Below are 144179 nucleotides of genomic sequence, written 5' to 3'. Positions count from 1 at the left end.
GAATGTGTGATTAAAAATGAAATCCGTTTTGGTTAGGTTGATTGATCATTTTTATGTAGTCACTGGTTAATTGAAAATGTGTTTAATGTAGTCATAGTTACTATTATTTGAATAATTTGTCTTATTAATAATAATAATATTTCATCCCAATTTTTGTACAAACTCAAAAAGATAAAATGCTAGAAAATATGTTACTTTGTTATGATAGCTAGGGGTTGGCAATATGATCCTGGAGCTCCATCAGATAAGATATCTAGAGAATATCATAAAATATGGTTTCGGATCCGAATTATTTCATCGTGTTTTATGAGTAGTGGCTATACATGCTTACTAGTTCACTGGTCCGGAACTGGCTTCGAAGCAGTTTCGGTTCCAAGATGTTCCAAGATAATTACCTTGGAACCAATCTGATCCACTACCTGAACCAGTAGTGGATGAGCTGTTTTCGGGCCGGTTCGAATCGGTTATGATCTTCCATTGATGACCATAATGAGACACACTATAAAAATTCTTTTTATGTGGTAAAAAAATATTATTTTATTAAATATTTAAGAGTTGAGAAAATACATCATAAGGATAAATATAAAGAAAACATTAATGCTTATATTAAACTTTTAAAACCCATCACAATATACTAAAATATATTGGAAAACTCGGGATCTTCTTTAGAACTTGAGCTTGAAAATGTGTCTATCGTTGTGGTGAATGTATCCTTTTTTTTGTTTTAAACAAATCTTGTAGATATGTTAGCATGCTAAGAATTTTTTGTTTTAAATTGATTCATTATTTGCTAGTTATTATACTGCTTGTTAAAAGTGTTGATTCGAAAGCAACGCTTGAACATTTGAAATACTAAGACATCTTTTTCAATTGCTCCTTGATAGGCTCGTAATAATTTGCATTTTTATTATCATATTTCTCATTGTTGTTACTTCCGACATGCTTAATTGATACATTTTTGTGTTATTGTTGTAGGAAGAATTTTTCTGCTCTTGGGATAAATATGAGCTAAAAAGTGATTTTATATCGCAATTAAAGTTGACAAAATGAAATTTTAAGGGAGACTTGAAGCAGAAAAATTCATAAGTGAAATTTCCACAAGGCGTGATCACGCATTATGACTATTTTTCAGCTGTCTGCACAACTAAATCTGAAGTGCGAAAATTGCAAAGATAAAACCAGATTTTAGACTCTTAATTATGGTGTTTGAGTTGTGAAAATTATTTGGAGAGAAGATATTGTTATTGGGATAAATAAAGATAAGATAGAGTTTTATCTCATAAAAACTCTATCATCCTTTTTGGTAGTTTATTTTTTGTACATTAGGTTTTCTTTAATTTAGTGGGATTTTCTCCTTGAACCAATAACAATATATACGTGAAGAAGAGAAGGAGGTGCACACAATTGAAAAATAGATTTTTCTCTTCTCCCTCTACCTCTTCAACGTGAAGAACAAGAAGAAGGCGCAAAAATTTCTCATCTTCTCTCCACAACTTTAGGCTAAGTTTTATTCATGATTCAATGAATATTTTTACTATTTCAATTTATCACTGTGGTGCTTTTTGAGCTTTAATTTAATATTCGTGTTTTGTTCAAGTATTTGTTGATTTATATTTAATTATATGAAAGTTGTATCCTGATTAATCTAACAATTTAATTCGATATATAATTTTCTATTGTTATTCATGAATTCAGTGATCCGTAATTGTCATGAACGATTGGTACCTAAGTAGTAGTAGATTAGGTGTGATGTGCTATCGTAACATATTTAATCTAAATAAATCAACGAAACTAGAGCTATCGATTGCAGCTATCTCGGTTGTTAGATTTTAGGATTAACTGTTTTCACAAAACGAGAATGCTATTTTTAATTAATACGGAACACTATCATGCCCAATTAGTTATTAATAAGTTTTGAATGGATGCTGGATCTGGTCAATTAAATCAAAAAAACACAAGGATTTTAGCGGCTATCCCTATAATTATAAGGTTAACTACTTGTAAATACATGAATAAATAATATGTTAGCCGATGAAAAATGATACAATTAAATATTGGAAATCCCTCGAATCGAGCTTGGCAATATTAAATTTTACATTTCATTAGTTATTCATCTTAATTAGTTATTTCTTCTTACATGTTAAATTACTTCTATTATTTTATTAGTTTTTATCAAACAAACCCCTTTTTTCAATTTTCTTTTCTCGAAGTAAATAAATCTCCAATTCTCCGTGGATTCGACCCTACTCACCATTACACTCATTTTACTTAGAAAGTAGGAATTTAAGTTTGGTGGCTCAACAGCAGCACACCAAATTTTTGCGCCGTTGCCAGGGGATGGTGCAAGGTTAATTTTTTTTGGAGTTTAATTATTTTTATTATTTTTTATGCTTTGTTATTCTCTTATAGGTGATTTATCGAGAGAAGAAGAATTTGAGAATTTTTTGTTGTGAAATACGTCGAGATGTTTCATCGACAAGTATTCACAAGTTTTGCCCAAAAAAACGTAGAGTCATTCTACGCAGCATGAGGGAGATTCAATAACTTAGCAACAACATTCAGAAATTATGATTTTTCTAACTATGTTCTTATTCGATTTTTTCTTAAAGGTTTGGAAGCAGTTACATGAAGATGGGTATTTAATAGGACACTGACAACCGGTAGTCCACCACTTAGTCGACATGAAGACAATGTGATTTATTTGCTAGATGATATGGCCAACTTTGACTACCATCATTATTGGGATCCTTCACTGCAGAGTTGAAGCCACCAATACCCTCCAGAAATTAACCACTCTGATTTTACATAACAATCTTTCGAGCATCAAAAAGATGAGAGAGATAGTCTTGAATTAATCATAAGTAGACTGAATGATATGGTGAAAAGCGTGTGGCATTGAACGAGACAAATACTGAGCCTCATTTTGAAGAAGATTTGGAAGAAATAGGTGACAAAGATGAGCCACCAATGAATTTGAGAGATGAAAAAGCTACTGAGACTATCGATTTGAGCTCATTGATAGCTTGACTCATCAGAAAACTCAATTTGAAACAAGTCCTATTTCACGTCAGTTGGGCAAAATCGGATGTTATCGAGGTCTAACTGATCGTTGAATTACCGAACTGATTGCACGGAAACAGCAACCAGTTAGGTATGCGCAGTTGAGGTATTTTGGTCATATCTCTTGGCTCGTTTATTGGAATGAAGCAATTCAGTATGCGTTGGAAAGATAAGATGATGATCTACAAATCATCTTCAAAAGTCAAAGTCTGAATCTGCCACGGCCCAGCCTACTTGTGATATTGTCCGCTTTGGCCCGAGGCCTCCCGGCTTTAAAACGCGTGACAAGAGGTTGCTACACGCTCATTTAATTGCCTAACATCTCTCCTGTGGTTTAGCGATGTGGGATTTCGCCTAAGGGTCTTCACCTCCACTCAGCGCCCTCGAAGGGGGAGGGGTGAAGGCCCTTAGACGAAATCCCACATTGCTAAACCACGTGAGAGATGTTGAGCATTTAAATGAGCGTGTAGCAACCTCTTGTCAAGCGTTTTAAAGCCGTGATACCTCGGGCCAAAGCGGATAGTATCACAAGTGGGCTGGGCCGTGACAGAATAGAAACCTAAGATGCTGATAAATGACGATGAAGCTACTGGTTCTGCACAAACTAAAATCAGCCTAGCTGATTTCAGTTGACCAACTGAATTGAACAGAACCAACTACTGCTCACAAACTAAAATGAATTGAACCAGCAGCTGACCAACTGAACTGAACTGAACCAACAGCTGACCAACTGAACTGAACCAGCTGCTGACCAACTGAAACTGAACCAGCTGAACTGAACAAAACCAGTTGAACTGAACCAAACCAGCTGAAACTAAACCGAACCAGACCAGTTGAACTGAACCAGCTGACCAGAGTTGACCACTCTGAAAAATGTCCAGCAAGGTGAATTTGACCGTTGCAATTTCAGAAACAGTACAAAAACTTTCCAAACGATCATATTCTTGTGTCTAACGTATATATCATATTTGGGACTTAAAAATGCAACATATTGAAGATCAAATAAGAGATTTTGAAGAGGATTCAAAGCATGGGCAGTTAGCATGAAGAAATTGGCTAGTTGATAGCACAAGCCCTTATGTGAGGATGCATTTGAGATGCACACTGTAAAGGATAAATTCCTCACACACAATCACTCATACATATACAAGAGAGTTGAACTTCAAATATTAGTTGAGTGAGTCTTCACACAAATATGTAAAACAATGTGTTTATAATCTTTGCATATGAGACATTAAACAATATGCAGATTGTGAGGTGCTGCCTGCAATCTTGAGTGCTAGGAGTTCTAGTTGGGTGCTGCCCTTCTGGAGTGGGTTTGTACAAAGTGTTGTATAAATCAAAATCTTATAGTGAATCCTACCCAAGGGGAAGAAGGGGTGACGTAGGAGCATTTGAAATCTCCGAACATTTATAAACAAATTCGTGTCTATTTGTTTATCATTTTCATTATTTTAAAGATGCATTGTTGAAGCATTTTATGTGTTCTTCAAATATCAAAATATTTCATACCAAGTGTTTGATAAAATGCTTCAACCAAAATATTTTTACTCATTCAACTTGCATATATTTTAAATGCTTTACAAAATATTTATTCGGTTTCTACGAAGGATTATTTCTNATATTATAGTATAAATCACTTTATATATATTGAATTTTAAAATTTCAAATGCGCTTTATTTCGATAAAATGTGCGCTTTGTCTTGCGCATCAGGCTCTAAGGTACCCTAGAGCTTTAGTACGTCTTGCGTCCTAAATAACTATGTGTCAATTCACAAATAGAAATAATTGTTTGTTAGGATATAATATTCTATTGATAATGGTCTTCGTATTCTATGTGGACTCTTCTCCAACAAGGAAAAGGAACTATGTAGAATTATTTTCTTGTTTGTGAGAATGTCTCGACAGTAACTCTACTCATATGTTAAGTCTGCTAGTTTAGGATAGTTATCAAGATAGATTGTTGTAGACATCCTTATACATTTACTGATTTAATATATTTCATTTAATTTGGTAAGTAAGATATGCCATCCCCATAATATTTATTGTCATGGTATTTGTTGGGAACCATGCCGATACTTCAAATTTTCAACTCAAGCTTTATTTTCTCCACTTAAGAAATTATTCTGTCATTCCAATATGGAAATTAATCCTGTCATCCCTACTTATGAAATTAAATCTCAACACTTTTGACCTTAAGTTTGTCATTTCACTTTATGTATTTTGCTGTTTTCTCGATATTATGGTGGCCTGTTACACATAAGCCTTATCCATTGCTAATTTCCATTCTAATAGAAAAGAGAACTATTTCAAGATTTGGCGCCGTTGCTGTGGAATTCCTTCGGAACAGTTGCTGCTCTTTTGCAGGTTTGTTTATAATATCCTAAAAATTTTGTTTGTCCTGCTCTTTTGGGGTCCCCAATGGTACGGGGTCAATGGAGCAAATTCACAGTCAAATCAAATTATTATTTATATTCAGAAAGATGCTTGTGTATGTTTTTAACTCATTTCAACTTGGAGAATAGTCTTAATGATGACTGAGATTTTTGTTACCTTCTGTTTCTTAAGGCTCAATTTATGTTTTTGTGAAGTTTATTAATTTAGCTAATATATCAGCACTAAAATTAATGGAAAATTGAAAAAACACAACTGTTTTGAGCCCTTAAAATGGAAATGTTCTTACTGAAATTACTTCATTTTCTAGACCTCATTGTAGTTGATTCATGCATATTCTGTATCACTACCTGGTTATTGATCTGATGACATTTATTGGAACGGAGGAAACATACCAACCAAACTTAACATTTTGGATGGAAATTCAATTCAAAGCTCCTCACCACTCATGCCCTTGTTGCCTAATATTTTATGGGAATTTTTTGGGAGAAAATGATATGCCTTCTCGATGAAATTTATGTTTTTCCATGGCTCCTTAATTTAGCCAATTGTGTCAGCTCCCAGTTCAATGGAAGATTCAACCAATCACAAATATACCAAATCTGAAACCAAAGGTCCGGTCCTCCAGTCAAATTACTTCCCACTACTGAGACCACATTATAATTTATAGCTACATATTTTCCACATGTGTTCTGATCACTATATCATAGCTATTGCATTTACTGGAATTATAGAAATATTCCAACGAAATTGGTCTTTAGATGGAAATTTTATTTGAACCTCTCGCTCTTTATTCTAACGACTTAATACTAGGGACACAATATTGTTTGTCATGTCTGGTTTTCATGAGCAATTTGTTTCAAGTTTTACATAAAATGTGGCGTGCTTTTGTTTTTTCTTTTATATGTGGATTCGCTCTGATCCGTTTGTCCTTGAACTTGAGCATTTGGGTGTTACATCAATTATTGATTGATGTGGATATGATTTCCTTTTAACGTTTAGGAAATAGTCTCAATTTATCCGGTCTTATCACCACCAAACCTGACTCCTGCACAATCGAACAGAGTTTGCAATGCACTCGCTCTTCTTCAGGTATTTTCTTTCCCAATTAAAACTCTTTTTTTTTTTTTTTCATTTTTCCTTGTTTCAGGATGATAATTTAATTGTTGGCCTTTCCTAGTTCTGTATTTAGATTCTCTTTTTGAAAATTATGTTGTGCTTTTGCACATAAACTTTTGCTTATGTGTCTTTACGATGCAGTCAATCACCTCTTTATGGCATTTCAAATTATTGTATGCTTTAATGCATTTGTATCTTTGATGTTTTATTCAAAAAAATATATTTCTTTGATGTTTTGTTGATTTAGTTAACACATGGTTATTTGAGTGTTTAGAGATTACCTTATCAAAGTATGTCAAAGCAAATGTTGACCTATCATAGCTCGTCGGATGTGCTCGGACTTAAATGCCTTTTGAGTGGTTTTCCCAATAGTGGTGGTTTGCAAGGAAAGGAATGGGATTGTGTGACAAAATAATGAACCGAATAACTTTTGCAGAAAAGCTAAATAAGTTTCTCTTCCTATTTTGAGGTAATGAGATTAGCTTTAAATTGTTTGCAGTGTGTGGCATCACACCCGGATACAAGAATGCTATTCCTTAACGGTAATTTTCTTGAACGCATGAACATGTAAAATTTTCCTTCATCTATATAGAAAGTTTGCTTCACGTTAGCAACTTTTACTAAAATGCGTATTTCTTATCCTTCTTTATAAAGGTAATTCTGATTGTCTTTTTTGTTGAATTGTAAATTGATCTGTTTATCGAGTGCAGCTGTAAATTAGCATTAGGTAGTGTTATGTCTTGTTGGGGTAAAATAATTGTATACCAAATTAGCATTAGGTAGTGTTCTGTGTAGCTTGTCTATATTGCATACCAATCAATACGTGTTGGTTGGACCTCGCTATGATCAAAACGTTTGAGTTGCACTGTGTCTCAATTGCAATATTTTTGTGCATCGGCATTTGTTTGGTCCTACAATTGATATTATAGTCAATGTCACGGATTTGATTCCCTTGAGTCGCAAGTTGGAGTGATTATTGAATTCTGAGTGGGGCTTGTGGACGAGGCAACACTTGCCTTTATTTTTCTGGGTGATGAATCATGTGATGGAATGATGGCAACATGGTGACTGGGGTTTGTGTGAGTCATAATTTGAGTTGTGCCTTTATATCAGTCATGGTTTTTGATAACATATACTTGGTTTTACGCGTTGGTTCCCCCTGAACTATTATATGTGCTCTTATAATTTATTAGAATTATAGCTATTCCTGCCTCAGGTACTCTAGATATGCTACCTTTTCATTTGTTTGTTTAAAATAGAAGAAAACATATTTAACAGTTGTTGTATGGTAAACTTATAATTGTTGGGATCTTTTCATCTGATGCTTTCCTGTTGCAGCTCACATTCCTCTGTACTTGTACCCTTTCCTTAATACAACCAGCAAATCAAGGCCCTTTGAGTACTTGAGGCTTACAAGTCTTGGTGTTATCGGTGCTTTGGTAAAGGTATATCTTATTGTCCCAGTTTATTTTCTTTTTCTGTGTACTAAATTGCTATTTAGAGATTGGTTATTCTGCAATAAGAAAATTCTGAGTGAAAGAAAGTCTGTTCTCTAATGTTTTTCACGGCTCTCACAATTGTGCCTCTTCTCATCCATCCCTTTCCCTCTTATGTACTTGTGTAGATTCTTGACTGGTGTTAACATTGTTCAATATATTATCCAATCTTGTTGGTTCTTTATTTTGTTCCTTAACTAGTGTAACATCCCTGTGGTTGTGTGAGGATATTAATTTTAGCAGCAACTCATTGCCGCGTTGCCTAAGCTGCTGACTGGATGGCATTCTCTGTTCTAGTATCAAGCTTCTTAACTGATTTATGTGATTAATATAGTTCTTGCCAACTGGATGGCACTCTGTGCTTTAGTATTAAGCTTTTTAACTGATTTATGTGATTAATATAATTCTTACCCAACTACGTGTCAGTGTATAACATTCACTCAATGCAAACTACAAAGTAATTTCATGTTGGTGTTATCACAAGGAATGTGACTGGCTAGCATTCCTGCTATTTTTTCCTGCCGTTCTATATGTTTCTTTTTCATGATTCCAGTTAACAATGAAACATGTGGCTTGCATTTTCCTTTTTACTAGGTTGATGAGACAGAAGTTATCAGTTTCCTTCTCTCTACTGAGATCATACCCTTGTGCTTGCGCACAATGGAGATGGGAAGTGAATTGTCCAAAACAGTTAAGTTTCGTAACACTTTTTTAGTAATCCATGAATGTTCTTAATTAGTCTCATAGGTAGCCATTGCTTGTAACTTATAAGCTTGGATGTTGAAGGTTGGTTTTGACAACGGTAGGACCACTTTGAGAAAATCACTTGTCTTCATGGTTGCTAGTGATTGTGAAGCTTTTGTTCTTTTAAACCCAACCAAACCAAACCAAATGTTACTGCTGCAATGTGCTCCAGGCAGCTAAAGCCAGTATGATTATGTCTGCTTCTCCACTCAAAAGCCCTAGAGGTTTTCAGACTTGACACATTTTTTGAAAGATATATTTTCTTTTAAAAAAAAATCACCAGCACATCATTTTATTACTTAAATCGGGTTCTTAAATACAAATGTTATAAAATTGTCTTTCTCAACAATCATACTGCTGATTTTGCATTTCATGTCATTATTATTATACATCAATTTATCTCATATATCAGATCAATTTACAAAATTTATATATTCAAAAATTATCTTTTACCATTTCTCAAAACTTTGTCAAAAGAAATTTGAGATGAAAGCAGACAAAACCCGACCAAATGCCTGCTTAAATTATTAACCAGAAATCGTGAAGCAACGATGACTTTAATATGATGCATACTGCCATCTTTAGCTGGCACACCCTTTCTGGACAATGAAATAGTTGTTTATTTTTAAAGTATCCCCCGAGCCTTAGATTTTTAGCTTTGGGACTTTACATAATTTTTGCATGATAGCTGGCTTTGCTACTGGTATTTGCTTTAACCATTCCCATAACAAAGCAGGTTTTCTTATATGCATCTCACAGTCAAGTACAGACCAATCGAGTTCTAACATGTAACTTCTAATCATTCTGGTGGGCTGTAAGAATCTTATTTATATTTACTGGAATTTATTTGAGTGCCGTGGTTTTTATTGTCAGGTGGCAACATTTATTGTGCAGAAGATTTTACTGGATGATGTTGGCTTAGAGTATATATGTACCACTGCAGAGCGGTTCTATGCTGTAGGTCGCGTTCTGGGCAACATGGTTACAGTGCTTGCTGAGCAGCCTTCTTCCCGCCTTTTAAAGCACATTATCAGATGCTACCTTCGGTTGTCAGATAATCCAAGGTTGGTCTTTCATGTAGAATATTGGGTCCTTCGTGTTTCTTTCTCCACTCATAATTGTGCAATTATTTGATGAAACCAATGGCCTCGCTACATGCAGAGCGTGTGATGCCCTGAGAAGCTGTCTACCCGACCTGCTTAGAGATGCAACATTTAGTAGCTGCCTTCGTGTAAGTAATTATTATAACATAATGTATTATCTTGGGGTATGCATGTTGTTAATGTTTGTGCTGCTATGTTTTCAGGAAGATCCAACCACAAGGAGGTGGTTACAACAATTGATAATAAATGTGCAAGGACCTCGAGTCGCAATGCAAACTGCAGGTGGATTCGATCATATGATGGTAAACTAAAACGGAAGGCAATATCAATACTCAGTCTGAGACTTCGTGGTTGTTTGACTAATTTTACCTGAAAAGGATGCCCCAAGAGGCCAAGACTGTTGGAGGTAATAAAGAGAGATGGTTGAATAGTAAGTGCATTTGGTGCTTTTTCTAATATTTAAAAAATATCCTTGATCTTTTTTTTCAACTTTGATTTACTTTTTTTGAAACTAAGGCTTTTATATATTTATTATTATCAGTGTACCTATATATTAATTAATAAATACATGTATATTTAAACTTTTTATGGGTTATTCTATATTTGTGGACACATATCGCACAAGCGACGTTGCTAGTATTGACAATGCATCAAGACTCTCACCGACTGTATGACATACGTACGATAAAGCTCAATTGAATAAATAAATTGAAAAGAAATTGATCGTTATGGTTAAAATGATTTTTAGATACGAAAATTTGGATTTTTGGTTCCCAATAACTTTTCAACAAGTTTTTTGTAAAAACCACAAAATAAAACCATTCAGCTAAGGTGAGATTTTCTGAACAAAAAGTGAAGTCCTTGCTAGTAAATTATTCTAATATTAATGTTTTTAAGCAACTAATATAGATTGCCTATCAACAATTCATTTAATTTATAAAATTAACTTATATGTATCAATCTCATTTTACTTACCAGTGTATGTTTACAGATCAGAATTCCCAACTAGACTCATAGCTCCCACCATTGTTTCCTTACGTCTTGGAATAATAATCCTCACATTTTACCCATTAAGATACACCTCTCTGCCTGCTTGCAAGCTTAATCATTTGAAGTCTCTAAAAACCGTGTGGTTTCGGCATTTATATATTTTCGAAATCGAGCTTTCCTCTGGTTTGATCTTTTATATCTCAAGTAATGCAAGTTCATTGCATGAGATGGATCGCAGTAATATGTAGCTGCAGTCCATGCAAGGCCTATCGCAATTATCTCCAGATTCAACATTGTTTTTGCTCTTGAAATGACAATCACATGAAATCTCAACCTCCTCCATGGAAACGTTTTGGTTTAAGAACCGTCTGGTTCTTCTTCGAGAAAGAAGGATCACAGTAGGGTTCTTGATCTGGGAGGCACGACTGAATTTTAGGCCAAATGAATCTCTAAGAAACTTTCTGAACTCATTCATTTAATGCCCTTCTGGAGTATGGCTAAAATTCAAAGACAAATGGCCATGAAATATGAGTTCAGTTACAGCTCCTGGGAAACAATGTACGCTTTGGTTTGAAGCTGGATTCATGATCCTGTAAGCTGATAACTTAAACATGGCCTTTTCATGTTTCCCCACAAGTGAAGGATTATAATCCTCCAGGATGAATTGCACCTAGGATTGAAATACTTTCGTTGTAATGAATAAAGTGATGAGAATTTCATTCATTTCATGGAAAATGTTCCCCACAAATCCACTGGACGAGAAGATTATAGCTGGGATTCGATGGTTGTATTGACAAACAGGTGTTGTAGTATTAGTATGATCAGGATATCCCTGGACTATTTTACAGGTGTTACTGTTTCAAGAAGAGCTTGATCTTCTTGCCTCGCGTAAGGCCGAATAACCATTTCATGAATCGGTGAATTCGATGGAATTTGAACTGTCAGCAACCTTGGTATCGGCTAGAACAGGATGATTCACGACGCAGTGGATTGAGTAAACCTCACGATTACATGCAAGTCCAGTGTTTGCAAGCTTCTCTTGATCTCTCCCTGTTCGATTTCTCGAAAATATCAGCATGTTCTTCATATACATGGCAAATAGTTTAAGGAAGCAAGAAATTTGACGCACCGTTCACCAGCTTCTGGAGAAGAAAATCCAGTGAACCTTGCGTTAAAACATATGTTTGTTGTGTCAAAGAAAAAATAATATAGATATTATCAATAACCCATTCTCAGTCGAATAAATTAGGTAGTTTAGCATTATTTATATATTATTATATTATTAAATTTGAGCGCATCATACTAGTTAACTTTCGTGTGTCAACATGACACCAAAGTTTTTTTTTACAGTTTTATTTTCATAATATTTAGTTAACTTTTCTGGTGTGGACCGTGTGGTTTTATTAGTAATTTTTGTATATATCTCTATTTTTTTCTAAATTATCTAAAAGTTCAAACTATCTGAATAAAATTTATCTAATCACAGATGTAAAAATATCACAACTTAATAAAATAATATATAATTTTTGCATAAAAATGATCAAACACAACGGAACACTAGTTCAAATTAAAACTCAAATGGACATATTCCTGGTATATACAAATTCTTCCCAAACAAAAAATTTTACGACTCACTTTCANAAAATCAAACTCGATTTAATTCATCGGTGTTTAATATTTCAAGAACAGAGCTATTGTAGCTCAACGATTTTTCCCCCAAATCGATCCCAACAGATTATCATATACACATCTACGAGATCCTTGTCCTTCTCTATCGGCGATCTTAATAGATTTTATTCTTCAATAGCCAACACTGATACTCTCATCTCATGCCTATTATTTAAAGTCACGCTTTGTTGAGGAGACGAGCTTACATTATATACATCAAGCCAAACTTGAGAGCACATGGAACCAAGACCTATATGTGGTACCATATGCCACCTACTTTGGGCGTCAGCCGTTTTTTGATGAGTGCTTCCGAGGGTCAAATTGACGACTAAAAAATAAGTGTTGATTGGGAAGCAACCCAAGGGGAGTTACTTTCCTTTCTTTAATTTTTAATGTTTTTTTTAATATTTATCCCTTCTTACATTTTGGCTTACATTGATGACAATGTCTGATTTAGGTGTAAGAAAGGTGTATAGCTTTATTTCTAATTTCTAATTTTCAGGAAAAAAATTGGCTCTGAATGCAGTAGATGTCTTCTAACAAGGCGTGATCACGCCATGTAAGAAAACATCTTCTAATATTATGACAAGAAGACACAAAAAAGGGAGTAAGATATAATGAAGTTGTTTGATCCATAAAGCATCTAGTGTTTATACACCGTCTCTCTCTCTTGAATCCTGGATGCTTCTGCTGCAAGTCTATAAAAAAAATTGACGTTTTCTTTGCGTGTCAACTTATTTTGCATTCTCACTGCTGCATTTATGGGTAATTGCTCTTGATGATGGGTCAAAATGACAAGTGTATGGGGTACAACACACATACCATTTTTCCTTGGTGAGCTATAAGCTTACGAGCAATCATTATATAATGCTCTGTTTCTTTGATTGTGTGTTTGTTATGTATTGTTGATTTTTTTTCTAGAACTTGCATTGTTATACATGTCTTTTTTAACATCTCGTGGTGGATTAGGCGCATAAACAAATAATAAGGGCATTATGTTCAAACCATTTTTTTTCCGCATCATTACCGTTCTTTGAGCCTACCCGGATTCATAGACCCATAGTGAGCCAAGTTCGAGCCTATTCTTTGGAAAATAGCCACATTATAAGCCTTGATAAATCTTTTATTTTTGTTATTCCTCTATTGTTGAACCTTGAATTGGAGAATCATATAAACTTCTCGCATTTAGCATCATTTTGAGCCAAGAAAGTGCAATTTTTTAGATTAGTGATTCAAGCTTGAAGCTATTGTCTCAAAAAAACATCTTATGAATGAAAGAAAAAAAATAAAAGAAAAAAATAAAAAAAAAATAGTAGAAAAGGAAAAAATAAAAAAAAAATCAAATGTATAATTATATTAAAGAGGTTGTTGTTATCGGATGCTGTTTTTGTGAAAAGTACTTCGTTCCTACCTGACCTCTAGCCACGGTACAACCCATTTACGACCCTTGTTTGTGAATTTTAATCCATTCATTTGGTGGAAGGATGTGATATATTTGTAAGCTTATGGTAAAAAATCTTCAGTGTATTGACATGAGAGTTTCTTTGATACATATCCAGACACTTATGAGTGAAATAAACGAATCTTGTGACGAGTGTTTGGACCCCATGCATTTTAATTTCTATACATTCTAATGGAAGCGATTGTTCATGATGTTGGTATGTTTGATGCTAAACCATTAAATTGTTTTGATGCATGAAATTTTTTACAGATAAGCAGAGGAAGCGGAAGGATGATAGAAAGTTGAAATAATGAATTGAACTTTTTTATGCTTGAGGACAAGCATGATTTAGGTGTGGGAGATTTTGATAGGCTCATAAAAGTTTGCATTTTTTGTCATATTTCCCATTGTTGTAACTTCTGACGTGCTTAATTGATACACTTTTATGTTATTTTGTTGTAGGTGGAATTTTTTTGCTCTTGGGATAAATATGAGCTAAAATTTTTTTTTATATCGCAATTAAAGTTGCCAATATGAAACTTTGAGGAGGACTCGAAGCAGAAAAATTGAGAAGTGAATTTTCTACAAGGCGTGATCACGCTTCCACAACGCGTGATCACGAAGGCGTGATCAAGTCTTGTGACTATTCTTCAGCTGTTTGCACAACTAAATATGAAGTTCGAAAATTGCAAAGATAATACCAGATTTTAGACTCCTATTTATGGTGTTTGACTTGTGAAAAATATTTGGAGAGAAGATATTGGTATTGAGATAAATAAAGATAAGATAGAGTTTTATTCATTAAAAACTCTATCATCTGTTTTGGTAGTTTATTTTTTGTACATTAGATTATCTTTAATTTATTGGGCTTTTCTCCTTGACCCAATAACAATATATACATAAAGAAGAAGTGGAGGCGCACACAATTGAAAAATAGATTTCTCTCTTTTCCCTCTACTTCTTTAACGCGAAGAACAAAAAGAAGGCGCAAGAATTTCTCTTTTTCTCTCCACAATTATATGCTAAGTTTTATTTTTGATTCAAGAGATATTTTTACTATTTCAATTTATCGTTGTGAGGCTTTTTGAGCTTTGATTTAATATTCGTGTTTTATTCAAGTATTTGTTGATTTATATTTAATTATATGAAAGTTTTATGTTGATTAATCTGACAATTTAATTCGATATATAATTTTCTAGTGATATCCCTGAATTCAATGATCCGTAATTTTCATGAACTATTGGTACCTAAGAAGCACTGGATTAGGTGTATTGTGCTATCATAACATATTTAATATAAATAAATCAACGAAATTAGATCTATCGATTGCAGTTATCTCGGTTGTTAGATTTTAGGATTAACTGTTTTCATAAAACGAAAATGCTATTTTTAATTAACATGGAACACTATCGTGCCCAGTTAGTTATTAATAATTTTTGACTGGATGCTGGGTCTGGTCAATTAAATCAGGAAAACATAAAGATTTTAGCGGTTATCTTTATAATTATAAGGTTAATTACTTGTAACTGCGTGAATAAATAATATGTTAGCAGATGAAAAATGATAGAATTGAATAGTGAAAATCCTTTGAATCGAGATTGGCAATATTAAATTTTACATTTAATTAGTTATTCATCTTAATTAGTTATTTCTTCTTACATGTTAAATCAGTTTTAGTATTTTATTAGTTTTTATCTAACAAATTTTTTTTTAATCATCTTTCCTCGAAAGAAATAAATTTCATGTTCCCTGTGGATTCGATCATACTCACCATTATACTCATTTTACTTAGAGAATATGAAATTTAAGTTTGGTGGCTCAACGACAGCACACCACTCCTAAGACTGGACAAAGTTGCAAATCTACTTTCCACCATCCTAGAACTTCAAAATTTTATGGAGTTTGAAAATATTGGCTTAAATACATATGTATCTCATTATACTTTATTATTGTAACCAATTTTCCTTCAAATTTTATCGTTTCAAATTTTGAAAAAAGTTGATTGCTCTCATTTTGCTTTTTTCTTTCGGCTCTTCCTCTGGCTCAGACTAGCTACTCGCTCCTCCTTGAAGAAAATGCATGGTTGACGTCTTTTGATCATCATTTTTTTTAAGAAAGTTAGCATAATATTCAAAAATTACTTATAAGTCATCTTTACTTTGAACAGAGACAAGCAATATTGCTAAGACATGCACAATTGTGATAGTCTCCCAATATTTTAAAATTTTCTTTTATGCTCAAAACATCACTCATAGCAACAACGTTACAACATTCAATAAATTTTAAAAGTATATTGAATACCCGAAGTAGAAACGTGTTTGCAGTGAGGTAGTTAATGCAAAAAAAAAAAATTCGATTGTCTTCCGCATTATTGTTGTAATACGGTGTAAGTAAATATCTAAAACATAACAAAATACCAAGTCAATGATACAAAAAATTTCATCGAGTTTCAACATGAATGTTTTTCAATCACGACCATTTTTATTCCGCGTAATAATTTACAAATACTTTGAATTTCTTTTATCGTAGTAGCCATGCGTTCATCAAAAGTATATTTAATATGACATTCACATCTAACATTAAGCAAATTACCTTTTAAAATTGGTCTTAATGAATATTTAAGGTATTTAATTGCAACATCATTGTCACTCACATTATCTAATGTGATCGACATTATTTTACTTTGTATGCCATAAAATTTTGCAACATTTTAAACATATATAGCTATATTATATTTGGTGTGTGATGATTCTAATTTATCTAAATTTTTTTTTTTGCATAGTCCAAGTTTCATCAATGTAATGACATGTAACAACAAGATAAGATGTTAATTTTATATTAGTCTAAATATCAGTTGTCAAACTAACTCTACAATTAATACTTTGAAGATGCGAAACTATGACTCCTTGTATTCCTTGTACATATCAAAACAATATTTCTTAAGTGTATGCCTAAAAATATTGTGAAAATCAAGTTAAATAGTAAGAGCAAATTCAACAAAACATTCTTGTTAAGCTATTAAAAAAGGTCGACAAAATTTCCTAACAAATCTAACAATGACTTTTCGAGAAATTTCTTTTGCAATTTTAAAATCTCTAACCGTAAAAGAATAATTTGTTGTTGGATTGATTATCTATCCGGTGACTGTAAGTTATTAGAGTCAAGCATATGTACCTTGATGAAATATTTTTTCGAAGTTCCAGTACCACATTCACTACCACGACCTATTTTGTAAGAATATCTACTTTTGCAAATGTACACATAACAAAAGAGTCGTTCATATTTTTTTTTTCAAATTCGAAGTGATCCCTGTTAGAGTAGATGCCCTGCAAGCCAACGGTTGGCTAGGGAGTTTATTGACTCAAATGAAATAAACAATCTTTATTTTAATATAATTTAACTTTTCATGGTTTCAATTTACTTTATCTGTATACTAATCCAATCAGCATAGATAAAGTCCTTGATTATACTTTAATACAAATGAATCGTAATTCGATGTTGAAACTCATTTGTAAACACTGTATAATCTAAATTCGTTCCTAGTCGATTCAGCCGCATAAAACATGGATAAAGGTCGCTTGAGCTCGAGACTAGCATCTGTGAAGTTGTGTACCACATTTCTTGGTAAGGGCATAGAGATGTCCAAACATGCAGATGGGTAGTCATATGATAATTATACCGAACAACCCTCTCTTGGACTTTCCAAGTGGTTATCATTCATCGAGAGGATAAGTCCGTGGTTATGATTGTACACCATTAGTCCTTACGACCTTGGATAACACCGATGCTCTATATGCTAGGGCTGTGCTTTGACTCGTTTACCGGCTCCAGGAGAGTCATCAGATGACGAGATTGGGTACAGTTGCAACACATGTAGGAGCCAGTGCATTGTAGTCGGGGATTCACCGCTCACCTACGGGTGTGGATATCCTATGTGATCTGATGAAATAATAGTGCATGGGATCTCTGACCAGAGTATGAGATGTACATTGGAGAAGGAGTTCTCAAATAGTACATGCGATGCCACTATTTATATGTGTCACATAGTTATCGAATTATTATGCAACCCTCGATGAACCAATAGTTGCATATTCGATCGGGATATATGAGATGAAGGGACCGTACTGTACGTTAATCATAATCGACTGGTTCTTGCAGGCACTATCAGTGATACCTAGGAAATCATGGGACGATGCTAATAGACGCTCTTAGCATGATTCGATGGGTTTAATAAGAAAATAGTTTCTGACATTCTCAAGATCAAATGTTGGTGCATGGAATGTGGGCAAATTAGGGTAAGCCCGAATAAAGGATTATGCCCTGAATCACAAAGAGTTGTGAACCCACGGCTAGCTGTATCCCTGAACCATTGAGTGTCACACAAGTACTGGTTTACTTGTTCCCGTTGAGATAATAAAGTCAATGAGTTGAATTTATAAGAAAAAAGTTTGATTTGATCAATCGATAAGCTTATAAATAAAATTTATAAAAGCTTATAGAAATTTTGAGAGCATGACTGTCAAGACAGTCAAAGGAGTACATCTGCCTTATTTAGACATTGGTGATCTCGAAATCAAAGTGTGCATCATAATAACAAATAAGTTGAATTGTCACATCGATGATATTGGATCGTCGATCGGGATTATGATGAGATTAATATAATGAGAGCATGGATCATGGGCTTGTAATAGTATAAGCCCATCATGCAAATTTATTAAAGTTCAAATGAGTTTTAATAATTAATTATATTTTAATTGAGTTAAAATATAGCCCATTAAGTTTTTATAAAATATGGTATTGATTTATGTAATATGAAAATATTCATGATACCATAATTTTAAAAACTTGCACACTAAGCAAAATAATATTAATGCATTAATATTCGAGATTGCATTTAATATGGCATGGATTTAGAATCTTTAGTTAACTTAATTAATTGGATTAATTAAGTAAAAAGAAAGGTTAGAAATATAATTAGAATATTTTATTATTCTAAGTGCATGCATTTTCGAGAATTGAAAAGAAAGAATATACATTGCAAAAAGGCATAATATTCGAGAATCACGATTACCATGCAATAAGAATATTTCATTTACTTAATTAATTGGATTAATTAAGTTAAATGAAGGATTAGTATTAAAATAAGGTTTTCTTATCCTTATTAAGAGGCATGCTATTAGGTGGAAACCAATTCATTGGAAACATTCTGATTTTGAAAAACGAAAAATTATGACTGAAGCTTGAGAAGCGAAAAAGAAGAAAAAAATTCATCGGCAATTTTTTTCGTGCTCTCAAAAGGGTTTTTGAACCATTTTTGTTTTCATTATCTCTACGCAAAAACATCTTCTAATTTTCTAGTGCAAATTAGAAGAGGAACAAATAATCCGGTCGTGGACCTGATTCGGAGATCGAAGAACTTTCGTAGGGATTTACAATAAGAGCTATGTCCGCTAATACCGGCGTAGTTGGAGCCAAGTGAATTAATTCATTAAAGGTATATTTATAAACATCCTATGTATGTTTATGTTTATTAAAACCATACGAGTGTCCAAATATTTTGATTGTCAAAATAAAATAAAAATTTAAAACTTCCGCTGCGTTTTGGGCACGAGAAAACCGAGATCCAACAATCCCAAGCTTTGCTTCATTTTGCACGGACCTTCATCGTGCTCGTCATCATGTTGCTTGCTCCTGCGGACAACTTTGAAAATGCCCACCAATTTCGTTGGGGAGTTCCATAATCTCTTCTTTTTCGTGGCCGGGTTCGACTTCGTCAAAATCCGAAATGTAGCCAAATTCTTCACCAAATTCCAAATTATTTGGAGGCACACCCCGTCCCGCAAATAGGAAAATGAGTATAGAGAAGTTTGAATTGGAAGAAACAAGATTGTTGTGTGAAAATGTGTAAAAATAGTTATATATTTATACTTAAGTTTGGAGGGGAAGAAAAATATTGCATTGTGGCGCTAAATGGGGTCACGTGCAAATATATTGGGTGATAGTAATTGGTCAAACGACAATGATATATTTATTTATTTTTATTTTATCGGTTCCGGTTCGGGGTCGGATCACCGTCTCAATCCATTTACTAATGGATTTGGGGCTGTTTCGAAACCACGACACAAACGAACCAATTTCGGTTCCGAGCTTTACCGACCGGTAGTCATGCTAGTATGGCTAAAAAGACGTATACACCCACGTGTGTATTGGTGCCTCAGATCTCTTCGCCAGTCGGATAACAGACTCTTGGTAACTCAAAATTCCAAAATTCGAGTTATTATTTTTACCGTCGAGCACCCTTTTTCCACTCGGCAGGTCATCCGATTCTGTTTCTAGGGTTTATTTTCTCTTCTCAATTAACTGTGCGTCTATCTTCCTTGCCAATGATACGATTTTGTCTTTTGTTGTTGGGCTTTTCGCATCTCTTTGATTTGCCATTCTGTTTGTAATTGCTTTTCATTTTTTCTTCTCCTTGTTGTCAAATGACATTCGCTGAGTTTCATCTCAATTTCTTTGGAATCTTAAATGTTATAAGGACGCTCATGGAACAGTTATAGTGAATTTGGTTGAATTTGTGGTGCTTTTTAAGGAACAAAATTATATTTCTACATCTTTTTTCTTTGTTTCCATGTTTTGTCTTTTAATGAGAATTTATCGCTCCGAGTTTGTATGTATTAAGCTGGGTGCATGCTTAACTATTGATGCGATTATTTTTGTTATCATTTTTCATGTTGAAGGAATAGATTTGCTTGGTGAGGCCAAAATAGCCAATGGTCCATTAGGGACTCCTGTGATATATCTGTTTTGGAATATGACAGCCAATCAGCGGAAAAAAAGGGTAAATGCTGCCAGTTTGGTTGGCTGCACATCTTATGAACGATATATGGTAAAAAGTAAGAAATTGAAACTACCGCCGCCGGCCCTGAAAATGGCACCTACTATCTCTCTAGAGTGGGATAACAAGAAGAAGAGTGTTGTTTCAAAGAGGGATCAGATTGGTATTTCTCAAAGGCACTGGATTCCATTTATCGAGCCTGGTCCTCACAGCCATATTATATTGGCTGATGTTTTTTCTGTTCCCCAGGAGATATTTGAATTAGAAAATTTATCCGAGGTTCTCTCTTATGAGGTAACTATAGATACACGGTTCCAGAATTTTTTTTTTTTTTTTTTTTGTTCTCTAGGAAATTTTCTGTTCAATGAATCTTGTTATGTATAGGTGTGGCGGAGTTTGTTGTCCAAAAATGAAAGAAGTCTTCTATCTCAATTTCTACCCAAAGAAGCTGTGCCTGATGCTCTTGTTCAGGAATTGCTTGCTGGGGATAATTTCCATTTTGGAAATCCTTTCCTCATATGGCAAGTTTTAATATGCATTCTTTTATTTTGAACTATCTATAGTTTTGTATAGTTTGTTGAACAACTCTTGGCTTTTTTATCAAATTAATTTCTTAATTTGTTTTGGTCGACTTTTAACTCTTTTCCCGTTATTATATGTTGGTTTTGTGTTTGCATCTTGTTACACAAGTCTCTTTTATTTTTTCATAAATTTATTTGGTGATATTCTTCCATCAGCTGTCACGGTTTGAACCTACTCACTTTGTGAGGCCATAAAGCCGTGCCTTTTTGTTTAATTTATTTTGAGGAAGGAAAACATCTCATCCAGCGAGGAGTGAGTCTGATCCAAGAAATTGTTGCTGATTTGTCAAACTTACAATGAGTAAGGGAATGCATCAAATGTACATTATGCACTGTTGTTAAAAGACCTCAATGTGTGTGCCTATTCTCAAATCTGAGTGAGGCTAGCTCTTGTGTCTTGACACACGCCATAGGCAAAATCTAAGTGAGGCTCAGCTCTTACCTCTCAACACATGCCAAAACTTAGTTTTTTTGATGAAGTATGCCCTGTAAGACTGTAAAACCAAAGTCTCAACCTTGGTGCATGCTAAACGCGTGAGGTGTTTTTAATTGTGTATTAATAGTATGGATATTAAATTAGGGTGTACTGCAAGATAACAGTAATTCATTTTTGTTAATAGATTCATGAATACTTATTTACTGTTCAACAGTTTTTAAGTTGTTATGAATTTTTTTTAAATATTATCCCTGAGGGTGTTTCTCTTTAATAATGTATGTGCCGCGCCTTGGGCGTTGAGCCTAGGCTTATGATACCGATGTGCCTCAATACACATTGCATTTCTAAGAACTATGATATCATATCTTACGAGGATCTGCTAGTATATATATTATGTTTAGACACATTACCTGTGGCTTTTTTTTTTGTTCATTGTTTTCCTAATGCTCTCAGCACTACATGGATGCTTCTCCTGTGATTACATTGGGTGAATTCTGGATTTTCTTTTTCCTAATCCAAGGGTGAAACAATAAAGATATTGCTTTATGGAGATGTTAAGCCTAAGAAATATAAATTTATAACCTATTTCCTAGTGCCATTATCATACTGACTATTGAGTTATATGTTTTCTATTACTGGAGCAGCAGAATTGGTGTTTTGAATGTTACAATTAAGAACCACAATTTAAATGAATGTTATTTTTGCAAAAATTATTAAGATCGAACAAATATATGAATACAAATCTGATACTTAAATAGAATACTAATAACAGCCCTACTTCAGTTAGGTAACTAATTCTATTGCAATTAGGTTTTGATTTCAATGTTATTCCAGTTTTAATGCTATTAGGCAGCTTTAAAAAATAATCTACAAGCTACATTTGGAAATTAATAATAGAAAAATCATTAACTCTTGTTGCATCAATATTTTACTCTTGAAGGAAACTCATTCTGGAGTTTTGTTGTAGCAAAGATAGAAAGTACCTCAAGATACTATAGACCTTGGAAGTTTTGGAGACATTCATACACATGGAAATCAATTTTATAAGCATTATCTCAGTCTTCTTGATAATTTGGAAATTACCAGTTTTTTGTGCTTGAGCTCATTGTAAGTGTCAACTAGAAATCTGTTCTTCAGCAAATGTACAAATACCAAATCTCAGTAATAGTCTTTTCATGAATCATGACTATGCTTGTCCGCATCCAACTTTTACTGAGAGTTAGCTTCCTTGAGATTTCTCCACTCTTCATTGTGAATCACTGAATAGTGAATACATTACAAAAATCCTCCATATCATGATTAATGAGGAGTAAGAGGATTCAAATCCATAGAATGCTTTGGAGCAATAGCATAGGCAACTTCAAAAGGTTCTTTTTTGGTAGGATGTTTGTCAAATTGTTTAAGGCGAACTAAATCTGTGGACGGGTAGCGTTCCATTGCTCGGATTTCTCACCGCATAGCTAGTATCATGTTGCTAAGAGTATGATTGGCCACTTAGATTAGTCCATTCGTCTGTGGATGACTCATATTACTATTCTTCAAGGAATGTCGAACAACTTCCACAATGTTATTCAAAAATGATTTAGGAATTCTTCCCTATTAGAAGTTAGGGAATGAGGAACACCATGTAGATTAACAGTTTCTTGGAAAAATAAATAAGCTACATGTGATGCAGGCGAGGCTCAACTGAGAATGCTAAACCTGTGATATTGGTGAATACTGGTTTATCTTTCTTAGTAATGAAATTGGGACTTTGGCATCAATACAATCTTCTTTTTGAACCACCAAAAGATGAAGGTATTATCACGATCCTCATCAACGACATCAACATTGTAGTGCCACAGCTTCCAGATAGAATATGACGGGCATCCATATCCATCACATCTTTGTAATTTCCCAAGCAACAAACAAACTTCACAAATTTATAGCACTCAAACTCCATGGTCCTTCATAATCCGTGTGATTTTGTGAGGAAGGGATGCTCTTCATATCTGAAGAGAATTGATGCATCCAATTTGAATGACTTGGATGTGCTTTTCAGTTCCTTGAATAAGTTTTAACTGTCCAGTGATTTTCGGTTTTGTTGCTGCAGGGGTGCTTCTCTCTGTTTTGGAGAGCTCCATCCTGATAATGTTCTTCGTGAGGAGGAGTCTCTCAAAGCTTGCAAGAAGGTCTACTACTCACATTTACGAAAGTATCACAACGAGTATGCAGTTTTGTCAACTCTGTATATTTATGTTTGAATATATGATGAATGACTCAGATGTGCTTTTACTTTAAGTTGTTTGTCTCATGATGTGTGCTTCTTTGCCAGCATGATTGGGAATGTGCTACTGTGGAAGGAAAAGTGGTCTAGTTGTGAGGATCCGGAGGTGGATATTGTGCATAAAGTATGGAGGTGGTTCTCTTCCTATGCCTATTTTTTTTTTATTGTCACATTCTATTTGTAAACTAAATAACCCGACTTGGGCTCTCTGTCTGCTTCTGTGTTTTAGGTTGTCTGTTGGGTCCTTGAATCTTTGGCCTTTTCCACTATTCTCTTTGCATAATTTGAAAGGAATTGAGGCTTATCGAAAAGATGATTAAATTTATCGGAATTGTATTGTTTTGCAAGTAAAAGTCCTTGTGATGATGCTTGGAAGTTTTTATTGACGCTTGGAAGTTTTATACTTAAATTCTTGTTGTGCACTTTAAATTCTCGTCGCATTTGGATTCCTATAACTACCTCAACTGTTGTCAGTTCTGAAACTGGCTGAGTTTTTGTATGCACCTGTATTTCTAAACATCGTTTTATCTTATGCACGTATGTTCTAGAGTTGGTTCCTGCTTCCAAATAACTATGCTATTTATGGTCAGCTTTTATAGCTTTTTTTATATATATTTTATTATAGTTTTCCTTTTATCTTTTCAAGTTAGCAAAAATGGCATCATAATTTTTAAATTAGCGAAATTGTCACATTATTAATGCATGTGATTTTATTTTATATTAATATTTTTTGTATAGGAGAGATATTATACTTGATCATTTTACTTTGTTTCTTTCTCCATAGGCAAGCTATTCTTATTCTGAAATAAAATGTTATGAGCAGGACTAGGAATTATGCTGAGAAAAGTGTGCCTCTATCAGACACTGAAATTTATGATGCTGAAGAGAACCTTGTTGCGACACCTGACTCTTGTTCTTGGGCTAATTCAGAGAAAGAGTGTGTCAGTGATAACCAGAATCGGGAAATGGTGCATGGGGATTTTGAAAGGAGGTTATCCAGTTCTACTTCCTCCAACTTACCTTTGTCCCCTCCTACTCCGCAACCCCACATGAAAGATCTAAACAGATCTTGTTATCTGATTCTTTCATCTAATCGAATGTGCAGAATAGTCAGCTTCAACAGAACAGGTGATAGCGACTTCAGTTGGCAAGAGGTGGCTGCAGTATCTAGAAAAGGTGGAAAGCTACACAAATACAATATCCAGCGTGAAAATGGAGCCAAATACATGTCCTATGTCAAGGTGGTTTGGTGCAACTTTAGTTTTTCAGTTTAAAATTTTGGCAGCCTTTCTTGGTTGGTATTGCACAATTGTATTATGCTTTCCTGTCTTATTTCGGGTGTCTTTTAAATATTATTAATGATTATGAGGAAAATTTACTTGAGGTTTAACAGGTTAGCAAGCAGCAGCATGAACGAGTTAAAAGTAGCATGAAACATGCTGGCATTAGCATTCAGCGCAGGTCTCTGAATAATGTTTTGGGTACCATCGACACACTTAATGTGCAACCATTTGAGAAATTCGAGGAGGAAGAAGAGAAGAAGTTGCGTGATCACTGGTTAGTTATTGATATTATTTTTTGAGCTCAAAATTTAAGTTCTTTAACATCCTCTCTGCATTATGATATTTTTACGACAGGCTAAAATTGGTAACAAGTGACATCCCTGATGGTTTCATTTACTGGAGAAAGAGTGTATTGTCGAGGCAGCAATTAATACAGTCTCTAGGTGAAGAGATGGGAAAAAAAGTAAAGCCTGAGGAGGTTTGTTGTCTTCTCTTCCTCATTGGAAAGTTCTGATTGTCAGGGCATGGACCATGCATCTATTCAAATACCTTTTACAAAACTGAGAAAACATCTAGTTGCTGCATTTTTTCCTCGATACATTTGTGTAGGTTACTCTGGATTGGGACAGAGAAGGTTCTCGTAATAAGCTAATGGAAAGCTCGGATGATAGCAAATATGAGTTTCTCCCTGCAATTACTATTGAGGTTTATTAGCTTCCTTATTTTCTACTTACTTTTTATGATTTTCCTGTTGCTGACTCTTTTGAAAGTGTAGTTTCTTGTGCAATGAAACCTTTAGTCCATATTTTTATGGTCAGGGTGTGGAGAAAGATCAATTTGATGACATGCTTTCAGAGCAGAGGGATAATGAGCTGGCAATCGATGAAATAGAAACAGTACAGCAGGTTGATTTGGCTGCTTCTTTCTGTTCTTGTCTTGGTCAGAGTATCAGCTTCTGGAAATAGATATACTCAGTTAAGTGGCAGTTGATGAAATTTTAATGTAGTTGTGCTCTTATTTTTGTTTCTTATGCGATGATCAGGCTAAAAAGATTAGAAAGACAGATTATGTATTTGAGGAGCAAGCGCAGGATACAGTTAAGATCGAGCACGGTGATATGCCTGACCATGTTTGCATTAAGGATCACCATCAGCAGCAGGTTGCTTCAATTGATAGAAGTACTATGCAGAGTGCTAAGTTGATAGAATCATTCAATCCTGTTGTTCCTCAGGATAAGCATCAACAGCAAAATGGTTCAGTTAATGGAAATCTTCAGATCAAGTCCCTGGATATGGAATCCCTTGTTAACAGTGCTAGTGCAGAAATAGATGATACACTGACTTTTTCAACGTACACGGGAAATTTAAGCCATGTGATTATTCCAGTGAACCAGCGGCTTCCTCTTACATCTGCTAGTGATGTTTGGCCAACAGGTGATACTCGTGGTTCTTACTATCAATCTGCTGCCGCTAGTGATGGATATGCTTCTTCTCAAGAGTTGAAGCTTGGGAGAACACAGTTTATGCAGGAGCAACCATTGCGAAAACTTGATTCGGAAACAGACAGGCAAGATAAAGATGCTGGGAAGGATATGTTTCCGAGGCGATCTGACCATACATCATTGTTCAGTTCCTACTCTAACCAAGATCAAAGGGAACCACTCCCGTTCTTCAATGGCCATAATAGTTTATCTTATCATCACGAGCGAAAGCACTTGGGTGTAGATTTCCAGCCTGCTAATGATCTAATGGACGCAGGTCAATTTCAAGGGCATTTGACGGAACAAGTTCATCCGTCACTTCATTTGTATCCAAAGCCGAAGAGATTGAATGATTTTTACTTGCATCAGACCCTTCAGGAGAGTATGTATTCTGATGGAAATCGGTTTAACATGCCAAAGCAGGTGCAGGTTCCGGTCAATATTCATGATTGGGCCGCCGTTAACTCGGTAAGCATGACAGCTACTTCTCAACCTCATTTGAACAGTATAGAGTTGAATCAGAACTGGTATTCAGGTGAAAGTGGATCCCAAGACGTATGGGCTCCCTATGAAAGTGCGGTCCATAGCTTTAGCGGTGGACGTAATTCAGATCAAAGCCTATTCAGTGTACTTTCTGAATGTAATGAACTGCGACCTGCTATCGATTATGATCCGATGAGCTCCTCGGAGAGATTCATCCAGGCCGGAAATTACAGTGGGATGGGTGGAGGAATTCAACGGAGCAGCCTGCCACAAGAAGAAGCACCTAATGCATTTAACTACTTGAATGGTCACGAGGCAGGCACTGCTGGTGTTAAAATCAGTAACCTGGGGTGGATGGGAATCCCCCAGCAGAATCCTGGGATACATGAGTCGTCCATTGATAAATCCTTTTTAAGGTCTTGGAATCAGTAAGGACCTTGTTTGTACGGTGCAACATTAATCAGGAGAGAGTTTCTGAAATATAATAGTATACACAAAGTTGTTCAGTTCATTTCAGCTCACCTGGATTTTGTTTTTTTTAGGAGATCCTCTTTTGGTTTTCTTTTTTCCTAGTTTTATCATTGAAGTTGATACTGCCCAAACGTGGTGCAGAATACACACGTAGAGCCAGTCCGATGCCCTGTATGTATGTACATATCTATACTTCTAATTAAGAAAAGAATGGAGTGAGTGCCATTAAGTACCTTGGTCGACAGGTATGGGTTGCCTGAAATGTCCTTTTATGCAAATATTACATTTTTTAATTTCCTAAATAAATAATAGAATTTTTATTTTTATTTTTCAAATACTATTATGTTTTTTTTTTAAAATAAAATCTACAATAATTATTAAAGTTGAGGGTGGAAGAGTGTGATAACTTGGACTTTGGTGTGACCTTCAATCAAATTATTATCCTGTGACTTCGTTTTTGTTTTTTCCTTTTATTTCATTTAGGCCCAGTTAAATTTTATAAGGAGCAAAGATCGGTTGATCGTCCTTGATTCTAGGGATAGCATATGGTCAGTCAGTGCTCTTCAAAAACGAAAAGAATCCAATACTTTAATTTTATTTACTCGCCATAACCTTTGTTAAGTTTCAGCGAATGCCTTCTTGTTGTCCAATCTCCGCTCAATCATGGAAGAACGCAACACCTTTTTTCCGCCTGAACAAACTGCAAGCTGCTAGCTTCATTTTGANTTTTTTTTTTTTTTTTTTTTTTTTTTTTTTTTTTTTTTTTCTTGAGTTTAATATTGGAATTAACGAATAATGTTATACCAATATGTGAAATTGTTGTATATGATAGATTAGACGATTATATACATAATTTCGAAAAGAAATCTGAGATCATGTTGTGAAACCTGAATTAATTTATGTATTCTTCATGGTTCAAAAATCATAGAATTTGGAAATAATGATTCGAATAAGATTATTTGAATTAATTAATGAATTTAAACCAAGGTTCTAAAAAACGTGAAGCACCTCCAAGTACGGATATCGAGCTCCAAGCTTTTCAAGTTTAAGCGAGATTTGCACATGTTTAAGCGTGAAAAAACGTTTTTTATGTTAGTGTAATTGTAATTATCTCAAACCAATAAATAGATAAAATAATACATAAATATTATAAATTTAAGTCTGATGCATTAATTCTCATATTTATAAAAGCATAAAAATCTCAAAATTACAAACTTTATTTGTTTTTGCAAATAGACCACATTAAAAAAATGTTAAATATTTGTCAAATCATTATCATACATGTTTAATCATAATTAAAATTTAAAAATAAACATCTAAATTATAAACATAATTTATTATTTTAAAATAAAAAGACATACCTTCAAAATAAAAAATTAAAAATAAATAGATGCGTTTAATTGTGCTTAAGCACACTTAACTAAACGTCTTAATTACGCTTAATTCAGTCAAACTACAGTTTAACCGCTTTTCTCCGAAGCAGGGAGTTTTTGTCGAGCTTCAAGCTTAAGTGCGCTTAAGCAGAGTGGACTTTTTAGAACATTGATTTAAACTAGTTAATATGATTTCTAATGACGATTAAAATATCTTAATACCATTACAATTGAAAGAAAAAGCTTAAAACATATGAATAAATTCGAATAAGCCATTGTAGTTAGCAAATTAATGAATTTGTTGATTGAAATAAATATTTAAATCGTGTAGATTGTATTATTGTGTTAGAAACCACATCGACATGATTAAGATACATCGAGAACCAACGAGAAGAAATAAGCAACAAAATACATATATTTGTATAATTTGATATATGTTCGGATAAATTATGTAATTATGTGACTCCGTTTTATTTAAAGGGGAAGTTGGTGAAAAATCCCCAATCAAAATATTTCTTTGGGTTCACTCCCTACCCACAAAAATTGTGGTACTATGTCATACAAAATGTGGTACACTTCATGTGGAAATGTAATACACTTCATGTGGAAATGTGGTATTAAAAAAGTACCCAGGGACTGAACACAAAAAAATCGACGGCTGGGGACTGAAGATCAATTTCCCTTTATTTAAACTAGTAGAAAACATGTGAGAAAAGAAACTACGAAAAAAATGAATTTATAGCAAAACTGTAGTAAATTGTTACATTTTTGCATTTAATAAATACTAAATTTAACTTAGATACGATATATATTTTATTTCTCAATGTATTTATTTAAAGTTGTTCTTGTTTAATTTTGATCATAACTTTGCATCATGTATCTCTTATCACTTCGATCTTTGTGTTTTTCTTTTTTGTTCTAGTTTGATATTTCGATGTGTTGTTATTTGTCTTCCTTGTATTTCTTTGATTGTCGTTTGATTCATCTTTTTCTTCTAACACGCTTTTTGTTTTCTACAATGCACGTATTATAAGTTATTGGTCATCTTTTGATCTTCATCATATCTGATTAAACTAAAGAAAAATTTGTGTTGTTTGTGCTTATTAGTATTGTGAATTTGTCTATAATTAAATTATTAAATGTATTTTATTATTTTATGAAATGAAATCTCATGATTTATAATAATAAAGTAAATATTTTAAATTGAATTATTTGGTATTTTTTTGGATGAAATTCTTGATTGATGCTCAAATTAACATTATAGTTGTTTCTTCAAACAATGTTATTCTTGCAAAATGCTCATTTTTTTGGATTGATAATGTAACGATCATTAGCCATTAGGCTGAACTAACATGGACTTCGGCTCATAACCATACATCACTACTGATCATGAGTCGTTAGGATGGTCCAGCATGAGCCCTAGCTCATGCCCATGCACTGCCACTCATAAAAAATCTCACCCTTAGAAAGTGGTTTCTTTCGCCTCCACTAACGCTTGAACCCAGGACCTCCATGCATAAGTACCTAGATTCTTAAAGTGTTGGTACCAGTTGAGCTACTAGTTGTAAGGTGCAGGAAATTAGTCAATCTAGGGTTTTATTTAAATGTGTTTAATGATTTTTATGCATTTCATGCATGATTATTGCATGGATATGGTTTATTTCAGGATTATTATTAAGTTTCATACATTAGGGTTTTAAGTTGCATTTCACGCTCGAATGAGGAATGAAGACTAGGGATAATCAAGAAAATATTTTTATTGAATAATTATTTTTAATTATTTAATATAAGGTGTATTTAAGGGAGAATTTCAAAAATGGACATTGGTTGGATATTTTTACTCGACAGGTCGTATTTTAAATCGGTACGCAAATTTTATCTATTCGGAGGACTTTTGAGGATCCGGGCAATATTTTCTAAAACGGATCAATCAAAATATTTTTCGGGAGTGTTATTGGGTGTGATGGGTTTATTTTATTGCCTACTGGGCCCAAAACTCTTTTAACTCCTTTAATTATCATTGTTGGCCCATTAGTGCATAATTATTTTAACATAAACCCTACATTTTGAAACCCTAAACCTACCATTCAGCAGCAGCCGTCCCCTCCCCATTCAGAAGCCCCATTTTCAAAGTTCCTCAGTAGCCAAACGAAAATCCTCCCTAGTTTTTCAAAGAAGCTCCTTTCCCGCCTCTCTAGTGCGAGTTATACGCGTATATCTCAAGGTTTTTGAGCGTTATAACGCAAAGACACGCCATAAATCCTCTTTTTCTAATCATTCATATCATAATACGTTGGTTTTTGTATTTATGCATGAGAATTCTTTTGATCTATCATTTGTTATCGTTTTTGCGCTGCTTTGACACGGAATACGCTTACATATTCATGTAACTCACGTTTTTATCTGAAATTTGTGTAAGGGGCTGCCGATTGGAGGTGCTAGGGGCTGTGTAGGTCGAGAGTGAGGGAGATTAAGGTCTGGAGTCAAAGTCGAGTAGGCATGGGAGAGGGCCGATCTGTTGTTTTCTTGGAGAGCATGGGGTTTTCCGTGGCTAGATCGGGAGAAAAGGGTGATGCAGTCGTGCATGGCATAATTCCAGCCATAGAGCTGACCCTATGAGGGTCCATGATGGGGCTAGGAAAGGGCCGTGAGCAGCTGGTCGCAAGAGTAAGTCGATCAAAGGGAGGGACGTGTGTAGGTGATACTTGTCTTTGGGTTGTTTCGGTGTGAGCTGCTCAGTAGCGTGCATGGGACTAGAATCCTTGGCTAGGTTGGTCCAGGAGGGTCTTGTGGTGGGTTAGGAGTGAGTGATTCGAGGCCGGTTCGAGTCGGTTGGGCGGGGCTTAGAATTTGGATTAAAAGTCGTTTTGTAAAATTTTTCCCGCAGGATTGGCGCCGCGTTGCTGCCCCTGTGGTGCCGCATCGCTAGCGCTTCGGCGATGCGTTGGCACACAGCGCCTAGGCACTTAACCAGCGCTGCAGCGACACACTGCACGACGCCTAGGCACTAGTTCAGAGTGTAAGGGGCTTCAGTTTTAGCACTATTCTTGATTGGGGTATCATTACGTCGTTATGATCGAGATCAGTGAGTGTTAAATTAGCTGATACGAAGCTTGTTTATGTACTTTTGAATTATGATTTAGATGTGGTCATCTTCGGGTAGAGTTGGCACTTGGCAGTCTTGGCAGCGCCCTAAACACGATTTGTCATGTTTTAAAAGCTTATGTTATCACGAATAGAACGTTTTATGTAAATATGAAAAATATGTTGCATGTTTGGTTTCAAGGAAAATTTATGTATATACAAGATTTTATTAAGTGATGAATATGATGACTTGTTTTGAATGATGGGAGTTGGTTGTGATTAATAAGATGACATGTAAGGCCAAAGCTCAGTGGACAGGTAATGTTGTCGCTTATGTCCCCGTCGTCGGGTACCGCGGTTATATGTAGATGGATCCATCAACTAACATGATGATACGAAAGTCACATCTAAAGAACAGAATTCAAATTAAGAAAACGAACACGAATATGTTGATATGATAATGATTATGCATACGATTTTATAAGATAATGAAATGTATTTTATTACAGTACTTTTCACCGTTGCATGTTATGTATATATACTTGTTATTAACGTTCCAGGTGTTGAGTCTTTAAACTCACTAGGTGTGAATGATGCAGGTGAGCATGTCGATGAGGAGGCTGGAGATGCCGAATTCTGTGTAGGCAAGGCTGAATATGCGCACATGACCCGAAGACCATATTTTCCGCACATCAAGTTTTTATGAGTTTTGAGTAGACATGATCAGTTTGTACGTTTGTTACGTTATGTTGATGATTTTCAGGATTTTTACTTGATTTAGTCTTTCACCCCTGACTAATGGCCGAGTTGGCAAATTTTTGAATTACAGTATTTTAATTGTCATTTGATTATAGTTATTTTTCAAATGTGTATTTTCCAGTAGTCTTGCATGCATGCCTGGAAGGTGATTTTCGAGATTTATAAAAAAAAATTGTAACATTTTTAAGTAGTAGACGTTTCAGATAATATCAAACGATATCTATAAAATTTAGAATTATTAATATTATTATTTTTAGATTTTTTAATTCAACTTTATATCAAATTATTCGTTATATTAACCTTGGAATAATATTGATTTTGATGTCCAAACATTTTGGGCAACTGTCTCCATTAGTTGTTTTGATTATACCCTTCATACAATTGTTGTATATCTCGTACCATGATATTTTTTCTCCACTTTTGATATCGTTGCTTCAAAGCATTAGAGAATATCATGCAATTATATTTCCTTAAGATAAGAAATTCAGATTAAATTTCATTTGTAATTTTAAATTTGAAGTTATAACGATTTGTACATAAAATTTTGCTAATATTGATATTTTTTTATTATTTTAGTGTGATTTTGATTATACTAATACTTAGTTATACATGCGATATTTGCATAAATTGTAATGAAACAATTGAATTTTACATTTTCAAGTTTTTTTTTTTTTTTTTGTGTTTTATCAATTGTTCAATAACGATCTTAGTTGAATATTCGATTTGCTTGTCTATCCACATGCAGTTCATTTTCTCTCGGTTGTTTTTGCTTTCCAACATGTTAATGTTCATTTTTAATATCATTTTTGGAAATGAATTTAACTTATTAGTTTTAAAAATTTTGAAAAATAAATATGATATTGATAAGGGAATACACAAATTTACTAAAATAAAATTTTATAATATTTTTTTATAATAATCACAAAAACTCTAATGAGATGGTCTTACGAATCAGTTTTGGGAGAAGAATATTCTAATTGAGTCATCTATGAAAAAATATTATTTTTATGCTAAAAGTATTACTTTTTATTGTAAATATAGACAGAATTGATCCGTGTCATAAATAAATATCTGTGATACTGTCTCACAAGAGACCTGCTCTATCATCATATAGCATAGATGATCTCTAAAATCGTGATACTTGTAATTTNCACAAAATTAGATGACATTTTTTTGCTGTCAATGACCCAATTAATAATATTTAAGTTATTTATTATTTTATTTTATTTTAAATGTTTTTGTTTTTTAAAAACTTATAAAATAAATATCGTACTTTATCGTTTTAAAAAAAACCATTTTTTCAAAGTCGTTTCAAACAGAAGAAAGGTCAGGTGCGGCTCATTCAATGTACACAAAAGACAAGAAGAACTATGATCGAGCATTATATCAAGTTAACCCAATTAACCAAATTAATTTTGAAATTCGGTTTGATTGATTCGAAAAATCCATTTTAATTTTAGAAATGTCATTTAAATCGATCATATAGGTTCGGTTTTCATAAAAAAAAATGGATAATTCAAATTATTAAATAAGTTTGAAATTTTTTATTAGGCTCTACATATAATTTATAATATTTGTTTAATTATATTGTTATACGTATTTTTTGTTTTTTTTAAATTTTTTTAGTCATAATGTGTTTTATTATGATAAAAATCTCATATCAATTATTAATTTTGCATATAATTTATTATTTTCTTGAAAAAATCAACTATTTCAATTAACGATCGAAATAATTGATTTTAATATGATTCGTTTAATTCGATTGTAGCCAGAAATTTGATAGTGGCAAAAAAATTTGGTTAAATTGGTCTCGCTTAATTTGGTTCGATCGCTAATCGAATTAAGTTAATGCTAACTCATAATCACAACTGTTTTTAAGGTGAGCAAAGACTCATATGGAACAAGCATTAAAAACGACATGAATGTAAAAAGTAATGTAAGCGACACAATGCATGTATTGTTGTTCAAAATATATCGAATGTAACTAGACAGATAGCTATGTGTAAAACCAGCAAATCAGTATACTGAATCAAAACAGTAGTACAATGCCTAAATAAATCAAATCGAGGCCTGTAGCGTGTATAGTTTCCTTAAAACATATTCGCCCCCACCGGTATGTGCTCTGAGGTTCCAGCGGACGTCTGTTTCCCAGGATATAACGGGCATACTAGCAGAGTTGCTGCACAAAGCACTAAGCTAGCGAACAAAAGCAGTACCAAAACTTTATCAGCGGATGAAGCAAAACCAGATGTTCAACAGAACGAGCATAACCAGTAGTTCAGCAGAACAAGAAGCAGTAGTTCAGCAGAACGCAGAAGCACAATGAGGAGAAAGTGGATTTTCGATGTGTCTTTCTAGGCTAGTCACATCCCCTATTTATACATGTCAACATCGCCCATACAAAAGGCCAAATGTTGCCTTAAAGATGGTAGATGAAACACCAAGAGTTGGGGAGTTGAACCACCAAAAGCCAAGCCATGTGAAAGGTCTCAAGGGCATGCGAAAGGTCTTAACTGAAAAAATAAAATAACAAAAGATGACATAGACTGCTAGGCGATTTTTGCCTTGATCGGTCCTACATTCGACGCACCCAGGTGTCGCTCGTACACTTGCACACAAGTCAAGCCTTTTTCCACAGCAAATCGGGCCCATGATTTGCACCCCCCTGCGCCTGCGTGCGCGAGAGAGAGCTTTTTGACCAATCATTGTTACACCTCCATAAAGTATAACACTATATAAACTTATCTATACCACTTCATTTTTCCAATGTGGGACAAACACATCTTTCAAATTTCCATTCACACACATGGAAAGCCCATAAGCCTAAAAGCCCATACCTTTAATCCAACAATCCCCCACATGAATGGAAATTGAAAGTTATACGAAAGGATTTATGATAATGTTCAACAGTTGAGTCTTGCACAGGATAGGTAGGTGTTACCCTTTGAACCTTCCTTTGTGAAAGCATATTAATTCACTGGTTGACAATAGACGTGATGTCTTTGAACTGTACATCCGTTTGTGTGAATTGTGATATACTTCACACAAGACCCTCCTTGATACTATGAAGTTCTCATGATTGTGTTCGTTTTGGCAATTAACACATTAAAAGCCGTAAGCTTATCCTCAACATTCACTGTTTCATAATAGAAATGGACTAGGGATAACCCCCACAGTAATATACCAAATCATTGCGATTAGGTTGTCCCATTGAACTTAGTTCTTGGGATCTCCAGTCAGCGTAGGTTGGGGTTTCCTTCACACCAATTTATTCTATAGGCTTGAGCCTCATTCCCTTTGACGATTTTGCAACTAACTCTTTGTTTAACCCCTTGGTCAGCGGATCCGCTATATTATCCTTTGACTTTACATAGTCAACAGAGATAACTCCAGTTGAGAGTAGTTGTCTAATGGTATTATGTCTACAACGTATATGCCTAGACTTACTATTATACATATTATTTTGTGCCCTTCCAATCGCAGATTGGCTATCACAATGTATACATATAGGCGACACTGGTTTTCCCATCTTGGAACATCTTCTAATAAGTGACGCAACCATTCAACCTCTTCAGCACACTTGTCAAGAGCTATAAACTCATATTCCATTGTGGATCTGGCTATTACAGTTTGTTTAGAAGATTTTCACGTAATTGCTGCACCTCATAAAGTGAATACAAATCCACTTGTAGATTTTGAGTCTTTCATATAAGATATCCAATTTGAATCTCTGTATCCTTCAATAACATCAGGATATCTGGTATAGTGCAGCCCATGATCACGAGCGTACCTTAAGTATCTTAACAATCTGATAATTGCTTTCCAGTGTTCAATTCATGGATTACTCGTGAATCTGCTCAATTTTCTCACTGCATAAGCTATGTCTGGTCTTGTACAACTTATTAAATACATCAAACTTCCAATGACTCGAGAGTATTCTAATTGAGACATATTCTCACCTCTATTCTTTGATAGATGCTGACTGGTATCTATCGGGGTTCTAGCCAATGCAGAGTCATCATTATTGAATTTCTCAAGAATTTTGTCAACATAAGGTGACTGACTTAGAACTAGCTCTTCTGATGTTCTATGGATTTTAATTCCAAAGATTACATCGGCTAAGCCCAAATTTTTCATGTCAAATCTTGAGTTCAATAACTTCTTGGTGGATTTGATAATCTTATCATTACTACCAATGATAAGTATGTCATCTACGTAAAGACATAAAATGACATATCCATTTTCAGTGGTTTTCATGTATACACATTTGTCACATTCACTGAATTTAAATCCACTTTCTATCATGGCTTTATCAAATTTTTCGTGTCATTACTTTGGTGCTTGTTTTAAGCCATATAGAGACTTCACTAGTTTACAAATCTTGTTTTCTTGCCTAGTCGGCAGTCGCAGAAAATCCCTCAGGTTGTTCCATGTAAATTTCATCTTCTAAATCTCCATTTAGAAAAGCTGTCTTTACGTCTATTTGGTGTACTTCAAGATTCCGCAAGGCGGCAATCGCAAGTATCGCACGAATAGAGGTTATTCTCGATACAAGAGAATATGAGTCAAAGTCATCAAGCCCTTCACGTTGATGGTAACCTTTAATTACCAATTTGGCTTTATACTTATCTATGGTTCCATCTGATTTCATTTTCCTTTTGAAAACCCATTTACAGCCTAGTGGTTTGCTTCCAAGAGAAAGATTTACTAATTCCCACGTATGGTTTTGTAAAATAGATTCCATTTCGGAATTGATAGTCTCTTTCTATAGAGGTCCCTTAGATGAACTCATTGCTTCCTTGAAACTTTGAGGTTCACTTTCTATCATGAAAGTGATGAAATCCGGACCAAAGGATTTCTCAGTACTAGCTCTCTTGCTACGTCTAGGTTCAATGTCTTGATCAAGCTCTTTTTCTTCATCAATTGTCTCATATAATCTTTTGGATGAACCTGGCTCTTCCTTAGATTTGTATGGAAACATGTGTTCAAAGAACGAAGCATTTCTTGATTTCATTATCGTATTCTTGTGAATATCAGGTATTTGAGATTCATGTACAAGAAAACGATATGCGCTACCGTATTGAGCATATCCAATGAAAATGCAATCAACAGTTTTTGGTCCTATCTTTACTTTCTTTGGAGTGGGTACTGCTACATTGGCAAGACACCCTCACACTCGCAATTATTGGTAGGAAAGACTTCTACATTTTATCTTGCTTTTTCCGGGGCACCTTATCTAAAAGGTAATTTGTTGTTAGAACAGCTTCCCCCCACATATTCTGTGGTAAATCAGAACTTAATAACAACGCATTCATCATTTCTTTTAAGGTGCAGTTCTTTCTCTCTGCAATGCCATTTTGCTGAAGAGAATAAGGTGCAGTTCTTCCATCTTTGATACCGTGTTAAGCACAAAACTCAGCAAATGGTGATTCATATTCACCTCCACGATCACTTCTTAGCAATTTAATTTTCTTGCTAAGTTGGTTTTCAACTTCACTCTTATATTAGACAAATTTGTCAATAGCTTCAACCTTACTTTTGAGGAGATACACATAACATAATTTTGTGTTATCGTCAACAAAAGTAATGAAGTATTTATTTCCACCACGAGTTTATACACCTTTTAAATCACATATATCATTGTGAATTATATTAAGTGGCTCACTATTTCTTTCAATTGTTCGAAAAGATGATATCGTTAGTTTTGCCTCAACACAAGTTTCACATTTGTGTTGTTTATCAATTTGGAATGCAGGAACGCTTTTAATGTTAATTAGTCTACGAATTATATTGTAATTAACGTGTGCAAGTCTACCATGTCATAAACAAGAAGACTCAAGCAAGTAAACAAAATTATTAACTTTATTCATCACGAGCTTAATAGCCATTACATTGAGTTTGAATAAATCATTACAAACATAACTTTTGCCAACAAACATTCCACTTTTCGTCAAAACCATCTTATCTGACTCGAAGACAATGCGGAAACCATGCTTGTTAAGAAGCAACCTAGACATCAAGTTCTTGTGGATGTCTGGTACATACAGCACATTGTTCAGAGTCAGTTCTTTTCCAGATGTCATCTTTAGAACAACTTTTCCTTGACCCTTGATCTCAGAAGTAGCGGAATTTCCCATGAATAGCTTTTCCCCATTCATAGATTCCTCAAGAGTAGCAAACAGCTCCTTGTCGGAACAAATATGGCGAGTGGCACTAGAGTCGATCCACCACTCCCTTGGGTTAGAACCCACCAGGTTAACATCTGATATTACAGCACAAAGATTCATGTTCGAAACCTCCTCAGAAATGTTTTCTACCACATTCACCTCTCGGTTTCTCTTTGACTTCTTACATTCAGATGCCTTGTGACCCATGCCATCACAGTTGTAGCATTTCCCAGAAAACATTTTCTTCAAAATGCCTCATTTGGGTCCCAGGTTCAACCTTTTGGAGGAGGAAAATGTTCTCTTTTTTGAGCTTTGACCATGCTCAACAACATTTGCTTTAGCAGCAATATGATAAAACAATCGTCTTTCTGAACTCTTGTTGTCTTCCTCGATGCGAAGTCAAACAATGAGCTCTTCAACATTGATCTCCTTACGCTTGTGCTTCAAATAATTTTTGAAGTCCTTCCAAGATGGTGGTAGCTTCTCAACAATAGCAGCTACTTAGAATGATTCGCTCAAAGTCATCCCCTCACCGTGAATCTCGTGAAGAATCACTTGGAGTTCTTGAACTTGGCTGATAACCGGCTTTGAATCCACCATTTTAAAGTCCAGAAAGCGGCCAACAAGAAACTTCTTGGCCCCGACATCCTCGGTTTTATATTATCTGTCAAGAGATTCTCATAACTCTTTAGTCGTTTTCTTTTCGCAAAACACGTTTTAGAGCAAATCGGCCAATCCGTTTAGTACATAGTTTCGGCATAAGAAATCAGAATGATTCCATGCCTCAACCGCACTAACAGATTCAACATCGCTCTCACCCTCTTGGAGTTTAGGAGCATCCTCATATAGGAATCTGGTCAGGTTCAGCATCGTCAAGTAAAACAGCATCTTCTGCTGCCACCTTTTGAAGTCTACACCAGTGAACTTCTCAGATTTTTCACCGTGACTGGCTGGGACAGCAACCGCAGCAACACGTGGGGTAGCATGAGGGACAACCTGAGGCACAGTAGGGACAACATGACCAGTTTCCCTTTGCATGCTGGTTTCAGTAGCCATATCTGAAACAACACGTAATGAGTAATCTGTTTTAAGATTGTTGTTCAAAATATATCGAATGTAACTGGACAGATAGCTATGTGTAAAACTAGCAAATCAGTATAGTGAATCAAAACAGTAATACAATGCTTAAATAAATCAAAACGAGGCCTGTAGCGTGTACATTTTCCTTAAAACAGATTCGCCCCCTCCGATATGTGCTCTGAGGTTCCAGCGGACGTTTGTTTCCCAGGATACAACTGACAGACTAGCAGAATTGCAGCACAAAGCACTAAGCTAGCGAACAAAAGCAGTACCTGAACTTTATTAGCGGAGGAAGCAAAAATAAAAGTTCAGCAGAACGAGCAGAACCAGTAGTTCAGCAGAACCAGAAGCAGTAGTTCAGCTGAACGCAGAAGCAGTAGTTATGCAGAACCAGAAGCAGTAGTTCAGCAGAACGCAGAAGCACAATGAGGAAAAAGTGGATTTTCGGTGTGTCTTTCTAGGTTAGTCACATCCCCTATTTATACATGTCAACATCGCCCATACGAAAGGCCAAATGTTGCCTTAAAGATGGTAGATGAAGCACCAAGAGTTGGGGAGGTGAAGCACCAAAATCCAATCCATGTGAAAGGTCTCAATTGAAAAAATAAAATAACAAAAGATGGCATAGACTGCTAGGCGATTTTTTCTTGATCGATCCGACATTCGACGCACCCAGGTCGCGTTTGTACGCTTGCACACAAGTCAGTCAAGCCTTTTTCCACTGCAAATCGGGCCCATGATTTGCACCTCCCTGCGCCTGCGTGCGCGAGATAAAGCCTCTTGACCAATCATTATTGCACCTCCATAAAATGTAACACTATATAAACTTATCTATATCACTTCATTTTTTCAATGTGGGACAAACCCATCTTTCAAATTTTCATTCACACATATGGAAAGCCCATAAGCCTAAAAGCACATACCTTTAATCCAACATGTATGTCGTTTCGGTATTAAGTTCATCACATATTCCGTTATTATATATATAATAATAATAATTCAATGTGCATATTATGCATATATATTTTATAAAAATTGTTGTATGTTAACAAACAAATATTAATGCCATATAATCTAATATCTATATTATTAAATTAAAGCATGAATAAAAAACTCAATAGTGATTTTACCTTTAGGTCCTTAATAATATATATTTTTCCATTTTCCCCATTTCGATGTGTTTATCTTAATTGTCTTTTTATCTAGAAGCCTTAATAATGTGATAAAAAGTTGTGTGAGACGGTCTCACGGGTCGTATTTTGTGAGACAGATATTTTATTTGGGTCATCCATGAAAAAATATTACTTTTTATGATACGAGTATTACTTTTTATTGTGAATATCGGCAGAGTTGACCCGTCTAATATATAAAGATTCGTGATATCGTCTTACAAGAGATTTACTCTAATAATGTATGGAGTAATGCTATATGTACAACCAAATTCATACAACAATTTTTACAACACAAAAAATTCAATACAAAAATTTCATTTATCAAATCTCACAATAAATTCAAAACAAAATCTCACGATATAATAGCAAAATATCACGATATTATTATTATAAATATCGTTGTACGTTTGGTTATACCTATAGCATTAGCATTATTCTAATGTATGGTTCCCTATTTTTGCTATTTCTTTGTTACGTTTTCTGATTTTGTGGTATTTCGTTCCTTGTTTGGTCTTGCGCATTAAAGACGCCATAGTATTCTTTATGTTGTTTCGTCTTCCATATTAAAAACACAATTTTATATTCCGCATATATTTAATATTTATTTTATATGTCTCATGAAATGATTGATATCATACATTATTAGAGTTTAAACTAATAATTGATAAAATTATTCGTTTGTAATGCTTATTAATTATCGTTTTAGTTAATTAATGGTAAAAATAAATAAATTTTCTGATTTGCATTTTTATAAAGAGATGGTTTGTAATGCTTATTAATTATCGTTTTAGTTAATTAATGGTAAAAATAAATAAATTTTCTGATTTGCATTTTTATAAAGAGATGGTAATAATAATACTAATAAATGTATAAATGTCACTTAAATTAATTAGATAGTGAACCAATAATTACAAGATTGATAATAATAATAATAATAACAATAACAACAACGTTGATAAGAATAATTCTAAAAAACATATAACTTGAACAAATAAAAAATTTATAAAACTCTATCACAAAAAAAAAACGTATCAAACGATACAAATTCGAATAAAGGAAATGTAAAAAAAAAATAAAATAATTAACCAACAAAAAATACATAACACTTATATTAATTAATCATTAAATTAAATTTAAGCATTGAAGGAAGCAAAAATCTCAGTCTCTAATCAGATAATTAAACGGAAATCAATGTTAATTTATCCCAAAAAATGAGATATCTACTATATAAATATCTCAACAGTTTGCAAATTTTTACACCATATTCAAATGCATTATCATATAAATCTTCATTTTCAAACTCAAATATGTACAGTCATGGAAAATGTCAATTATTTACCAATAAGTTTGTTGAAAGAAAATCAAAATGATGTAAAAAAAAAAAAATCATACTTCTGTAAGAAATATGACACATATTAAAAGAGGCGTGGCGTGTAGGAATTGGCGACGGCCAATAAACCTACCATTTTTGACGAACAGCACATGCAGCCTCAAATTTTTGAAAAATTGAGACATGCACGCACCTCTTCCTTTGACAATAAGGCTCCCGCAATAACTCATCGATGGTATGAGATGCCTATATATACAAGCGTTTGAGGTCCCTAAACATACAATCTCATACAGAATAATACATTATCTATAGACAGATTGGAGTGTTTAGAAGGCTTCAATCTGAGGACAATCAGAATACTTAAAGATGATTCAATGGCTGGAGGTAACGCTCGATTTAGCTTCCGCATATTTGTTTATCATGTTTATATACGTACAGAAACATGATTTTTGAGAAAATATCTAACATTTGGTATCAGAGCCGTGATACCTCTGTCTTGAAATTTTGTTTTCTGAAAATCCGATATCATGAAATTTTGAAAAATTTCTTTCTGAAATTTTTTTAAAGAAGCTTGAAGATCGGAAATCATAAACTTTAAGAAATTGATTTCTGAAAGTTTACAATTTCTTAAAGTTTACGTAAAAATGGAATTTTGGATATAACAATATTAAGAAACTTACTTTAGAATTGTGTTCTCGATCGGAGTTTGAAGTTCTTCCTTGAAGTCTTGAATATGATAATTGATTCTTGAATTTTCATATAAAATGAGAAAATTTTTGAGAGCAAAATTTTTGAAGGAGAAATTGCAGAAGAAAATTTGAAGATGAATTACACGTTGCATGCAATTAATTATAATTCAATAGTACTGCAATAACGTGTATATATTTAATATATGGAGCCTACACGTTTTAAATTATGTATCAAATAATACATATGAATTGAATTCAAATACATGACAATTTAGGCATTTATGGCTTCTGTTAGTTGAAACGTAAAGTTTTCGGAATTGATTAATTTTTTTTAAAAAAAAATTAATTAATTAATACGGGACCCATAATTAATTAATATGGGACCCACAAGTAATTAATGGAGACCCACAATTTGACAATTGAATGTATGGATTTCTATTATTATTGTTTTTTAAAATAATAATAATAATAATAATAATAATAATAATAATAATAATAATAATAATAAATGAATAATGATTAATGTGTTATTAAGTTATATGTATAATTCGCTATACATATAACATTTGGTTAAATAATTTGTACACATTAAAATAATTCCAAGTTCGATACATGTTCAGAAATTATTTTTGCATGTTAGATAAAATGTCAAATATTGTGGATTAGTGTTTGATGTGTACATGCAAATTTAATATTATGTTTGCATTTATTCTTGAAATTTAAAATGCAATTAATACTGAAAAATAATTGGTAAATCAATATTCACATTATGTTCATATTAAATTATATTGAGTTGTTTATAATTTAAAATGAACATATAAAGTAAGATGTGAATATAATATTATAAAATATTTCAGGTGTTCACAATGAACAAATAATCCTCACTTTATCGCTACTCTGATAAAAGAGAAAAACCGATGAGGTGTTCACATTTTTATGTAAATGTGATCCTCACTTTATCACTACTCTGATTGAAGAGAAAAACTGATGGGAAAGTATTTGTTCATATTAAGTAAAAATGTGAATATAAAAATATTAAACGAAAAGTTTTGGCTTATAAAGATTCACATAAATGTAGATAATTAAAGTGAATAATAATTATAAGGTGACGTGAGAAAACATTATCTGAGGGAGTTCTTCATAGATCGGTTTAAACTGCCTTGACTAGCCACTGGTCTTCCTGAGGAACGTTGCTCTGACTAGGAGTTAGGTATTTAAAGGGCCTTAGCACTACCTAAATTTTTCTGGGAGCACTCTTGAAAAGTGTTGATTGTGTTACTAAATATTATTATATAAAGATTTAAGTAAAGCCAAAATTTTTGTCTAGTGATCCGTATAATTTTAAATAATTAAGGTTTAGCCACAACACCCTTAATTATGAAAAATTATACAATAAGTCAGATTTGGATCACATTAAAGGCATTTATTAAGTATAAAAAAAATAAATAAATAAACAAAATTTTGTCCGGTGAACCGTATAATTTTAAATAATTGAGGAATAGTCACAGCACCCTTAATTATGAGAAATTATATATTAAGTCGGTTAAGGATCACATAAAGGAGATTTATAAAATCAAAATTTATGTCTAGTTAATCGTCTAATTTTAAATAATTAAGGAATAGCCACAGCATCCTTAATTATGCAAAATTATACATTAAGTGGGCTGAGGATCACATGAAAGACATTTATTAAGAGCATAAATATTTTAAAAAATTTTGATTTAATGTTTTAGTGATTCGTATAATTTTAATTTATTAAAGAATATCTATAACATCTTTAATTGAATTAAAATTATACATTAATTTTTTAATCACATTTAGTTATAACAGACATAAATTATATAAAATTATTCATCATTTTGATAATATTTTGAGATGAATAATTATGAAAAATAAATATTTATGCATAAAGAATTTAATATTCTAGTGATTCGTATGATTTTAATTAATTGAAGAGTAGCCACAGCATCTTTGATTGAATTAAAATTATACATAAATTATGAGGATCACATTTGGTTATAAGGAATATAAATTGTAATTAATTATATTTGAACATTGAAATTTATCTCACAAGAAATTTCGTTATGTTAAATATAATTAATTAGGATACAATATTGAATTATTTTCTTAATTTATTCACATGGATTGATAATTGAATATAATTCAATAGTTATATCATTAAGTTGTATGAATCTAATTGAATTAAAAAATTCAGTCCACAGACAATTTTATGTTAGTGATTCATATGTAGATCATGATTTACATGGGTAAAACATGACATATGGTTTATTGCTTCATTTAATAACATTAGCATGTATTCATTAATTTTGCAACATATTGCTATTACTCTGATAATAATTTCTAAAATTCAAGTCTATAATTTTAAAGTGTGAAATTGAAGATTATTCTTCATGAGCACTATTGATATGAGATGATATAGGGTACAAGGTACTATGACAGATACATGTTCATCACAAATCATGAGGTTGTGGAATCAAGAGATCCAAAATTTATGAGAATGACTTGATTAGTGGGAGCGATCAAATTCAGAATATTGATCAATATGATGCTCATTCATCCACACAAGTTATATGTATTGATTGCTATTCATAACATCCTCTAATTAAAAAGTGTGTTGTGAAATCAATCGTATAAATTCCACAATTTGTTGGTCATGATCTTGTAGTTCTTAATGCTCATAAAAATATTGAATGATAAAAAATTCAATAGCAAGTAATGAAGTTTGAAAGTTGGTTCAACTGCCATTTATTTTTAAGATGAGTCTTCAAAACAAATAAAGTCTCATTAGACAACATCGAACAACATAAAGAATTCTTCTCTAGTGATGATGAATATTTAATATTTCAAGATTTAGAAAACGATATAGATTGAAACATGTCTCACATTAGTGATATTTCAGGTTTTACAATATTATCTCTTCATTAAGTTTTGTTGTGAATATTGTGGGCCATTATGAATACCAGAAGGTTAGTGGGAGCTTAATTATTATCAGAGTAATATAAGTATTTGACCACTAAAAAAGCTGCAAAATATTTTGGGTTACTTTTATGGTATTAAAGTTTTACATGCTTATGTGAGATGAATTGACAATTTGGAAAGTGATTTGCTACTTTTACTATTGAGTAAAATTCGTTATTGAAGCACTACTGTGTGGTGTATTTTAAGGAGTTTCATTATGGGCTTAGAATTATAGATTCTATGTCTATGCCATTAAGATTATATTACTGCAATTCAGTTATGGTCTTTGTGACAAAAGCGGTGGTCGAATTAAGTATATCGATATAATGTACTTTAAACCGTTGGAAAACGTGTTAATAAAGTGGTCATTGAACACGTTAGCACTGAATTGATGATCTTTTAACCTAAAGACATGCAAATTTCAGACGTTAAAGGATCATATGGTAATTACTAATGGATTTGATTCCATAATAAATTTATGTTATATACATTTGGTTTTGATAATGAAACGCATTCAGTTATGATATTTCTCATATTCAGTTATGTACATATTCAGTTATCTTGGGAAAAATATCAATAAAGTTGGACCTCGAATAAACATTGGGTTTATTCATTAAGTTATTTGAGAGATATAATACATTGTAATACATGGAAGATAATAATCGTTTTTAGATGAACTATCGCCATGATTCATGTATTTTATTTTCTCCTATGGTAAATGAGATATATGTGTCAAGTGGGAGAATGTAAGAAATATGAAATATATTAAAAGAGGCGTGGCGTGTAGGAATTGGCGACGGCCAATAAACCTACCATTTTTGACGAACAGCACATGCAGCCTCAAATTTTTGAAAAATTGAGACGTGCACGCACCTCTTCCTTTGACAATAACTCATCGATGGTATGAGATGCCTATATATACAAGCGTTTGAGGTCCCTAAACATACAATCTCATACAGAATAATACATCATCTATAGATAGATTGGAGTGTTTAGAAGGCTTCAATCGGAGGAAAATCAGAATACTTAAAGATGATTCAATGGCTGGAGGTAACGCTCGATTTAGCTTCCACATATTTGTTTATCATGTTTATATACGTACAGAAACATGATTTTTGAGAAAATATCTAACAACTTCCACAAGGAAATCCAATTGTCACAAGACATAATTCAATATTGAATCGAAAACTCATAGTGGATGATGATAAGATAAGAACTATAATTACACAAATAAAAAATCATATGACTGAATTCATAAATTCAAAATATTATATATAAAGATACACGAACATTTTATGTATAGGTAAGGACAAATATTTATATATTGTCTTCTATTTTCAAACATTATCGATAAATTCCAGAATGAATTGCTCAGGAACAAGATATATCAAATATTTGAAGTAAATATGAAGAAGATGAATAAATATTACCCAAATATCAATTAAGACATTAAATTAGTCATTCGTACGAACACAATGATTATAGAACTAATTTCAGATACCACAAATTTTATATGCAAAATTAACTTCAAATCATTAATTGCAGAAGTAGGTGATGAAATAAATAAAATCAAATATATTGGTAAGATTTGTTAAGTATTTTCTAAATTTTTTGTTACTAATATCAAAATTTACATAAACAAATATCATTGGAATTATGAAGAATGTAAACCACGTAAGTTGTTTCTCGAGGGAAGAAAAAAGATAATGTTTTAGAAGAGAAATAGTTATCATCAATACACCGTAAGTTTCAAAAAAGAATTTAAAATTATTCAAAACTGATATTTAATCTAAGATAAAATGTATGGTGCAGATTAGAGACAACGAGATTAAGTTTATGGCATACATCGCACAAAACGAAGGAAGTTTATTGGAAACGGAAGAAAACGATAATGAAATTGTAGCATTTTGCAACATATAAGATCAACATTTTATATAAGTAATAATTAAAATTATGAAATATTTTATATGCTTCATATTTACAAAAAAATATAAATAAATACTCTAATGAAATAAAATATTATATATGTCAAACAACTATGATCATCAACGACAACATAAATGTTATCAAACTCTTATTGTAATGAAGCAATAGAGATGAAAACATGATAAACAATTTAATATTTTTTTATCTACTAGATGACACCAACATTTATTGAAGTCGTTATTATATACAAATACATAAATAAATTTACATGCTTAAAAATTAAGTGAAAAAATTCAACAAAGCCCCAGGTCCTGATGGACTATCTGCGCTATTCTACCAGAAGTTTTGGGATGTAATTGGTAAGGATTTCACGGATGAGACACTCCGGGTGCTTAATGAGGGAGCCTCTCTTGAGACATGGAATGACACACTTGTCACCCTCATTCCGAAAGTAAAAAACCCGATGCTTTTGAAGGAATTCAGACCTATCAGCCTGTGTAATGTATGCTACAAAATTATCTCTCGGGCCCTTACCAATCGATTCAGGCCAGCGCTCTCGAAACTTATTGAGGCGTCACAGAGTGCTTTTATCCCAGGACGCCTTATTACTGATAACATTATTGTGGGGTTCGAATATTGCATTGGTTGAGTCACAGGAAAACTGGACGCAGGGGATATGCAGCCCTTAAACTGGATATGAGTAAACCATACGATCGAGTGGAATGGGAGTTCCTGCAGCAGATGATGATAAAATTGGGTTTTAATCAGAGTTGGGTTGCGAAGGTGATGCACTGTGTCAAATCTGTTTCATATTATTTCAGAGTAAATCAGGAAGTGGTGGGACCTATTAAGCCAAGTCGCGGATTGAGACAGGGTGATCCGTTGTCGCCTTATCTCTTTGTTTTGTGTGCTCATGGTCTTTCTTCTCTATTTAATACCTTTGAATCTAGAGGTTTAATCCGAGGAGTTAAGATTGCACCTAGCAGTCCATCAGTTTCTCACCTGTTCTTTGCAGATGATAGTCTGGTATTCTTTAGAGCGAATATGGAAGAAGGAGCACGGGTAAAGGATTGCTTGTCCATATATGAGAAGGCATCAGGACAACTCATCAACTATGATAAGTCAGCTCTTTCCTTCAGTCCCAATACTCATCCGTTGCTGATGGATACCAAGCATGCGTTCTAACCTGCATGGATCCCTAGTCTCTCGGGATCAAGGCAGAGAGGTAAGTACTCTAATCAGGAATGGTGGGTGGGATACTGATCTAATCATCTCTAGCTTTAACCCTCATGTGGCTAGTGAAATCCTCAAGATCCCACTTCCTGCTACTGGGGTTTGTGACACCCTATTCTGGAGGTATGACGCTAAAGGTCATTATACAGTGAAAGATGGATGCCGCCTTCAGCGTGGATTATTCTCACCTCCGGAACATCAGTCGGCTCATCCTAATGAGGATTGGTGGTCTTTTATATGGAGCTTATCTATCCCGCCGAAAATCCGATTATTCTGGTGGAGTATATCACATGATTGTATTCCGACTAATCTAAACCTATCTCGCCAGCATGTCCCGGTCAATGAATCTTGTAGTCTGTGCAACTTCCCGAGGGATTCTACTTGTCATGCTCTATTTTTCTGTGCTGCAATCAAGCATTTGTGGAAGAACACTTCTTTTGCTATTGTCTTGCGTAGAGCCGCGCAATCTTGCACTCTGGAACTATGTCTGTGGTTGAAGGAGCAATTACCAAAACCATCTTTTGAGGAGTTTGCGATCCTCACATGGGCAGTTTGGCGGGAGAAGCAAAATTTCATGCATAGTGATAAGAAGAATCCATTAGCAACAACCGTTTCCTGAAGCTCAGCGATATTACCAGATTTTCGCAAAGCTCGAGCCAAAGAGAAAATAGTCGCTGAAGTTCCAAGGGTTAATCTGGAGAAGAGTTGGACGCCTCCCAGTCCATGTTCACTCAAGCTCAATGTAGATGCGGAGGTGAATTATGAGAAAAACCAATTTAGCATTGGGGGTGTAGTTCGAGACAGTCAAGGTCGCTTGCTGCTGGCTTTTGGAAAACAGATCAATCAGCCCTTATCAATAGTTCATGGGGAATTATTGGCGATCAGGGAAGGAATTATTCTTTTGTACGATAAAGGCTTTGCTGATGTTCAAGTAGCTTCGGATTCCTTATTGGCAGTGCAGGCAGTCACTACCAACCAGGATGATCTTGGGTACACTGGTATTTGTGCAGCAGATATTAAAGAGCGGTTGAAGAAACCCGTGATTTTTGAGTGCATTCATGTTCGTCGTTCTTCGAATAAAGTTGCTCATAATATTGCTCATTTTGCTTTTTCTTTCCCATCACCATTTGTATGGGTGAATGGTGAATTTCCATCGTGGTTGGTCAGACTTGTAATGGATGATTTTATTCAATAAAGTTACGAGTTTTACCTTCAAAAAAAAAAATATGCAAAATGTCACTAGTATTAAATAAAAAAATTTAACTTGTCAATAAACTTATCAAATTACATGTTAGTAATGTTTAGGAGTTAAGAGTCCGACACATGATATTATTGGAAAGAAAATATCATAATTCACGAGTACCAAATTATCTAACATTAAATAAAAATTAATCTAATTTCACAAAGAACAAAACCATCAAGAATTTATGCATATTCCATTGCAATTATATATTTTACATATATGTGTGGTGTGAAGACAATGAATCGACCATGTAATCCACTCTCACTATAAAACTAACAAAGACAAATCTCTGTGCAAAAAGATTCTTAAACACAGTAACGGGTAAAGAATTTAAATTTTTAAAAAATCACATTTTGTTTTTATACAATTATCAAACACCTGGATCAGCTCTTGCTCTTGATGTTATACACACACACACACACACACACACACACACACGAATACACACAAATAAATAATATGGTAATACCACAAAGCATGACAAAAAAAAACAAGCAGAAATTTTATTTATATAAATTTATTATTTGGAAGCCCTAAAAAGCTGGCTCCCGAGGGTGACAACTGGAGTTCCTTCCCCCATGATTGTTGTCAAGCTCATTTCTTTCTCAAGAATTCGATCAAGTTCTGCGACCACATTGCTCATCGCAGGACGCCTCTCGCTTGAAGGGTTCACACAGTTCACTATCAAATTTATGAACTCTTCCACTCCTTCCTTCGTAAAGCTATTACCCAATCGATGATCAATCATAGTAGATGTGGTGCCACAATCCTGATGATTTTGCACCTGACAAATAAATAATATATCCTTCCTTACATAACTATTATACCATTTTTAAAGAAAATTCAATAGAAACACACCCATTCGACCATGACATCTGAAGTTAGCAAGTCCTTGGCCACCTGCCCGCTCAATAACTCCAAAAGAAAAACCCCGAAACTGTAAACATCACTTTTCTCAGAAAATCGACCGAACTCCTTAACCCTGTACAAATAAATGAAATTATGGCCAATGACTTTCCGAGGAATTATACAAATAAATCACTAAATGCATGTGCATTACTCAGGAGCAAGGAAAATCTCATCAGCTGCAACTTCAGATGATGGGCCCGCACTATCAAATCGTCCAAGAAAATTGAGTAACCCAGCATCTGCTACTTTAGCAATGAAATTCTCATCCACAAGTACATTAAGTGTTTTGAAATCCTTGTGTATTAATCTAGGACTGAGAGAGTGGAGATGAGCTAAACCTGCATACGGTTTTAAAGGATGTGTGAGGTGCACGTTCTAAAGCATTAATGTGCAATGCTACAGAGACCAACTACAGTTTTTTGGAACCTCAATATTTGTCGTTTCTCATAATTGATATTGCTACATTTCTATGGTGAAACAAAATATACGCTACAAGGAAAGCCAAAAATGCTCACTGATTTTGCAGAGGATCACCTTTAGCAGCCCCCAGAGCTATCGATAGCCTGTGCTTGAACTCAAGCTTCTCCTGTGAAACCTGGCCAGCACCTGTCAAAGAAGAGTTGGGGAATCCAAGATACAATAAAAAAAAAAAAACTGTTTGGTAAAGAAGTAAAAGTCATCAAATAAGGGAAACGAAAGAGCAGAGCTGAATAAATGAATGGAGAAAGAAAAGCAAGAGGATACAAGTTTTGGAAATTATCGAGGGAATAAAATAGTTGAAAGGAAAGCAGGAGAAGATAACGAAAAAATGGTGGGAATTGAATAAAACAGCAAGCAAAGCAGCAGCACAATCAGGGTTCAATCAAGGAAATAAGCTAATACGAAGGAGAAACGATGACGAAGTATGAAAAAGTAAAAGAAAAAGAAGACCAGAGGATGTAGGGAACCCAGACCTGGTTTTGCAGAGGAAAGATCCCTTAGAACCAAGTTCAGTTGTAAGTGATCAGCGAAAGAAAATAGTTTTCAGATCAGGGGAAATCTGACACAATACAATTCACATTGTATTTTCCAGTCCAAGAAAAGATTAGACCGATTTTAAAAATATATTTTTTTAATAACAAACTGATGGATGGATCAAATGACTGGCAAATAAATCACCAAACGACTGGTGAATGATTTTATGGTTATCCAGCAGAGACATGATTTCTGTAGAAAAAGTAGCTGGATTATTAAAGTTAAATTTACTTGCACATGTATATGTGCACAGACACCCCAATATTGAGAGATAAGGGTAGGGAGGATGAGGTCAATTACCGTACAGGTGAATAGATACACTTCCGTTGGGTATGTACTCGTAGATAAGAATCTGCAGATTACTTTCCTGGCAATAGCCTAATAAAGTGACAAGATTTCGATGTTGAATAGATGCTATATATCGGACCTGACAAGAAAATATATCCCATAATCATCTAAGGATGGAAACTCAGAAAAATGTCTTAAAAGTTAATAGACATTATGTCTACGCATGACACGAGAAATCCAGCTTTACAAAATGCACATGTCAGGAATAGAGTTCTGATATGTTCAACAAGTTACGAACAATGTGTGTGTGCACATTATTTTCAAGAAGGGAAAATCCTAAAAGTGCGACAAAAGGACATATAAAAAATAATTTTGAAAGAGAAATCACAAAAATCTTGATGAAGAATCAAGGTGAGAAAAAGAATAAAACTCTAAGATAAAGATAATTATCAATGTTCCAAAAATGTGTCAGATTATTTAGAATCTTAAATTTTATGTACAGCATTGTCGCCAATACGGGGTGGGAAGAAAGTTACTTTATCCCTCATCTCAACTACCTTGCAAGCCAAAAGCCAAAAGAAGTGAAAAAGGTTGATAATCTCGAAAATAAGATTCCACTTCCAGGTTGTATATTAAACATGTCTTTTAAATGATATAGCACTGAATTAATTCACATTATTTTGAAAATAAAAAGATACCTCATCAATGAACTCCTGAGTAGGGCGTCCAGGTCGTCTTTTTATTGCTACAAGCATCCCATCTTGGAGCAAGCCTTTATAAACCTCCCCAAACTTTCCTTGTCCTATCAAACTTTTGTCACTGAAGTTTCTTGTTGCCAATAACAATTCCTCAATCTCGAAGCGTCTAGCATCTCGCAAAGGAAACTCAATTCCAGTAGCTCTTCCAACTGCATAGCACTTAGGATTTTATTGTCTGACCGTTTACAATGAATCCTAAGTTGCTGTGAACAGATGGATCAGAATGCAAAAGTTACCTTGAACAGATGGATCAGAAGAGCCTGTCTCAGATGTTCTTGAAACGCCACTACCATGTAACAAGCAGTACCACAAAATTATTAGCAGTATTCCCACCAATGCCACGGCTCCTGCAGCGCCTCCTAAAATTGCTGCAAGAGTCCTTGACATTTAAACTGGGATCCAGCTCAGTGTTAGGCGGTTTTATTGAGATTATAATTTGGACATGGAACCTGAAATTAAGATTATACATAAAAAAAGATTTAAGATAAAGGATTCTAATCTGGAGATAATGTGAATCAGGTTGCACTGAGGCAATCAAAAGGATTTCTTTGCTTCTGGTCGGGGTTTTACCTAGATACAATTGCAAGAATATAAACAATCAAGGAATGCATGCACTAGAATAAGAATGAAGATGATATTATACCTTAATAACATCAGGCATAGATGGTAGGACATCATTATCATGTTTCTCTTTTTTAAAAAGATTGTTTAAAGAAAAGACAAGGCTGTAAACGGATTAACTTAGCCATTTAAATTAATTCTAAGGAAACAATCCAGAGGCACATAGTACTTCCAACATTATTTATGCAAATCAAGTCAAGATTGTTGACTAACGATCATGGTGATGGGAATTGAAACAAGATTGGTCATTGAGAAATGAAATGGCAAGCAAAGCAACAGCAGAATCAGCGTTCAACCAAGCAAGAAAGCAAAATTGAGGAGAAACAACCACCAAGTAGGAAAAAGGTCAAACAAAAAAAAAAGACCAGAGGATGCGGGAACCTGTACCTGGTTTTGCAGAGGAAAGATCCCTTGGAAAGTTCAGTTGTAAGTGAACGGTGAAAGAAAAACAGTTTTCAGATCAGGAGAAATCATAAACATTCCCATCCACATTGTATTTTCCGGTCCAAGAAAAAATTAGACCAGCATGAAAATTTGATAGTAAACTCATCGATGGTGATTAAATCATGAATCTTGAAACACAATATGGTTGGACCATTGAAGCATGGTTTGATTTGTGAATTACAACTTTAAGACACGGTCATGGCATAATTAGCAATGGATTAAGAAAGAGACAGCGGGCGGACACGGAAAGCGACCTGCCGCCGACAAGGCAGCAAACTCCACCAAACCAGAATATTATACACAAATGAAATTGAGGTAGACGAAGGTTATTATAAGCTGTGCTTCGCTGTGTCGCGTTTTTATTATTGGGTTGTAAATTAGTATGAGCCCAGTTGGGAAGTAGTAGTAGAAGAAAAGAAGAAGAAGAAGAGTTGTCTCTTACTGCCAACTTGCCTCAATGATTCCTTTGCCTTTCGCACTTGGTTTTCTTGTTTCGAACAAAGAAATATGAGTTAAATCTCACTCAGATTCTAATCTTGCCAATCCGTTGACACTACACATAGATGTTCCGGATTTTATGCTATTAAAGAAACAACTACTTTGTAATTGATTTTTTCTTTTTTTACATATTTTCGAATAAATGTTGATTGTTATCTAACAAAGCGTGTTAGAAGTTTAAAATAAAACCATAAAGAAATGATATTGAAAGTTAAAGAGTCAAAAGAAAGACAAAACTTTCCGTGTCAATTTTGATTTAATCCGGAATCATACAATTCCAAAATTGCCAGTTGCAATACTAAAAAATGAATATACAGTAAAATTGCTCATACTAATTCATAATTCTTACTAAATGAACGAGCAGTTAAATAGTTTGGAATGGGTTCTGTGGTTACTATAAGCTTATCGTGGCAGAGCTAAGCCTGCATTAGACGTAAACAGCATTTTAGCTTTGATGAATTTCGCATCCAAGCCACTGGATCCTCGTTTGTACCTTCATTTACCACTTACTATATTCCACATAGATACTCGCTCTATCAATAATGTTCCCAGTTGTGAAGAGATTATTCGTTATCATATTCTCATAAATTATTATTAATAATAATAGCACGAAGTATAATTATTTCATAAGTTGGCCGGTCCGAGTGCACACAGTTTTCAATAATACACCAAGAATAGAATGGGGACAGCCTATATATATATTTATTTATTTGATTTAATTAACCAGAGTCTATTCCTGAATCTCTTCCAACTTCTTTGTTCATCAACTCTACTTCCCCCCCTCTATATTAAAACGTGTCTTGCATATCTTTCTCCATTTACCAACAAAAATAAATCCATGTTCCTACACGTCATCCATACTTTCCACGTAAACGATCCTAGGTATTCTACTTCATTTCTTTTAATGTACCTTGTTTAGTGTACACACTAACCATATAATAATACAAAATTGATTAACTTAAGCTACAACCGTGATTATGTACAAAGCTGCGCCAGCTTTTAGCCAGTTTGCGGTGAGGCTCAACCTCAATAATTTGACCCACGATGAGAGATTGCAGTATCCACCAGACTTGGTATAAATCAAACCTGATGGCAGAAGCCTGTTCATGCTGCTGGTTAAATGCAGTGGTTGACGTCAAATAATTAAAAATATCAAGTCGAATTTGGAATATAACGATGATTATCAGCGAATTCTCTTATTAATCGCTTTAAAAGTCTGCACCCTTTCCCTTGCATGTGCCCATGGCTAATTTCTCCACTTCGCCTGCTCACAAGATAATCTGATGCTGCAGCCTGGAAGGCCTTCATCCAAATTGGAATTAAAGATTCAAGTTCACCTTGTTTCAGGTACTCAGCCGGCACCGTCTGCAACTAAAATGCCAAAACAGATCAAAACTAGCAACCAAAAAGTGCAAACTGATTCTAAACTACTCACATCTTAAAATGGTTTGTAACTAGCAAACAAAGTCATTTATGAAAAGAACGATGAAGATAACCCCCATGATGAAAACCAAATTCATAAAATCAGAATCAAGCAATATCCTGTTTAGTAACATGTAATCTTAATGATGAGAAAGTATTGTGCCTTTCTATGAGTCAAAAGGTCGTCCCCCAAAAGAAAAATTCTACATACCATGTTGTTTTATTCGATGATTTAATGTTTCATCTAGGTCTTTGACTATGATTAAAAACATTTGAGTTAAATCAATTGATTCTTCATGCCCGGTCAGAACTTCCATTTGAATTTCTAGACATTCCTGGTGTCTCCTTAGGGTCTGTATTATGGGAGAATAATTACAATATGAGCACATCAGCATATGGCCCTTGAAGAGCTCAAGCTAGAAATGTAAATACCAAGACTATTTTGTAATGTGCTTTGTACCCTAGAATGTTATTCAAGAAATATTCCCAGACAATAGAAAGGTGCAACTGTCCTCGTATTTTTCTACGGATCAGCTTACAAACTCATTATGATGGCAAGTTACGACCATTTTGCTATATCCAACCTCAGTTGTTTATGGTTTATATTTCCTTTTTTGTTTGATTTTCCACCAGTTTTCTTTCACAATATTTTACGTTTTAAAGAACAGAGGCTTCTTGGGCCCTCCAACGTAATGGAGAAAGTCACATTAACTAAAACACCTTGACTGAGCTAAGATCTGGGCTAGTAACTTGAATGAGCACACTGCAACTAAGAAGGAACTAATTCAATGAGGAAAGTATTAAAGTTGATTGATAAACATACTACATTCTCAAAGCAGTTTCAAAACTTTAACCAGCACGCCAAAAATAAAGTAACATAATGTTAGAGAGAGAGAATACTAACAGCAGAGTGTAGCCATCCCTGGAAATATTTCCAGTGAAGAATAGAATTCCACTTTGTTCTTTCACTTAAACTGCACATTGCAGCAAATTGCTGAAGGATTGTTGTGGATTTATGAACCTGCAACAAGTTGCACACACAAAATCGACCCAACACATTATATAGTTTCTCAGTTCAGCTTCATCTTTTCAGAGAAGTTGTGGACATCCTAAACATCCTTTGGTGACAACAGTGGTGCCTCAAAACATAAAGGCATTGGAACGAAAGCTACAGTTTCTATGACACGTGCAAGATAGCTTACTTGTTAACCTAGCAAAGTTGCTAATAAGGTCAACGGTTTTCTGTAGATGTTCAAGTGACACTTGAACATCAATTTGAATCTAGCATCATCTACATGAACAAGAGATCAGGGGAGTTTAGGTGGGTAACTCTAAACAACGAATCCTGAACCGCATGTATCAACATCAAGAATTTAGGATGCCGTGTTTACCCTTGACATTGCAGAAACACCAAGTAGAGCATACACCAGATTTGAGACAAGACCCTCTCCATTGATTGATATGACCCTTACCACCATATCTTGCACAGATCTTTCTGGCGTCAGAGCCATAGGTTCCAGCAAAAACATAAGTCCAACCTCCAAGAAGCCTGAAATGCTCACAAATAAGTTAGTGATCGAGTTATACAGTAGCATCATTTAAGTCAATCTTATATGAAGCCAAAGAACAAAAGTAGGATAAAATTCAATAAAATGAATGTCGGGGCCCAGGGGCCTTCACTTTGGCACAGTATGAGAATGGACTTACTTCTGTCTCAGAAGCATATATTTGAAGGATTGAACTGCTAAAAATGATCCACTAGGAATCTACTAAAACTGAAGCGTACGACCCAATGAAGACATAGAGTGATAAAAATTTAGAGTAAACGGGTTTTTACATAGAAGACTGTGATGGTTGCAGATTCTGATCTAATCTTGACTGAGGGTGCAGGTACTTTTATTGGCCTTCTTCAGCCGAGGTACCGCGAAGAAACATAATTAGAAATACGAGAAAAATTGTGGCCTTACAGGATATGTATGACATTGCTGATAGTGCTGCACCACGATGCACAGCTGTACAACATATACCCGCCTTCTGCAAGGACACCTCAAAAAGAGAACCAGAGGCAGCTATTACTTCCTGAAATGTACATTAAAGTTCGCATTAGTTGTTCACATACAAATTAAATAGGAAAAGTGGCAAGTAGGAAAAAGAAACAAAATCTACATATGACTAGTGCAGCAGGACAATGATAACAGTTGTTTACGTGGCAGTGATAGATGATAGAAAACATTTCGAAAACAGGATGAAATGCCACCTTTGGACAGCAACGCAGAAATGAAGATGCAAAACTTGCGTAAGCTTCAACAAGATCAGGCTCTTGATCACATATATATGAAGAAGTAAAAGCCATTATTGACGTTGAACCCGTAAATCTTTCAAAAGTACGAACGAACAAGGGTCCATATTCCTCCTTACTGCCAAATTCTTCAACAACAACAGAAGCTGAAAAAAATAATGATGTCGAAAGAAAGAGAGAATGAGTAACAGATGACTAAGAAAGACGAATGAGACAATCGCAGTGCAATATCCAACAAGACCATGTACGGGGTAGGAAATAAATACTACAACAGCTAAAGCAATGAAGAAATATTGATTAAATAATGAGAAGCCTGTAATACTTCTAGGACAGATTAAGAACAATCTCTATTTTACTATACACAGGAAGAGACAAAAAAATGGTACTTGATTTTAAAAGGGCTCCACACGCAGACTCAAGGAAGCATATGGCATTGAGACCAGGAAAACTCCACTTTTTGTATTTCATTACTTTCTTGAATGAATAATTGAGATACAAGGGCTGAAATCAAACACACTAGGAGTCCTTCAATGATAATTATTTATCCCAGATCAATCCCTAATTTTAGGAAACAGATAGTAGAAAATAATAGAAGATATACAATATCCTTATTTTCTGAATATTTACATATTCCTATATATTATACTCTTCTTCAATGGTCGCGATCCATTCAATAGATAATTCGTGGTATGGGAAAGATGGGATATCTTGATGGTTCCATCACCTAGCCAAAAATTGATAATCCCTTGTACTCAGATTGGGATGCTCAGAACTTGATGGTGATGGCTTGGCTAATACACACTCCACGGAAGACAAGATTTGAGAAATGTATCTGTTCTACTCAACCGCCAAAGGAATCTGGAATGCTGTGAATCTTGCACGTTCAGATCTGGACAATTCATCTCAAATGTTAGAGCTACGAAATAGAGTGTGCACTCTCTGACAAGGTGATCTCGACATGACTCGATATTTTAATTCCTTGACTAAGGTATGGCAGGAATGATATTTTTTCAGCACCTGCATGCTGAGGATGCTGCCATGTACAGGAAGACGGTGGAAAAATATCGCATTTATGATTTTCTTGGTGGTCTTAATAAGTATTTAGATGATGTTCCAGGAAGACTTGCCGGGATGAAACCACTACCATCTATTGAAGAGGCCTTCGAAGCAGTTCGACATGAGGAAACTCGCAAACGAGTTATGCAAAGAAATTCATCAACTTTTGTCCCAGAAAATTCAGCCTTGGCTGTTCGTGGTTTTGAAACTTGAAAAAAGGCGCAGTTGTGGTGTGAATGCTGTAAAAACCTGAATCATAGTGACAAGAACTGTTGGGAGATTCATGGTAAAACAGCGAATTGGTACCAAGAAATGTAAGAGGGCGAGGGACAAAAGGCCTGAAACTAGTCAAGAGACGGATGCACCACTGAAAATCATGAACGGGTTTCTTTTCCTTCACATTTAAATCGTGCCTCAAAACCCTTTGTGTTGATTCATGGTGACATTTGGGGTTCCTCACGTGTTCAATCTCTCACCAACAAACGGCTGTTTATTACTTTTATTGATGACCTGCCGGAATGTGTTGGGTCTATCTTTTGCAAAATAAATTTGATACAGAAAATACGAGCTGCTAGCTAGGGATTTGTAAAGAATTCATCTCTGGGAGTGATTTGTTCTTCTCTTTTGCAATTTAAATTCAGTTAGTAAATTGTGGTCGTAACAGTGGTCCAACCTGCCGGATTTCTTAGAGGGGAAGAAGATAGCGACCACAGATTTTGACGTGAGGGTTGACGGATTGGAGAAAAGGTGCTGAAATTAGCAGAGGATATGAATTACATAGAGCTGACCTTACAAAATCATGCGAATTCAATCAGCCAGTCAGTGAAATCGATCGGCAATTCAGTGAAGGAATGGGTAGACTTCAAGAGGTGGCTGGAGTAGCAACTTTGGCGGGAAAAGGGGTAGAAGTTGGAGAGAAGCTCGATATCCAGATGCTTGACAATGTGGAAGAGAAAACAAACAAACAAGTTGTCGAGAAGAGCAGTTCGCTTATCAAAAAGCAGTTGCAAGGTTATGAGGGATCAGAGAAGGGGTTAGGAGCAGTCGAATGCACTGACCTCGAACAGGTTGCAGGAGAAAAATAAAACCGCGGATCTCAGACGTGGATTGGATGAGAAGAAACAGGTTCTAAGGACAGTGAATTTACCAAGATCTGTTGTGTTAGATCCGATCGAATGGAAGTGCTAAACCGAACAATTTCTTGAGCAAAATCCAAGGGTTACAGTTAGATGCAGACGGAAGAAATTCATCGGTGAGAAGGAACCCACCATCAATTGGTTCCGATGGGTTATAAAGAAAGCCCCGGACAAGGCGATAAGTTCAAGGTTCCGGCGGGTTAAAAAGAAAGCACCATATAAAGGGATGCATCCTGCGCTATTGCACATGATGGATTGAGAGACATGGGTTTCACTGAGTGGGTGAGTGGGCTGTGGAGGGAGAAAACTACACGGGCTATGATTTTCTACAGCCCATAGTTGACAATTCTGACGGTGGATCCCTCCTCTAAACATGGCCCTCTCCGATACTAGAGGTGAGCATTCGGTCTCAAACCGAATTGTCAAAAACCGAATAAACCAATTTTTTTAAATAAACCAAACTGATCGAATTTTTCCTTAAAACAAACCAATCAAAATAAATATCAGTTATTTCGATCAGTAACCAAATTAACCGATGTTTCAAAAGTAACTGAAAAAAAAATGGCAGAGTGATTTCTTGAGTATATCAAGAAAAGCCAAAAACAACTTTTTCAGTAATTGATTAAATAAACAAACTTGGCACCACTCACATTCACAACCCATCAGCAGCAAAGAAAATAATTTCAGGAACAAAATTTGAGTTGAAAGAGCTAGGATGAACTTTGCGAAAGTTGTGTACACAAAAGACAAATGAATCTAAAGGACACCATCTTTTATTTTCCAAATTGTCCTTGCACCAATTTTTTTCCTCAAAATTGCCATGGTAACTTACTTCAATGTTACTCTTATTAAATTGCGGTACGACCCCTCACTCATTTCTATCAATTATTATTAAATTAAACATAAAATTAATAATTTAATAAAATTTAAAACATCTCATGTAAATTATGATTATAATTTTACACACGCGTTGCATAATTTACTTGCACTTATAAAAAATGAGCGCACCCTAAAATTGTTAGCAACTTGCAGCTGAAAGCAGGTTTAAAACATCTTAACAAATAAGGTTGGGTATATTCTTTTCTTCCTAGGTGATACTTGCGCAAAGTTGGACATGGAAATTTGATCCAAGAAACTATATCAGCACCAAATGAAAATTTTCGAAAAAAATAACTTAATCTATGCAGAATTCAGTCATCTGAATTCTGAACATGTTTCATACAAGAAAAAATGTGTATCTTCAATATGATTTTGAATTGAAAACACCAAGACAATTATCGTAAAGTTGCACCTGTTCTCAAGTAGCATTCATGACTTTGGAATGACATGAAATTCGTTGACAGACAATCGAGGACCTTTGGCAAGAGTGTCACAAAGTGCTGACCTGCGAAGAACCAACTCTTGGGTGATCAAGCAAGCAATAATACTGTCAGATGGCAGAGAAACCTAAGTTTCAAAACACCAAGAAGTGAGTAAAAGCACAATACAAGCAAGGAAAACGAAGAACCGCCTGGTATAAAATGGTTTTCTGAGGAAAAACAGAGCCATTAACTACTAAAGGCAACAAAAGGTAAGGATTTTTTTAGGAATCAAAGACTCAATCTTTCACTCCAATATTTTGATTTCAATGTTCTTAAAGAAGCTATATTTTCATCTTCTATACATCAGCAAATATTGATGCATGTAGAGTAATAGGCAATCAATTGTGGACTAGGGTTTCCTGAGCAATGACCATCATGAGGTTGAGAGTCACAAAAGGTTTTTAGTTTGACACCTGGTTCTACCAGGATAAATCATGGAACCTGATGCCTGAATTGCATGTGCAAGGGCCCTGCAGGCAGCTGCAGACAAACTCGCGTTCTCAACATGTTCTGACATAAAGATCTTCTCGAGCATCGGCCAGAACACCTCAAGCAAAGCAACGAGAGACCCATCTGGACCAAGATCAGTAGATAACCGTGTTCCAAAATGTTTAAATACAGTTCCAATCCTGTAATAAATCAGTCAGTGATTAAGGTAAGTGGAGCATAATATATTCTGAAATCTCTACAAGGGCACAACATAACCCTAGGCAACAAAACTATGTTGTGAAACCCCAAAACAGAAGCACATCAAACAACTAAAGGAACCGGTGGTAGGCACTGAGCTAGGAATTGTGCACATAAGAATTGAACTACGTTGAACGACTCGACAGAAGCACTAAAAGCACACACGGTCCATCCAGATCTTTCACTCACAAAATAGTCCCCAACAGAGAATTCACAATTCCAAATATTGAAGTCACCACCTCACAATAACTCATAGGGTAAGCAAAAAGCCACAAAATGCAAACCCACGAACAAATATAAACAAAGAGAGATCAAACCTATATAGCCCTCTTCTGGCAGAGCTGATTAATTCAGTATAAGTAGATGGATTTTTCCTCGAAAACAGTCCATGACCTTCATCAATCTGAATCAAATTTTAGATTGTTCAGTAAGTTCACATTTACGAGCATTGGAAAACGAAAATGACATCTAATAATGATAGTTCTAATACTGATTGGTTAGTTTCTTCATAGAGGGAAAATAGCATAAATTGCTATATAAACTACAAAAGAATGATCTTATTGGGGAAAGGAAGGGATGATTAGAAAACATCCACACAGCAGAGTATACAACCATAATTCACTTTCTGTGCAGAGATGAAATCCTACTGATTCTGCCTCACAAAAATCACTAAACGAGACCAGTGTCCATAATTCAGTCGTTTTTAAGTGAGTTTAGAGATAAGCTGTCGATGTGGTGAAGGGTTACGAGGTTATAGGATTTGCACAGAAGTACTGTACTACAGCAGCAAGAATTCACACAGAAATAAAAACAAAAAATAGAGAATCAATCAACTCAGCACTCTTGTGTCTAATAAATGAATGATTCACTATATTAAATTTTTTAAGAGTTTTGGGATTACGGTACAGTGCGAGCACTCAAATGACAATAAGAAAACCAGTCTCCTCAATGCCCCTATCTAAGTTAGCTCTCAAAGTAATAAATTTCTTATAATCTCAATCATCCCTCATTTATTCCTTCCTGCTCCCCGTGTAACCAAACATTGCCCTTAATTTTCCATGTGAACTCTGGGACTTCTCTATTAAAATTTGTAGATTGGGCCTTTCTCTTGGGCTAGTGAGGTCATTTCAACTGTTCATGGACCTGGACTGGATCCTTCCCCATCAGCTTAAACCTTGTCCCGATGGCTAAATTCTGGAAATTGCATGACAATTTCACTCTCATCTTCCCAGGCAGCTTCTTCTTTTGGTCTACCTTCCGACCAAATCATAACTTGGTTGATTCCCTCCTCACCTTTTTGCACCATCCATGGGGCCAAGACTTGTTTTGGCACATGTGAAGCATCCGATTATGCTTCAACATCATTGGGCAATTGTGATTCAGCTTCAAAACCTTTGCTGTATTCAGTCAAGAGGCGTGGAAAACAGGGTGACTTCGAGGTTTTCAGTTGAGAGGCGTGAAAAACAGGGTAATTTCGAGAGTCCACAGGTAATTTTAGCTTGGAAACCATTGAGCCAACTTGTTGTAACACTTAAAATGAACCAAGCCACTCTCTGTCACTGCTGAGGATGCAACTTAACAAGCATATGTCCCCACACTCTGAATGATATGAGTAGATTGAAATCTCACTCATCGTGTCAACTCATCAATACAACAAATCCCAATCAAATCAATATGAAAAGAAATGACAGACATTTGAGGAGAAATAAATTCTCTTATTTTTCATACTTTAAGTCATGAATTAGTACACTTTATATAGATCAAAGGAATAAAATCAAATCCCAATAAATCTGGGAAATATCCTATCATACCAATGATATAGGATCCAAGTTTAAAATTGAGCCAATCAAATTTTATCTACTCGACATTCCTCCTCAAGTTGGTGCGAAAAATCCATCATCCCCAACTTCCTCACTTGTTCTTCAAAGGTTTGTTTCAATAAGCCCTTCGTTAGGATATCTGCAACTTGTAATAGGCTTGGAACTAATGGAATACTAATAACTCTGTCTTCAACTTTCTTTTTTATGAAATGCTTGTCAATTTCGATATGCTTATTTCTCTCATGAAGAACTGGATTGTTAACAATGATAATGGCCGCTTTGTTGTCACAATACAGCTTGATGGGAAACTTCAGAATCATTTCTAGATCCTTCATGACTCGTTTAAGTCACAATATTTCACATACTCCTTGTGATAGATCTGAATTCTGCCTCTGCATTGCTTCTTGCAACTATTCTTTGTTTTTTGCTTCTCCATGTTACCAAGTTGCCCACACAAATGTGCAATAATCAGATGTTGATCTTAATCAGTGACTGATCCTGCACAATCAGCATATGTAGATACTTCATTCAACTTGTTTCTCAGTTTTTTCAAAGAGCAATTCCTTCCCCGGAGTTCCCTTCATATATCTAAGAATTTGATATACAACTTGAAGGTGTTCTACAGTTTCAGTCCATAGAGTGATTTATTTAGCCTGCACACCTTTGGTTTAAACTGATCGGTAAATCCAGGTGTTGGTTCCATGTACACTTCTTCTTATAGATCACCATTTAGAAAGGCGTTCTTCACATCTAGTTGATTTAGCGGTCGATCAAGGTTAGCAGCAACAGAGAGAATAACTCGAACTGTATTGAGTTTGGCCACTGGAGAAAAAGTTTTCGTGTGGTCAACTCCATGTGTTTGGGTGACGCTTTTGGCAACCAACTGTGCTTTATATCGTTCCAGAGATCCATCGGAATTGTATTTTGGGGAAAATACCCACTTACACCCTATAACAGATTTCCCAATTGGTAGATCAACCTTCTCCGAGGTAGAGTTTTTTTCCAGAGCTCTCCTTATAAACTGCCTCTCTCCATTCAGGGATCTCTAGAGCCTCTTCTACACTATTAGGAATACTAATGGCATCTAACTAAGAGACAAACGAAATGATGCAAAAGAGATATCCTAATTGTTCTCTTTGTCCCAACTGGTGTGTGTTGTGTTGTAAGCATGTGGAAACACAAGATCATTTGTTTATTCATTGCAAGTTCACTCATGTGTTGTGGGCTAGGGCTTTGAAAGGAATGGGACTGGTTTGGGTTGTGCCGAAGACAACCCAAGATTTGTTTTCTACGGATCTGGGGCATATGCTTGGCAAAAGAGGTAAAATTTTCTGGAAAGTGGTGATCCATGGAATTACTTGGGCGGTTTGGTTGAAGAGAAATAGAAGAATTTTTGAAGAAGTGGAAGAAACCAAGGAAGAATGCTGGGAAAGAATCAGGTTCACAATAGCAAACTGGATTCGAGCGGATAAAAACTTTCAGGGATTGTCTACATTTGATATTTTTAAAGATTGATCATATGTTTATTGTTAAATTAACTAGTCGGCAGTGGATCACTAGTCCACTTCTTGTTCTGTAAAATTCACATATTAATAATATTGTTATGTTTCTTATCAAAAAAAAGAGACAAACGAACGATAGGAGGATGACAATTTTTTAAAAGAGACAAAGTTGGGATTGGGTGTTTTGTGCATGATCGAGTACCTTTTCTCAGGGCAATGGGAAGATCAATGTTGTTTTCAAGAGTGGTCGAGGCATCATTCTGAGTTTCAAGATCAAGCCCACGAGTTGACTCATGGCATTGTTGAATGACAAGGTCTCCCCCTTTCTTTGCTCACATGTCTCCACTGTAATGTCGGATTGATTAAAATTTGAAATTTCATAGTTTCCAGTTCTATATTAAAATCAGACTCGGTTAAGTGGTCATATTCACTATCTCTAAACTCCCCCAGAATATGTGGAGCGTAGAAGGACCTGCCTTCAACAAATATTACATCCATGGAAATAAAAAAAAATTGGTAGCACGGTCAAAACACTTGTACCCCCGTTGGTTTGCATGATAACCAACAAATATACACTTCCGTGCCTTTGGGTCCAGTTTCGAAATACCAGGATCAAAGTTATGAACAAATGCTAGATTAACAAATATTTTCAGAGGGATTTTAGTCAGGAGACACGTATTGGGGATTTTATTTTGAAAAATATTCATGGGGGATTGGAAATTCAAGATCCTGGATGGTAGTCTATTAATCAAATATGTGGCTATTAAAACTGTTTCTCCCCAAAGATACTTAAGCACTTTGGTTTAAAAAATAATTGCTCGAGCAACTTCAAGGATATGTATGTTTTTCCGTTCAACCACACCATTTTGTTGAGGTGTATGGTTACAAGAGCTTTGCTGAATGATTTCTTGCTCCTGAAAAACTTTCCAAGTATATTGTTAAAGTATTCCTGCCCATTATCACCCCGAAATTTTTTGATCCTGGTGTGAAATTGAGTTTGAATCATTTGAAATTTTTTTTAAATGTGGCTTCTGCATCATACTTATCTTTTAAAAAGAAAACCCAAGTCAGACGTGAATGATCATAAATGAAAGACACAAACCACCGTTTATCTGTAATTGCTTTTACTTAGCATGGCCCCAAATGTCACTATGAATCACTGTAAATGGTGTGGATCTTTTATCAGGTTGAGACAAAAAATTAGACCGAGGATATTTGGCCAACTCACAATATTCACAATGCAAAGTTGAAATATTTATTGATAAACAACTTGGGAATCAATCTTTTCAAATAAATAAAGTTCGAATGACCTAACCAACTATGACATAATAAAATATCATCGAAACTCGAGTAAGAAATAGAGTTGATGCTTGTCTGGATCACGTCTGCCAAGGAAGGATTCGGCAGTAAGAGAGTAAAGGCCACCATCTTGTCTAGCATTGCCAATCATCGTCCCCGAGGCCAAATCTCGAAATTCACAATGAGAAGACAAAAATATGACTCGACATTTAAGATCAACAATGAGTTTGCTGATTGACAAAAGATATAGAGGGGAAACGTGTAACACATTTGTAAGAGTCAAAGAAGGGGAAATAACAACAGTTCCTTTCCCTGCAACAGATGCAACGGAGCCATCGACAATTTTAACTTTTTGGTTTCCTATGTATTCTCCAGCATGTTTCTATAGTGTGCCATGGCTTTTTGCACTTCTAAAAATGGTCTACCTTCAGAACCCGTCTCTCGACTCACAAGGGCCGAACCTTCAGACTCCATGTTGGGTTCAAAATGTTTCAGCATCACTTGTCGTCGAGTTTCTTCATGCCGGACCTCAGAAAACACCTCCCGAAGGATAGGCAAAGGTTTTCGCCCAAGTACAAGGCCTCAAACCTCATCTAGATCCTTATTTAATCCTGCAGGAAAGACAAACATCCTGTGTCAGTCCAGGTTCGCCTTGTATCATGTATAGTCCTTGCTACTCTCCAACTCATCTACATCGAGGAGGTCCAATTCCTGCCATAGAACTATCAACTTGTTATAATAAGTTGTGACATCTTTGTTGCCTTGTTGCATCTGCCATACACGAGTATTTAGCTCGTACAATTGAGAGCAATTTTCAGAATCGGAGTAAGTTTCTCATACTGCCTCTTTAACCTCCTGAGTCGTGGGTAAGAACATGAATGATTTACTGATTGCTGGCTCCATAGAGTTGATCAACCATGTCGTGACCAATGAATTCTTGGAACGCTACTGCTTGTATCTCGGGTCAGTCGAACCCACTTTCACTTCGCCGTTCATGAACCCCAATTTGCCTTTCCATCAATAACAAACCGGACTGATTGTGCCCACTCCAAGTAATTCTTCCCATTCAATTTGAGAATCGTTGTTTGAAGGGAAGAATCTGGGGGAGTGACGCGATTGGGTTCCACCACTGTCACTGCTTGAACCGGCGTCTTCACTACTGGAACAAGTAGATCCCAACCTAGTATTTTGATACCATATAGAATAATATGGCAGACAACATGGCATAATTCTCTTATTTTTCGTACCTTAAAGTCTTGGATTAGTACACTTTATATAGATCAAAGGAATAAAATCAAATCCTATTAAATCTAGGAAATATCCTATCATACCAATAATATAGGATCCTAGTTTAAAATTAAGCCTATCAAATCCTAACTACTCAACATACATCTATGATGAATAGTTGTAATCTCCAACAGTATATGATGAGTTAGCTAAATCACAAGTAAACATGGAAGACAACTAATAAAATTGAAAGATAACTAAGATGTCTGGGTTATAATCCTATCAATGCTCATCTGTTGAGAAAATAGCAAGTAAAAGTCATAAAACTAAATGCATATGAACTTCGAGGAGTTTCTGATATATTGAAAGAAAATTACATGATCTTAATTATATTAAAAAAAATTCAAAAAACAGGCTTACAAGTTTTCCAACAGCTAAATGAAAAGGAGAAACAAGTTCAGCCAACAAATTATTCATCAGCTTCTTGTCAGGGACAGAGCAAAATATCAGAGCAATGGCACTCACTACTTCATCCTCATCGTCCAAAGGCAACTGCTTTTCTTCCAATCCCTATAGCCCATATTCTGTGAACAGTTAGGACAAAAGACATATACACACATATGGGGCGGCTCACATGAGAGGTGGTTCCATAGGGTGCCTGCATGCATTAGCTTATGTTTTAAGTAAACCAACCTCTGCTATCCAAATTAAGAGATCCAAATTGGAAGGTTCGCACATCATGAAAGCCGCTTCTTCACAGAGTTTGCGCAAAGCATAAACACAAGCACTTGAACAAAATGATTGAAGAATCCCAGTAGAAAGAAACAATCTGAAAATAGCAGGTCAAGCAGAGATATTTCGTGAGAGCAATGCCAAATGAATATTAGCAAATCAAAGCCAATAGTGGGATAATACATAATTAAAACCTAAAGTTCTCTGTTGTATAAACGTACTCTACTTCTCAAAAAACAGGATCACTTATAAAATTCTATGTTTCTGAGGAATAGAGCAGGAAAGGAATAACTTACAACAATAATCTGCTGTTTGTTTGAGATGCCGTCAACCACTTGGCATAGGAACCAATAACATCTGCAAGTGATTTGTATATCTACAAAAGAAAGCATTAAAAGGACACAGTAGTTAAACAATAAATTTATGCCATTAACGTTTCCTAAAACTTGCCTCATATTTCATTCTTTTCAGTCACTTAGCTAACATTTATAAACAATATCAAAACAAGAATAGAAAGCATACAAGGCACATAAATCCCTTGAGGTCAGAAGATGTCTTGTCAGACAAAAGTGTCACTAGTTGCATGATAATGGACGTATCAAAATGCTGTCCCTCATTAAGAGCAACTTCGGAAACCTAAAATGAAAAAGGGACAAAAGGAGCTCAAATTAAAAAATCTGAACAGGAAAACATCAGAGCAGAACTTATAAAGAAACAGAAACATCTGGTCATGCAAAGCCATGTAGGAGGTGCTTAGATAACTATAAATAATGAAATCTGAAAGATCAATTAAAGCACTCACCACATTGAGGATGAATAACTTGGTTTCTACCTCTTTCCAAGAAATATACAAGCTCGGAGATCTCAAACTTCCAGAGAATATCTATATATCATGTTTTAAGGAAAGGCATGAGAGTATGAGACATAAACAGGAGTAGCAGCTAACTGTAAAGTGAATCAGATACCATCAGATGGCTTCATACTTACAAGAAAGAATAAATGCATATGTTTTCAGATATGATTTAATCTCTGGCATAGCATCTTAAAAAGTAAGCATGACACTCGCATGTTTTCAAATAATTTAACAAACTACAAACAAGATAAAATAGCCGACAAAGAAAAATAAATAGAAATGTCACTTAACAAGGACATAAAAGTGTACTAATTTTACATAAGCTTCATTTATAAAGAAACAGCCTAAAGTATTATTTTTTTTTATTAACTTTATAAACATCAATTGAATAAATCATTATAATTTTGGATTTGAGATTATTTTAAATTTGGAAAAGGTTTAGATACAGGACCAGACGGGCATCTCAGAAAAAGGCCTAATCTTGTTTAACACTCGTTATTTTTTATAGAGTATAGGGTTAAGAAGAGAGAAGACGGCCACCACATCCTCATTTTTAATCATCTCTCATGCCAGACTAAACAAGACCAGGAAGATCCTTGATCTCGTTCAAATTATATAATCCAAAGACTATATTCTTCAAAAATAAAATTGATAGGAAACAATATTATATTAATAAAAGATTTAAGTTACGAAAGCAGACCAGAGGTCCACAATTATATTCTTCAATTTCGCCCATGCCCATGCGTGGTTTCCCATATTTGATTAGTTATAGGTGTTACATGGATTCCTTGCATAATGCTATTTTCGTTGTGTCCATTGATTCTAAATAACGTGTATCACAACTCCATTTATTTGAATTGAAAAAAAATATATCCGAGAGAAATTACTTCAGACTTGCATAATTGTTGATAAATTACACATGTTCGACTGTGAGTTTGGGATATGAAAGCCATGCTCATATAGCAATCAGAAATTGAAGTTTGTACTAACGAACAAGCACCTTATTATATGTCATATTTTTTTTATTTAAAACTAAACTTTATTAGAATAATAGAAGGGGTTACAAGAGAAGCAGATAAGTAATCAGCAAAACACCTCGCAAAGGAAGGAGAAAAACGACTACTACACTAGTGTCAGAAATATATAAATTTCCAATCCCTAACTAGATCTGAAATAAACAGGTGATTAAACTCGGGCAACTTTGTCATCCGAGTCGCAACACTAAATTTGATCTTCTCCCAGAACTCGTCTGTAGACTACGACGAGTCTGTGAAAATTCTTTGTTCCTCTCCAACCAAATCAACCAAAAAATGCAATGAATTACCAAGTACCAAAAGATCCTAGATCTTTTCCCGGTGGGGAAGCCTGGCTCCATAAAAAAACAAGTCTCGTGCTTTTCTTGGAAAAGTCCATTCGAAACCCAACTCTTGCGATACTTTTATCCATATACCACTCGAGAAAAAACAATGCAACAGTAGATGGTTATGATTCTCCTCTTGCTTCCGGCATAAGCTACACCATTGCGGGCATAAGGGCACAGACATGCCAACGTTTTTTCAACGAATCACAAGTCGGCAGTTTCCTCAAAGCCACAATCCACGAGAAAACTTGAACCTTATGCAGGATAGGTACTTTCCAGATATTAGAGTAATACTAGAATAACAAAAGTTGGAAATACGGAACAAAGAGTCATAGAAAGAACAAGCAAAAAAAAACCCGGAAAAATCCCCAAACCAAACTCAAAAATCCACCATGCCCAACTCCAACTTGATTGTATCTAAGACCCTAAAAGAGTGCTGAACTCACCTAATCCAACCTCATTTAAAGCTCTTCTGAAACGCACATATCAGTCAAAGTTATAATTGATTTGGAGATCGACGACATCGATGAAGTTACAAATTGGTTTGTTAATTGAGGTGGAAATCTGAAACACAGATGGAAAGCGCTCTTTGAACGACGATCACTAGATTAAAAAAGATAAGGGATAATGGGTCCCTTTGTCTAAGGCCTCTCTTCCCTTTAAATCTCCCCCGTGGCCGTCCGTTGATAAAAATCAAAAAAAAAACATTGGAAACGCACCCCTTAATCCACTTTCTCCATCTAGCACCAAACATTTTCTTTTGTAACACAAAATCTAGAAATCTCCAATCGACGTTGTCGTACGTCTTTTCCAAATCAACTTTAAGCACCCATACTTTTTCCTTTTTCCATCTATATTCCTCTACTATTTCATTCGCGATAAGGCAACAATCCAGAATTTGTCTCTTTTTAATAAATGCACACTGGTTCTCCACTATTGTATTGCTCAAGACTTTCTTCAGCATGTTTGTCGAGACTTTGGCCAAAATCTTATACATGCTCGTTGTCAAACTAATTGGTCTAAAGTCTTTAACCTTAATCGCTTCTTGTTTCTTTGGGATTAGGCAAATGTAAGTTTCGTTTGTGTTGCCATTCACAATTCCTTCATCAAAAAATTCAGCAACACCTTCATTAAATCTGCTTTGACCGTATCCCAACACTTTTGATAGAAAGCCAATGAAAACCCATCCAGCCCTGGAGCTTTGGATCCATAGCTATCGAACACCGCATTTTTAATCTCTTGCTCCGAAAATGGGATCTCCAACTCCTCAGCTTCAAGTCTATCTAAAGGACTCCACTCCAACCCGTCGAAACACCCCCACCCATCACCATTTGATTTTCTATAAAGATTCCTATAGAAGCTGATAATAATCTCTTCAATCTGTCTCTCCTCCCACATCACCGAAAACCTCTCTGTTCCATTTGGATACCTCAACTTTAATTCCTCTGAGTTTCTTCATAAACTCATACCCTTCCCACCCCAGAGTAACCCCATTGTTCCACCATGACAGAACTAATTCTTTAAACTTGTGGTGAGACAACCAAACATTCTCAAATCTGAATGGAGCAGGACCCTAACTCAACTTAGCGGTATCAAGCATCACTAGACAGTGGTGCGATGTAATTCTAGGTAGCATAATTTGTCTGAAAGTGGGGAAGATATCCCTCCAACTCCCGGAAATAAAATATTTGTCTAAGCGGCAACAAATCGGATTGGCCATAAAGTTTGACCACGTGTACTTTGCGTTCAATAATGGCAGGTCATGTACTCCCAATTCCCCTATCAAATTGTCAAAACATGACATGCTCATAGTATTTGAAAGGCTATTCATCTTTTCTCCCGTGTTTCCGACCACACCACCACCACTCTAGGATCCCACATCACTAGAATACTCCCATATCTCTTTAATGACGGTAGACTGGCCCAATCAACAAATCTGGACTTCCACAAGCTTGCAACGAAATGTTTGTCCACCAATTGTTTCTTAGTTTCTAGAAGCACCACAATATTTGGTTTTTCCTTGCGTATGACAATGCGAACCATTTCTCGCCTTTCTTGCTGCCCCTCCACCCCTAAACCCCTTATTCTATGTCATATCAATCCAAACACTTATCCAAATCATTCAGAATATTATATTTTCATTTCTAAAACCTAGTTTACATTCTCCAAAATAAAATCAATAACTATCACCTCATTTTTAATATTTTTCCCAAAAATCTATTTTAATCAATTTCCCAACATCATTACATTTAATTCAACTTTTCATCAGTTTCAAAAATTTTATTTTATCATATAATACTTTAATCAAATTAACAAAATTCAAAACCTACAATATCTCACTCTGAATCATCATTCACACAAATATCAACCCAAAACATTAAAAATAATTTTTTTTAAAAATTATAACAAACACACCTTTCTACCTCCATTTCGCAATTATTTCAACCCTAAACTTCCCCGAAACATATAAATAAAACCAAACTTCACCATTATCTCTCTTTTGTTATCAACACTTAAGTTTTTTTTCCCATGTTTCTTTGTCATTTACACTTGAAACTGAAAAAAAAATAATCCGAAGCTATTTTTTCAAAGTTGATTCCTAGTGGATTCAACGCCCTAAGTCGCATAGCGACCAATTAGGAAGCAATTATTAATTTAAAGATAGTCTTGAGTCTTCAGCGTCTTTGCAAGCTTCTTTTCCCATATTTCCAGAGTATGTGGCTCACACATACTTTCAAAGTTCTTTCAGATAAAATAGTGGCACCTCAAAATTAAGATTCTCATAAAAATATTCAGTGTGGCGTTATACTTCCAAATGCAAGACAAACACCACTTAAATGAAATTCATTCGCCAATTGTCCAAAGAATATTTAATGAGGTGATCACTGTTTATCCTGCAGAAATAAGTATGCGTTTCGTAATAGATACATAATCAAGGTTTATAATTTAGGTAAATTTAGGGTCTCTTGTTAGATCTCAATAATTGTGGAGTTTAAATCGTTCTTCGTTTCAGATTTGTATAAGAATTGGAGTCTAATATTGTAATAAGTTGACTCCGGGTCTCTATTTAAAGTGCCAATTCGGGTGGCGAAAAGGATGGAAAAATTGATGAGGAATTTCTTGTGGGATGGAGCCGACGGGGAGACGCATTGCCATGTCGTTGGGTGGGATCAAGGTTGTAAACCGAAGGACATGGGTGGTCTGGGATTGGGGAATATCTGCTTGAGAAACAAGGCACTTCTTGGGAAATGGTTGTGGAGATGTTCAGTGGAAAGAAAGTCCTTGTGGAAAAAAGTCACCCAGAGCATTTATGGTTTACAAGATAACGGGTGGGACGTGAGGTTGGCTAAGAACTCGACATTTAAAAGCCCTTGGAAATTTATCTCTCGTTCTTACCCGGTTTTTCATCATTTGATTAGGGCAGTGCTTAAAAAGGGGAATATCATTCGTTTTTGGGAGGATGTGGGGGGTTTCATCGTTCAAAGAGCGCTTTCTTCTCTATTTCAGATTTCCACCTCAATTAACAAACCGATCCGTTATTTTATAGATGTCACCGATCTCCGAGTCAATTCTAACTTTCACTGAGATGTGCGCTTCAGAAGAGCTTTAAATGAGGTCGAACTAGGTGAGTTCAGAACTCTTTTAGGGGTCTTACATAAAGTTAGGTCAATCATTCACAAAAAAACTCCTATCCCTAGTATTCTTTTATCCCTGATATTCTTTAATATGAACGACAAATCAAAAAATTCGATACAATTCTTTGAAAAACGCAAAGATTCCTCGGATCTAATCATACTATTCCATTGGAGTGGAGCACGGAGGATTTTCGAGTTTAGTTGGGGGACTCTTCCGGGTTTATTCTGTTCACTCTTTCTACGATTCTTTCTTCTCGATTTCCAACTTTCCTTTATTCTCATACTACTCTAATATCTGAAAGATACTTGTCCCGCACAAAGTTCAAGTTTTCTCGTGGATTGTGGCTTTGGGGAAACCGCCGACTTGTGATTCGTTGCAAAAACGTTGGACTGTCTGTGCTTTTTGCCCGCAATGGTGTAGTTTATACTGAAAGCAAGAGAAGAATCAGGACCATCTTTTGTTGTATTGTTCTTTCTCGAGTGGCATATGTATAAAAGTACTGCAAGAGTTGGGTTTCGAATAAACTTTTCCAAGAAAAACACGGGTCTTATTTCTTATGGAGCCAGGCTTCCCCACTGGGAAAAGAAATAGGAGCTTTCGGTATTTGGTAATTCATTGCATTTTCTGGTCGATCTGGTTGGAGAGAAACAATAGAATTTTCACATATTCGTTGGAGTCTATGGACGAGGTCTGGGAGAAAATCAAATTCAGAGTTGCGACTTGGACAACGAAGTTTCCAGAGTTTAATCACTTGTCTATTTCAGATTTAGTTAAAGATTGGAAATTTTTATGTTCCTGACACTAGTGTAGTGGTGGTTTTGCTATTTCCCTTGTTAGGTGTTTTGCGGATAACTCATTCGCTTCTTTCTAATCCCTTCTATTATTATAATAAAGTTTAGTTTCAAATCCCAAAAAAAAGAAAAAGAGCTACACAGCCATATTCTCTATGCTGTCAAGCCATGTGCATGGATCACATTGTCTTTCTGAAGTAAAGAAGTTCACATGCATATTTTCATTAAACATGTTGATAGAATCAAACTTTCAAAATCAGCATAATAAATAGTGTTATTGGATACAAATATTGCAGAATGAATCATCCAACATCACCTTCTCAATAAATGAAGCAGATCCCAAAAGCTGAAAAATTTCTGCCAAAAGTTCCACTAGGTTCATCCTCAATTGCTCAAGGCCATTTGGCAGAATAAGGTTACTTCCATGGTCATTGTATGTGTAATCATCAACCTAAATGAAACATGAATCAATTTTCTGACAAACGAAGGAAAGATCTAAATGAAAAATACATGCATGGTATAGTTGGTATGATTGCCATAACATTTTTCTGACTTTGGTCTCAGCAGGTTTGGACCAGTGATGATCATTTTCAGCATTTCACTCATATTCCATGTTTTTTTGTTTTTCTCAGTGCATGGCTTGCTGATTTTTCCTTACCAGTCTCAATTTTTGGGACTAAATGCAAGGTAAAGGAATTTGTAACCAGAGAAGTAGCCATTAAGATAGTATATCTCAATAATATTCAGAACCATGCATTCCACAAAAAGACACCAAATAATAGATTTAAAAGTTCAACATTTTTTCAGTACAGCATGTAGTGCACAGCAAATGCCGATAAAAGCTTGGTTGAACACATTTCAGCAAACTTCCAGAAAACAAACAAGGAACCAATAATGCAGTGGAAGCTGTTTTCCCAGATCCAACATTGAGCAGTTCTCTCTAACATCAGCAAAGAACTACTGATGAATTATTTTTTACTGCGGGTCCACAATGAATTCGTAAATCTCTTTGGTATTTAATTTTACACAAAATATAATCTTTGACCACAGGACAACGATTGAACGAATAACAAAAAAATGAATACTACTTGGCAAAAATTATTGACTCGCCGTATTAGTTTACTAGAATATCAATTTCTTGTGTGTTCCCATAAGGAGCCTTTTGTGATCGTCATTAATAAGATTTGAGTTGGATTACAGGACAAAAACTCAGAATCAGCTTGCACATAAAAGGTAAAGTAAAATGGCTAATAAATGATATTACCAAAACAAACCATGAAAATAAATTACTGTGGCAATAAATATAGAAATTGATCAAATGAGAGCTATGATAGAGAAGACAGACCTGAGCACGCAACAACAGAGCATCGAATAATGCGGAGAAAATGGGAACAAAACATTTCTCTAAATTATGCTTATTTTCAGCACTATCCACCATGAGCCCAATAATGTAGCTGGCAAGGCTACTCCTGGTACATAAATCATACCAAGTCCGAGTCATAAACTTTTAAGGCATCAAATCATCAAGCAAAAACTTAAGTTCCAATTTATCTTGTGTAAATGAGAGCACACAGAATTAAAGAAGGTACCAAAACTGCAAAGTTGAGTCCACGATCTCCCAGTCTTCACTTGGAAATGTCACACAACTATCAGCAAATAAAAAATGCTCAATAAATTTCGAAATCAAATCCAATTAGGACTTCAGATATTTATCCTGTCTAAATATGCATTCATGTAATGAAACATTCTGGACTTCAATTAAAAACACCGAAGACTTGAAATCTGACCTTAAGAGAGCATCTGCCATAACAAGTGCTTCGGTAGTTGCTCTCACAAATAAAAAAGGTGCCTAGCAAGCAATCGAGAGGTTATCAGGATAACAACTATGTAAAAGGGACTGTGATTTTCTTAGTTTTCAAAATGGAAAAGGTGTTAAACTATAGGAAAATAACTGAAAGTACATTTAATAAATTCTCATTATAAATTTAGACTCTTACAGCTTGACCTATTTCTGACAACAAGCACGCAAGTCCTCCTATCACTTTCTCATCTCCACTTTTAAGAGCAGGAAGTAGAAGTGCTTCTTTAAAAAATCCAATTCGAAGCAGTAAAAACTCCGGAATCCCCTACAAAAGTAAAAATAATTGAACTTAATTATGCACGAAATATGTTGAGTTGGGAAAATAAAGTAAATAAAACGTGTTTGAGCAAAAGGCAGTTTTAAGTTAGAGGCAATTAAGTCTTACATTAATGTGGGTGATAGGATTCCACTTTTCAGTTTCGATACAGTGTTTATCAACCTCAATATGCATTGTGCAATCATATCAAATTGGTTTATATGGTAGATTAGTTTTTTTTTTCATAAGAAACTAGATATTATTAATAATAGAAGTTTTATAAAGCAAACGGATGAGTAATCCGCACGATAACTAAGAACACAACATATTATGCACTATCCTAGTAAGATCATGCCCATACATAATTCCAATCCCTAATTAATTCAGAAATAGAAAAATGTTGAAATTCTTTAATAATGATTGTCCAGCTCGCCACCCTGAACTTTATCTTCTCCCATACTTCGTCTGGCGTGTCGGAATTGTCCTGAAAAATTCTTTTGTTTCTCTCCAACCATATAGACCAAAGCGTACAGTGTATGACAATTGGCACTTCAAACTCTAACTTCAACTCTTCAAAAACCCAAATTCAACCACAAACATTTCACACTCCATTCACCGTGGCCCTTAATTGAAATTCAACAATACTACAAACCATAACATTTTGTCTTTTACTCCTCTAGGTTACAAGGTTACGGGTTACCACATGGAAAAGTGAAGTAACCCAAATTGAATCTTCTATCAGACATTGAACGCGCTCAATGTGCTTATGTAAAGGATTCGATGCTTCTTTTGTTTCAAAAAAAAAAAATAGCAAGGCCTTCTCCAAGAAAAATCTTTAGATATCTTAAAATCTTACAGATTGGTAAAGTGAGTGCATGAATTCACCCACTACACTAATAGTAAAGGCGATATATTGTTTTGCATGAGAAAGATAAATAAGCTTACCTACAAGGCGCTTTCTTTAGACACCCAATGGGTCCATAGGAGAATCACTGGATCTACATTATCCAAAGCGTATTTCATTTGTGATACATATATTCCCTTCCTTGATCTAACAACTTCCATTCCCAAGAAAAAAACGTAAAGATCTCAAATCTTCAATCACAAATTCTAATGTGAGACTTTTTCAAGCTATGTTAATTTCCACATTGTGCAGAAATAGACGGAAATATTGTTTTATGTATAGATATTCTATGAATATTTGCTTCTTAAGTACATAAGCTAATTAAGGATAATTATTGTCTAGTGCTTAAACTAAAGGGATTGTTCCTAGAATTGAGTCTGATTATTCTGTATAAATTAGTAGACCTAGTGCTATGTAAAACAAGAAAAAAGCTCAGCATAATTTCAGAAATATACTTCTCATTTCTATGTGATGGATTTGATTATTTATTATATGTCTTCATCTGCGCCTTTTTACACGGTATCATAGCCTGGGCTTTGATTATCAAGGAATGAACAATCCTTAGAGCTCTGAAAAAAACAGTTCTAAAGTGGAGCAAATTCAGCGATCAGTCCTTAGGGTTATGAAAGTAGCTGCCCTAACAGATTAAAATTGACCGCTACGCTCTCTCTTTGGGCTGTTTTATACTTTCACTTTCACTTTGGGCATTGGAATTAGAAGCCCAAACAGAAATCTGAAAAATCTGTCGCCCATCGGAGAGCCATGAATTCAGATACAAGTGTGACTTCCTCCACGGCAAAACAGGTGAGAATAAATCTCACCCATCTGCAGCCCATCCGCATGCGGTGGCAAACTACTCAACTCATTTAACCATTCACAGATCGAATGGTAAAAAAATTTGGAGTGGGCCAGTCGATTAAACTAACAATGAATGGCAGAGGAAGTTTGGGTTATTTGACAGGAGAAACTCAGAAATCAAAGAATTTTAAACAGGAGCCATGTGGTGGTTCACAAGTTTATCAATCTGGACAAGAAGAACAGAACAACACAGAAGTTTCCTTAGGGGTACCAACTTTCAGCAAGGAGCAATTAGATCTGCTGCATAAATTATTCCAATCCACACAAAGAAATTATTTACAGCCTATTGTCCTTAATGTCTCTACTTTATTCTTGTACCCTTGGATTATTGATCAGGTGCTACCGACCATATGATCAGATCCTCCAAATTGTTCTGTTCTTATTTACCTTGTGCAGGAGATCAAAAAATCAAAATAACTAATGGTTCTTTATCAGCCATTGTTGGAAAAGGGTCCATTGCTATTTCTAAAACTGACACTGCATATGTCCTACACGTCCCCAATCTTTCATGTAACCTTTTGCCCATTAGCAAACTAACCCGTGATTTGAGTGGTGGTGCTAAATTTTCTTCAAATTCTTGTGAATTTCAAGGTCTGGCCTCGGGGAAAACAATTGGTAGTGCTAGAGAAAATGGAGCTCTCAACTACTTCGAGAGAGAAAATAACATGGGAAGACAAACTCAACATTCCGGCATGATATCAAACTTCAGTTATAGTATCGGTGATACTATGATGTGGCAGCGTAGATTACTGACATCCTAATTTCAATACTTAAAGCACTTGTATCCAGCATTGTTTAAATTAAACAATCATTCCGATTTTCAATGCAATATTTGTAAATTTGCAAATTACGTACAATACGAATATTGTTGTCCTTAGTCGTGAATCTAGATTGGTATCTACATTAGTTGGATGTGAAAAATGTGTTTCTCAATGGTGAGTTAGTAGAAGAGGGTTGGTTCGTGGGGTAGCGAAAGTGTGTAAACTGAAGAATTCCCTATATGGATTGAAGGGGTCACCACAAACCCGGTTCGAAAGATTGTCCACATCAGTCATCAGTGAAGAAACAAGGTTACACTTAGAGACAATCAGATCATACAATGTTTGTAAGGCATACAAGCGAAGGTAAAATGACTATCGTAATTGTTTATGTGTTGGTATAATTCTTACAGGAAGTAATGAGGAGAGAAACAGACCAGAGAAAAGCCTTGCATCAGAATTTGAGATTAAAGACTTGGGTCTTCTACATTATTTCCCGAGCATGGAAGTTGCTAGATCAAGAACGGGCGTATATGCATCACAACAAATCAGAAGTTGGGTGCAGATTCAAAAGGAACTCCTGTTGCAAAATATGAGAATGTTGGGTCTCATGGGAAAACTCATTTATCTTTCGCATACACGACCTGACATTACATTTGTTGTCAACGTGGTTAGTCAATTCATGCATTCACCATACGAAGAACATTTGGAGGCAGAATACAATATTATGAGATAACTGAAAAATTCATCGGAAACGGTTTATTGTTTCGAAAAACCAATCAGAGGAGCATATAAGCCTTTACTGACGTATATTGGGCAGGATCAATATCTGATAGAAGATCCACTTCAGGATATTATGCCTTCTTAATCGGCAATCTTGTCACTCGGAGAAGCAAGAAGCAAAATGTCATGGCTCCGAGTAGTGCTGGAGTAGAACTAAGAGTTATGGCAAATGGAGTGTGTGACTTACAATGACCGAAGTTGGTTCTAAAAGAACTCATGCAGAGGTTCCAATAAGATTGTTTTGTGACAACAAATCTGCAATTAGCATTGTAAACAATCCAGTTCAAGATGATCGCGCTAAGCATATCGAAGTTGACATACGTTTTATCAAAGAAAAACTGCATAATGGAATCATTTGTATGCCGTTCATCACACCAGAATGGCAAGTTGCCGATGCGTTGCAAAAAAGACATTTCAGACCAAAATTTTAGGACTTCACTAGCAAGTGGAGCATGAGTGATGGCTCCAACTTGAGGAGTGTGGAGAAAATAGAAGGAAATATTGTGGTTGTGTAGAGATATTTTGTAATATTGATTCTTAAGTACATAGGCTAATTAAGGATAATTATTGTCTAGTAACTAAACTTAAAGGATTGTGCCTAGATTTAAGTTTGATTATTCTGTATAAATTATTAGACCTAGAGCTATGTAAAATAAGAAAAAAAACTTATCATAATTTCGGAAATATACTTCTAGTTTCTATGTGAAGGATTTGATTCTTGATTCTTTGTCTCCTTCTATGCCTTTCACACACATGATCGCTTCTCCTGAATTATATCATCTACATAAATCATTAGGATAATCATCTTACCTTCACTAGCGTGCTTAACATACATCGTGTGATCTAATTACCCTAGAATATAACCTTGTTTATTCACTTGTTTCGAAAATTTCTCAAACCAGGCTTGTGGGGATTGCTATAATCTTTTTTTTATAATAATATTAATAATAAGTAATTGTTTCCATTACATGTAGTGGACTAGTCGTCCACTACCAAGAAATATAAAACATTCAATTAACAATACACATAAGTCCAATCTCGTAGAAGATCTATTATCGATAATCCTTGAAATTCTTTATCACATCCAATCCAATTTGCTATCTTAATTTTGATTTTTTCCCAACATTCTTCTGTGCTGTCTTCCATTTCTTCAAAAATTCTTCTATTTCTCTCTAACCAGATTGCCCAACAAATTCCATGGATCACCACTCTCCAAAAAATTTTCCCTCTTTTGCCAAGCATTTGTCCAAGATCCGTATTAAACAAATCTGGTGTTGTTCTCGCTATGACCCAAACTAATCTCATTTCTTCCAAAGCCCTGGCCCACAATTCATTAGAGAACTTACAATGAATTAGCATATGATCTAGTGTCTCCAACTCGTTGCGGCACAACACACACCAATTGGGGCAAAGAGCACATTTAGGCCATCTCTTTTGCATCATCTCGGATGTCGGTAATTTTCGTAGGATTGCCGTCCATGAGAATATTTGGATCTTTGATGGAATAGGAGTTTGCTATAATCAATAGAAGGATTTGTAACTTTGCATATTTTTCCTCCACATTTTAAGCAAGCGAAGCATTCATAATCATCTCTTCCTCCAATCAACCATTGAGAAATGCGTATTTAGCATCCAACTGATATAAGTGTTGATCTAGATTTGTAAACAAGGTATCATTATCCGGACTGTATTCAACTTTGCAATATGTGCAAAGGTTTCCTTATAGTCAATCATAAGTTCGCGCAAAGTCCTTGGCAACAGGTCTCGCTTTAGAGTGTTCCAATCACCCATCTGAATTTACACAAAAAACACCCATTTTCCCTTCAAGAAGATACATAGTTTCCCATGCCCCATTTTTGTGTGAATCATTCACCTACTCAAGGACAACATTATTTCATTCTAAAACATTTAGAGCTTCTTAAGTAGTCTTATGAACATCCACAATTCGTAATTAAGAGATAAAGCTTGAATAAGATTCAAATATGTTTTTGTAAGAGGCATGATTTAAAATGGCACTCATTATGACTTTAAGAACGTGTCGATCTCATATATATTGAGAGACTGGGCTTATGTGTATCATTGATATAAAATTGATATTATGTAGCTTCTGTTGAAAGTGGACCAGTAGTCCACTGATTGCAAGTAACTCTTATTGTATTATTAATAAAATATTGTTTCTTATAAAAAAAATAGGAAGTACCGGTGTAGGACATAAGTTCTAACACCTTTTCCAAGGGGTATAGGAAGATTTAGTAGCATTGAAGATTTTGGCTCATCAAAGGTAGAATCGGACACATTACTTGAGTTCAAATGGGCTGTGACTTCAGGATCCATCCTTGCTTCGAACATTTAGCATTGTGGAGTTGTGGTATCTTACTTACTTTGAGGTAGTTTTGTTCTTTTGTAGATTCCAAATAGTCTCTCGTTACTAACTTAAGTTCTAGCATCATACTCTAAATTGGCAATAAATTGGGTGTATTTATACCCACATTAATGATAAAGTCAAACTTCAAACTCTTTCTCAATTATATGTTGAATTAGATTCTAGATCAAATATCGAGTCTTCCAACTTATCCTCCTCAAGAGAAGTGCAAAAGAACACTTAGATTCAAAGAAAGTGACATCCATAGATAAAAAAAATTATTTGGGGATTAATGCATTTACACCTGTTTTGCTTAGAGGAACAACCTAGAAACATGCATTTCAAGGCATGATGGTCTAATTTATCACGATTATACAAGCAAGATATGATTTTTTTTATGTTCATAATGGTGATTCAAAATTCAAAAACACTAGACAGCATTCTATTATTAGATATGTAGAACTGAGAATATCACCCTTTATAAGTATTTAGACACTCTAATGGGGAACATCAGTGACCTAGCTATTTTAGGAGATCTATTTTTCCTTTCTAATACCCCAATCTCTTGAGGTGTTTGAATTCAATAAATGTCATGGATTATGTCTTTTGTTGAGAAATTAAAGAAAAAATTTATTTAAGTGTTCTTTCCTATTATTGCTTCAAAACACTTTAAGTTTTTCTAGAATTATGTTTCAACCACGGTATCGAAATTTTTAAAAATGTGTAAAGCTTTAAACTTATCACCAAGGAGGTAGACCCAACTTAAACGTGAGCGATCAATAATAAAGGTGATGAACCACCTTTTTCCACCCATACATCACTGTGAATAAATGAAAAAGGTCTTGACGTTTGATATGGTTGTACATGAAAGAAGCACAGTGATGTTTGGAAAATCGAAAAATATCACACTGGGAGTCAGAAGGATTCCAATTTTGAATAATGTTGAAAACAAATACTTTAAGGTACTGCTTAATTTTAAGCGATGGGGTAATTAAAGGATAAGTAATACGAATTATAAGAAATTGAAAGATAAGGATAAATGATATAGCATGATCAGATATATGTTGTTTGGTATGGTTATAATATTAAGGATTAATTTTGTGTTTTCTTGTACTGACAAAAATACCCTTATTGTGGTAATTGATTAATTAGTGTAAATAATTAAATGTGATTCTATATTGTCATGGAATTAGCATAATTACTATTTTCTTTCTTCATTCATCCTTTCATTTTCTTCTTCCCAATATTTCGTTTTTCCTTAATTTCGTTTCTTCAAATTTTGTTTTTTTACCTTTCTTTCTCTCTTCCAATTTTATCGCCCTACCTATCTCTACCGCAACTATGCCACCCAACCCACCATAATATCTTAAATGCTCAGTTTTTAGGGAAAAAAGATCAGTGACTGAAACTTAAATGAGATTATGAATTGAATATTCGATATATGGACACAACTTTGAAAAGGTAATTGTTTTCTACATTGGTCCGTGGTACAAAAGAGATTAAAAAATTCTAGATCTCGTTGTGAATTTCTATAAAATAAAATATATTAGTGTGAATTTGGGTAAATTATGTTAGATGTTTCGTACTAGGTGTTGCAATTTTTTACAGCAAGTTTTTTCTTTACTATTTTGGCGAGGGGGGGCATCACAACTTGGGTCCAGAACTCTACACATATAATCCCTTTATTGGGACACTGGTGCCAATGGGACAATTAGACTAGATGGAGTTTACAATCTTGTTGAAACCATGGGCATTATCCCACCTCCAACTTGGGTTTAATTACCACCCCAAAAATTGCCACAATGATGGGCTCATGAATATCATGTGGGCTGCCAAAAAACCAACAGAACCCTTGATAAGCCATGATTACTAGAGAATCCAACAGCAATATTTAATATTTGAATTTCATGTCGTATCATAATCATTGCTACTAGAACTAGAGTTTTATTACACTTGATTGTTGTGCTTGTTAATGCATGTTACTCTTTTCGTCAAAATAATAAAGACTTCCACTCTCCCTAGTATTAGGAAGAAGAGAAAACTTTATTCAGTTTATTTCTGCATATACAAGGCTAGAAACGAAATTTTATTATAATAGGAAAACAAAGTACCAGTAGGCGGATGAGAAATCCGCAAAAGCCACAAAAAAAGAAAACTACTACACTTTCGAAAATAACATAGAAATTTTCAATCCATTAGTACGTCAGAGATAAGTAAATTTCCTAATTGATTCTATAAAATCACCCAATATTATCCTAATTTATTCTATCAAATCAACGCTCCCACCTCAAGTTGGTGCAAAGATATCCATCATGCCCAACTTGCTCACTTGCTCTTCAAAGAGTTGTCTTGATAGGCCCTTAGGTAGGATGTCTACAAGTTGTAGTTTGCTTGGAACGAATCGCGTGCAAATAAGTCCTTCACATTTTTCTTTTATAAAGTTTTTGTCGATTTCAATGTGTTTGGTCATTTCATGAAGAATAAAATTTTGAACAATGTTGATCGCTCCTTTATTGTCACAAAACAGCTTCAGTGGAAAATTCACTGCCCCTTTTAACTCATCCATCAACCTTTTTAACCATAAAACTTCACTCTCCTGGAGCCATGGATCTAAATTTGGCTTCCGCACTACTTGCAGTGACATTTTGCTTTTTACTTCTCCAGGTTACCAATTTACCTTGCCATAACCTAAAGTTGATCTAAGGTTGATCCAGCCCAATAGCATCAGTGTACATTTCAATTTCTCTTTCCTCACATTTTTCAAAGAAAAGTACTTTTCTTGGTGTCCTTTTTAGATACCACAGAATCAGATATATAGCGTCAAGATGTTCTTCATACGGTGAGTGCATAAATTGACTTACCATACTTACAAAGAATGTAATGTCTGGTCGTACGCGAGAGATAAATCAGTTATCCAACCAATCATTGATATCTCCCTTTATCAACCGGAACTCCATTCTTGATATCACCTAGCTTTGCGTTCATCTCAGCAAGAATGTCAGAAGGTTTGCATCCAATCATCTCAAATTTCTTTCAAGAGGTCCATAATGTATTTTCTTTTTTCTTTGGGATACTAAAACCTTTTCTTCCAGCTTCCCCAAATCTTTAATCTCAATCTCCTTTGCTAACTTTGCTTTCGATCTATTCACCTCTTCTATGTCATCTCACGTTAAAGTTATGTCATCAACAAAAACAATCAGCATAGAGATTTTGTTTGTATCATACCTCTTTGTGGAGCGTATGGTTAGATTGTCCTTTGACAAATTTTTGAACCTTTCAAACCACGTCCTAGAAAATTGCTTTAGTCCGTATAAGGATTTCGCATACTTTCGATCCAAAATGATCAGTAAATCTACGTGGAGGATCCATTTAGACTTCCTCTAAATCACCATTTGGAAATGCTTATGATTGTCATTCAAAAAAAAAGTAACATCCATTGAGACAAACAATTTTATGGAGATACAATCAAAACATCTATACCCACGTTGGTTCGCAGGGTAACCAACAAAGATGCACTTGTGAGCTTTGGGATCGAGTTTCGAGATGCTAGAATTCTGGTTATGGACAAAGGAAACACTTCCAAACACTTTAAGGGGAATATCAAGAAGTCAACGAATCTCGGGAACATATTTCTGGAAAATGCTTATTGGAGATTTAAAATTCAGAGTTCTTGTAGCAAGCGATTTATCAAAAAAGTAGCAGTCAAAATTGCCTCTCCCCAAAGATACTTTGAAATTTAGTTCGAAAACTAATAACTCTAAGAACTTCAAAGAGATGTTTATTTTTCCTCTCAGCGACTCTATTCTGTTGAGTATTTGGACAAGAACTTTGACGTACAATTCCCTATTCCACAAAAAAAAATCCCCCAGTAAATGATTGAAGTATTCCTTTCCATTATCACCTCGAAAAAATTTTACCCTAGTATGAAATTTAGTGTGAATCGTGGTTTAAATTTTTTTGAAAACATGGGCAACATCAGATTTATCTTTTAAGAGAAACACCCAAGTCATTCTCGAATGATCATCAATGAATGTGATAAAGCAAAGTTTGCTAGTGTTTTAATTTTGCATGGCCCCCAAACATCACTATGAATCATGGCAAAGGTGCTGATTTTTTGTATGATTGAGGTGGAAATATAGCGCGATGATGCTTTTATTCATAAACTACTTTTGCAAATACGTAAAATCAAGATGGCTTAACCGACTATGACATAACATGATCTCACTGACACTAGAGGTAGAAATAGAATTGAAACAAGCCTTTCGATAAAATTGTCCAAGGAAAAGATTGAGCATTGAAAAGATAAGAGTCCACCATCCTGCCTAGCATTGCCAATCATCTTCCCTGAGGCTAAATCCCGAAATTCACAATGAGAGGACAAGAAAATGACACGACAATTAAGATCAGTAGTTAATTTACTTACAGACAGTAAATTGTACAATAGAAAAGTAACATGAAACACATTTTTAAGTGCCAAAGAAGAAGAGACGGTAATGGTTCCTTTCTCGGCAACAGGAGAAAAAGAACGATCAGAAATTTTAACCTTTTGATTCTCCGCGCAAGGAATATTGGAGGAACAAATTGTGACGAACCCGTCATATGAACCGTAGCACCTGAATCCAGAATTCACGAGCTATTACGAATCGAAGTTACAAAATTTTCCACAGAAGAGATACATGTTTGGGCTAGTGAACATGAAAGATTGGACGGATAAGAGATTCAAGCGAGTTTGAAACAATTGGTATAGGTGGTCCAGTTGATCCTTTGTGAAAGTAAGAGGTTCTGAGGAAGATGGTTGATGTCCAGTGTCGATATTGCTTGTTTGAAAGGCGCGACTATTGTTACCATCCCTATTGTGTTGTTGCCTGACGTCTTTTTTAGATGGGTTGGTTTTCCGTGTATTTGCCAACAAGTATCGATGGTATGCCATGGTTTATTGCACTTCTCGCGAAAGGGTTTTGATTTCCCACCCTTTCGGTCCTCATAGAGGTGGTTGTTCTTGCTAACCATGGCAGAGCTTTCTGTAACTATCAACAAATCAATGGACTTCGGTAGCATCACATGGCGTCAAGCCTCTTGGCTTCGCGAATGCTCGGAAGATGGTTGCGGCCAAGTATGTGGCCGCGAACCTCGTCCAGTTCTTTATCCAGACCAGCAAGAAACACGAACACACGGCTCATTTCCTTCTTTTTTCCATATTGAGTGTCATCCTTACTACTTTCCCATTTCTCCACTTCAAAGAGATCCAACTCAAGCCTCAGAATCATCAACTCGTTGTAATATGTTGTAACATCACTAGATCCTTTGTTCTATCCTCCACATACGAGAATTAAGCTCGTATAGTTGAGAGTAATTTTCCAGATCATAATACTACTCAAATAGCCTCCCACAGTCCCCGGGTTGTCGGAAGAAACATAAACAGTTTTCCAATGGTTGGTTCCATTGAGTTGATGAACAACGTTGTGACCAAGGAATTTTCAGATCGCCATTGTTTATATTTTGCATCAGGCGAGAGTGGAAGCTTCACCACTCCGTTCAAGCAACCATGTTACAAGACGGACAGATTGTGCTCATTCAAGATAATTCTTCCATTCAATCTGTAAATCGTTATTTGAAAGGAGGTAGTATCGGAGAGGGCGATGTTTGAAGAAGGTTGAGATCCACCCTCCAATGTGTTACCACAGCTGCCTGTGGCAAAAGAAGCAAATCCGGCGCCAACCATGACTGCTTTGAAGTTCATGACGGATCCTCGGCATCTGATACCATGTAGAAATAAACGCATGACAAGAGGAATAAAAGAAAATTTTATTCATTTTATTTGTGCATATACAAGGCTAATGTAAAGTACACTTAAATGGAAAACACCACAAAATCATATCAAAATAAAATCCCAATAAATCTGGGAGAATATCTTGTCTTACTAAGCTTAATCAAATCAAATATTATCTTAATTGATTATATCAAATCAACCAACATTATCCTAATTGATTTTATCAAATCAACAAAAAAATTGCATTTCGTCTACCACGCAAACGTCTGGAAAGTACATGTCCCTAATAAGGTTCAAATTTTCTCGTGGATTGTTGCATTGGGAAAATTACCAACTTGTGATTCAGTGCAGCGAAGGTGGCCGAATTGTGTGTTGAGTCCGCATTGGTGCACGTTGTGTCGAAATGAAAAAGAAAATCAGGATCATATGTTGCTCCACTGCTCTTTTTCAAAAGGAATTTGGACAAGAATTCAGCATGAATTGGGTTTCACTTACGTCCTACCACAGAGGGCAGCATGTTCGTTTGTTATTGAGCCAGGGGGAAGTTGGAGCAAAAAAACGAAGATCTTCTGGTACTTGGTGGTCCACAATACGTTTTGGTCTATTTGGTTAGGGAGAAATAACAGAATTTTCAAAGACGAGTACGACAACGTTGACCAAGTTTGGGAGAAGATCAAGTTCATGGTGGCTACTTGGACAGCTAATGTTAAAGACTTCAATCATGTGTCTGTTTCAGATTTGGTTAGGGATTGGAAATTTGTTTTGGCGTGATATTATCACTGTAGTGTTTTCTTTTGGTTGGTAATCGATTGTGCGGATTACTCATCCGCTTATTATGCAATACAATTCCTATCAATAAAAATAGTTTCTTCTAAAAAAAAAAAAAAAATTGCATCATTAGTCAAATAGCTAATGGAAAGTAAACTTCCCAAATTAGGAACATAAAGAACATTGTAGAGTATGAAGGTTTTATAAACACCAACAGACCCTTTATCCAGCAATAGTTGATAGAAAACCATCAGCTATTCTATACTTTTGGTCTCATGCATACAACTCATAAGAACGAAAAAACCAAGAAGTTCATGTCACACGATCAGTTGCACTGAAATCATTATCTATGGATACAAGGATAAGGTGGACACACTAAGAACTATCCTTTTTTTTTTTATAGAAAACAATTTATATTAATTGATAATTTTGGGATTACAATAAGCGGATAAGAAATCCGCGCTTAAAGGAGTAAAAAAACCAAAATTACAATGTCATAATCATGTCCACGCCAATTTCCAATCCCTAACCAATTCTGAGATACTAAGATGTCTATATTCTGGCACTATCGTGGACCAACACGCAACTCTGAATTTTTTTTATCCCAAACTTCGTCGACTGACTCCGACTTCTCTTCAAAGATTCTTGTATTTCTTTCCAACCAAATGGACCAGAATGTACAATGAACAATCATATACCAGAACCTAAGGTGTTTTCTCCCTGCTTGCAAACTCGGTTCCATAATAAACAAATCTTGTGCTTTTTCCGGGAAATGCCCACTCCAACTCCGCCTCTTTTAGTGCCTTTTGCCAAGGAACAAGATGCTAGAACAAAAGTAGATTATGAAAATTATGTGGATTGGAACAAATTATACAACTGATTTAATTGTTCCTTAGAGGTTGACCTAGAGATACTTCCCAGTTGCCAAGTTCTTAAGTCCGGATTGATAATCCTTTGCACCACTATGGACTTTTTGTTTGAAGGATCTCAGTCCTATGCTCCTATTAGCTAGCTTTCCATGCAAGTCCCAACATGTTTCTTTAGTATGCATGGACTTATCACAGTGATCGCACCAAACTTCTCCCTCACCAATCAGCCGAGTCCATGCAGATTTTTAATGAACAGGTCAACCCCAAAATTTCAGGATGATGTCTTCTCATTCAACATAATTTTCCTTCGACCCTCTTTTCTCTTAACTTCAGCAGACACTGGCTCAATGATGGCAAAGGTTTTATGCCCAAAACCCTTCCCAAACTACATCCAAGTCTTTGTTAAGTCCAGCCACGAATACATATACCATGTCACTTTCCATACAATTATGATACTTTAAGTTGTCATTCTCACACTTCCGCATATCATCATAGCACAAATCCAACTCTTGCCATAATCCCTTCATTTCATTTACAATATTCAATAACATTTTTTCGCCTTGTCATAACCGCCACATATTAGTTTTCAATTCGAAGATTTGGGATGAGATTACATATTCGAATAAGTTTCACTACTAACGCCGTTTCCAGTGGACAAGAAAAATATGTCTTTCTATTTGATGGATCCATAGAATTGATAAATCATACAATTACAACAGAATTTTTGGATTTCCAACTTGAGCACTTCAGATCATCCTTTGCAAGCTCTGGCTTCTCTCTCATCAAGTAACACAAACATCCTTTGTCATTAATAACTAGTTTAATCGACTGAGCCCACTCCAAATAGTTTTTACAGTGGATGGAGGAGCTCTCGAACCTAGTAAGGCTCATAGGACACATGTTTGATGCTTTCGAACCAAAACTTTCTCTAAAACAAATCATGAGTTTGTCTTCGTACAATCGGGACATTATGCTAGACCTCAATACTATCAACTGGTTATCAAGCCTATCGCTCTTATACCATGAAGACGAAAAAACACAAAATAAAAAAAGATTTAACCTGTAAAGTTACACAATTAGGACATAATTATATTTTGAATAAGTCTCACCAAATTAATTGAAATTTAGTTACTAAAGGTGTCTCTACTTTAATAATAATAACAAATAAATACTTTAGTAATTTAAAATACTAACTACCAACGCATAAGCGTTGCATGAGAATAATTTTTATATTATAATTTTTAATTATATAGAGCTAACTTAGTTTCCATCAAAGGAATATAACATAAATATTGAAATATCTATAGTTATGATAAGTAATAAATAGTTTGTCTTGTTCGGTTACTTGCTTGTAAAATCAGAAAGAAGAAAAAAAGGGTTGACGAGAGAAAATAAGTGAAAGTGGATGACATAAGTTATAAGGGTATTAATGGAATTCTGAAAAAAGCTTCACCATCCACACAAAATATTTTCTCTAAGGCCCTTTCACTTAATAGATAGTGATAGATGTAGTGTAGATTCATGCATTAGCAATATATTTTTAATTACTATTTCTCTAAACAAATTTTAAATTAAATATAGTTGATATCCCTTAAATCCCTCTAGCTGCAGCATCACTAGATCAACCCAGAAAGTGGATGATAGAAGTTATAAGGGTATTAATGGAATTCTGAAAAAAGCTTCACCATCCACACCAAATATTTTCTCTAAGGCCCTTTCACTTAATATATAGTGATAGATGTAGTGTAGATTCAGGCATTAGTAATATATTTTTAATTACTATTTCTCTAAACAAATTAAAAATTAAATATAGTTGATATCTCTTAAATCCCTCTAGCTGCAGCATCACTAGATCAACACAGAAAGTGAGGTACTTTCAACCTTTGTTTCATATAAATTGGCGGGAAAGTTTACACATCTGAATCAACTTCAGATCCAGTCTTTATATTTAATTTGCAGCCTTCATTAGGTTACATGTAGCATTGCAGCTTTTCACCCAATTATGTTCATTAAAACTCTGAAATAACCTCCCTTTAGAGGAATACCAAGAATAAGAATTGGCTCGTGGTTTTTAAATGAGTAGTTTAGTTCTTTACAAGAATTATATATGTAAATAAGATGGACCGTACTTGGACTAAGAAATTTAACAAGTCAAAGGAATGGTTTGAAAAGGAATTTAAATTTATCCCATGGTTGTACCTCATGTCGACTCACAAGCTCAACAAGAACCTCAATAGCCAGATCAAATGAAGATGCAACCTATAAAATCAGAAAATTGAAGTCACGGAACACTTTAGAAACCATAATATCCTATTTGAAGTAGAAGACATTACCTGCAAGGAACTAAAGACAAAGTTAAAAACAGGGTGAGCAGACAATGTGCTTGGAAGAATCTCTAGAAAGCACCCAGCTCGTACCTAAGCACATGGCAGCGGAGTTGAAAAGGATAATAAAAATATCTCAGCAAGACAATATGCACAAAACAGACCACAAAACATAGCATGCTTTATGAGACTTGCATATCGAAGAACCAAGCACTAAGATCGATAATTGATCATCAATACATTTTTAAAGTTCAGCGGATAAATTATAATTTATACATATAAAATTTCTTAGAACCTACATCACTTCACAGCTGTGATCTTGGATAGACTGCAGAGAAAAATTAGCTTTGGTGAACCAATATATACTTGACAATCAATCATTCCTTCCTCTTATAGATAAAGTCTAGAAACTGGATGTTGCCAAATGCTACACGATTACCTACGTTAACAAAAATGCCTTCAAATTTTTAACCATCCTCTTACAGTCTTACCCAACTTAACAAGCAGCGCAATATCTTCCTGTTACTATCACCATTTTGAACATGGCTACCAAAGCCCTCCTCAGATTGCTGTATTAAAAACTCCAGTACCAAAGGAGTATGTGCAAGAAGCTGCACCAGCAGAAGCAAACCATATGTGAGAAGAGAACCCAACAATGAGCATAAGCCAAAATTAGTAAATATTAGAAGTCGCATTGATCAGAATGGAAAACCTCTTGCCCATACTCATATCGCTGAGCTGAAGTCATACTACTATCACTATTTTGATCCTCGATAATTTCTGGCAAGACTGTCAGAACTTCTAGAGCAGCAGGACTTCCATTATGTTGGCTCTGTAGATTCTGCAGACAGTACCAAAGATTCCCGATCGGTTTTCCCTGCTCTGCTGCATGAAGCACAAGCGTACAGAGGGCAAGACAAATTTGTGTTAAGAGCTGCTTAAAAAAAATCAGAATTTCAGCGAATACTGTAGTGCACACCAAGATTGATTGAACCATTCAATGATGCAAATCAAAAATGACACCTGAGGAGGGCCTGAACTAAATCTTTTAGCAGCTAAGAGGAGAGCATTCAGCAGAGCATTCTTTGCTCCTGACTGGAGGCTGTACCCTTCATTACGAATCTGCAAATATATTAAAAAAGGTTAGATAATAGCCCCTCGCCCCAAAACATAGCCAGAACACAGAAAGACATGACATAACGTCAAGTAGGTCAACTGGACTGATAATTGATGGTTATGATTGCATCGATTGCCTTTATGCAAGGAGACGACCTATGGCTTGAGAAGCACGATAAGTGAAGAAAGCTAATATGTCGTATTATGTGACGCTAGCGAAAAATGGCGGGTTGCTTAAATTTTATGAGCTCCTTTACTTGCTGCTAGTTTCCTATGGATAAATTACCGTTGGCAAAATGAAAACTCGTGACAAATAAAACATCGAACATTAACGTAAATTTTAGACGGTAATACAATACAACTAGGGTTTTAAGTTCAACTACTGCAACAGTAGTAAAGGTGGTAAAACCTTTCGCTTCAGAATCTGCGCGGCAAAAAACTGGACTTCGTAGTTGGAAATGAATGGATGATGAAGATCTGAGGTGAGGAAGGAGGCGGCGATCTGCCAAGCAGCTTCGGTCTGCTGGAATTGAAGGAGCCATTGATTTGCAGCAAAGCGGTTACTCGATTGGTTGTCGTGATTGAGGACGTGGATGGCCTGGGCTACCTTAACATGGAGTTGTTCCATACAACCAACAAGACTACTTCAAATGAAAAATCGACCCTCTTTGTTTCTGCTTTGGAGGAGCACCACCAATCTCCGTTGATAATTGTATCTGATGGTTATCACACTCCCAGGTGTTGACATCCTATCCTGTTGCGGATAATTCCAAAGGATCCCTCACTTTTTAACGTGACTTCAGTTTCATCCCTAAATTTTCAGATTGCCCATATAAAAAGCATTTCTCAATGTTATATTTGGCAGACTGAAAATTTATTGACAAAAATTCTAAAAAATTAAAATAGCAACAAATAGAGCAATAATTGAATAATGATGTGATTTAACAACTTTAAAATTCAAACTTCTATATGAACAAATACTCTAAAAAAATTTGTTTGACGTGTTAAAGATTTGTATGAACGCGATAAGAAAGATAAATAATATATGAAATCTATATAGCGTTTATTCTTGAGTTATGAGTTAAATATAAACTCCCAACTAATGACTCAAGCCCTTTCTTATTGGATAGAACTTGTGGTTTATTTATGAAGCAACATATATATAGAGTGTTTCACATTTGTGTTCAATTGTTATTTCTGTAGCAGCCTACGGTCTAAAGTTAAAGCATGATTTCGCATGCCATTTACTATGACAACCATTCCAAGCGCCCTTAGATGCTTTAAAAGAACTAACATGGAAAATCGTCGATTATTATGGTACATAATATAGTGCATTCAAATGATGATTTATTTTGAATTTGAATATCTTGGTATTAATGTACACCTTTCTTATTTTATTATAACTATCCAGGAATGTCTATCGTATTTTATACCTACACAAACACTCAAATTGGTTTTAGGCTTGGATAGAGATTAGAGTGAGCATGGTTTGTTGTGTCTGACTACGCTCGATGCATATGTATTCATTTTAACTTTGGTAAACAAATATATATTTATTGATTAAAAAAAAGGATAAGCATGTCCTACATAAAAATCCTAATTAAATTTTTTTGCTATATATTATTTAAATTTTTCAAGAAAATAATAAAAGAAACCGAAAGCCCACATAAAACAAGGAACGATAAAAAAAAATACGAAAGAGAAAAAATAATATCAAATTCCAAATTACCCTACTAAAAAATATTAAGTATAAATTACCGATTATATAAGCATGTAATGCATGTTATCACTGGTAAGAATATTAATATTTTGGAAACCTAAAAATTTCATATTTTGGAAACCGTAAAAATTTCATCTTTTTTTTTTAAAAAAAAAGGATGAAAATATATTTTGAAATTCAAAACTAACTTTTGATATTTTGGATTTTTATATTAAATGAGATAATAAATTTAAATGTATTTAGAGGAGTTTTTTATTATTATTTATTTACACTACATATAATCATAGAAATTGTACTATATATTTAATATATTAATTAATTCCTTATTTGATAACCAAATTAATGAACAAAAATTTGTAGTAAATTCATGTTTTTTTTAAATAAATTAGTAAATTCAACGTGGATATGCATTATATGATAAGAATCAATTTAAATTTATAATTTAGAGTTGTGCTATGTTATTTTAAAAGTAAAAATGTTGGTTGTAATACACTTCAATTCATAAAAGATAAATGGGTTTCAAAATATTACAATATTTTTTCTTATTATGTTTGGGAAATAATTGTCTTTGTTGATGATTATCGAAAGATGATATTTGAGTCATTGCATAATTTAAAATATTGGAGTTTTATTATTATTACAAACCATAGCTATTTTGCTCAATTTGCAATCGGAAAATATTTCGAGAATTTTTTTCGTCAAATATTTAGATTTTTGGTACGGATAGCCACTTAAACAATAATCTTTTAGTAAATTATAAAGTCTTCAATTGTCTATTTAACCTTCTTAGGTACTATTTCTACCAATCACAAGATCCTAACATGTATAGTAATTAATTTTGATATTTAAAATCAGATGTGTGCATAGGTTGGGTTTTTTTTCGAGTTTTGGGTACTTCAAGTAGAGTTTTTGGGTTTATTATTTTTATATCCAGACACAAAATAGTCAGGTAGACTCTATTGTTTTGGGTTTGTTTGAGATCTTTCGGGTATTATTCTATTTAAAAAATAATAAATATATATATATATATATATATTAAATTTATATTTTGTAGTTTTAAAAATTAATTACAATATATTTAAACTAAAAATTACAAAAATATTAATATGTTAGCATCATCAATTAAAATATAACTATAAAGACACGATTTTAATTTAACTCATTTATGATCTTGTCTATAAATCAAAATAAAAATTATAAATTAAATTTGGGTACCCAAATTATCAGATCAGGTAGAAAATCGCTACCTAAACCCGACCTATATTTTTATTCGAATCCAAAAAATTGCAAATATTTATTGTATATAAGTGAAAATTATGTTTAAAAATTCTCAATAATCATATGATATTCTTATATTAAAAAAATACTATATAGAATGATATGCCAAAAAAATACTATATAAAATGAAAACTAGAGATATTATATTATATTTGAATAAAGGCATGAAGTTAATGTGTTAGATGATTTCCCCCACGTTGATATATTTTGGCAAATGGGACAACTTTCTTATGTGATGTTCAAATTCACGAGTACTTCAGCCAAGACATAGATGTAAAATTTCTTTAAGAACACTTCTGTAAATTCAGTCGTTTTCGTACCCTAACCCATGCATCAAGTTTGTACCTGTGCTTTGAAAATTAAGTAGGGGCACGATCCCAAGCATGGTGAAATGTGAATTTTTAGCTTCTAGGGCTGAGTTCACACATCGGGCACAGACTCGTCGTTAGGGGATCCGTGTGACAATTATTTCTTTATTGACAATTGTGTAGTTTCTTGTTCAATTTGGAAGTGAGAGTTTGCTGAAACAAAATTCCAGCACATATTAGTGTCTGGAGAGTTGAAGCATTTCAATCATATCTCAAGAGACTTGGCATTTTAGTGAAGAAAAATTACATTGCTATATTTTCTTCGACTCATGACTTCCATCTATATTTAGTGAATAATATAATATATTCATCAGATGTCATGTAATTTAAGACTATACAAAGCTTGAGTATATTTCATTTTCTTCTCCGTGTCTTGACTATTAAAATAGTCAACTCTTATAAATTGTGCTTTAAATAGGGTAGTCATTATTTCGGTTATCTCGCCAAGAGATTTTCCTGTTAGGACTGATTCTTTGGTTTCTGCTGAAGTCATGTAACAAGAGATTTTGAATAATCCCATGAGACTCGTTTCTAAAAGTTTAATAAATCCTTATTTGTTGAGATCAAGTGTTCATGCTACGATTTTTATTGCTAATGTCTATTCGTCTACAAGATCTTATCTGTTTTTGAAGTCTAGTACGTCAAGTTTAATTATAACTCTATATGTATGTATTGATTCTCAACAGTCTTCCCATACGGTGTTTAATGCAAATGAACCTGATTTCTTTTTGACCTTGTTACTGTTGGACGCGATTCCCCACTAGTTAGGAAATTTGTTCCGGTTCTTCCAATGTTAGTGCCATAGGATCCCACAATTTCTCTCGGTGGTTATTGTAAATGTATTTTATTAATCATAGAATTTTCGCCCACATTCTTGTTCATCTTTAGATCTATGATCTTGGGGTTTGTAAAAGACTCTACAAGTTCTTAAAGATCATACATACCAATCTTTTCTATTGTTGTTATCATATTAATGTATATTTTGATAATTTTTAGTTAGATTGATCATTTTCTCATTATCGGTTAAATGTTTTTCTATTACTTTTGCCTTCCCTATTTGATGTAATAAGAATTCTGTATCAAAGGACGATATCAACATTTATTCCGAGTTCCTTTTACTAGAACCTGATTGTTGTTATAGAATGGATTATTGTTTGAATATCCTTTAACGTTCCAAAAATTTATTATTGTTTCTCAATGATTTCTTCAATTTTATGTAGTACATAATAGTTTCATACTGTCTTTTAGATATCTCTAAGATTTCCGGAGAGCTTAAAGAAATCCGAGACAATTTCTTGGAACCTATTACTCTGAACCATAAATTTACCTTATATTTCTTATAATTTTCTTTTTGCTTTTGATGTCTAACATTTGTTAGATTTCTTGTCTCAAATATTCCGAATTATTAGAATATGTCATGTAAATAATGAATCTCGAACGTATATTCGGATCCATAATTTGAGAAAAATCTCATCTTCAAACATTTAATTACACAGTAATAATAATATTGTATATTTGAAATATTTTACCTTGACTCTGATATCATTTCTGACCCAGTTATAAAACCAATTATGTGTTTTTTTTTTGTTTTTTTGTTTTATCACTTTTGTCAAGATTGAGGAGTGCAAACTAAAGTTTTGTGTTCAAGAATCAAGAGAGTAAATCCTAAATTGAAATTTGGATTGAAGATTTTTCTTTAATTTCTCTTAAATCAATGTTGAGATGTTTTTTGGATCATGTATACAAGGAGAAACTGGGAAAATAGATGCGGGCAATTTTTTTTTAAAAAAATACCTATACAAATGTATTTAAAATATATTTTAAGAGATTATTTTTTAAAAAAATAATTGATCGATGTTATATTAAACAATACCCCGCATACAAATGCAGAGCATATTTAGCTTATGTATGAATAAAACAATTTAAATAGTGTAACTAATCATTTCAACGGTGAAATAGTTAAAAAAGAAGAAGATTAGGAACAAAGGTAGAAAGCCACAATCCAAGAACATTCAAAATGGCTTGGAGTCCACGTTCAAAAACGTCGGTCTGATTTATATTTTGTCGTTGCTTCTCTCCATCTTTATTTTCCTCAAATGCATGAGAAGATGCATTGCAATTTGCTAATTTAGCCTCCCCGCATTCTTTTCTTCTCAGGCAAAGTTACATCTGTACTGATTTCCAATAGCTATCCCATATCGTCATTATTAAGTACAAATCTTTCCGACTACAGTTTTGGCTTTCGAATTCAACAAAGGGCATCAAATCTTTCACCGCCGACCGTCGCGGTATGGTTTTTACACCTTTTTTTGCTTTAAGAAGTAATAAAAATGTCTATTCCTGATCCAGAGGCGTCTTTGTTTGTAATTCGATTTGATGATTAGTTAGCATTTGAGTTTTGGGGCATTCGGTTTTTCTCAAAACTTTTTGCCGTCACCAGATAACATGGTTGATGTGTAACTCTTATGTATTTGAACAACCGTTGGATAGGGGGAAATCAATTTACTTTAAAACCTAGCTGGCCTAACGTTGATTCGAATTCAATATGGTGATTTGATTTTAGTTCGTCTCCATTTACGTCATAGGTTGGTTAAGGTACAGTTATTTATCCTGAATTGCGACTATGATGGCCTACTTGCATCGAGACAAAGTACCATCAATTATTTATATGCTTATGCTTTTTTTTTTATGCCGAAATTTGTAGTTTCCTGACTTGTTTGACATTTTTATACTGGTACACCACAACCATCAGCTGCACGAGTTCTCCTGGGGAGTATTCTTTTCAATCAAATTTTGGCCACTGTCGTCACTATTCAATCCATCCTGTCTGTTCTTGCTTCCTGATGGGCATACAGTTTGGGTGAACAAAGTTCTGGTCTGGACGCTAATCAGCTACAATGCCTATGTTGGTGGACACCAAAAATCAGATGGACTGGGCGTTGCAACATTAGTGATTAATGTCGGCGAATAGTATCAAAATTTTGTACGTACTGCATTAGTTGCTTCTTCACATCTTTTATCAATGGGAGAGTGGGTGATTGGAGCCTTCATAAACCTTTTCGGAAGCATTGCCATCAATTTTGGAACTAACCTTCTTAAATTGGGTCTTGACGAGGTACATTATGCTTTCCAATTTGTCTTTATAAGTTTCTCGCTCACCGAAAGAGTGTTTCTGTGGAAAAGTTACATTTGCTTGTTCTTGAGTGCAAAAGGATGGCTCTCTTTTGTTCAGTGCATGTAATTTTGCATGGTGTTTGATTGAATATCTTATTTCTTTTTGGTGCATCTTTAAGTGGTTTTGAAATGATAATCTTGTCTTGTGTTTTAGTTGTGCTTTTATGCAAATCTAGTGAGCTTTATCCGTGAGTGATCCACCCGCTTAAAACATTGTAATCTTGGAACAGACCACCGTGAGCTAATAATGAGTTGATTGAGTTCTAAAATTAATGCAATAATCTTTTAATTTTCATATCATTTTTTATATGGGTTTTGCACAAGTTCTTTCCTTTTTTGGAAAGAACCACAATAGATGCAAAACAAGAAAACCTGTTGCGGTATTCTAATTTCTTTTTTTAACCAGCATTTACTTGTGTCTAATTTGCAGAGAGAAAAGCATTCCATACTTGGCAACGATGGGACACATGGGAAGTCTTTCATGAAGCCCATTATATATTTCCAGACCTGGAGGATTGGTACCATTAATTAATCATTTTCTTGTTTTTAAATGCATTAAATACCCTCGACTTCATGAAGAATTCCATAGCAAGTGATATCTTATATTATTAATAAACGCAGGTATTATTTTTTTCATTCTTGGAAACTGCTTTAATTTCGTTTCCTTTGGATACGCTGCTCAGGTCAGTAAGATGGAGAGTTGGCATTTGGAATGAACCATTTGAAAATGTGCTTCATTTATAAAATGTTTCCTTACCTTGATGGTTGATAAATGCCTAATTGAAGTTTTTTTGGTTTCATTACTATTTCTTTGTCCATAACCCATGTTTCCTCTTTGTTCCTTTTCTTTGCCTTTCATTGATTGTGTTCTTTTTTTTTTTTGTGGTTAAATTTTATCCGCAGTCGCTACTTGCAGCTCTGGGATCTGTCCAATTTGTGTCAAACATTGCATTCTCCTACTTCGTGTTAAATAAAACTGTAACTGTAAAGTATGTTTAAATCTAAATTCTTAAGCTTGAGTACTTCTACTAATTGAATAGCATGCAATCTTGTTGATTTATTTATTCCCTAATATTTAATAATCATTAATATCGGGAATGTTTTTGACAGAGTACTTGTTGCCACAGCCTTTATTGTGCTTGGAAACATCTTCCTAGTTGCTTTTGGTAACCACCAGTCGCCAGGTATGTAAGTTTCTGGAGCATTTAGAATTTGGTTCAACTTCCTGCTGCCAAACCTCTATTTTTTCTACCAATATAGCTTCCAAACAATTAGAGAGGGCACGTAGATCAGGTATTATTTTTGTCATGGGCTTCCATCATCTTGCTTCAAAAGAATTGGAAAATAAATGAAGTTATATGAACAGTAGTTTTCAAACAATATTTACATGGTTGTAACATTTTAATTTTTCACACTAGCAAAAAAATGTTTCTGGTACATGACAAGAAGCTGCTTGTGCTTTGTTTGGTAATGTTGAAAAATCCAAACTTTAACTGCACTCGAATATGTGGGATATATTTTCAGATAGAGGTTTATTTTTTAACATATTATCCTCCTTCAGCATTATTAGATACATTTTGATTTAATTAATTTTCAAAATGATGGTATATTTTGATTTTTAATCAGGTATAGAGATCATCTAAATATCTCATGTCATTAATAGAGTCACATGGTCACTAGTGGAACTTTTTTATGCTTGGAAACTCAAAGTTCAGGAGTGGAAGCTACAATAGATATGCCAAATGAAGTCTTAACACAAGTCTTCCAGAGATAGAAAGAGTCTTGTTTGACTTTGCACTGATTTTCCATTGGAATATCTTAATCGAGCTTTAGCAAATTCTTCAATATGATTGGTGGATGAAAAAAATCAAGGGTTTGCCAACTAATAGACTAGTTTATTGCCGCATTTTGCATTAGAATATAATTGAATTCACATCTCAGTTCTTTGTCAGTATCTTTCTCTTCGCCACTCTCACCTGATAACAAAAATGTCAACTAGCGCTCCTCATGATTTCATAGTAACATAATTGGTTGAGGTGTAGAGATGAATTTTCTCTGTCTTAGCCATGCAGTGCAAATACATGCTTGGTCCTTAACATTGGTACTGCATAAGTTAATATGGCATCGAGTTGGCTATATTTTCTTTCGATATTTGATTTCTTATGCTTACCAATGTCAATGTTGTGTACGGAATTGAACTGGAAGCATTGTTTTCCCTCTTCTTTGTCTCGTACCCAATCATGTCATTTCTGATTATTGTTGAAATACTGGTCGATATTTTCTTCAACTCAGCAACTGGACTAATTTATGAAGTATCCGTGCATTATCAGTTGCTACTTGACAAGCATTGAATAGGATAGGGGTTCATGGATGAGTTTTATATTTCTATTTTATTGTACTCTGAAATTTGCATATAGAGTTTTCTTAAATGCTCTTTATCTCTCTACAGTTTACACTCCTGAGCAGTTGGCAGAGAATTATGGCAGCGTTAGTTTCCTGATTTACTGTCTGATTTTGGTTTTGGTTGTTGGCTTTCATCACTCAGTATATAGGTACAAGGAAGTTTGTCAACCTGGCAGAATTTAGGCTATATCTTCCTTCCATTAAATTTATATCTTTCATTTCCTTTCTATGATCCTTCTATCTGTCCATGTAAATTACCATTGGAAATTCAGGAAAGGAGAATTGCTGCTCGCTAATCCTGGGAATGACATCAAGCCGTACTGGCGCATGCTTCTTCCTTTTTCTTATGCTGTTGTGTCTGGTGCTGTTGGATCATGCTCAGTATTGTTTGCAAAGTCTCTGTAAGTTGTGGCCCAATGGGTCTCCACCGCACATAAAATGCTAATGACATCCATTTCTAATTTCCTGTTCACTCGTATAGGTCAAATCTGTTAAGGTTGTCCTTTTCAAGCGGGTATCGGCTGCATAGCTGGTTCACCTACTCTATGCTTCTATTATTTTTTAGCACAGCTGGATTTTGGGTAATCATCATGACATCAACTTTTTTTTTATAGTGGTGGGAAAAAAGTCTGCAGGTTTGCGTGAGATAATGAATCATGTTAATGTTTGATTTTGTATTAACATCTGTCTGCAGATGGCAAGGCTGAACGAAGGATTGTCTCTGTTTGATGCCATACTCATTGTCCCAATGTTTCAAATTGCTTGGACATTTTTCTCCATTTGTACAGGATTCATGTATTTCCAGGAGTATCAGGTGTTCCATCCTCTACGTTAAATTTTCACTATGTGCAGTGATCATTTTCTTGACCTTTGTTTTGAAATGATAAATATTTATACAGTCATTAAATTGCACAGAGATTGGTTCATACTTGTAGAATGTATATATGACCTTTCTCCAATTGAAACCTGTTTGAGTTGGTGCAACTGAAGAGTGAATTTCTCATGACATTAGTTTCCGCCAGTTTTTTGTGACTTTAAAAAGGTCATGATGGATATTGTTGGGATATTTTATATGGGCTATATCTTTACCTTATACTAAAGCAGAAAGAGTGTAAATTTTGGAGCGTTTTTCCTGATAATGAATATACTTAACAGTTCTTGATAACACACATGAGCAATATTGTAAATGGTGGGAGGCGGTGGTGGGGCGGTCAGTAACCGCCTCAGCCACCTAAGCGGTTGAATTTGTTTAGCAATTTTTTTATAAGTAATTATATATAATCATGCAATGTACATAATTACAAATAATCATCATTTTTTATGTAATTAAATAATATTTATTCCAAAACAAATTTCATACAATCTAGATAAAATGCAAATAAATATATAAATACAAACTAACAAGATAATTAAGGTGATGACTGATGGCGGCGGTGGCTGAAAGCAGTTTGAGGCAGACGGTGGCTGATGGTGGAGGACCCTTGAAACCATAAGTAAATACAAAAAAGAGTGAGATGCGTTTTTATTATATTTAGGATTTTTTAAATTGATTGAATTTGACTGATTTTTAAAATTATTTGACTTTGATAGTTGATTAGGATTTTAAAATCATTGACCGTGTCGGCTGTCTCTTCGGCCGCCTCCGCCGTTTGCTCGCCCGTTGGATAGTCTCAGACCGCCTATAGAGACCGTCTTAGACAAAAGCGGGGTGGTCGAGGGGCACCTACTGCCTAGGCACCTCGTGTAGCGCCCTTACCCGAGCCACTACTAAACAGACTAATAAGCATGCAACATTAAAACTTAATAACAACAATTAAACAGCGGAAACCAAATAACTTAATCATCTTACAACCCAAATGAAAACAGAACAAACAACAGCAGTCTTAAACATTAATACAACCATATCGAAAACATAATTCTAAACAATAAAACGATAAACCACATAAAACCTCCTCTGGATCACCACCGAAAACTCAACTGCTTTAGCCACTGCCCTGGTCGTCCGAACCGTCCAACCTAAGACCTGCCCCGTGGAATGGGGTGTTCAAGATGAAAACAAGGACGTGAGCGACAATCGCCCAATACGAGAATGTACGAGTATACAAACTGATATAATGCATGCGAAATGCAATATGCTCGGATATCAAGGATCAAGTCAAGAATCTCATGCTCAGTCTAGAGGCGCCTGAGTGTGTAGTCTCTCATCTGCCCTAGGCATGTTTTGGCTCTCACACTCATCATCAAGACGTGGACCTACAATGTCCAGGTCATCAGAGATGCGGGTCCCGTCGGACACTGTAGCTCTCGATGCCCCATCGTCTACAATACAGAATAGGGCTGAGCGGCCTCAACAAACGAGCTATATCTCAAAAGATATCAGGCTCAACATGATATGTCATTCATAATATGCCAAAGCAGTAAAACATGTATAATGCAACACATAAATATGCAACATATAAGTGTGTATACTACGCTTGGATATCTCAGTCAGTACATCACGTACCTCACTAAAACAATCTGACAGAAAACTCTTAACCTAGACAATACCAACAATATGAAATCACTATCAAACCAGATTCTGAATTACCAAACATGCTATAAAGTTCTTCCTAAAGGCTTTAGGATTATACCTGCATCCGTCGTCAGCCAGCTGATGATGTCTCGATCTCAGTTCACCGACCCCCCTCGAGTCGACACTAGCTCCGAAACTTCCCGACACCAAAGTGCCCTAGAAACTGGCTAGAAAGCCTAAAGTAAAAGACTATAACTCTCTCTCTCTGAAGGATGCGGTGTAGGAAACAAAAGAATTCGGCTTCCATTTATAGGCTGCATCCGGACTATTACAGAAATCCGAATCAATCTTATCTGCCACGTGTCGGAATCTTATTCGTCTGGTTGGATTTCTCGAGATAACGTAATTGGAAGTAGATCGAGTTATCCATTTAAAATTCAGTGGATCCAACATNTTAATTAATACTTCATTCAAAATAAGAATTCGGGTCATTACACCTCGGCTGTCTCGACCGTCATTTAGAATACTGCACATGAGATGTGAAAAGGTTGTACAAAGACATGTCCGACCATTTCAGTGAGCTGTTGCACCAGGTAATACTAACCGGAATAAGCCATGGTTGAAGAAGGGGAAAAATCTGGATTCCCATCAAAATTTGATTGAAATGGTCAAATCATTGTATGAGATATCCAATATTTGGCAGGCCTCTTGAACTTTTGAGGTTTTCCATTGCTCATTGACGCTCATTACTTAGCTACGAGGGATTTTGTAGTTCAACTTTGCCAGCACAGCCTGCTTCCTAAATTTAATCGAGAACTACTTTATTATACAAGAAATTGAATCCGAATAAGACAAGATAAAGAACAAATAAATGACCATGGTATAAATAAACAATTACCGGGAATTCAATAAACTCGATATGGTTAAGTGCCCTATTCTCCTTTTAGTATTTTGTATTGTAGAAGCAACGATTTTTCGTTTTGTTTTTTCTGATGAAATTACCAATGTATTCTCTTCAATAATGTGCGCATCACATATTATGACATGCTCTTTTTCATAATAGGAAAATGTTGTTTAGAAAAAGGTATTTATTCATGAATGTTGATAGAAATAGCTCGCATTCCAATCCTGATTCATAATGTCTAATCAGCAAGTTACTTCAATTGGAGCATCAGTTAAATTTGGCAAAATGAAATTATCATCCTCTTCAAATTTTTTTAAAAAAACATAGAACCCCCTTATATTAAATTAAAGATCTTTTACAACCCTGTGTTTTAAAATTCCGGCATAATCCCCTATTGGCAGGAGATTTTACACCTGATTTTTGGAAACATAGGGCTTTAGAAGATCATTAATTTAATCGAAGGGGTTATGCGCCTTTTTGGATTTCCAAAGGGGTGCTAAATGCTATTTGCTCAGAAACATTTCTTGGACACATATTTGCTTTATTACTGGTGGACAACAATATTGGCATTTCATGGTAAAAATTGCATGTATTTACACAGGTGCTTGATGCATTACGAACTACGATGTTCATTCTGGGAATGATTTCTGTATTCATAGGCATTTCTTTGTTGGCACCAGATGAAGCAAAAGGTATTTCATATTACATAGGGATCCATTTTTAGTTTTACCTTCATGAAGGGGTATTGGAGATAATTATAGATTTTGTCAGGAGGTGGAATTAAAGATACGGCTCTGGTTTCTGCAGATGCAACTCATTCGAATATGGACAGGTATGATAACTGTTACTGAAACAAGGATCAAAATAATAATCCTTGAAAATTACATCAATCAAAAGCTGGGAGTTACATCTATGGATAGAGGACAAAAGAGGAAATAAACTAGAAAGAGGAAAAAAACTAACTTGCCCTTAATAACCTAACCTGCAAACTTTCCCCGCTAGAATGATTCTAGTTAAACAAAATACTCCTACATTCAATAATAAGATACTCCAATGATGACTAAAATGTTATAATCTTCTAACAACCCCTCGGGCATAAGTGTGAATGTTGATAATTTCTCAGCAGATCATTAAATATTGTTTTTCCATAAGCCTTTTTTGAGAATGTATGTAGCTTTTTGCTTGGTAGGAATGGAGGTCATGTGCACAACGCCATTGTCAGTTTCCACTTTGTTGAAATGCTGACTAACTTCCAATATTATAATGGACATTACTGTATGCAATATAGTTGCCTTATATTTTTGATTGGCATTAATAGCTGCCATTGTCACAACATTCTGGTGATTTGCTGGGCATCCTTAGCTCTTGCGTTAGATGATTCAGCCATATTCCATTGCAATTCTGTGAGCCAAGGCTGTAAACTAATGCTTTTGCACTACTACGAGCTACAACTGGTTGTATCTTAAAGTTATGAGATTGTCTGGACATAAGACACAAAATTCTGTCATACATCGTATGTCAATAAATGAACCTAACCGATGAGCATGTGTGTATCTCAGTTAATCTTTATTCTTCTTGAAATATAAGCCTCTTCTATGTTACCTTTTAGATGTCTTAGGATTTCGTAAACTGCTTCTAGATGTCTCTCCTTTGGAGAGGGCATAAATTGACTTATCTTACTATTTACAATAGCAATGTCGTGTCTAATGTGAGAAAGGAAATCGAGTTACGAATTAGCTTTTGATATCTTGCTTTGCCGACAGCCTCAGTCTTCTTCAAGACCTAACTTGTGATTTGTGTCCATGGGAGCCTTACCGGAGCCTCTGTAGATCTACACCCAAGCATTCCTACCTATGGAAGAAGGTCTAGAGCATACTTTCTGTGCGAGATGAAGATTCATTCCTTATTCCCTGGCTACCTTCATGCCTAAAACGTACCTCAGATTACCGAGGTTTTAAGTTCAAACCTTCCTGCCAGAAATTAGTTCAATTCATCTATCTACGCAAGATCATTTCCTTGCATAATAATGTCATCCATGCAAACCGTTAGCATGGCAACTTTACCATCATCTGATTGCTTAGAAAACAAGATACAATCAGTTTGAGCTTGTTCAAACTCTAATTCTTAATTATCATTTTAAATTTATCAAGCCATTCCCTAGGAGACTGTTGTGGGCCATAGATTGATTTCTTTAATATGCATACTCTTCTTCTATCTTCTTTTTATCCCAGAGGAATTCTATATATGCTTCGTCATGTAAATTGACGTCAAGGAAAGTATTTTTTATATCAATTGTCAAATTCAAGACTATTAGGGTACTCTCATAATATTGAGTTTTGCAATTGAGGCGAATATGTTATGCTAGTCAATGTCGTGGGTTTGAGTGAATCCTTTGGCAACAGCATCTTCCCTATACTTGATCGTGAAAACCACTTCATCTTGCAGTCCTTTTTTGTATTGACAGCAACATCACAGCAGAATGGTGTTGCATAAAGAAATAATCTTGATCTTCTTGCGGTCACTAGAGCCCTGATCTTTACCATGAAGGTGTGCCCAAAAACCTAAGTGGTGAAGCCATTATAACATCAAGTTATCTCATAAATAGGATGCTCTCAAAAGTCCTACAATATCAACCTCCACTCTTTGTTCTTCTCAAACCCTATCCTTAACCTCTCGCCCACTTATCTTTTCCTTAAAATAGTTTTGGTCGCGTTGTATTTGTTCATATTCACAACCAAAACCAATGCAAGTTTAGGGAGCAATAAAACCGTAGCAGCTAAGGTCTTTGAGTCAATTTACTGATTAACGAATTGCATGATAATTTTGGGAGGTGAAGCACAGCGTTGAAACAAATTCTCTGTTAGCTCTATTAATTCTATACTAGCAATCAGGGAACAAGGTCTTGGGATTTATCTGGGCATGAAGGATGTTGATGAAACTCATGACCAGTTTACCTGTCATATAGTCTGATGCCCCTTGGTTTGTATATAATTTTAAACTTTTTTAATAAACAATTGAGTATGTTGGGTACCCCTTTGCACAGTGGTTAGGAACACAAAAGTTTCCAAGGCTTATAGTATGATATATATTATAAATGAGTAATCAATATCTTCTGTAGAATCAATTACTTCATTTTTTGTGATTGTTCAACTAATATTGTTCGATGGTGGGGGTCCCTCATCGGACTCTATTTGCCATTGTCACAGTTTTGTCATGCCATCTGAGGATTCGCAAATTAAAGATTGGAATTCACTTGTGCGTTTGACGCAGACGAAGGTTACAAACTTGATTGTCAAAGCTAAGGTTCTGTAACATCTCATATTGGGTTTCTTTAACTGGATAGCAGATTGAAATGATGACATATTCAAACCTTGGTTTCATGCAGGCTGCTTGTTCATTATCATTGGGTCTCGGAGAAGAATCCATTCACACATCTTCAGTTCTTGTGATGCCCATGGTTTCATCTAAAATAATAGGATTCAGAGGGAATGCTTTCAACCAGACTAGGTCGTCTACCTTAAGAGCCCCAAATTGGAGCAGGGTTGACGAGGATGGTGAGAATTTGTTGGAAACAACTTCAATGCTGGGGCAGGGTGTCAAATAGGATTAAACCACCCGTGTGCTGGAATGAGTTGAGTTCGCTGCCTTATTTTTTAATGCCATAAAAACTCATTTGTGTAAGCTGTAGTCTTATCAGTTGGAAAAATGTACACTTTGTGAAAAGGTATCCCAAACGATTAAATATTATGGGTGAAAGCTTTGTATGGACTACAAGAAGTTGATCACCGTTGCTTATAAAATCTGATGTCATTAATTTGATCAATGACTACGAGGATCAGAAGCGTGCTTGTGAAAATTAATAATCAATAAATTTAATAAATGTACCGAATATTATGGTTGTATAAAAGCTTTAACACAAAATTATCCTCAATTTTATGTGGTTTTCCACCTAAAACCCACACTGCGAGCCCGTACAACCAACAAAAGATGGGCATCACCGGCATTTCACAATTAAATATAAAGAAAATAAATTTATTTGCACTTACATTTATGTAGATGCTAGAAGAATTATATACATAAATAATTCGAATCTTGAATTTTACGCGTTGTTTGAAGATTTTGTATTTTTCTAAACTTGAATTTAAATGTGATTGTTTAAAATTTAGAAATTAGAAAACAGTTCTGGAATTTAATTAAAAGTTCAAATTTTAAGGATACCAACTTAAAAAATTCAAATTCAAAAATTTATATTGATTTTCGGTAATCTGTTGCTTGGGCTATGCTAACAAATAACAAATGAATGTCGGTATAGCACTCTGTTTCTTGGTTTTTTGAACTAAATTTTAATTCTTTATTCTGAAAAATGGCTCATTGTCGAGAAAATATACGTATTTGAAAAATTATAGCTTATATTCAACTTTTTTTAAAAAATTAAATCAAAATAATATTAACATTGCAACAAGTCCCGAGTTTCAACAGATTTGAGGAAATGATTGGTTTGGAGGTGCTCATGGACTTTTTAATGCTTATAAGTTCTTTTGCACGGTAGGGGAGGTTGGCCGTAGAAACCTCTGCTGATGAAATCTAGTATACTATCGAAACACCGTTATATGTTGTAGTTGACTGCTCATGAGAAGCTACTCACACGTGATAGACTACAGTTTGTGACTGACAAATCTCGTGTATTATGTAAGAGGGCAGATATATCTTTATTACACTTCCTTTTTTATTGTCCTCTCTCTAAGAGTATTTGGAATGGTGTTCGAATATGGTTTGGAATGCACAAAATCATGGGGTCACCTTAGGCAGTATTGAAATCATTTCGAACTGTGTATAGAGGAAATTCAATGTTGGCTAGGATGTGCAATGCGGCCTTAGTAGCTTCCGTGTATCACATTTAGAACTTGAGGAACAGAGTTATGTTTGATAATGAAAAGCCAAATGTCGAATGTATCATAAGAAGATCAAGGTTCATATTTTCAGAAATGTTATTCGCTCTAGTGACATGATAGATTTATTGTTATTATTGGATTGCATTAGGATTTGTGTTATTTTTATTAGTCTTTGGAGTGTCGAGTGTATTTGTAACTTAACATTTACCATTTTAATTAATGTTTACTTCATTAAAAAAAAGTTTTTAACCATTTACTGTAAATTTTATATTAATTTAATAAAATAAAGTAAGAAAAAATTTGTATGTGAAAGTCATGGACTTAAATTTTTTTCTTTATATAGTCAGATGGCGTGACTTGCTTAATTTTTTTTTAGAAAAGCAAGTCACACCATCTCATATGGCGTGACTTGCTTAATAATTTTTTTTAAAACAAGTCACGCCTTTGCATAATTTTTTTTAAAATAATAGCTGGACGGTCGTGGTGGAGGAAGTATGTCGTGTGAAAGACTGACGACCCACTACAATCAATAATGCATGCATCAGTCTTATTTTTTACAAAGAAAACGTTTAAAAAATTTAATTAAAATTCGCGTGTTAAAGTGATGTGATGTATCACCGATCAGTAGTAACATGACATGTTTTTTATCTGAAAATTTGCTTATATATCATTTGCCTTCGTTTCAAATGTATTATTCTTTTGCTTCTATAATTCTTCATGTCTCTCGATTTAAACGTATCGTTAGTATTCATTCCTGTGGATTTTCGTTCGATGTTTGATCAACTAAGGTTTGTATGCTTTAAATTAAGTTTGTACTTCAATGTTTAATTAAAACTGTTAATTTATTTATTTGTGATTATATATTTGCAGATAAAATTTGGATTTTGAACTTCTATTTGAGGTAAGCGTTGATATAAATTAATTTACCTGAGTATTAAAAAAAAAAATGAATTTATCATAATCTTACATTTCGAGTTTATGATTAAAATGCTCAATTATGATTCTATGTATTATTAGTTATTCTTAGTATTTTATATTATGCAAATGATAATAACAGTACTTAAAAGTATAATACTTATTATTGTTGTTGTTTTATATAGGTAGTATATAAAAAAAATTAGTATAACAATTAATTTATTTTACACAAATAATATAAATGTTTTTATTATAAATATTGTTAATTTTGTTTTTAAGTACTTAAATACAAATAAATATTACAATTAATTTCATTTCTTATTATTTTATTTGACATGCGTAGTATCAAAACTTATTGTTATAAAAATTATTATTTGTAATATTATTAACTTATAAGATACAAATAAGAAATACAATTTTTATAATCAACTTTTTTTTAGAAAATAATAATAATACTTATATTTATAATTATTATTGATGTTGTTGTTTTATATAGGTAACATATCAAAAATTAACTATTACAGTTATTTTATTTTACACAAGTAATATAAAATTTATTATTATAAAAAAAATTATTAAAAAAGTATACATTTAAATGATTTTACTATTAATTTTTTTGCCTATTTAGTATGAAATTGATTATCATACTTAATTTTATTATTATTAACTTATTAAATAAAAATTATTATTATTATTTTTATTATTATTGATAGTAGTAGTATAGTAAAACAAATTTAGCATTATCATCATTATTATTATAATTAATCCTAATAAAAATGAAAGCATATGTGAATTAATTTTATAGTGTATTATTTTATGATATTCAACATTTTGTTATTCAATTGTAATTTAAATAAATTTATTATCACCTTTTTTATTTTGTGTGACCTATTGATTTCTTTTTATAGGAATGGACAGTGTGCCAGTGCTTTTATTCGTAGGTGGTAATGTTATTATAGGGCATCACACTGTATAATCGAATACTTTGTTTTTTATTTTATTTTTTATGATTATATGTTTTTCTATGTATCTTGCTAATTCTTATATGTTAATCGAACACTTTGTTTGTTTGTTTGTTTGTTTTTTTTAATTTGATTGTATGTCATTGTTTCTTTGCCTAATAGATTTTTAGGTAATCTATATGTTATCTGTTGTGTAAAATCATCTCGTTTTTTTTTTACTTTATAGTATCACCATTGTTTCCTAATTATAGATTGTGTATGAACAAATATATATTTATCATATCATATTTAGCACATATTTATCTTATTTATTATAGCAACACAATATAATGCCGTTAGTAAAAAAAACAATTCAAATATTTGAAACTCAAACAAATAGCTTTACTTGTTTTCAATATACATAACTTATACATTCAAATATTTTAATTTTTTTCTAACCAAACGATGTCCGGTTCCACAATCCCGTGGCTTTGGGATTCGTTTACTTTTAGGCACCAACTGTGGGGTTTCAACTTCTTCTTCATTAACATTCACTCCAACATTCGAAGACACGTTCATATCAATGTTCAGGGGAACATGACTTGGTGATTGAGGATGAGAATATCCCAAGTATGAAATTGGCGATATGTTATAATTTGGGCGGATTTCTTCATATAGCTGGCGATGACCGTCAAATAAGAGTACCGTAAAACAAGGTTCGTAAGCCTGCTGTGGAGTTTGAAATTCATGATCCGTGTGCGAAGTACCTAACCCAAAAGAAACATTAAAAGAATCCTTATTTAGCCAATTAGTATGCGAGGAAGGCACACAATAGGAAGCATGTGGAGCTCGAAATACAGAATCTCCATGCGAAGTACCCTCGCCTGAAAGTTAAAAAAATATTATATTGAATAAGTACGTGGAGGTAGAAATAAACATATACTTCGATAATATAAAGAGATTGTGTTGATATTTAAAAATGTACATTTGAAGTGAAAGCCCAACCAAGAGTTACGGGCAACTGTGTAGTCGTACCATGCGAAGGATCATCCACTGAAAGTGAAATAAATATATTGTTGAATAAGAACATGAATGTGAATTTAAACAAAGTAGTTAGATAATAAAAACATGTACCATGTGAGGTGTGAGGCCAGGAAAGAGTCATGGAAGATTGTGTACTCATGCTTTGTCGCCAGTCTGGAGTCGAGAATGATGGTTCATCGGCTACATCATCATCTCTCAGTCGTTGCCTTCCGTTTGAAGACCTAGCATGATGATGTTGTTGCGGGTGTTCTGAAGGACATTTCATATAGTAACTCACCGGTTTGGATAGTATTTTTAACAACTTCAACTAATGCTTCACGCGGTTGATCGTCAACAGAGAGTAGTGTGATTGTTGTCTCGCCAACTCGAAGATGGAAAGTATGAGTTTCTCGGCGCCATATTTCGACAAGATCAGTTATCAAATGATTATCGTAAACAAAATCACCGCAGCAGAGGATGACGTAAAAACCCATTTCATATAGACATAACCGAACACGATGTTGTTTTAAATCACTTTTCCACAACTCTCAAATTAAATTATCTGATCTACGTACTCTTAGGGTGTTATCCAAGTTGTTAGACGTAATAAAACTAGATATATGTGTTTGTTGCTGATAAAGAACAGTACCATCAACAGGTCTGACATGTAATGACATCCTATAATTAATAAAAAGAATAATATATCATTATCTAGCACAATATTCTCTAAAAATAATAATGTATTTTATTTAACACATGCATGATTATTTATAAAAATAATAATGCAAATTATTATTGGAATTCACGCCACTTTTTTTTTTTTTTAAAAAAAATTGATGCCAACTCTCACTTGGCGTGATACATTTTCATTTCATCACCAAATTATTACAATTAATACAATAAATCGTTAAAAATTTTTTATTGTATCTCATAATTATTAAGAAAGTCACGCCATCTCACGCCATATGAGATGGCGTGACTTGATATTTTTTTTTTTAAAAAAAAATTTAAGCAATGCATGTTAAAAAAAAATTGTAAGTTGTAGAGGCGCGACACAATATTCTCTAAAATAATAACTACAAAATAAATTAAAAAAATTATAATATATAAACATTACCTATATAAGTAAACCAATTTTCAAAAAAGTAAAAATAATAAGTAAATTAAAAATTATATATTCATAATCTACTAATTTTAAAAATACAAATTTCTTTTAATAATAAAAATTTATATACATATCTCGATTAAAAATTAAATAACAAGTTTTGAATCAAATTATTATTGGAAGTCGCGCCTAACAATTAGGTGTGACTTCCCTTTTTTTTTAAAAAAAAGTGACGCTAACTCACTTGACGTGATACATTTTCATCTCATCACCAAATTATTATAATTAATATAATAAATCGTTAAAAAATTTTGTTGTATCTCATAATTATATGTGATAGTGTACTTTTTCAAATAAATTATAAAACGTGATATTTTTTTTAAACAAAAACTACATGATTTTTATTTGTTATTTTAAAAATAATCTTTTATATTAATTGTGAAACAAATATATACATAAACAAATAAATTTAAAATTATTATTATCGTACTATACAATTATATAATTATTATAAAACAATAATAACAACAGAAAAAAAATAACATATAACATAAATTTTTTAACATTTTTTAAAAAGAAATAATAATGATAATGAAAATCTATCATAATAAATGATTTTGAAATTTTTTTACAAAAATTATTAATAACTAAAAAATCACGTAATAATTAAAATTGTAAAAAAATTAAATAACACGACAAAATTAGTCTAACATAAATAATAATTTCATTTATAAATAATTTATGTTAGTATACATACTTTAATATAAGTTGGAACAAAAATATATCTGCGAAAACAAAAAAAATAAAAATTTGCAAAAAGTGAAAAAAAAAATTCAAATATTTACGAGAACTCGCTGATGAAAAATATGGAAAAATAAATGAAATGACACAATGAAGTAATCAATTTATAGAGAAAAATATATGATATTATAATGAATTTTAAATTATTAAAATTATGTTGTTGCAGCTTTAATTTAATGCATTTGCTTGTTGCAGCCTTTAATGCATGTGCTGAGGCGTGAATAATTAAAGCAACTCACTAGTATTATTATTATTTTTTTTAAAAAAAGAAAATGTAAGTCACGCTTATTTAATTGGCGTGACTTACTTTAAAAAAAAATTTAATAAGCAAGTGACGCCATCTCAGATGGCGTGACTTTCTTTTAAAAAAAAATATATTAAGCAAATAAAAAAAAATTGGAAGTCACGCGTGATACATTACTTTGACAATCTCTTTTTCCCTCACATTATTTTATCAAACTATTATAGAATTTGGTGTAAACAGTTAAAAAGCCTTGGAGTCTTGATGACATTAAACACTGCTAGTGCCTACGATTCGATTATCCAATCCTTCCAACGAAGATCGATCGCATGCACCTTTCCTTGAGAGCCATCATCTCAGCAAATTGACGTCAGAAAGGGTCAAAACACAATTTTTCAAAAAGTTGAAATTTCTTTCCTTGACAATACATTACTTTGAAGAATTATTAGGAAGTTTATTGGCGTCAACAATGAAAAATAATTTATTTATTTATAATCATAATCACAGTCATAATCTCAATCTAACTGATGAAAACATAACAAAAATATAAATTATGATAAAATATTTCTATGAGTTAAATAATCTAATTATGACTTATCCATACGATATTAATCACTGAGCGCACATATTTTGTTTTAGTTAGCCATTCCGGGATTTCCTTTTGTTTGTCTTGGCTATGGCGTTTTGCTGTCGAACAGTGGGAGCCGGAGCAATCCCGTTTCTGTTGACCAAAAGCTCCAAGCTGCCGCCGACTACAATGTTACATCTCCATCCCAATCGCAGTACTAAGGCTGCCCATATCAGTGCTTCGGGCTCCGTTGTGTCGTTGGGATTCTTCTGTTATTATGTCGGGAGAAAGATGAGTTCCATCACATGTTTTTCTGGTAAAATTGGTGCAACAAAAATTCTAATTTCAATTTCTTGTTCAATCAATCGACATAAATATGCACATAACTGATTTTGCTGCCTTCAAATTCCCCTCGAGTTTTTTTTTTTAAAAATTTATTTTACATCTGCTCTTTTAGTTCTACCATTGTTTAGTTTGTCTGGCATATTTTGTCATCTGAATAGAGGAGTAATGATGGAAAAAAATAGTGTCTTGCATATCCCATTATTTGTCCTTGAGTAAGAAAAACGAATATGTAGAGAAATTCGCTCCAAGAACACTCACCTGTATAACAATCGATCACAAACTCCCTCTCGAACCACGGCTCAAACGCACTCCAATTTGTTTATTTAAGAAGTTATATATGAAATGATTAATTGAAGATTGACAGAAAAGTAAGAACACAATATTTACGTGGTTCGATGATGATCACCTAGCCAACCAAAAAAGATTTCCACTATGAAGAGTTTTGTAAAGTGAGTACAATCAATAATGGGCAGAAAATTCAAGTTCTAACTTTCACTTGCCTATGCGTTGGCTTATATACTAGTTGATTCTATCATGTAGTTCTAACTGCTTTTGTTACCAACAAACTTCCACCTCCAAGTGACTAGAAGCTAACTCCCCATCCTCTATATTCTTATCCTCTTGTCCTCCAACTAATGATTAAGAGCAGAACCAACTTCAACAATCTCCACCTTGATTCTGTTCTTGTCTTGGTTCCCTTTTACCCCCTTCTTTTTGTTGGTCCCACGTGCGGAATTTGAGATAATAAACCCGAAAATAAAGAATAAATTGGACACCGAGATTTATGTGGAAAACCCTTAAAAATTATTAGGGTAAAAACCACGGGTAAGATGAAAAGAATTTCCACTATAATATTTTGTGCTGTACCACTCACTCACTCACTGTGTTTCCAAAGAGAACACACACTCTCTTAATACAGGAGAACACAACAACTCACAAATATTATAGAACTAAGCACTCGAATGCTAGTAGATGAGAGAAAACTCGAAGAAGGGATGATTTCAGAATGAAGGGGGGAGCTCTATTTATAGAGCCCCTTGTCCGTGTGAATACGCGTTAAAAACGCGTATTCAAACTTTCGTCAAATTTGACAATTACAATTCTTTGTCTGTCCATTCAAAGAAGTCTGCACCAGCCACCAACATTCACATTAAATGCAATTCATATACCGACACTTTTTCTGTTGGCTGCATTCAGTTTCTGATCCATCACATTAACCAAGCTTTGGCAATATTTGAGCTTGGATAATGGTAGGACTTTAGTTAGCTTATCAGCTGCATTGTCTTAAGTGGCTACTTTTTCAGCTTTGATAGTACCTCTTGTAATTATTTATCGAATGAAATGTAGCCGTATATCAATGTGATTATACCTCTCATGATGTACCAAAATTCCTTGTATTTATTATCCGTTTCCTTTTTTTTTCTATAACTTCTCAGTCAGCTTGGTATAGTAAATGCTGCCATTTTCCCACACGCAATTGTTTTGGGCTTCAATTATTCGTAAATCTAGATCTGCTAATTACCGAGTTTTTCATGAGGTGTATGACACTTTGATTGTCACATTTTGCTTTTCAAATTTATTTCTTGATCAACTCCCAACTCCCTAATGAAGCCATGCAGCCAAATTCCTTCCTTTATGGCCTCTATTGCAGCCATGTACTTGGCCTCAGTGGATGATAGGGCTACCACTCTCTGCAAACTTGCTTTCCAGCTAATTGCTCCACCATAACCTGTGAAGATATAGCCTGAGAGTGACTTCCTTGAGTCCAAACACCCGGCATAATCAGAGTCAACATCCTCTACAATTATGCTTGATGAATCATCCTTTGCCACATATTGTAGTGTAGTGGCTCTTGTTCCCTTTAGGTATCTGAGGATCCATTTTAGTGCTTGCCAATGAACTCTACCTGAATTGGACATGAACCTTCTGGCACTACTTATGGCATAAGCCAAATTAGGTCTAGTACATACCATGCAATACATTATGGTCCCCGCAAAATTTGCACAAGGCACTTTCTGCATATACTTTACCTTAGATGCATTCTTTGATTGGTGATCGAAGTATGATTTCATTGTTTAAGGAGTTCTCCTGATATAAAGAATTCTTCGACGGCCTTACGCACATCATATCCAACTATATTCCAAGACTTTTTGAAAAGAAAGATCCAAATCCATCCGGCCTAGGTGTTTTATCATTGTCAATATCCCAAAGTGCCATTTTGATCTCATCAACAGTAACTGGCTCAATAAACTTCTTCTAGTGATCAGCTGAAACCACATTCCAATCCATCTACCAATTCCCATTCAAAGTTTCTTGATCAACACTAGTACCCAATTAATTTTTGTAATATTTCAAAAATTCAGTCACAATGATGTTTTCATCCTTCGTAGAGCTGCCATCATCCAAATCAACTGCTACAATTGCATTCCGTTTGTTATTCCTCTTAATCATGTCATGAAAAAACTTGGTGCAACGATCACTGTTCTTGAGGTATGTGCATCACACTTTTTGCATGAGGAACAATCTTTCAGCTTCAAGGATTTTCCCTGTTGATTCCTTAACACTATTCAAATCGTTATAAACCACCCCTCCGTTCAAGTGTCCTTCAACTAGTGATTGAGAGCAGAACCTACTTCAACAGAATATTTTTAAAGGTTTTGACTAGCCATTATTTTTTTCTGTGTCTACGTGTGACTTTGTAACTTTTCACCAAACAGCAATATGACTTCGTTCTTATGGAACCGTATTGAAATTTCCCTGCATTTTTCTAAGAGAATGGAATCTGAATCGGATTTTGCGATGCTTTTTATTTGATATCTCAGCACCATAATTCAATTATATTTCATCATCTTAACACACATGCTATTGAGTTTGATTCCTATCTCATTAATCCTTAAAAATTTCTAGTTAATTTTCTTTCACCTGGAAAAAATATATACATGGATGGAGCTCATCACTACGGAGTCCCTAAATTCGTTATTCTAGAAACACATAAAAATGGTTGGGAAGAATTTTAATGTATTAAACATTGAAGACTAAAAGCTGAGATTAAGGATCATGTGTTTGGTATAAGTGACCTTCCCAATGTATTTTCCATGCCTGATGATTTACCAGTAAACTTCAATTAACCTTCGCCGCAATATGGCTTGGATAGCAACACTACTGTTAGAAGACTTCAATCATACATGAGATTTGATGAATATCAACCCCAATCATGAAAATAAAGTGGTGGTATTCAGTTTCTGAATATTTGCATTAAATTTCTGATGGATTGATGTTCTTTCTCTATCATCTCAAGACTTTATGTGTTTCAGCATTATCCCATGAGCTGAGGACCACCCTGGATAAAGTTGTTACCTCGCACAAGATAGTTCTCTTCATGAAAGGAACCAAGGAATTCCCACAGTGTGGATTTTCAAACACAGTCGTGCAAATATTGAAATCATTGAACGTGCAGTTTGAAACGATAGATATTCTGGAAAATGATACATTGCGCCAAGGATTGAAGGAGTATTCTAACTGGCCTACTTTTCCACAGTTATACATTGAAGGGGAGTTTGTTGGCGGCTGCGACATTACTATAGGTAATTATATTATTTATAAAAATGCTGACGAACAATTAATTGGTAACATATCAGCATAGATTTCTCCCTCATGAAAGACTTATAAGTTTCATAAATTTTGGTCAGAGGCATACAAGAGCGGTGAGTTGCAGGAGTTGTTGGAGAAAGCAAATTGTTCCTGACTCTGAAACAAATTGTTCCTGACTCTGAAAGCTTGCTTATAGTGATTAAGGGAATTCTGTAGCATGTCTTGAATTTTTTTTTTTTTATCATTATATCATATCCCGAATTTGATTGGCCATTGTGTGTACCTCTAATTGTATTTGTGTTTTGGGCTATATGTACAATATTTTTTTTAATGGCAGGATGATCATGTCGAAGGACCTCCAACTTTCCTGCGGCAACTAGTACAAAGTGTTTCATCGTTTTCCCATAAATGCATGTAAAACCTAGAAGCAGTTGCAAGTTCTCATCGAAGTAGGACGGTAATGAACTGTTTGCTGCTAGCTTGTTAGGGAATAAACTGATTATTAAGATGTACCGACCTTCACAGAACCGTAGCCAATTTGTATGTTTACCGCGCTTGGCAGTCCACCAACCTTCTTCAATGATATAAACGTCGTTGCAAAACTTAAAGGAACCCGTACTTTCTTGCAAAATTAAGCATGTATGAAGTCTTTCCTAGGGGAAAAACTCCGAGTTACCACATGCTACAAGGGGAGTTGCGTATTGGTATTAGGAAAAATATAGATAAAATAATGATGAGGCAGCAGATTTATAGTGTGACAAGTTGGATATTTATTATCCAAACATTGGCATTAAAGAAAAATAATGATAAAATTATGACAAGGCATTAGCATTTAGTTTCGCAAGTGGATGGGTATTTATTTTGCCAACAACCAATGATGTAGCTCAAGAATCAGCAAGTGAAATAAGTTCGTCCACCACACCAGGGTCTGCAAGTGTGCTTATATCCCCGAGCTCATCTAACTGTTTGGAAGCAATTTTCCTCAAAATTCTTCTCATTATCTTCCCACTCCTTGTCTTCGGAAGACCAGGAGCCCAATGAATTTTGTCGGGTGCTGCAAATGCTCCAATCTGATAGTCCACATGATAATTGCTTCGTAAGAGACAACTCATAAGTTTTCAATTGACCCAAGAACTATATGTTAAATCAAATGTAAAAAATTATGTGCAGGTTGATCAGATCTCAATTTTTTCGGCAACCATTTTCCAGGGTTTATCAGATCTCTATTTTTTCGGCGAATGATACCTACAAAATGTTGCGAGTAAATTTGCATCAATCGATTACAATGGTGGATTTGTTTTTCTAGGACGTGCAGTGCCAAGTTAATGATTCTATTTTACACGGGCGGAGTAGGAAAAATATGCAAGTTGGTACGAGGCAATCCGAGATCCCCTTTGACAGACCCCCTTAGCACTCAAGTCATTCAATTTTTATCTTCAGACAGAGGATAAAATAAGATGGAATTTCGATTCACCTGCTTTCTTACAGTCATTATAAGACTTCTTCGGAGATCATCACTGTATGGAACACCTTCAACCAGAGTAACAAACGCATATATGCCCTGTCCTTTAACCTAGAAACATATTCAGACCAACAATGACAGAAGTAAAACTAAAGAAAGTTTTGGTAAGTTAAAAGCCGACAATGAGCCAACTTCTTTATAACAAATAAAGTCAAACATCATGTATAGGCACCTCATGCTCAACACCAACAACCGCAGCTTCAGCACATTGGGGATGTGAAACTAAGGCAGATTCCACTTCTGCAGTACCAATTCGATGTCCACTGCACATCAAACATGAAGTAATGAGTACACACAAGAACCCTGCCAGAACCATTGCAACTTCTAGAAAGCAGAAAATCCTCAGGAGGCATTTTTTCATATTATTAATACATTGCTAGTATAAACTGAAACTAATCTAGTTTTACCCAGCCTAGAAATAACATTGTTTGCTGGAGATCAAATCTTCCTCCTGTCACATGCTATGTGACACCCCAAATTCATTATCCTAAATCTCTGGTGTCACATCTGCTGTGAGCCTGTGGCAAGGTTGAAAGTGGAGTGAAGGCCAACTTAGAGGGAGATGTGGTATGAAGCAAAAGTGAGAGGGAGGGGAGGGGGTATTCAACCGTGGAAAGAAGAAAGATGGAGTTGAGAGATATCAATGACCGCTTGTGGGTTGTCAACCTCTTCAATTGACTGCTCTATTAGTTTATTTCTTGCCATCAGTCATAACCATCATGTATGCAAAATGAAATATATTTCACGGGCTCTTGTAACAAAAATGTTCTTTCACGGGCCAGTCAGACCATAAACAAATACATCCAGCAGCCAAGGGGCAATCCAGAAAGGAGTGTGGCCCATCGAAAATTAAAGAAACTGTGTACAAGAGATATGCACATGGAAAGTTCAAGAATAGAGCTGGATCATAGAACTAGATGGATGCTAGTTTTGCTCCAAATTTTTAGCCAGGTTTCCTTAAAATAAAAGAAAAGATAATTAAGGATCATTTCCAGGAATAATTGAGAAAATTGATAAGAATAAACTATATAAAAGTACCGAGGGATAAAAATTCAGCTTTTGATTTTTGAAGTAACTACTAACACAAGATCACTAGCTTATCTCCAATGAGCCTCTAAATCACTCTTATTCAAAAAATGAAGACAAGGAAGAAGATAACAGAAATCAAGAGTTCTCTGGGATCTAACGATCTTCAAATAAATCGACTTGTAACTAGATCCGTATCGCAGAAACATAACAAGTTGGCACAATAAACCGTAGCTATGGGTGACTCGCAAGGAGTCCATCAACAGTTTGGTCCTTTTAATAGATGTCTAGAGCGGTCAAAGAAGCTGCCGAACGAAGGCATCTTGAGCTGGCCGAGCACATCGTTCCCCTTCCCGTCAGTTTCTCCACAGGTCGCTAAAAGACCAATCATAGGTGCACCGGACAAGAAATGCAAACTAGGAATAATCAAGCCTTTGAGGAACTCTACATCCCTAAATTCTCGAAGACAACTTCTCCACACTACGATGTGTAATCTGATCTGTTGGGATGGTTAAGCCATTGTGAGCACTTTTTTGCCATCAATGAACATCCGGAGGATGAGAAAGTAGACCCTGCGTCATTTCACTTGAAGAGAGATGGCAAGCTATTGTTCTTAAAACTTGAACCGGATAATAAACTACCGCAGAACGCAATTTTAGGCCCCCAATATGTAGCAATATATTGGGAGAATTGTCAAAGCTTTGTCATCAAGGATCTGTTGAGGAGTATCAAAGACGCTTTGAGAAACTACTAGCGCACAGAGGAACACTTACCAATAAGAAGGAAGCGTAGATCTTCATCAGTGGCCTATTGAGGCGAAGCTCCATAGAAAATCAAGTTTCAAGTCTCAGCCCTGAGGACAAGGTTTGATTTCCAAGATGGCGGTGTTGTTACAGACTCGAGTTTTATCATGTGCTCTAATATAATGGATCTAGACCAAAATAGGCCCAAAATCAAGCTCTTGGAAGAATCTAGATGTGGGTGTAAGGGAATAAAATGTGGAGAGAGAGAACATTCATTCTGTTAATTTTGTGTTGAGGACTCTTATTAGCTGAGCTATGATATTTTGGGTGAATTTGTACAAAGCAAGACTCTGGGCAGCTTACCTACCATCTAATACAATCCTATTTCACCCTATTTTCATCATTCATCTCTTCCATTCTTTTTATCTCTAGTTTGCTAAAATTGTGGTCACAAGACAACCCATAACTAGATCTGTAGCGGCAACATAACATATTTACATTAGCATTCATCAAGTAATTCTGACCTTTATTCTCCACCTTCATGAAAAATTATAAATAGAAACACCAACCAAACAACAGGTGGTTAACAATCTAAAACACAAAAGTATGAAAATAAGACCAAACCTGACATTAATGACATCGTCAACTCGGCCTGTGAGCCAGTAATAACCATCCTTGTCTCTGATTAAAAAGAAGAAAGAAGGATATCTTTTAAAGACTAAAACCAACTAAACAAAATTCCATATTTTAACATAAATGTACCTGCTGCAGCCATCTCCACTAAAATAGTACCCAGGGAAGGCACTGAAGTAAGTAGTTTCATATCTTTCATGATCTCCATAAAGAGTTCTAAATGCCCCTGGCCAGGAGCTCTTTACACACAAATACCCACTGCATTCACCTCCAATTTCAACACCCTTCTCATCAACTAAGACAGGCTGCATTAGCAAGGTCATATGATATAAACTATTTAAATTCATTTTTAGCTAATTAAAATAAACCCAGCTATTACTAGATCGAATTCACCAAGGGATGACGTGAAAAATATAAGATAGGAAAAATGACTACAGAGAAAATATTAGTCAAAAGCTAAGGATAATACATTGTGTCAAATGATGTTATAGGGCTAGATGGAGAAAAAAAAATCTACATACACTAAATAAAACCATCAATTATTTGTTGGAGTTCAGATTTGACAAGTTTATATCAGGTTTCAGACTTTCAGTAAAACAAGAGAAAATTTACCTGGGATAAAGGAAATAGAAATATCAGTAGCAAAGTCATTTACGAAAGGTCTAGGGCATTGTTTACCTCGAGATATTTGTTTGTGCTGGTTCGGCATCAAAATAAAAATCACTCAAACATTAGATATGGCCTCATACACCAACTCTAGAACGTTACTAGCTATCAAAAAGTTGGACGAGAGAACCATAAAGAAAGGGGAATTTACATCTTGTTACTTCTCCATATACAAGGAAGACTAATAAAAAAAAAAGAAAGAAAGAAAAACTGATTAACCTAATAAAAATAAAACTATATTTGTCATTAAACAGTTGTATGGACAAATCTTGGAAATATACAAGTGACAATGACACATATGCATGTATTATGTGTATGTGGGAATATAAACAATCTGAATTTGATTACCTGGATACCAAAGAAAGGAAAGGTCGCAGAACCAGGTTTTTGTGGCCATGCACCAGGCAAGGGAGTGATCTGCGAAGTAAAGTGGTAAATCCCATTGCATGTATCATGGTAGATGCTTCAGTCAGAACATAAAGTAACGATAAAAATTATACCATAAAGCCCCCAGTTTCTGTTTGCCACCAAGTGTCAGAAATGTGGCATCTTGAGTCTCCAACCAAGTTGAAAAACCACCTGGTAACATCAAAGGAAAATAGAAACACAGTTTATACCCATCCCAGAAACATTAAAAGTTGTTATATACAAAGAAAGCCAAATCTTTGAGGACAAATGATATACCTCCATGCGCTAGGATTGATGGGTTCCCCCACACTGCCAAGAACTCGCAAGGATTTGCGTGAATATCGAGTGACGTGCTGCACAATCAACTTAACAAAATCAGAACTGAACAACTTGTTCTCATCTTCTCTCTCTCTCTCTCTCTCTCTCTCTCTCTCTCTCTCTCTCATACCCCCCCTCCCCACCCCCCACCCCCAACCCCAATGCACACACATATTCACATCTTAGTATATTTGTTTGGCAAGATGGCATGATAAGAACTTTACCAATTATCAAAATTCCATGAATATTCCAAAATATAGTGCATGAAATGAAATACATAAACCATGTTTGTCTGGAAAATACAGATCTTATTCAATAGTTAAAAATATATCTGAAAATGATAATCAATAATTTACTCTTAAACTAGATGGGGGCATACGAACACAGGCATTAAAACCTTCTGTAGACCTACAAAGTGCAAGTCATGATCCAAAAGTTATCCCTTGACAACTAATGCATTCCACAGTCCATTGCATATATTTTTTATATACAGTCAAACAGAGAATAGTAACTCATTTCTCTAGTCACTATCATTTACCCACACATACAACTTATTCACAGAGGTTCAAAGGAAGCATAATAAAGAACACTACCGTGAAATACAGCTTCTATGGTCAAAAGTAAAAAAAAAAAACCATTCGAGCAATACAACTCGATGAGATTCTGCCACACTATTAGGAGAACAAACAAATTGTCTAATGTAATCTAACTCATCAAACAATAATTGCAATATTATCATGTTAGCTACTGTTGGATCCTAAAAACGCGAGCAATCTTTTTTTGAAAAAAAAGAAGAGTAAAATTAGAGCAGAAAAACAGCTGAAATGAAGAGCTCAATCCAAAAAGCAAGCTGATGAGAACAATAGTTGACATGAACCTTCAAAGATAAATTATCTCCACATTGAAGAAAATACCACCAGAACAAAAAAATCAATCACAAGAGAGATGCCTGATAGAATAGTTGAGTTAAAGTCTTTGTACATAGATAGTAAAGAATATGCAACAATTATAAAAAGGCACAATATCGATGTAAAACCAGAAAGTTCACTCGTTAATATTATCAAGTTGTATTTAGTAATCGAGTCTTGCAAATCCAAGGAGTTTGGTGAAGACTTCAGAGTTTGGTGTAGAACAAAGATTATTTAGCGGATTTCTTCCGAGTGGAAGAGAAGAGGACGTACAAGAACTATACCACATTCAAACCTCTATCAATCTTGTGTATTTATCCTGCATTTACTATGCAGGTCGTTATCCATCCTCCAAAAGGCGCTCTTGACAAAGAAATCGTGAGCAAGTATGAAAGTGATATTAAATTTAGTGAACACATAAAGCTATTGACAAACAAGAATAAGCAGTATCATAGAATGTTATGTCCTTACCTCATTCCCTTCACGCATCAATGATCGTATTAATGTGGGGGCAGTGTAGAATATAGACACCTTGTATTTATCAACAATGTCCCAGCAACGTCCAGGATCGGGATAATTGGGAGCCTGCAGGAATTCTAACTTGATTAATTATTAGCACGCGTTTCCTACCTATGCTAGTGCTATATTAGAACACAACTGACAAAATTTGTAAAATCTAGCGACTTCATACATTTGGAACCAAGGTACTTAATTATAAATCAGATTTGGAATAATGTATCACGAGCGACAAACATCAGTATTAACGCACTAAAAGACTAATATTCAATCAAACCACATGCACGGCAAATCCGATTGATTTAAATTACACAGTGGGACACATGGAAATACCCCTTCAAAAATTATTACGGTAGCTCCATTGAGCAAAGGCCCATAAGTGACATAACTGTGGCCAGTAATCCATCCACAGTCAGCTGTACACCTAAACAAAGCAGTTATAGCCAAGACATAGAACCATCATTGACACTGACCAATCATGTCACAAATCAAAGTGCTAATAAAAATTTAAGTTTGGTCATACCAGTAAACATCTGAAGGTTTATAGTCAAAAGCAAATTTAAATGTGGTTGCTGTATACACCATGTATCCTCCAGTTGTGTGCAGGACACCCTTACAAATCAACCAAAGAAACTTTCTTGAATAAATTGAAACAAAACGTGTAGAAGTTTGAGTCATGCCAAATTCCCCATACCTTGGGCTTCCCAGTGCTCCCACTGGTATAGAGCAAGAAAAGCGGATCCTCTGCGTCGACCCATTCCACATCACAAGTATCTGAATATTTAGGAATAAAGTCCTGGAAGATAAGGGAAGGAAAGACGGGTCGAGTTAAGAGTTGAAATGCAGAAACATAAGAAAAAAATCTCAACTATGCCGCTCCATTAATAAAACTCAATTATTAAGAGGGGTAAGCCAGTAAGATAGGATCAGATTTGCTCTTCCATCAAGAAAATTAACTTTTATACGACCATTCTTGGTGCAGCCACAGACGTTCAATAGTTCTATTTAAGTGAGCTATACTCGATCAGATCTTCTGAACATGTTCAGAAAATTTGTTACTACCCCAAAGATTCTTAAACGAGTGTATTGTCCGCAAGCTATTAATGAATTAGAAAAGAACTGTGTCAATTTCAGTTTAAATTCTGCAGTGTGCACACGGGCAACCAAATAAGAAAGTTAAGGAAGTTACCAATGTCCAATTGAACTAGAGACTTGAAGTGCCGGCATGAAATATCATAATTTCCCAGGTACTAAATTATTTTGTGCATGAGATCACAAGGTTGGCCCTCGCTTTCTGAACTTGCATTTAGGTAAAAACGTGCAATACAACAATATGTGCATTCAACTAATTTTTTCATCAAGATGGTTTACATGAAACCAGATTAGATATGCAAGCATACAACTTGTTCACTTCCGTGTTTATGCTTATTATTGCAGAATATAGAACAAGTATGCCTTTTTGTGATTCAACCTGCCACCATGTATCTCTGCCCTCTACCCAGTTAGTGCTTTCCTTCTTCAAGGCAGAGCCATTTTCATACGTCAAACATTTATCTGTCAGAACATCCGAATAATGTATAAGAAGTTTCACACATCCGTTCATCTGTCCAAAAAGTTATGCCTATATTTTCCTACAGGATACTACATGACAAAATTCTGCTGGATGATAAGTAAATTTAAATAAAGCCAATATATTACACGAGATAAAAAAGGTTTCCTTTCTATGGTTCAGAATGAAATTGTAGAATAAATGCTTCTGATTTGCCCTCTTTTCGTCCCTCTGGCATGTAGCAGTAGAGACAACCAAGCAAATGACATGACATGGGAAAAGGAAAGGCTCTTTGAGCTCCAACCAGAGAAGTATTGTGTAAGAAATTCAATGATATTTTTCAATAGTCATTATGGAGAAACAAAAAAATTCAGCATGAAAGAGTTGCCACAAAAAATGGAACAGGTTTCGACCCGCATAGCTGCGACATTATCAAGACAAAAACTTAATTTCTAAGAATGAGTATCTGTTTAAGTAGTCAACTGCTAAAAAATTTCACCCTTTCCCCCCTTTTCTATTACAGACAATAATAAGAAATTTTAAATAATATATCCAGATGAGTGCTAGAGCTAGAAAGTCATCACTTCCGTATACTCACCAACAACAGTACCATTGCTGGTAGATTCTGCTAGCGCAGCATCAACTATGTCTTTTAGACAAATGGTCTTGGATCCTCTCCGAACAGCATTGCAGGTTATTACAATCTTTGGTTTGCAATCAATGATCCTCTGGGCAAGAGACTCCGAGGAAAATCCAGCAAACACAACCTGAACACGCGAGCAGATCAACTTTATATTTTTCAGGAGTGGATGACCCGCCCAAAAAATGAAGATATAACCAACATATTGTAGTACAGTACCGAGTGAACAGCCCCTATTCGCGCACAAGCAAGCATAGCGATAGGCAATTCCATGAGCATAGGCAGATAAATCAAAACAGCATCACCCTTTTGGATGCCAACATCTTTCAAGTAATTTGCAAGCTGTTATGATGCAAAGCAAGGGATTAAAACACAATTATTATATGAAAATCACTTTTATAGCGAATTATAGCAGAAACTATGAGAGTCCACAAGCAAAGTAATGATAAAGTGACCTGACAAACTCTCTGAAGGAGTTGTTTGTAAGTCAAAGTGGCGTCAACTCCAGGTTCGTTTCCCTCCCAATAGATTGCAATTTTTTCACCATCTCCTGCTGCGATGTTTGCATCCAAACAATTGTAGCAGATGTTGGTAATCCCACCCTTGAACCACTGATCTCAAATAAAAGTCAAACATTTAACAAGTTTAGAGAAGTGCAACGAAAAGCGAAAAGAAAGGAGGGAAGTGAACATCTAAATGACCTCAATGTTGATAGACCCCTTTCGAATGTCGACATTCTCCGAGTAGACAGACTGTTCCCATTTTTGCTTCCAGTAAAAATGGGATGCAAAGTCGGACCAGAATCCAGCAGGGTCCTCAATAGACTTTCTATACATCTCCAGATACTGCAGCACCACCTCGATTTTAAAAAAGGAGGGAGGCATGAAGCAAAGATCAAAACGACTTAAAAAATACCTGGCCGGGGGAAGAGACATGAGCCTGCGCAGAGAAATCGTGGCTGGGGATGATTAGATGATCCTCTTCGGAAGCAAGCGCCTCGCCGAGGATGAGAGCATTCAATTGGGTGATCTTGCCAGCTTTAGAGGGGAGAGTGGTCATAGACTCAACGTGGCGCAACTGCTTCGAATCCATGACCGATTGAAAGAGAGACGGTGGTAGGTGGTGCGTGGGAAAGTTCAATATAAATATGGAGGGGTCGTGTTTGGAGATCCAACTGATCCTCCTCGTTCCCCTCGCTGATTTGCTATGACTATTATTTAAATTGATACGATTTCTGCCAATAATATCATTATTATTACTATAACTGTAGCGAGTATGATATGGATTCCTTTTCCATCGGATATTATTATAATTATTATGAGAAGAAAATGAATCAGGTGAAGGTGAAGGTGAAGGTGAAGGTGAAGGTGAGGGTGAGGGTGAGGGTGTGTAGCAAGACGCCATCCCGTTCTATTTCCTCTCCTCCAGCTATTCAAGAGTTGACCATTTCAATATAATAATAATGCAAACCAACCAAGCATGCCAGCCCAGCAAACAAAAAAGGGGGAAACCACTTACAAAAGATACATACACAACGAGTTCAAGATGCTTCCCCGAGTTCATACCCTTAATTTTTTAGTTTTGTTAATTATTTTTATTATAGACAATCATTATAGGGTTTTTTTTAAAATAATATAATTTTAAAAAGTATGTAATAAAATATTGCAAATTTGAAAGTGTTGTCAAAATATAACAATCCGTGAATGAAAAGTCCGGATTCAATTTTTTTTGAATAAATGTTTTATAATATATTTTTTTATAAGAATGTTTAACATTGACAGATTATTATATTGTTCGTTGATTTTATCATTTAGTTCATACGAGAGAATCTTAAGAGGTAACGTTATTATTTTTGTTCATTATATTTATTGTTTTTCGTTGATTGAATGAACTAAAATTGACTGACTGGATTTTATTATTGAAACAATTAATATTATTAAAATTAGCTTAATGTAATAATTGGGATTGAATGCATGTACGTTGATAAATTAGCTTACCCGTGAATTTATTTCACAGATGTGTAAAGTTCAACACATTTTGTGCAAAGTTCATGACTCATTCATCCTTCACATACGGTTTTATTCAAAAATTACATTAGTAATAGTAATGACACTAATCTTTAATTGTGTACTAATTTTTACATCCACGCTGTATTTTGAGTAGTGGTGTGTGTTTGTGTGTGAGAGAACTGAACAATGAACACTACAAGAAAGTTTTCTCACACACTGAAGGAAACAAGCTTCTAACTAAGCTGATAAAACTTTTTAGTGATCCCTCTGGGCTTGATTGCTTCTAGTAAGCTGATATGAATTCAGCGTGCCCTTTCTTTTCTCTTTTGTTTTTCCCACACCTTCTCACTGATCTTCATCTTCTATTTATAGGCGGGAAACTGATCCTACAATGAGACTCAATAATTGTATCAGTTGCAGCTTGAATGTGTTTCTTGAGATTTGTGTCCCAACTTTTTCGACAGCTATTCTGGAACATTTTGGATTTATGCTTTGATGCAACGTCCATTATTGTACTATTGATAGTACAGATGCTTTTGTACCCTTGTGCGCAGCTGGAGTCCACTTAGATAAGCTTGTCTTGATATGCAACTGATTGATTCCTAACTGATGCTCTGAACTGATCTTCAGCTGGGCTGGTGAAATCAGTTGACTCGTCAGTTGAACTGATTTCACTCTTTCAGTTGAACTGGTCAGCTGGGCTCTTCATCGGTTGAGCACTTCATCAGTTGGCCGGGCTTCTGAAGTTCTCCTGCTGAACCACCTATCAGCTGGACAATCAGTTGAACTGTTCTTTGTTATATCAGTTGAGCTGATTCAATTTGGGCAATCAACCGGTACTTTCAGATTGCGTCTCGATAGCTTCAGTTTTGGCTCGTTTAACTGATCAGTTCGAAGCCTGATCAGTTCTAGCTTCCTGCGCACTTAGGTAAATCATTAGAAACAAAATAACAAGTTTTGTTAACATCAAAATAAAGATTGCGAACATGAAATGTTCCAAAAATAGTGGTCAATTAAAAATTATTCAAGAAATTGTTTGTCATATATGTGATACACATGATTATTCTACAAAATATTGTCTAGCATTACCTTCATTAAAATAGTGGGGGACTTTTTGAGGGTTTGGACAATATTTTCTAAAATGTACCAAAACGAAATATTTTTCGAGAGCGTTATTGGGCTTGATGAGTTTACTTTAGTGCTTAATGTGCCCAAAACTCTTTTTAATCTCTTTAATTATTATTAAGGGCCCATTAGTGTGCTATTATATTAACCTAACCTAAGTTACGTTCTACGCAAAGGCCTTCAAGTTTTCGAGCGTATAAACGCAAAGGCATGCCCAAAATCTTGTTTTCCTCTTCATTCACATCATAATACGTCGGTTTGTGTGTTCATGCATGAGGAATTCTTTGATCTATATTGTGGTATTCTTTTTGCAAAGGTTCGAAATGAAATATGCATGGTTTGATTCATAACTCATGTTTTCTTAATATTTGTGTAAGGGGGCTACTATGGCTAGGTGTTTAGAGGCTGTCCACATCGAGGAATAAGTCTTCAAGGGGCTGGATTCAGCTAGGGGTCGAGGCTTAGTGAGGGCCGATCGGTATGTCTTGGTTGAATGATTCGGTTGTGACTAGATCAGAAGTTTTGAGCGAGCCGGCTGTGCAAGGGCTGTTCCTAGCCTTGGACCAGACATTGATGGGTCTGAGTCGTGGTCTAGGATGGCTCAAATGGTGTTGGACTTGGTCACGAAGCTGATCGAGCGTGAGGGGTGAAGGTTGGTCTCGGTTGAAGTTTTTGGGTAGCTCTCGGTGTTTGCGCATTATGGCGTGCATGGGGGTGATGGTAGGGTCATGTCGGTCCAGAAGTGTCCAAGGGTGGTCTAGGAAGGGTTGGCTTGGGGCTGGTCCTTGCCGGTTTGTGATAGAGTCGAGAAATCGAGGCTAGGGTAAAACTAGGGTTTCATGATAGGTGCGCTGGAAATTTCCAGCAACTTTCAGGCGTGGTTCATAGGTCCTAAGGGGTCTGGAACAAGTGATTTTGGGGCTGGTTGTATAGGTTCAAGTCATAGTTTAAGTTGGGAAAAATTTGGTTAAGTTTCGGGTTGATTCGGGTTAAACCAGGACCCCGGTCCAAGTTTTAAAACAAATCGTATAAGTTACGGAAGGAGCTCGAGGTTACCTCTAGGAAATTCTTATATATGTTTTGAGGTGTTTTAAGGAGTTTGGTTGGCTTCGGGTCGAGATTCTAAGGTCCATGGGTAAAATGGTCAATTAGGGTTTCCAGAGACAAAATGATCATTTTGCACCCGAGTCGAGTTTTTACTCCTGACAGCGCCCTAAACACGATTTAACATGTTTTAAATGTTTATGTTATCATGAATATGACTTTTTCTGAAATTATGAAAAATACGTTGTATGTTTGATTTTAAGAAAAATTACATATATGCATGATTTTGATAAGTGATGAATATGATGATATGTTTTGAATGATGAGAGTTGGTTGTGACTAATACGAATATGTGTACGATGATATGTAAGGTCAAGGCTCAGTGGATGGGTAATACTGTCACTGATATCCCCGCCGTCGGGTACCACGGTTATACGTAGATGGATTAATCGAATAGAGTTGTTACAAAAGTCACAACTAACGAACTAAATTCAATTAAATAAAATGAACACATATATGATGATATGTTGAGACATGTTTTGACACAATATGCCTTATTACATTTACGTTTATGCTTTTAAGATCATGAAATATATGTTGATTACAGTACTTTTCACTGTTGCATGTTATGTATATGTACTCGTCATAACATTACATGTGTGTTGAGTCTTTAGACTCACTAGGTGTGAATGATGCAAGTGAGTATATTGATCAGGAGATTGGAGGTGCCGATGACTGAGTAGACAGAGTTGGTTGTACGCACGCGAACCCGAGGACCGTATTTTCCGCATATTATGTTTTGAGTTAGGAGTGAATGGATATTTTTATATTCATTTTTTTTTATTATGTTGATGGTTATCAGGAATTCACACGTTTCAATTTACATCAAATTCTTTGTACCATTGAAGTAATTATCTGGATTTATTGTTTAATTTTGATATAATAAATATTTGATCAATTATTATTATTAATATTATTATTATTATTATTATTATTATTATTATTATTATTATCATCATCATCATCTAGTGGTTTCCTTTCATGCTTTTAATTTTTATTAAACAATTTTATGGAACTCAAGAATAATCCTTAAACCTTGACAATTTCATAATTTGTGTATTTCTCATTTTCATTAAAAAATGTAAGATAATTAAATTTAAACTGAAAAATATCATCTCCATGGTGCGATCTATTACTTACTAAATATATTACTTGCAGACAAACTACACTTGGATAAATAACAATTTAAATTGTAGCAGTTATTTGATTGAATTTGATATTATTTATAGATTTGAACAAAAGAGGAGAAATGACTAATAGTCATACTTTAGCAATACAAAAAATAAAAGAAAGAGTTAAAGAACTCTCTTGTATATCTATTGCTAACCCTGAAGCATTCAAAATAGTTGAAATAGGCGCCTCTGATATTGGATATGGAGGAATACTTAAACAAAAAATAGATAATACATCTAAAGAAATTCTCGTCCGATACACTTCTGGAACTTGGAATAATAAACCAAAAAATCACTACAACTTCTCTTATAAAAAATCACTACATCTAAGTATATGTCTTACGATTATATTTATGATCCACCCTTTGATTATATTATGCCATCTGCATATTATCTTTTAAAATTAAAAAAGAAAATTAAATTAATAAAATCTCAAATTGAGATTCTTGAAAATCAATTAAAGGATCCAGAGATCAATCTTGTTTATAAACAGTGGTTTACTTATCCAAGTTTGGAAAGAACCAAACTTACCCTAAAGGCTTACGAAAAACAGAGCTCACAGCTTGCTGCTTAAAGCCGAAGATTTGAAGAATCTTGAAGTGTTATTTTAACCTAATTTAAGGTTGTTTATTGTAAGAAATCTTAAAGATACAAAATACTGCACAAGAATATGAATAATATTCTTACAATAAAATATTAGAAAAAGCTAAACAAAAAGAAAGAGAACCTACTATCTTCGAATTAAAAAGAGAAATAAATCAGATAAAATATGAAATAAAATATTTAAAAGAAAGAGTAAATACTCTTAGTATTAATAATAATCATACTTGGGAAAAATATTCTACTTCTGATGAAGAAGAAGATGACAAAGATATTTTATCTAAAGAAGATAATGAAATAAATCAAATGTTATGGTTCAAAAAAATTGATCAAATTATTTCTCAAAAGTGGTACTAAAAAATAACCCTTATTATTAATAAAAAATTTAAAATTACTATTGAAGCTTTGTTAGATACAGGAGCTGATGTAAATTGCATCAGTGAAGGAATTATTTCTTCTAAATATTATAAAAAGACTACTCAATTTATAACAGCTGCTAATAAGCAACCTCTTATAGTAAATTACAATTTGTCTGATGTGGCAATATGTAATTCAGGGGTTTGTCTTAATACAACTTTTATTCTTATTAAAAACATTTCTAGTCCTGTTATATTAGGAACACCTTTTTTTCAATTGTTATTTCCTATTAAAAAAATTAATGAAAAAGGATTATATACCAACATTAAAGGAAATGATATATTTTTCCCATTCACAACAATACCTGTATCGAAATCCATCAATATTTTACAAAAAATAGTAACTAATAAAAAATTTTTATTATTTCATTAAAAGATGAAATTATTTTTCAAAAATATTAAGGAGAAAATATATTCTGAGAAAGTTCAAGAAAAAATAAAAATTATTTCAGATACCATATCTAAAGAGATTTGTGCTGATGTTCCTAATGCATTTTGGAATAGAAAAAAACATCAGGTAAGTCTACCTTATACTGATGATTTTACTGAGAATAAAATTCCTACAAAAGCTAGAGCCATTGCTATGGGACCTAGACTTTTAAATTATTGTAAAGAAGAAATAGACAGTCTTTTTAAAAAAGAATTGATTAGACCAAGTAATAGTTCTTGGAGTTGTCCAGCATTTTTTGTTGAAAATGCATCAGAAATAGAACGAGGAGCTCCTAGACTTGTTATTAATTATAAACCGCTTAATAAAGCATTAAAGTGGATAAAACATCCATTACCAAATAAAAGAAATTTATTAAATAGATTATTTAAAGGAAAAGTATTTTCTTCTTTTTATTTAAAATCAGGATTCTATCAAATTCTTCTAAAAGAAGAAGATAAATATAAAACTACTTTTACTGTACCATTTGGACATTATGAATGGAATGTAATGCCATTTGGTTTAAAAAATACGCCAATGAAATTTCAAAATATAGTGAAAGAAATTTATAATTCATATATAGATTATATCATAGTTTATATTGATGATGTCCTTATTTATTCTGATAATATTGATCAACATTTTAAACATCTCAATATATTTATTCAAGCTACTAAAAAAGCTGGTTTAGCAGTAAATCAAAAAAAGATAAAACTTTTTCAAACTAAGATAAAATTCTTAGGACATTATATTGAAAATGGAATAATAATTCCTATTGAAAGAGCAATTGTTTTTGCTGATAAATTTCATGATAAAATCACTGATATAAATCAATTACAAAGATTTCTTGGTAGTCTTAATTATATAGGAGATTTTTATAAAGATCTCGCTCAAGACTGTAAATTATTATTTCAAAGGTTGAAGAAAAATCCTCAACCATGGACTAATAGTCATACTTTAGCAATACAAAAAATAAAAGAAAGAGTTAAAGAACTCCCTTGTTTATCTATTGCTAATCCTGAAGCATTCAAAATAGTTGAAACAGACGCATCTGATATTGGATATGGAGGAATACTTAAACAAAAAATAGATAATACATCTAAAGAAATTCTAGTCCGATACACTTCTGGAACTTGGAATAATACACAGAAGAATTATTCTCTAATAAAGAAAGAAATCCTTTCAGTTGTTAAATGTATTACAAAATATGAGAGTGATATTTTAAATAAGAAATTTTTATTAAGAGTTAATTGCAAATCTGCTAAAGATATTTTTTTAAAAGATGTTAAAGTAATAGCATCTAAACAAATATTTGCTAGATGGCAAGCCATATTAACTTGTTTTGATTTTGATATTGAACATATCTCAGGAAAATCTAATTCTTTACTAGATTTTCTAACTAGAGAATTATTGCAGGGATCAACCTTGAAAGACAGTCCTAAAGAGGTCAGCAACATGAAAAAAGCCAATGAATAAACCACTCTTTAAAAGAGGTGCACCTATTCCTCAGCCTAACACAGCTACTGAAGAATAGGTATTTGATCCAATTAAAGAATTCGCTGAGGATCCAACTGCTTATGACATACATTATTATAATAATGCAATATTTGCTTTAAAAGGATCAAAAGAATAATTAAAATATCCCTATTTATTTTCAGGATATCTAAATTGTTGTCCTGTAGATAAAGATCTAAAAGGTCTATCTCCAATTCATATAGCTCAAAGCTATTTAATTAAGGATCTACAACTCATATTCGGAAGAAAAACAAGAGAATATTTTGAAACAATTTTAGTCGAAACTAGCTCAATTGAAATCCAACATATGGATCGCAATCGCAATTTTGCCTTTTCTAAAATGATCATAAAGAAAATTATCCCAGCAGCTAATTGGGGTATACCTCTTGATCAAGCTCGTCAGTTAAACACTTTTCAGGCAATGACGAATATGTTTAATTATCATGATTATATCATGGCTTGAGATACTATTTTAATATATGAAAGATCCGAAGCGGTTGGTCGCCAAACTATTACTAGAGTTTCGCCTTTTGAAGGGCCTGTACAGTACAGGTAAGCCTTAAGCCTACAACGAGAAAGAGGGCAACCCTACCTGTCGATGGAAAGAAAAAAAGAGCCGATTGGATTGCACAATATTTCAAAAACAACAAAATACCAAAAGAAATGAAATAAAATATTATTAAATTTTATTAATGTGAAAATCTTGGAGTGTTAAAAGAAAATCTGGGCAAATCTTGTAGAAATGAAGAACAAAACATTACACGTGAATAACAGTGAAAGATATGAGATAAAACAAAAAGGAGAAGGCAGAAAAAGAGAACAAAGAGAGGAGTCAGAAGACTACGCAGAAGACAATAGACACGATTCTGTTGAGAACTTGGAAGAATAAAGAATTCAGAATTGGAGTGAGAGAGGAGGAAGACAACTTCAAAGGATGAATCATGCCAACCACGCTGAGAATTTCTTATTCCTTCCTAGATTTTATTCTTTTGAATCCAAACATTGTGTCTTTGCTTTGTTTTGATTTTATGGAATAAATTTCTTTAGGCCAATACTACAATAAGGACAAACAATATTTTGTTTGATATTTGATTTATTTTCAATATATTATTTTTCTTAATTTTAATTATTGATTGATGTTGATTTAATATTTCTTGTTAATAGCATGATCAATTATTTACATTTTTGTTGATTAATCACGAATCAGAAAATGGTTGGTTAAATATAGCGACAAAGACATAATCAATACATGTTTAAACTAACTAAAAATAATATTCGGTTTCAGTGTGCAGTTTTAGATGAAAATAAATTTCACAAAGATTTAATGCATTTAGATCTAATTAAATTCAATTATAAATAATTGAACTGTTAGATTTAAATATGTTTATTAACTCGAGGAATCTTTTAATAAATAAATTGTGAATTTCAACATGATTATCAAGAATTAAATAATTTATTAAATTTTAACACGTGTCATTATAGTAGAGTTTGACACCGTTGTGTATCTTGGTTCTTTATTTGAAGTTAAATATCTCTTTGATATTTGAATCCGTTGTTTATAGTTGTACTTATTTTATTTAATATTTTAGATTAATAATTCACATATCATCTTTTTATTTATTTTGTCAAGTTAAAGTTAAGTAATAAATTTTTTAGTAATTAAATATTAGTATCTATGTGATCGATACTTGGACTCATCATCCACTTATTATAATTTGACCTAATCCGCTTTCTAAAATTATTCTCAACCAAAATCGTCGATCAATATTCGCACACTTTCATGCCAATTACTCGGGTAATTTAAGTACAAAACTTGCACTTATCACCTTCATACCCAAAATAATTCTTATTTATTGGTTAATAAAGACAAAGGAATTGATTTTCAATTTTCAATGTCACGAGTCTTTCAATTATTTATAATGTTAAGACTAGAGAAATCCAGTCATTTGAGTTGGAGATAAACTGCAGCTAAATTTAGCTGATTGATGGATCATATAATGATTGTCTATCATAAACATAATTGACAAAACTAAAAAATTAAGTGTATGAAAAAAAATAAAAAAGTGCCAAGAATAAAGTTGTCTTTGATTGGATTTTATGATCCACACAAATCCAACTCTAAATTAAGGATAATCTCAATTTTAAATTATTATACTTAAAATACCTTAAAAAATTGAATGTATCATTTTGACAAATCAATTAATTAATTTATAATATCATGTTTGATTTATTACTCTATTGACATATTTGAGTAAATAATAAAGAATCGACCTTATTTTATTTATTTTTGAAATAAATAATGTTTTAGAAAAATTGTTAAAAATAATGTAGATCAACTAAAATTTTCGAAACTAATTATTCGCAAATATATTTGATTGTTTTAGTTTCTATTAAAATGTAATCACCCTACACCTACACCTACACCTACACCTACACCTACACCTCATTATAATGATAATAATATCCGATGGAAAAGAAGTCCATATCATACCGCTACAGTTATAGTAATACTAATGATTTCATTGGCAGGAATCGTATCAATTTAAATAATAATAATAGCAAATCCGCGAGGGGCACGAGGAGATCAGCTGTCTCTTGAAGTCCAACTGTAAACACAGACACGACCCCTCCATATCTATATCGAACTTTCCCACGCACCACCTACCACCGCCTCTCTTTCAATCGGCCATGGATTCCACGTTGAGTCTATGACCACTCCTCTCTAAAGTTGGCAAGATCTCCCAATTGAATACTCTCATCCTCGGCGAGGCGCTTGCTTCCGAAGAGGATCATCTAATCATCCCCAACCACGATTTCTCTGCTCAGGCCCATGTCTCTTCCCCCGACCAGGTTTTTTTTAAGTCGTTTTGATCTTTGCTTCATGCCTCCCTCTTTTTTTTTTTTTAATCGTGCTGAGGTGTTGCTGCAGTATCTGGAGATGTATAGAAAGTCTATTGAGGACCCTGCTGGATTCTGGTCCGACTTTGCATCCCATTTTTACTGGAAACAAAAATGGGAACAATCTGTCTACTCGGAGAATGCCGACATTCGAAAATGTCTATATCAACATTGATTTTTTTGTTCTGGTGGTATTTTTTTGTTCTTGTGTCAATTGAAAACTTATGAGTTGTCTCTTACGAAGCAATTAGCATGTGGACTATCAGATTGGAGCATTTGCAGCACCCGACAAAATCCATTGGGCTCCTGGTCTTCCGAAGAGAAGGAGTGGGAAGATAATGAGAAGAATTTTGAGGAAAATTGCTTCCAAACAGTTAGATGAGCTCGGGGATATAAGCACACTTGAAGACCCTGGTGTGGTGGAGGAACTTATTTCACTTGCTGATTCTTGAGCTACATCATTGGTAGTTGCAAAATAAATACCCATCCACGTGCGAAACTAAATGCTAATGCCTTGTCATAGTTTTATCATTATTTTTCTTCAATGCCAATGTTTGAACAAGAAATATTCAACAACTTGTCAGACTATAAATCTACTGCCTCGTCATAATTTTATCTATATTTTTCCTAATACCAATACGCAACTCCCCTTGTAGCATGTGGTAACTCGGAGTTTTTTCCCTAGGAAAGACTTTATAAATGCTTAATTTTGCCAGAAATTATGGGTTCCTTTGGGTTTTGCAACGACGCTTACATAATCGAAGAATGTTGGTGGACTCCCAAGCGCGGTAAAAATACAAATTGGCTACGGTTCTGTGAAGGTCAGTACATCTTAATAATCAGCTTATTCCCTTATTGGCTTGCAGCAAACAGTGCATTACCGTCCTACTTCGATGAGAACTTGCAACTGCTTCTGGGTTTTACATGCATTTATGGGAAAACGATGAAACACTTTGTACTAGTTGTGGCAGGGAAGTTGGAGGTCCTTCGACATGATCATCCTGCCATTAAAAAAAATATTGTACATATAGCCCAAAACTCAAATACAATTTAATAACGGAGAGGCATAGTTGAGATTTTTATTCGTATGTTTTTGCTTTTCTACTCTTGCTCATCCCGTCTTTCATTCCAATATCTACCAGGATGAATATTCAGATACTTGTGATGTGGAATGGGTCGACGCAGAGGATCCGCTTTTCTTGCTCTATACCAGCAGGAGCAGTCTATATTCTACATTGCCTGCCCCCACATTAATACGATCATTGATGCGTGAAGGGAATGAGGTAAGGACATAACATCTTATGATACTGCTTATACTTTTTGCCAATAGCTTTATGTGTTAACTAAATTTAAATATCAATTTCATACTTGCTCACGATTTCTTTTTCAAGAGCGCTTGTTGGAGGATGGATAACGATAGTAAATGCAGGATAAATACACAAGATTGATAGAGGTTTGAATGTGGTATAGTTCTTGTACGTCCTCTTCTCTTCCACTCGGAAGAAATCCACTAAATAATATTTGTTCTACAAGAAACTCTGAAATCTTCACCAAACTCCTTGGATTTGCAAGACTCGATTACTAAATACAACTTGATAATATTAAGGAGTGAACTTTCTGGTTTTACATCAATATTGTGCCCTTTTATAATTGTTGCATATTCTTTACTATCTATGTACAAAGACTTTAACTCAACTATTCTATCAGGCATCTTTCTTGTGATTGATTTTTTTGTTCGGGTGGTATTTTCTTCAATGTGGAGATAATTTATCTTTTTATTGTTCTCATCATCTTGTTTTTTGGTTTGAATTCTTCATTTGAGCTGTTTTTTTCTTTTAATTTTAGTCATTTTTTTCTTCAAAAAAAGATTGCTCGTGTTTTTAGGATCCAACAGTAGCTAACATGATAATATTACAATTATTGATTAATGAGTTAGATGACATTAGAAAATTTGTTTGTTCTTCTAATAGTTTGGT

General features: G+C 34.5%; 7 protein-coding genes and 1 long non-coding RNA gene across 24 annotated transcripts in view; 5 read left to right on the top strand and 3 right to left on the bottom strand.

Annotated features, from left to right (window-relative positions):
* Positions 1–5283: 5283 nt before the first annotated feature.
* LOC140976051 (uncharacterized) lies at positions 5284–10501 on the top strand. Its single transcript, XM_073439911.1, has 8 exons — positions 5284–5427; positions 6457–6546; positions 7073–7115; positions 7912–8018; positions 8664–8759; positions 9687–9877; positions 9975–10044; positions 10120–10501. The coding sequence occupies exons 3-8, from the start codon at positions 7100–7102 to the stop codon at positions 10225–10227; spliced, it is 588 nt and encodes a 195-aa protein (XP_073296012.1). The 5' UTR covers positions 5284–5427; positions 6457–6546; positions 7073–7099; the 3' UTR covers positions 10228–10501.
* A 9624-nt stretch (positions 10502–20125) lies between these two features.
* Positions 20126–28090, top strand: LOC140976050 (uncharacterized). Of its 6 annotated transcripts, none has more exons than XM_073439908.1 (12): positions 20126–20264; positions 20753–21144; positions 21235–21371; positions 23960–24073; positions 24182–24265; positions 24957–25124; positions 25239–25374; positions 25527–25690; positions 25771–25894; positions 26026–26121; positions 26235–26321; positions 26459–28090. In XM_073439908.1, exons 2-12 carry the CDS (start codon positions 20827–20829, stop codon positions 27809–27811), a joined length of 2781 nt encoding a protein of 926 aa, XP_073296009.1. In that variant the 5' UTR covers positions 20126–20264; positions 20753–20826; the 3' UTR covers positions 27812–28090. The 6 variants fall into 6 exon arrangements, with proteins under 6 accessions (XP_073296009.1, XP_073296010.1, XP_073296008.1 ...); XM_073439909.1 differs by having other exon boundaries at positions 20186–20330; XM_073439907.1 differs by having other exon boundaries at positions 20225–20377.
* A 23112-nt stretch (positions 28091–51202) lies between these two features.
* Positions 51203–55457, bottom strand: LOC140976049 (proline-rich receptor-like protein kinase PERK1). Of its 2 annotated transcripts, XM_073439902.1 has the most exons (8): positions 54863–55457; positions 54091–54303; positions 53795–54003; positions 53109–53235; positions 52329–52400; positions 51946–52132; positions 51744–51867; positions 51203–51669 (listed from the first exon to the last, which is right to left on the bottom strand). In XM_073439902.1, exons 2-8 carry the CDS (start codon positions 54239–54241, stop codon positions 51406–51408), a joined length of 1134 nt encoding a protein of 377 aa, XP_073296003.1. In that variant the 5' UTR covers positions 54242–54303; positions 54863–55457; the 3' UTR covers positions 51203–51405. The 2 variants fall into 2 exon arrangements, with proteins under 2 accessions (XP_073296003.1, XP_073296004.1); XM_073439903.1 differs by lacking the exon at positions 54863–55457 and having other exon boundaries at positions 54091–54323.
* An 894-nt stretch (positions 55458–56351) lies between these two features.
* On the bottom strand, positions 56352–96001 carry LOC140976048 (transportin MOS14). 8 transcript variants are annotated; one of them, XM_073439899.1, is made up of 24 exons: positions 95637–96000; positions 95135–95233; positions 94824–95048; positions 94603–94722; positions 94121–94204; positions 93987–94046; positions 78596–78724; positions 78386–78447; positions 78188–78244; positions 77944–78067; positions 76915–77049; positions 70761–70841; positions 70481–70594; positions 70255–70334; positions 69920–70055; positions 69752–69796; positions 63696–63781; positions 63133–63320; positions 62622–62714; positions 59097–59284; positions 58807–58918; positions 58231–58388; positions 57744–57860; positions 56352–56788 (listed from the first exon to the last, which is right to left on the bottom strand). In XM_073439899.1, the coding sequence occupies exons 1-24, from the start codon at positions 95853–95855 to the stop codon at positions 56570–56572; spliced, it is 2931 nt and encodes a 976-aa protein (XP_073296000.1). In that variant the 5' UTR covers positions 95856–96000; the 3' UTR covers positions 56352–56569. The 8 variants fall into 8 exon arrangements, 5 of the variants coding, with proteins under 5 accessions (XP_073296000.1, XP_073295998.1, XP_073295999.1 ...); XM_073439897.1 differs by having other exon boundaries at positions 69647–69796; positions 95637–95999; XM_073439898.1 differs by having other exon boundaries at positions 69647–69796; positions 94824–95045; positions 95637–95998.
* A 4512-nt stretch (positions 96002–100513) lies between these two features.
* LOC140976047 (probable magnesium transporter NIPA8) lies at positions 100514–111409 on the top strand. Of its 3 annotated transcripts, none has more exons than XM_073439892.1 (15): positions 100514–100636; positions 100751–100881; positions 101346–101708; positions 102198–102285; positions 102389–102450; positions 102671–102756; positions 102878–102951; positions 104217–104319; positions 104443–104571; positions 104652–104751; positions 104865–104984; positions 108188–108278; positions 108358–108418; positions 110793–110889; positions 110972–111409. In XM_073439892.1, the coding sequence occupies exons 3-15, from the start codon at positions 101616–101618 to the stop codon at positions 111188–111190; spliced, it is 1323 nt and encodes a 440-aa protein (XP_073295993.1). In that variant the 5' UTR covers positions 100514–100636; positions 100751–100881; positions 101346–101615; the 3' UTR covers positions 111191–111409. The 3 variants fall into 3 exon arrangements, with proteins under 3 accessions (XP_073295993.1, XP_073295994.1, XP_073295995.1); XM_073439893.1 differs by having other exon boundaries at positions 100543–100640; XM_073439894.1 differs by having other exon boundaries at positions 100566–100881; positions 101298–101708.
* Positions 111410–118119: 6710 nt separating this feature from the next.
* Positions 118120–122370, top strand: LOC140976046 (uncharacterized). Its single transcript, XM_073439891.1, has 3 exons — positions 118120–118388; positions 121732–122001; positions 122107–122370. The coding sequence occupies exons 1-3, from the start codon at positions 118181–118183 to the stop codon at positions 122160–122162; spliced, it is 534 nt and encodes a 177-aa protein (XP_073295992.1). The 5' UTR covers positions 118120–118180; the 3' UTR covers positions 122163–122370.
* A 345-nt stretch (positions 122371–122715) lies between these two features.
* Positions 122716–132341, bottom strand: LOC140976045 (acetyl-coenzyme A synthetase, chloroplastic/glyoxysomal). Its single transcript, XM_073439890.1, has 18 exons — positions 131853–132341; positions 131639–131782; positions 131393–131548; positions 131157–131279; positions 130896–131064; positions 130220–130302; positions 129443–129544; positions 129272–129360; positions 129082–129172; positions 128704–128817; positions 127283–127359; positions 127099–127177; positions 126947–127015; positions 126062–126237; positions 125924–125980; positions 123703–123793; positions 123483–123581; positions 122716–123078 (listed from the first exon to the last, which is right to left on the bottom strand). The coding sequence occupies exons 1-18, from the start codon at positions 132339–132341 to the stop codon at positions 122893–122895; spliced, it is 2394 nt and encodes a 797-aa protein (XP_073295991.1). The 3' UTR covers positions 122716–122892.
* A 9435-nt stretch (positions 132342–141776) lies between these two features.
* LOC140976629 (uncharacterized) overlaps positions 141777–144179 on the top strand; it is a 3277-nt gene continuing 874 nt past the window's right edge. Inside the window, exons 1-4 of one of the 2 annotated variants that reach the window (XR_012175249.1) lie at positions 141778–142155; positions 142235–143024; positions 143346–143486; positions 143595–144179. The exon at positions 143595–144179 is cut by the window's right edge and continues 874 nt beyond it. This is a non-coding gene — a long non-coding RNA (uncharacterized lncRNA). Of the gene's footprint in view, positions 142156–142234; positions 143025–143345 lie in introns of both variants that reach the window. The other variant, XR_012175248.1, reaches the window with a different exon arrangement.

Source organism: Primulina huaijiensis, chromosome 5 (assembly GCF_012295235.1).
Source record: "Primulina huaijiensis isolate GDHJ02 chromosome 5, ASM1229523v2, whole genome shotgun sequence".
Taxonomy (NCBI): Eukaryota; Viridiplantae; Streptophyta; class Magnoliopsida; order Lamiales; family Gesneriaceae; genus Primulina; species Primulina huaijiensis.
The sequence above is the reverse complement of the archived record's forward strand: the minus strand, read 5'-3'. Positions and strand labels throughout refer to the sequence as shown.

Excerpts from the sequence above, each read along its gene's own strand:
- LOC140976051 (XM_073439911.1), top strand. Across the intron at positions 8,019-8,663 it reads TTATCGGTGCTTTGGTAAAG|GTTGATGAGACAGAAGTTAT; the intron begins GTATATCTTATT and ends CCTTTTTACTAG. Across the intron at positions 10,045-10,119 it reads CATTTAGTAGCTGCCTTCGT|GAAGATCCAACCACAAGGAG; the intron begins GTAAGTAATTAT and ends CTATGTTTTCAG.
- LOC140976049 (XM_073439902.1), bottom strand. The coding sequence starts at position 54,241 with ATGTCAAGGACTCTTGCAGCAATTTTAGGAGGCGCTGCAGGAGCCGTG. Across the intron at positions 53,236-53,794 it reads CTCAGGAGTTCATTGATGAG|GTCCGATATATAGCATCTAT; the intron begins GTATCTTTTTAT and ends TTTTCTTGTCAG. Across the intron at positions 51,868-51,945 it reads GAGATTTTCCTTGCTCCTGA|GGTTAAGGAGTTCGGTCGAT; the intron begins GTAATGCACATG and ends TTATTTGTACAG.
- LOC140976047 (XM_073439892.1), top strand. The coding sequence starts at position 101,616 with ATGGGAGAGTGGGTGATTGGAGCCTTCATAAACCTTTTCGGAAGCATT. Across the intron at positions 102,451-102,670 it reads CCTTTGGATACGCTGCTCAG|TCGCTACTTGCAGCTCTGGG; the intron begins GTCAGTAAGATG and ends TTTTATCCGCAG. Across the intron at positions 102,757-102,877 it reads AATAAAACTGTAACTGTAAA|AGTACTTGTTGCCACAGCCT; the intron begins GTATGTTTAAAT and ends TGTTTTTGACAG.
- LOC140976045 (XM_073439890.1), bottom strand. The coding sequence starts at position 132,341 with ATGGCGTCTTGCTACACACCCTCACCCTCACCCTCACCTTCACCTTCA. Across the intron at positions 129,173-129,271 it reads AAACCTTCAGATGTTTACTG|GTGTACAGCTGACTGTGGAT; the intron begins GTATGACCAAAC and ends TGCTTTGTTTAG. Across the intron at positions 127,360-128,703 it reads TGATGCGTGAAGGGAATGAG|CACGTCACTCGATATTCACG; the intron begins GTAAGGACATAA and ends TTGATTGTGCAG.
- LOC140976048 (XM_073439897.1), bottom strand. The coding sequence starts at position 95,855 with ATGGAACAACTCCATGTTAAGGTAGCCCAGGCCATCCACGTCCTCAAT. Across the intron at positions 78,448-78,595 it reads TGTCAGAAATAGGTCAAGCT|GCACCTTTTTTATTTGTGAG; the intron begins GTAAGAGTCTAA and ends ATTGCTTGCTAG. Across the intron at positions 62,715-63,132 it reads ACATGCAATTCAGGCATCAG|GTCAGCACTTTGTGACACTC; the intron begins GTTCCATGATTT and ends GGTTCTTCGCAG.
- LOC140976050 (XM_073439905.1), top strand. The coding sequence starts at position 20,644 with ATGTTTTGTCTTTTAATGAGAATTTATCGCTCCGAGTTTGTATGTATT. Across the intron at positions 21,372-23,959 it reads GGAAATCCTTTCCTCATATG|GGGTGCTTCTCTCTGTTTTG; the intron begins GCAAGTTTTAAT and ends TTGTTGCTGCAG. Across the intron at positions 24,266-24,956 it reads ATTGTGCATAAAGTATGGAG|GACTAGGAATTATGCTGAGA; the intron begins GTGGTTCTCTTC and ends TGTTATGAGCAG.
- LOC140976046 (XM_073439891.1), top strand. The coding sequence starts at position 118,181 with ATGGCGTTTTGCTGTCGAACAGTGGGAGCCGGAGCAATCCCGTTTCTG. Across the intron at positions 118,389-121,731 it reads TTCCATCACATGTTTTTCTG|CATTATCCCATGAGCTGAGG; the intron begins GTAAAATTGGTG and ends TATGTGTTTCAG. Across the intron at positions 122,002-122,106 it reads CGGCTGCGACATTACTATAG|AGGCATACAAGAGCGGTGAG; the intron begins GTAATTATATTA and ends AATTTTGGTCAG.